Source organism: Pituophis catenifer, unplaced genomic scaffold (genome assembly GCF_029215685.1).
Source record: "Pituophis catenifer annectens isolate HBS135680 unplaced genomic scaffold, rPitCat1.0.hap2 SCAF_14, whole genome shotgun sequence".
Classification (NCBI taxonomy): Eukaryota; Metazoa; Chordata; class Lepidosauria; order Squamata; family Colubridae; genus Pituophis; species Pituophis catenifer.
The window spans coordinates 1565285-1687180 of NW_027256894.1; the positions used below are offsets into that span (position 1 = coordinate 1565285).

The 121896-nt window shown below is 44.4% G+C and overlaps 1 protein-coding gene across 2 annotated transcripts; it reads left to right on the top strand.

The window, feature by feature from the left end:
• Positions 1 to 26831: 26831 nt before the first annotated feature.
• RASGRF1 (Ras protein specific guanine nucleotide releasing factor 1) lies at positions 26832 to 102405 on the top strand. 2 transcript variants are annotated; one of them, XM_070953583.1, is made up of 28 exons: positions 26832 to 27095; positions 38524 to 38630; positions 49856 to 50003; positions 56404 to 56496; positions 58197 to 58450; positions 63229 to 63308; positions 64548 to 64741; positions 64946 to 65055; positions 66400 to 66518; positions 67110 to 67270; positions 67571 to 67637; positions 68513 to 68518; positions 69432 to 69562; positions 69857 to 69939; positions 75131 to 75379; positions 77770 to 78143; positions 79011 to 79136; positions 79398 to 79571; positions 79808 to 79914; positions 80006 to 80118; positions 80443 to 80503; positions 82871 to 82974; positions 83606 to 83690; positions 99359 to 99556; positions 100399 to 100478; positions 101370 to 101487; positions 101663 to 101731; positions 102289 to 102405. In XM_070953583.1, the coding sequence occupies exons 1-28, from the start codon at positions 26832 to 26834 to the stop codon at positions 102379 to 102381; spliced, it is 3768 nt and encodes a 1255-aa protein (XP_070809684.1). In that variant the 3' UTR covers positions 102382 to 102405. The 2 variants fall into 2 exon arrangements, with proteins under 2 accessions (XP_070809684.1, XP_070809683.1); XM_070953582.1 differs by lacking the exon at positions 68513 to 68518.
• The last annotated feature ends 19491 nt before the right edge of the window (positions 102406 to 121896 follow it).

Here is a 121896-nt window from a genome sequence, read left to right on the forward strand (position 1 = left end):
GACGGTCTCGGAGGTACCCGGGTCCTATGCCATGGAGCGCTTTAAAGGTGGTAACCAACACCTTGAATCGCACCCGGAAGACCACCGGGAGCCAGTGCAGCTCGCGCAGGAGGGGTGTCACATGGGCATAACGGGTTGCGCCCATAACCACCCGCGCGGCCGCATTCTGGACCAGCTGGAGCCTCCGAGTGCTCTTCAAGGGGAGCCCCATGTAGAGAGCATTACAATAGTCCAACCGGGAAGTAACAAGGGCATGAGTGACCGTGCGCAGGGCGTCCCGATCCAGAAAGGGCTGCAACTGGCGAATCAGGCGAACCTGATAAAAGGCCCCCCTGGCCACGGCCGTCATATGCTCTTCTAAAGACAGCCGTGCATCCAGGAGGACACCCAGATTGCGAGCCCTCTCCGTGGGGGGCAAAGATTCACCCCCAATAGTCAGCGATGGCACCTGCTGACTATATCGGGGCGCCGGGAGCCACAGCCACTCGGTCTTGGAGGGGTTGAGTCTGAGCCTGTTCCTCCCCATCCAGGCCCGCACGGCCTCCAGGCAGCGGGACATCACATCAAGGGCATCGTTGGGGTGGTCTGGGGTGGAGATGTACAGCTGGGTATCGTCAGCGTACAGATGACACTTCACTCCAAAACCACGGATGATCTCACCCAGCGGCTTCACATAAATGTTGAACAGGAGGGGCGAGAGGACCGACCCTTACGGCACTCCCCATGCGAGACGCCTCGAGGTCGACCTCTGCCCCCCTGCCAACACGAACTGCGAGCGGTCGGAGAGGAAGGAGGAGAACCACCGCAAAACGGTGCCCCCTATTCCTAACCCCCTCAACCGCTGCAGCATGATACCATGGTCGATGGTATCAAAAGCCGCTGAGAGATCTAATAGGACTAGGACAGAGGAACAACCCCTGTCCCGAGCCCTCCAGAGATCATCCACCAACGCGACCAATGCCGTTTCTGTGCTGTACCCCTGCCTGAAGCCCGACTGGTACGGGTCTAGATAGATAGCTTCATCCAGGTGCCGGGGAAGTTGTCGTGCCACCACGCTCTCAACAACCTTCGCCACAAAACGAAGGTTGGAGACTGGACGATAGTTGGCTAATTCAGCCGGGTCCAGGGAAGGCTTCTTGAGGAGGGGCCTCACTACCGCCTCTTTCAAGGCAGCAGGAAAGGCACCCTCACCCAAAGAAGCACCTATAATCCCCTGGAGCCAGCCTCGTGTAACCTCCCGGGAGGCCAGTACCAACCAGGAGGGACACGGGTCCAATAAACACGTGGCGGCACTAATCTTACCCAGAACCCTGTCCACATCCTCGGGAGTCACAGGATCAAACTCCTCCCAGATAACATTCTCAAGGCCTGCCCCGGTCTCCTCCCGTGGACTCATCCAATCGGAGTCCAAGCCATCCCGAATCCGAGCGACTTTATCGTGCAGGAATTGCACAAAATCCTCAGCACGACCCTGCAAGGGATCTTCCCGCACTTCCCCCCGAAGAAGGGAGTGGGTCACCCTAAACAGGGCGGCTGGGCGGTTCTCTGCAGATGCGATAAGAGCGGAAAAATGGTTAGATTTTGCCGCTTTTATCGCCACTAGGTAGGTCTTGATATAGGACCTCACCTGTGTCCGGTCGGAATCGGATTGACTAGTCCTCCAAATGCTCTCTAGGCGTCTTTTCCGACGCTTCATCTCTCTCAGCTCCTCAGAGAACCAAGGAGCTAATTGAGATCGGCATCGGGTCAGAGGCCGCAAAGGCACGACGCGATCCAAAGCTCCGGCGGCCGCCCTTTCCCAGGCGGCCACCAGCTCTTCAGTCGAGTCGTGTGTTAGAGTCTCAGGAAACGGCCCAAGCTCCGTCAGGAACCTTTCGGGATCCATCAGGCGCCTGGGACGGAACCATCTGGTCGGTTCCGTCTCCCTGCGGTGGGGGCAGGCGGTAGGAAAGTCTAGTTGAAGGAGTGAATGATCTGTCCATGACAAGGGTTTAATATCTAGTTCCCCTCTACCAAGATCATTCAACCACTGACCAGAGATAAAAATCAAGTCCAGAGTGTGTCCCCCTATGTGAGTGGGGCCTTGAACTAACTGGGTCAGGTCCAAGGCCGTCATGGAAGCCATGAACTCCCGAGCCACCTCTGACGCCTCACCTGCGGATGGGAGGTTGAAATCCCCCATGACAATAAGTCTGGGGGTATCGACCGCCACCCCGGCAATGACATCGAGTAGCTCGGGCAGGGTCGCTGCCACGTGGCAGGGAGCCAGGTACGTAGTCAGCAAACCCATCTGCACCGCACGGCCCCACTTCACACAAAGGGACTCACATCCGGCTATCTGAGGAACAGTGGTCTCCCTCGGACAAAGACTCTCCCTAATGATCACCGCCACTCCCCCACCCCTCCCCTGGGCCCTTGGCTGATGAAATGCACGGAAACCTGGCGGGCACATCTCTACGAGGGGGACCCCCCCCTCTTGGCCCAACCAGGTCTCCGTAATACCTGCCAGGTCTGCACCCCCCTCCGAAATAAGATCACAGATGAGGGGGGCCTTATTAACCACCGACCTGGCATTACATAACATCAGCCGCGGACCCTGGGCCTGAGGCTCTACACAACCCAGGACACGAGTCACGCATTGGGGGCCGGAGTGCGCAATCGCTCGGAGACAGCGCGTGCGCACCCCCGACACTTGATATGACCCCCTGCGCCCGTCGTACCTGCCCCTCCCACTCATGATTTCAATTACACAGCCCTTTCTATCGTCCCCCTGCCCCCCAGTTAAATTTCCTGTCACGACCCCTCTGCTGCAGCTAATCAACCCCTCATCCCGCACAGTCGCTATCTGGACCCCCCCAGGTCCACTTTTACAACTCCCACCCATCCTCCCGGGTCCCCTTAAAATTTTCCTTAAAAATTTAGCTAAAAAACCCCTCAGCCCCCAGCCCTCAGTTGATTTATCTTTAAACATTAAAGATGTTCTTTAAAGTCTTCCCGGTGCTAAGTGCCACCTGTAAAACATCTTATATAGGTTTTCCTTGTATGCAGTTGACAATGTTAATTTGTAATTCCTATCCCATAGTTGCTGCCATTTATCTAACTCTATCGTGTGGCCAAAGTTTTTTGCCCATGCTATCATTGTTTCTTTAACTTGTTTGTCTTCTAATTTAACACTCAATAAGTAACTGTACAATTTTTTTATTATTCTCTCTTCTATTTCTGTCAATGTCTTATCCAATTCTGTCAAATCCATAAAAAAACCATAAAGTTTAGCATCCTTTTCATATCTAGATTTGTATTTGCAACTGTGTGTACCAATCCATATCAATCCCCTGCTTTTCCAATTCATGTTTCATTTTAAGTTCCCCTTTATCTGACAAGATATATTTGTATATAACAATATTTCCCATATTAATAATATTTGGATGTATAAGTGCTTCCATTGTCGAATGCCAGACTGGTATCTTCAAGTAGTGTTGCTCTAATTTTTTCCCATACCAATAACAAAGCATTTCTTATATAGTGTCTTTGGAAGTAACCATGAATCTTATTTTTCCCATACCATAAAAAAGCTGCCAACCTAATTGCAGATCATGTCCTTCCAATGTCAATAACCTTGTATTTCTCAATACAATCCATTCCTTCATCCAAGTTAGCGCTGCTGCATGGTAATATAATTCCCAATTCAGTAGTCCAAACCCTCCCCTAGCTCTTACGTCTTGTAACATTTTTAGATTAATTCTCGCATTTTTCCCCTGCCATGTATATTTCATTATTATCTTATTGAGCTCTTCAAAACATTTTTTCTCCAATTTTATCAGGATAGTTTGGAATAAAAACAGTACTCTCGGTAATATGTTCATTTTAATTGTAGCTATTCTTCCTATTAACGATACTTGCAGGTGTTTCCATCTATCCAAATCTACCTCAGTTTGCTTTTTTAGCTTGTAATAGTTGTCTTCCTTAATTGTTACAAATCTTGCTGTTAATTGTATCCCTGAATATTTTACTTTCTTTGTAATCTGGATATCTAATCTCTCCGTCAAGTCCCTTTTCTGCTTCTCTGTGATACTTTTCACTAAGATTTTCATTTTGTCCTTATTGATTTTCAGTCCTGCCACCTCACTATATATATATATATATATATATATATATATATATATATATATATATATATATACATATATATATATATATATATATCTTTTTTCTTTTTTCATAGGCTTTTATGTGCATATTCTTTCTAGCCAGGTTTTACCTATGTAAACTTAGTTGTTCTTCAGCCCTAGGTTCTGTGAAATCTCATTCACAAGTTCTTGGGCCCTTTTTCTGCTGACAAACTGCAACTCTGTGTTGCTTCCTGGGAGACCCAGATAGCTATTTCTACCTCTTAAGGCGTCATCAGTGGGCCACACCCACTTCCCAATTATCCTCCCTGTAAAAGGCATAATGTATCTTTTTTCTTTTTTCATAGGCTTTTATGTGCATATTCTTTCTAGCCAGGTTTTACCTATGTAAACTTAGTTGTTCTTCAGCCCTAGGTTCTGTGAAATCTCATTCACAAGTTCTTGGGCCCTTTTTCTGCTGACAAACTGCAACTCTGTGTTGCTTCCTGGGAGACCCAGATAGCTATTTCTACCTCTTAAGGCGTCATCAGTGGGCCACACCCACTTCCCAATTATCCTCCCTGTAAAAGGCATAATGTATCTTTTTTCTTTTTTCATAGGCTTTTATGTGCATATTCTTTCTAGCCAGGTTTTACCTATGTAAACTTAGTTGTTCTTCAGCCCTAGGTTCTGTGAAATCTCATTCACAAGTTCTTGGGCCCTTTTTCTGCTGACAAACTGCAACTCTGTGTTGCTTCCTGGGAGACCCAGATAGCTATTTCTACCTCTTAAGGCGTCATCAGTGGGCCACACCCACTTCCCAATTATCCTCCCTGTAAAAGGCATAATGTATCTTTTTTCTTTTTTCATAGGCTTTTATGTGCATATTCTTTCTAGCCAGGTTTTACCTATGTAAACTTAGTTGTTCTTCAGCCCTAGGTTCTGTGAAATCTCATTCACAAGTTCTTGGGCCCTTTTTCTGCTGACAAACTGCAACTCTGTGTTGCTTCCTGGGAGACCCAGATAGCTATTTCTACCTCTTAAGGCGTCATCAGTGGGCCACACCCACTTCCCAATTATCCTCCCTGTAAAAGGCATAATGTATCTTTTTTCTTTTTTCATAGGCTTTTATGTGCATATTCTTTCTAGCCAGGTTTTACCTATGTAAACTTAGTTGTTCTTCAGCCCTAGGTTCTGTGAAATCTCATTCACAAGTTCTTGGGCCCTTTTTCTGCTGACAAACTGCAACTCTGTGTTGCTTCCTGGGAGACCCAGATAGCTATTTCTACCTCTTAAGGCGTCATCAGTGGGCCACACCCACTTCCCAATTATCCTCCCTGTAAAAGGCATAATGTATCTTTTTTCTTTTTTCATAGGCTTTTATGTGCATATTCTTTCTAGCCAGGTTTTACCTATGTAAACTTAGTTGTTCTTCAGCCCTAGGTTCTGTGAAATCTCATTCACAAGTTCTTGGGCCCTTTTTCTGCTGACAAACTGCAACTCTGTGTTGCTTCCTGGGAGACCCAGATAGCTATTTCTACCTCTTAAGGCGTCATCAGTGGGCCACACCCACTTCCCAATTATCCTCCCTGTAAAAGGCATAATGTATCTTTTTTCTTTTTTCATAGGCTTTTATGTGCATATTCTTTCTAGCCAGGTTTTACCTATGTAAACTTAGTTGTTCTTCAGCCCTAGGTTCTGTGAAATCTCATTCACAAGTTCTTGGGCCCTTTTTCTGGGAGGATAATATATATAAATTTGATTTATATGCCGCCCTTCTCCGGAGACTCAGGGCGGCTTACAATGCATTAAGCAATAGCCTTCATACTTTTGTATATTTTATACAAAGTCAGCTTCTATTCATATTCTTCTATTCTTATTAATAACTTTGCTCCTGTTTCTTGCAGATCTTCTAAAATAAGTACTAAATCATCTGCGAATGCCTGCAATTTATATTCTTCCTTTTTTATTTCCACACCCTTTATCTCCTTATCCTGTCTTATATTTCTGTTTAATACCTTCAGTGTCAATACAAATAACAATGGGGATAAAAGACATCCCTGTCTTGTACCCTTCATAATATTAATCTTTTCAGTCATATCTCCATTTACCATTAACCTTGCTAATTGCTTATGGTATATTGTCTTAATCATATTAATAAATTTTTCTCCAAAATCCATAACTTTTAGTTGAGTAAACATAAATTGCCAGTTCACATTGTCAAAGGCCTTCTGAACATCAAGGAAAATCAAGGCCATTGTTTCCCTGGATGCGCTTCATAATATTCCAGTGTGTTCAAGATTATTCTCATATTGTCTTTAATTTGTCTCTTAGGTAAGAATCCATTTTGATCTGTATGTATAAAGTCATATAAGAATCTCTTTAGTCTTTCTGCTATGATTGAAGAAAATATCTTATAATCCGCATTCAACAGAGAGATCGGCCTGTAATTTTTTATCTGTTGCAAGTTTGCGTCTTCTTTCGGTATAAGAGTAATATACGCCTCCATCCACGAAGTCGGTATTTTCACCTCTATCAGCAGGTCATTGAATACTTCCAACATTATATTACTTACAGTATAACATTTCCAAGTGTTTTATACAATTTTGCTGGTACCCCATCTGGACCCGGTGTTTTGCCATTCTTTTGCCTTTTGATAGCTTCTGTGAGTTCCATCATTGTTATTCTTTCCTCTAGTGCCTTTTTAAATGCCTCTGGTATTGTAGGTAATTCAGCTTTTTCCAAATGTTGTTTTGTTTTTTCTTCTGAGATTGCTTCTTGCTTATATAATTTTTCATAGTAGTCATGGATCATTCCCTTTTTTTTCTTCATTTCTATAATGTAACGTCCCTTTGTCATCCATTAATTGGTAAATTAGCTTTTTCTCCTGCTCTTTTTTCAGCCTATATGACAACCATCTTCCCGGTTTATTTATATTTTCAAAAAAGTTTTGTTTAGCTCTCTTAATCTTTTGTGCTAAGTCTTCTTTTTCTATTAAGTTTAATTTATGTTTTTTCAAGTCCATTTGATTTATGATGTTCTTTTTTCGTGGGTCTTTTTGTAGTTCCATCTCTAGCTTCATTTATTTATTTATTTATTTATTTATTTATTTATTTATTTATTTATTGGTTCAATTTATATGCCACCCTTTTCTGGAGACTCAGGGCGGCTTACAATGCATTAAGCAATAGCCTTCATACTTTTGTATATACCTGCTTATATTCCTCTTCTAATTCTAATTCTAATTGTCCATCGTAGCTTCTTTTTTTGTCCTCTCCATATAATTTTAATCGGATTATGATCCACCCATGTGCTTGCTTCTATACTTATTTCTTGTATATTGAGTAGTAACTCAGTTGATATCGACATCATATCTATTCTAGACCAAGACATATGTCCATTAGAGTAAAATGTGTATTGATTTTTTTCCAGATCCATCCCTCACCAAGCATCTTGCGTACCTAATTCTTCCGCCATTTCAAAAAAGATTTTTGGAAGTGTCTTCCTAGCTCTTTTATTTCTTTTTTTAGTTTCATAGTCCAATTCTGCATCCACAATTACACTGAAGTCACTGCATCCAGATCTGATCATCACAATACAAAGAAGATATTGAGACTCTGGAAGGAGTTCAGAGATGAGCAACAAAGATGATTAGGGGTCTGGAGGCTGAAACATATGAAGAACGGTTGCAGGAATTGGGTATGTCTAGTCTAGAGAAGAGAAGGACCAGGGGAGACATGATAGCACTGTTCCAATGTTTTTTTAAAGTTTTTTTTATTTTTTAAGTCAAACATTCCATCTTCCATTAAACAGTGTGTCCTCTGGGTACAAATATCTCTGTGCAATAACAATAAAAAGGACTGTTCCAATATCTGAAAAAAAAACTGTTGAGGGGCTGCCACAAAGAAGAGGGGATCAACCTATTCTCCAAAACACCTGTGGTCCGGACAAGAAGTAATGGATGAAAACCAATGGTGGGTTGCTATCGGTTCACACTGAATCGGGCAAACCGGTAGCGGCGGTGGTGGGAGGCTCCGTCCACCCACCCGGACGCTTCTGCGCATGCCCAGAAGTGCCACGCACACAAATGAACTGGTAGCAAAGGGATTTGGAACCCGCCTCTCATGGAAACTTATCAGAGAAAGTGCCAATCTAGAACTAAGGAGAAATTTCCTGCCAGTGAGAAGAATCAATCAATGGAATGGTCTGCTTCCAGAAGTGGTGGGTGCTGCAACATTGGAAGTTTTAAAGAAGAGACTGGACAACTGTTTTTCCAGAATGGTATAGGGTGTCCTGCATGGGGAGAAGGTTAGACTAGAAAACCTCCCTTTCAACTCTGTTAAAAGAACTGTGGCTGAAGTGCTCTAGACCATAGGGGGAACCCCACAATCTGGGAACAGGTGAGCATCCAACCACTGTTTTAGTGCTAGAACAACTTCCTTGGATTTGAAGCACTGAGAGAGCTGCATCCTTGGTGCACAGGTGGCAGTGACTGAACTCTGCCTCTCCATTGCATGAAGCCAAAAGGCAACATTGCTGAGGTCCTCAGGCTCCACGTCCTGCTAGAGCTCATCCAGATGCCCTACTTTTCATGGCATGATGATGATGTCCTGGCCACTTCTAGAGGTTCTGAGCTCCTGACCTCACCTCTGTTTGTTTCCCAACTAGCTGCTGAGGGAAGGTAAAACCAGTCTAGGGTGTGAATACATGGAAGCAGTGGGCTCTGCGTGCCTCTGGTGCAGAGGGAAGCCTTTGGTGATTATCTGGATGTTACAATTTTTGCAAAACCAGAACCTCCCATGTACAGCTATTTCCTCTTATTTTTTCCAGATATGAGATATCAAGTCCCATGGGTCTCCCAAAAGGGTGAGTTGTATGTGTCAGCTTTCTCCCCCATTATGCACAAGCATTTGGCTAAGGCATGTCTCTTCTTCATGGAGCTGGAAATCATTTTAAAAAAAAAAAAGCCCTACAAGCAGTGGTAGATTCAGGTGAACTGATAGTTTACTTTCTGAACAGTTCGGCAAATTGACTGTTGGAAGAAATCTCCTTCCAACAGCCTTTTGTTTTTCCTACCTTACAGGGTTAATCCTGTCAGGAAGGCAGGAAGGAGGCGTTCTGGTGTGCCTGTGTGTGTTGTTTCTAGCCTGCTTAAGTGTTTTCCAAAACTGCCTCTGGGTTAAGCCTTGTTACATTGTAACAGCAGTTAAAGGTTCTTTGCAGTACGCCCAGACTTTCTATAGCCTGAGCGGCTTCTCTGGAGTCCCCCCCCCCCACTTTGCTGGTACTTTTATTCTGGAGCTTGGGAGAAGGGACTGGTTGGATTAAGAGCTATTTACATAAGGGTTGGCATAGCCATAGAAGAAATGGCTGAGAGGCAAGATGCAAGCTTGGCACTCTGATTTTTTTACTGCCAATCTGGGGGCATGTGATCTTTCCTTAAATCTGGATGATTTCCTTAGGATATCTTGTGAGGCGAGTGAGACCAGCTGGTATCTTTAAGTGATGCAAATGGATCTAAGGATTGCTTCTCCTGGGTGGGAAAGGGTGCTTTGTCAGTTCACTGAGCACAGGAGTCTCTTGTCTATGGGGATTCTACAATCATCCAGTTCATGGTTGTCTCAAAGGTGCTTTTTTCAAGAGGCAACTGGACTTTCTTGGTTTCCAGAAAGTCCAGTTGCCTCTTGAAAAAGCACCTTTGGGACAGGAGTCTCTTGCATTGCTTCGGAGTGGCCAAGGCACATGCTTGCTCACTGATAGTAAGTGGCTCCTCCTTCCAATTTGTTTTAATTTTCTCTCATAAGTAGGCTTAACATGGCACCAATTGTAGAAAGTTAACATCCCCCCACTCCCCCCATTCCTAGAAGAATGAAATATTTTGAGGAATATTAAAAAGGAAGAATATATTTCCCTGAATAAAAAAAATGGAGAAACATTTTCTTAGAGGGAGAAAGCAGCCCCCACATTCCTTAATAGCCCACAGCAGATATCAGCATTTAAGAGATTAAGAGATTCATATTCATAGGCAAAAATTCCCTGCAGCAAGGTCTGAACAAAGGAGCTTGAGCCCTCACTCAAGCTCCAAAACAGGAGGAAAGACATTAAAACACAATAAGACTTGCCCAACACCCTTTCAGGACACAAGCCTCTTCATTACATTATCTCAGAGAGATGTGGTTCTGCTTCATCATTAAACCATCTTTCCAATCAGCCTCCATGTTTCCAGTGTCTTTCTCCCAGCTTGGAATTGAACCAGATGGATATTTTTTCCAACAAAGGCTTGAAGTTTATTTAGATATCTGTAGCATGTACTAATTTTATTGTGATCCTGACAAGCTCGGGTGGGCAGAGACTTGAACCTGGGTCCCCTATATATTTTTTTAATTTGTCTTTTTAGCTTGGCTTTTTGTAGCCTAAGTACGCCCACCCACTCACTTGCTGGAGAGCTTAAATGACTTCTCTTTCCACACTTATGACCGTTGCAGCATCCCTACAGTCAGAAGAGGCTGGGCGAGGCGAAGCGCATCTCGACATAAGTGATGTCAAGTTGGCCATGCCCACCCAATCACATGATCATCCAGTCGCATGATCACTCAGCCACGCCTACCCAGCCGGTCATTAGGGCAGAGAACTGGTTGTTAACTTATTTGAATCCCACCACTGCCTACGAATGATTGGTGTGGATAGACTTTTAAAAAATCAAGATGTGATTTCAGATCCAGGAAAATAGGAGCAGCTCCTCCAAGGACAGGTCTTCTGGAGCTGCTTTCTCCCTGGAAGAGAGGAGACACACGGGGCTTGCAGGCTCTCCAGGGAAAAAGCGGCTCCTGTCCATTCAGATGCTGCAAGTTCCTGGAGAAGCCCTGAAGTTCCACTTAGCTCCCTTCCTTTCTGGCTGCCTGTCCATGGTCTGCAATTGCAGGCATCCCGATCCCAGAGCAGAGGAGCTGGATTCTCTCAGGGGATCGGAAGGAAAGGCAGGAAGCCTTGGATCTTGTTTCACTCAACTAGATACCACTGGGACAACCCAGAGCTTCCAAATCCCAATCCAGACCCTCTTGTTCAGGTGCCATGGTTGGACCACAGGAGGTCCAATCTGGAAAGAGAAAGGACAATCTGGGCAACCTTAAGTTTAATGAGCTGTGGAACACACACAAACACACACACGTGTTATTTGGGGGAAACTCCTAGCTCAGGGGCAGCAAAGTGGCAGGCTTCGTCCCAGTTCCTTCTAGCTACAGTCACCCAGCCGAGGGGGTGATCTACTCTCGGGGGTGGGGGGAGACACTGTCTTCCTGCTGCCAGCATAAACTTGTAGCAAATTGATTAAAAGTAATGAAAATGCTGCCAACCTCATCCCACCACGCAGTCAGGTGAGAAAATGGTGGTTGGGTTTCCACCATGGTGGATTGGTGGATGATGGTGGCAGGGAAGGGGGAGGCGAGCGGAGAATGTTGTGGCCCTGGAAACAATGCAGAGGTTGTGACATCCAACCGGTGGGCAAAACCTGTTCTTTCTTTTTACAGAAAGAATTATGAAGTATCTAGAAGGATTGTAGGGAAAACAACTTCAATAGGCCAGTTCAATAGCGAAAGAAGTGTTGTTGGTAGAGTCTCCTTCATTGCTTGTATTGAAGCAGAAAGAAGACATTTGTCTGCTGGGCGTTCTTCACTGATATGTTAAGTATCGAATAAATTAAAATAAAACATGATTTATATTTATTTGGATTTTTATGCTGAGCAGGCGGTTGGACTGGATGTCCTAAAATGTCTCTTTCAATTCTAGGATTCTATTAACTCTGTTCATCGCTAGAAGCTCCCAGGACCTTTAGCTTACCAATTTTGGATGTCTCTGGGTGCGTTATGTGGGGAGTGAGCCAGTCCTGTGGGTGGCCTGAGTATGGCATTCATCAAGGACTTCCCTGCCCCCCCCACCTCACTGGAGGATCGGCTTCTGCTCCTGCTGCTGGGGAGGTTGCCAGAAATAGCAACCAATCACTGGCAGCCTGAAAGAGATCACAGAAGACCTGCTAGGAAGCTGTGCAAAATTATTCCAGCAGCCCTTTGAACAGCTAAACTACTTTTTGGGAGTGTCAGCACTTGGGCGATAGGTGATAATTTATGCCAAGGAGGCGCTTCAGCCTGTTCTGTTCCAAGTGAATAGCTGAATTACAGGTAGTCCTTGACTACAATTGAGCCCAAGCTTTCTATTGCAAAGCAAACTGTTGTTAAGTGAGCCATGCCTCATTTTATGTCCTTTTTGCCATAATTGTTAAGTGAATTATGTGGCTGTTAAGCGAATCCAGCTTTCTCCATTGACTTTGCTTGTTGGAAGCCAGCTGGGAAGGTCACAACCGATGATCACACGACTCTGGGAGGCTGCAACCGTCATAAATACATGTCAGTTGCCAAGCGTCCAAATGTGGAGCATGTGACTGCAGGGATGTTGCAATAGTTGTGAGTGTGAAAAACAGTCATGTCACTTTTTTCAATGCCGTTGTAAGTTCAAATGGTCACTAAACGAATACTGTAAGTCAAGGACCACCTGTATAAATCGTGGAGCTGGAAGGGCCAAGAACATCTAGTCCAATATTCTGATTGTGCAAAAAACAAACTATCTTCAACTATCTATCTGGGCTATCCACCCTCTTCTTAGAAATCTCCAGAGGTTAAGAAATCCACCATTGATGCAGTTCTCACTGTTGGGAAGATTTTCTTGATGTTCAATTGACGTTAAGTGAGCTGCAATTCTTCCTCACAGGACCTGCCTCAAGTCCCTATCATCATCTTTGCACCCTTCTCCAAACTCTCTCCAAAATGTCAGTCACCTTCTGGAAATGGGGCACCCAGAATTGTACACATGTATATTCTCACCAGGCTTCCTGATTTCTTTCCTGCATTTCTAGGCTGAAATTTGTATTTAAATTTAAAAAAAAAATAATAATAATAGTAATTTAATAGTGTAACAATTACAGTGCCACAACAACAAAAACCCATTGGTTATAGGGTGAGAGAAGAGGCTACATAGTGTGGTGGCGCTGATTAAAGTGAACCAAAAATAATTAAAACAAAAGGGAAAAACTATTTAATAAAAAGAAAATGTTCCTTATTCTCTTTGTAGCAATGGAGAATTAATTCAGTCTTTAAGCTTTTTATTCAATCCAGACCATATGGAATGTATTGCCTTCTCTTCTCATTTTTAGAACAGAAAGACATTTTGTAAAACAGATGACAGACTCGGCTGCTCCTGATCGCCTTCCGTTCCCTCTTCTGCTTCCCTTCCGGCTCCCTCACCAGCTGCTCCATCCACAGCAGCTTTTTCACAGGGCTCGAGTTTTCTTCCCAGCTGGAAAGTGGTGTCCTCTGTAAAGTTTTCAAGGAAGCCCAGTCGGCTCGAGGCTTTTGCCCTGTAGGATTTTTCTGTCTCTTTGCTATTTCTTTTAGCTATTTAAAATCGGCCTTTCAATTTATGAAGATATATGATTGAACTTGTTTGTTTTTAACCAAATGTTTTGTTAAAATTAAGAACTATAAGAATGTATGTTCTCTTGCACCAAAGTTCCCACGTTTTTAATATGGATGGACTTTGACAGACTTGAACACTGGGCTCTATTTAACAAAATGAAATTCAATGTAGATAAAAGTAAAATCCTACACTTAGGCAAAAAAAGCCAAAAGTACATATATAGACTGGGTGAAACCAGGCTTAATAATAATAATAACAATAACAACAACAACAACAACAACAACAACAACAACAACAATAATAATAATAATAATAATAATAATAATAATAATAATAATAATTTTATTTCTATACCGCCCTTCTCCCGAAGGACTCAGGGCGGTGTACAGCCAATTTAAAAACACAAGACAAAACAGTAGTTAAAAATTAAAATAATTAAATAGATTTGGCCTGATTTAAAACCCCGAAAATTTAAAATACCCCAATTTAAAATTATTATGTTGATAGCCCAGCCTGGCGGAACAACAGGGTCTTCAGTGCGCAGCGAAACACCCGGAGGTCAGAGATCTTACGTATTTCCGGGGACAGTTCATTCCACAGGGCTGGGGCTCCCACAGAGAAGGCCCTCCCCCTGGGTATTGCCAGCCGACATAACTTGGCTGATGGCACCCTGAGGAGACCCTCTCTGTGGGAGCGAACTGGCCAGTGGGAGGCTATTGGTGGCAGAAGTCGGTCTCGAAGGTACCCGGATCCTGTGCCATGGAGCGCTTTAAAGGTGATGACCAACACCTTGAATCGCACCCGGAAGACCACTGGGAGCCAGTGCAGCTCGCGCAGGAGGGGTGTCACGCGGGCACAACGAGTTGCGCCCATAACCACCCGCACAGCCGCATTCTGGACCAGTTGAAGCCTCCGAGTGCTCTTCAAGGGGAGCCCCATGTAGAGAGCATTACAATAGTCCATCCGGGAAGTGACAAGGGCGTGAGTGACCGTGCGCAAGGCGTCCCGGTCCAGAAAGGGCTGCAACTGGCGAATCAGGCGAACCTGATAAAAGGCACCCCTGGCCACGGCCGTCATATGCTCTTCTAAAGATAGCCGTGCATCCAGGAGGACACCCAGATTGCGAGCCCTCTCTGTGGGGGGCAAAGATTCACCCCCAATAGTCAGCGATGGCACCTGCTAACTATATCGGGATGCCGGCAGCCACAGCCACTCGCTCTTGGACGGGTTGAGTCTGAGCCTGTTCCTCCCCATCCAGATCCGCACGGCCTCCAGGCAGCGAGACATCACATCAAGGGCATCGTTGGAGTGGTCTGGGGTGGAGATGTACAGTTAAGTATCATCAGCGTACAGATAACACTTCACCCCAAAACCATGGATGATCTCACCCAGCGGCTTTACATAAATGTTGAACAGAAGGGGCGAGAGGACCGACTCTTGTGGCACTCCCCATGCGAGGTGCCTCGAGGTCGACCTCTGCCCCCCTGCCAACACAAACTGGGAGTGGTCGGAGAGGAAGGAGGAGAACCACCGCAGAACGATGCCCCCTATTCCTAACCCTCTCAACCGCTGCAGCATGATACCATGGTCGATGGTATCAAAAGCCGCTGAGAGATCTAATAGGACTAGGACAGAGGAGCAACCCCTGTCCCGAGGCCTCCAGAGATCATCCACCAATGCGACCAATGCAGTTTCTGTGCTGTACCCCTGTCTGAAACCCGACTGGTACGGGTCTAGATAGATAGCTTCATCCAGGTGCCTGGGCAGTTGTCGTGCCACCACACTCTCAACAACCTTCGCCACACAATGAAGGTTGGAGACCGGACGGTAGTTGGCTAATTCAGCTGGGTCCAGGGAAGGCTTCTTGAGGAGGGGCCTTACCACCGCCTCTTTCAAGGTGGCGGGAAAGGCAACCTCACTCAGAAAAGCAGTTATAATCCCCAGGAGCCAGCTTCGTGTAACCTCCCGGGAGGCCAGTACCAACCAGGAGGGACACGGGTCCAATAAACATGTGGCGGCACTAATCCTACTCAGAACCCTGTCCACATCCTCGGGAGCCACAGGATCAAACTCCTCCCAGGTAATATTCTCAAGACCTACCCTCGTCTCCTCCTCCGGACTCACCCAGTCGGAGTCCAAGCCTTCCCGAATCCGAGTGACTTTATCGTGCAGGAATTGCACAAAATCCTCAGCTCGACCCTGCAAGGGATCTTCCCGCACTCCCCCCGAAGAAGGGATTGGGTCACCCTAAACAGGGCGGCTGGGCAGTTCTCTGCAGATGTGATAAGAGCGGAAAAATGGTTAGATTTCGCCGCTTTTATCGCCACTAGGTAGGTCTTGATATAAGACCTCACCTGTGTCCAGTCGGAATCGGAATGACTAGTCCTCCAAATGCTCTCTAGGCGTCTTTTCCGATGCTTCATCTCTCTCAGCTCCTCAGAGAACCAAGGAGCCAATTGAGATTGGCATCGGGTCAGAGGCCGCAAAGGCACGACGCGATCCAAAGCTCCGGCGGCCACACTCTCCCAGGCGGCCACCAGCTCTTCAGTTGAGTCGTGTGTCAGAGTCTCAGGAAACAGCCCAAGCTCCGTCAGGAACCTTTCGGGATCCATCAGGTGCCTGGGACGGAACCATCTGGTCGGTTCTGTCTCCCTGCGGCAGGGGGAAGCGGTAGGAAAGTCCAAGTGAAGGAGCGAATTATCTGTCCATGACAAGGGTTTAATATCTAAGTCCCCTCTACCAGAATCATTCAACCACTGACCAGAGACGAAAATCAAGTCCAGAGTGTGTCGCCCTATGTGAGTGGGGCCTTGAACTAACTGGGTCAGGTCCATGGCCGTCATGGAAGCCATGAACTCCCGAGCCACCTCCGACGCCTCACCCGCGGATGGAAGGTTGAAATCCCCCATGACAATAAGTCTGGGGGTGTCCACCGCCACCCCGGTGATGATGTCGAGTAGCTCGGGCAGGGTCGCCGCCACGTGGCAGGGAGCCAGGTACGCAGTCAGCAAACCCATCTGCACCCCACGGCCCCACTTCACAAAGAGGGACTCACATCCAGCTATCTGAGGAACAGTGGTCTCCCTCGGACAAAGACTCTCCCTAATAATCACCGCCACTCCCCCACCCCTCCCCATCAGCCCTTGGCTGATGAAATGCACGGAAACCTGGTGGGCACATTTCAACGAGGGGGACCCCCTCCCTCTTGGCCCAACCAGGTCTCAGTAATACCTGCCAGGTCCGCACCCCCCTCCAATATAAGATCACAGATGAGGGGGGCTTTATTAACGACCGACCTGGCATTACACAACATCAGCCGTGGATCCTGGGCCTGAGACTCTGCACAACCCAGACCATGAGTCACGCATTGGGGGCCGGAGTGCGCAATTGCTCGTAAACAGCGTATGCGCACCCTCGGCACATGATATGGCCCCCTGCGCCCGTCATACCTGCTCCTCCGACTCATTATTTCAATTGCATTGCCCTTCTTGTTGCCCCCCCGCTCCCCGGATAAATTTTCTTTCCCGACCCCTCTGCTGCAGCCAATCAACCTATCACCCCGCTCAGTAGCTATCTGGACCCCCCCAGGTCCACTTTTACAACCCCCTCCCTTCCTCCCGGGTCCCCTTAAAATTTTCTTTAAAAATTTAAATAAAAAAAACCCTCAACCCCCTCTTCGCTGCATGCCATCTCTCGGGATTCCAAAATCTGTCATCAAGGTAGGCCCTCGATAACGTGGAGGGCCAGGCCTGCGAGAGGGGGGAGTCTTGCAGCGCAAGAAGTTTGGCGGCCGAGTGCATCCAAAAACCGGGAGAGGTGTGAAATATCATCTGGCTGAGGTTCCATAGAATAGTCTAAAACGTCCTAGGGAACGGAGAGGCAGCAGTATAGCAGTAACTGTGAGAGGGATCTTGGAGTCTTAGTGGACAACCAGCTAAATATGAGCCAGCCATGTGCAGCGGCAGCCAAAAAAGCCAGTGCAATCCTAAATTGCATTAACAGAGAGATACTCTCAAGATCAAGGGAGGTCCTAATACCACTCTTTAAAGCCTTAGTAAGACCACATCTAGAATACTGCATCCAGTTTTGGTCACCACCAGGGGTGGTATTCACTTACCTTAGCTACTGGTTTGCAAATGTGAGTGTGCACGCGCACGCTTCACTCACATGCACCACCTCTGTGCATGTGCAGGGCCTTCCACGTATGTGTATAGCATCAAAAATGTGGATAAATGGGATGTGATTACGTCCGAGCAGGTGGGCGGAGCCTCCCGCAACCACTGCTACCAGTTCGCCCGAACAAGATAGAACCGGCTGAATACCACCACTGGTCACCACACATTAAAAAAGATGTTGAGACCCTAGAAAGAGGGCAGAGAAGGGCAACCAAGATAGGGGGCTGGAGGCTAAAACCTACAATGAACAGTTGCAGGAACTGGGCGTGGCTAGTCTAGGGAAGAGAAGGATCAGGGGAGAAATAACAGAAACGTTCCAATACTTGAGGGGCTGTCACAGAGAGGAATGGGTCAACCTGTTTTCCAAGGCACCCGAAGGCCAGACAAGGAATAATGGATGGAAACTAATCAAGGAGAGATTCAACCTAGAAATAAAGAGAAGTTTTCTGACAGAACAATTCAACCAATGGAACAGAAGTTGCCTTTGGAAGTTGTGGGAGCTTCATCACTTTAACAGATGTCTGGAGTGTTAAAGTCTCCCATCCTGTTTTTTGAGGCTTTGGTAATGTAACCTGCCCCTCTGGTGATCTGTAGCCGATTCCCCAGCAACATATCTTTTACATTGGCTTGCCCTCTTACCTTACCTTAGACTTCCACACACCTGTTATTGTCAATCCAGGGGACCTCTGTACAGGTATCCTCATTCCTGGTATTCAACAGTGCTCCATTTCCCCCTGCAAAGCCTGTTTCCCTGAAATCAGTATCCCCATCAAGCTGGAAGCTCCACTGTTTCTGTAGTCCCTTTTATATTATGCCTGCGTTTCTGCTTCCTGCCATCCACCTGCCCAGTTTACTGTCTGATCACATGCATTGATGTGCATCAGCATTGAAGATAATGGAAGGAACTCTCTGGGTTCACCTCATCCTTTCCCATTATTTCATTTCTTTCTTTGTTCAATAATTATTTCCATATATGTACTTTTTCTTCTGAGAGATGAATTCCATCTCCACCAAGCACATGTTTTCCTTTCCCTTGCTCAGTGTTTGCTTCTATTGCTAAGACCTTCCGGGCCCTCAAGTCCTTCAGGCTCTTCCCAAAAGCCATAAAAGGCTTCTTGACATACTGAAGGACACCAAAGCAATGTGAACATGGACAAGGAGAATGGATTCAGGCACCAGGGACAGCATACAGCCTGAGATGAATGACCTGGGCAACAAATGTGAGTTTCTGTGCTCCTCAGGAGGAAGTTACCTACAATCACAACCTGACTTTTCTTCTTCTTAGTGATTTGGGATGTATCACTTCCACTTGGATCAATGAGAGAGCTACAAGTCTGAGGTCTTCTGTAGTTGACCCTTGTTGGTAGCATCTTCCTCAGAAGCTAGAATTGGTTGGGGTATAGTTTATTTTGTGATGATTTTGCTGCTGATGGCAAAGTGTTACCACCATCTTTATTCTCATTCTCTGGAGAAATTGTAAAGTTCACATTGCTCTGATGCCTCCACAGTAGCCAAACTACTGTTCAGGAAGACTTCATATTAACTAATGAGATGTAGTTATGATGCTCTGGCCTCTAATTTACCAACCTTTGACTTAAGAACTCCTCACTAAATAATAGTTTGCACAGATGTCCACTTTTTTCTGGAAAAAATTCATCTACAACTATGATATGTCTTGCAGTTGCACTTGATACCTGGGAAGCAAACCAAGCTAAGGTTAGACATTGGGAGGCAAGATATGTGAATACTTCCAGCAAAAAAAATGAATTTGGTCCATCTAGGTGCCCAGCTCTACCCACTGGGCCACAGGTGCAGGAAGACAGGCCCTGCAGCTGAGGGAGAAAGGAAAAGAGACTTCCCCTGGGAAGACAAACTCTTGCACGCCTGGCCTCTCCTCCCACAGTTGTTCAGTGGCAACAATACATGCCAATATATGTGGCATGTATTGTGCAGGACTGGCAATGGAACCACAGTATAGCAAACCTCAAGGTCAGATGAGAGGAAACATCCATCAGCAGAAGCCATTTGACAGTTTGGCAGAAGGATGGAAAGAGGGAAGACCATCAGCAACCCTGCAAATGCAGATCATGCACTCAGCCAGAGGTGGACTAAATTGATGCCCCAGGTCAGTCCATCTGGAAGTCCAAGGTAGCACCTCTAATAATCTGAAAGCAGGAACATTTCCTTCATCTGCTCCAACACTGTACTAGCAATCTGCCATCCTCTTTCTGTTCTCTCAATTTTGGCCCAGAAAAGAATTGTGGGCAGGAAGCCTCTTGGTTTGACACAACAGGAAGTCTCTTATTCAGGGAGAAATGGAGCCTCTTAGTGCCAAGACGCCTTTATGATGCAGTCTACTGGGCTCCATAAACATGGTCTGTGCAAGGATAAAATAAGGATCTGGCTTCTACTTTGTTTGTGGTTTGCACAATAGAATAGGTAACAATGGACTTCATCATTCTGACTGTTAGCCATACTTGTCAAGGAGAAACCTCTTTCCATAAGTGCTAATGCTAATCTGCCCTCACTCCTAGCAAGGCCCCTTTTGAACTATCAACATGAGGAATGTACAGACACCATTTCCATCTCTGAATAGAAGTAATCTTCATGTTTTAATATATATAAAACAGGCCCATCAACTTGTCTTAACTAGAAAAGCTACAGAATACACAGGAACTGCATAGACGCACACTAGAAGTTGGCATTAGCAGCAAATCATATTGGGAGAATATTTATAGCAGTTTTGCATATGCAAGAGAAAGTCAAGCTGCTTTCCTCCCAAAATCACATTCTCTTGATAAGTTTAAATATAACTTCTCTAGTCCAGAGCCTGCTATGCAGCACTTTTGAAAGGAAGAGCAACGAAGGAAAGGGGGCGAGAGGAAAGCGCCCCTCTTTCCTACGTCAAAGTGTGCAGCAAACACATTCAAAGGATAATTAGACTGAAAGAAATGACAGCTGGAATCAAAATTGGAGGCCAAATCACTAACAATTTGCCATATGGAGACAACCCCACTTTGTTAGCAGAAATTTAAGAAGACCTAGAATCACTCATTGGAAAATGGCAAGTGGAAATACTAAGAAGGCAAAGGTAATGTTAACTGGCCTGGCCCGTGAACATACTGACAGGTGATGGCAAAAGGTGAGGAGTCAAGAACGAAGGTGGATGGAGAAGTTAAGACTGGTCTTAAAGAGGAAGGCAACGACAGGCTCCATCCTCCATCTCCAACCAGAACAATGGTTAGAATAGTTTAAACCATGGTCCATCCAGTGAAAACTATGGCTCTGAAAAGTGGAGGCTGAGAGGAAAATGTTAGAAAGATGACAGAATTATGATCTTTGGAGAAGGTTATTCTGAGTGCAGCACAACCCAATACTGGAAATCACTCCTGGACCAAACTGAGGTTGATCGGTGCTTCCTTGATTAACAAGCTTTAACCTGCTTTAGGCATGTGATGGAAGAGAGGGACGATGATGTTTGGCAAGAGTGAAGAGAGTTCAATAGAAGGGGAAGACAACAAGTATTTAGTATCAGGGATTATGGCTCTTGGCCAATTGAGATGGCTTTTGTCCATATAATCATCATCCAGGAGCCAAGCCCAATTTGTTAACATTAATTAACTAACTAAACACAAAGGCAAAAGTCACACAATGGATAAACCTCTGGCACAGCCACATTTTCCAGTAAGAAAAATGTTCAACTTCTGGAAATCCTTTTTATGCTATATTCAGGCACCTCAGTATAGGAGATTTGCAACAGTCCCGGACCTCTCTGATCTCATGATATGAGCAAGATTCAGGAGCTGTCATCTTATTTCTGGTTCCATGATTTGAAATTGGGGCAATATCCTGTTTGGGAACTCTGGCCTGATGATCATGATGAGACAAATGTGGTACATGTGGCTCCTAAAACAAGATTTCCAGTGCTGCAATTCATTTTACTTTGCCTCTGTACAAATTGGAAATGAGAAAATTGCCTTGGATTTGCAGCAGCTAGTGGTTGGACACTGATTGGATGACATTTTCTAGCACTCCTATTGGTCAACTGGAGGGGAGTATTGATTGGCTCATGTTGTTCCTGGGCATTCTCCTTGTTTCCAAGTCTGTAGAAGTGAAGATTATTACAAATCAGAATAACAAATAATAGAGTTCGAAGGGGCATTGGAGGTCTAGTGAAGTCCAACCCCCTGCAACCTTCCAGACAAATGGTTGTCCATCTCTGCTTAAAACCCTCCGGTGATGGAGCATCCACAACTTCTGAAGGCAAGCCATTCCTATTTCTCCCTACAGCCTTGTGAACAAAGTCAGTCAAGGGCCAGCTTCAGTCTTCACATGTCCCAAAGCCCGCCTTTCCCACTGAATCCTCCTCTTGGGAATCATCCTGAGTTGGCCTTCCAAGTCCGCTGAGAAAGGAATATGCCATCAAGGAAATCTGGCATTTGGAGAAAATAAATGTCCCAGAGACCTTGGTGCTTAAAGTGGCAAATAGGGTTGCCTGAGACGTCTTTATGGGTTGGACACCAAGCTCTTTCTAATGGTTTTGTTTTAAGGCACCCTTTGCTTGATTATAATCCAAATAGCTCAAAACACTGGTGGGGGGGGGGGGAGAATCCAATTTTCTTTTTGATCACACACACTAAGTGGTTGCAAAAGTCTCACTTTTGATCTTGTGGAAAGCAGATAACCTTCCTCCAAAAATTGAATATAGTGATTCAGAGTGTGATCAGTTTTTATAATAAATATAGTTTTATATAGACAGCTAACTGGGAAGCCCCTGGGTGCCTGAAAGAGCTTCTCAAAGAATTTCACTCAATCAGCCAGTCATAAGCCTGGTCGGGGCTCAGCTGGCCCAGAAGCAATGTTTGGGCAGCAACCCCATGCCTCCTTGAGCTGCTCTGGCTGCTGGTGGGATTCAAGGGGCTGCTTATCTCCCATAAAGCCAGCCAGGCTGTTGCAGGACTGCCTCTCCCATCATTTCTGCTCTGTCCCCCAGAGCTGGTGGGAGGGCATACTGTGGGTCCCTTCCGGCAAACAACTTGTTGCCATGCTTTCTCTGTGCCTGCGCTTGCCCCACGTCTGTGTGGTCCTGACGCTGGCATCCTCCCGTAAGGCACCAAAGGCCTGGCTGTTCAACTGGTATTCAGGCCAAGGGCTTAGGGGAACCTTGCCGGCTAAATGTTGCTTTTCCAGGTTGGGACTACTGTTTTAACCTGGGATTTTGGGGGTTGGAGCATGAAATTGTTGGTTCTTCAATCTACCCAGAGTCGCTGCTGTGGGACTGGCAGCCATAGAAAGATGTTTGTGCAGTGGCACATGGCTGCGGAGGCAAAAGAAGCTCCTCTAATGCACAGACATTGTCTGAACATGGCAATATTCTTTGGGGTTGGTGGTCTGGGGCACACCTCATTTGCTCCCCTGGCTGCCTGTTTCACATAGTATTTCTAGGACAGAAGGACAAGGGAGAAGATTCTGGATTCTCCTAGTCAGGTTTTTGGATTTATTCATGATACCTGTATTCAACCTTTTTCTGTTTTAAGTATTATTTATTTTTGTTTAATGAAGTGGAAAACATTAGCCAAAAAAGCGATTGGCCGCTCTGACAGATATATTAAAGATTTGTTCTGTAATCATTAGCTGAAATTTTTTATCATACTGTTTATTCATTTGCTAATCCTATTGTTCATATTTATCACTGCATTTTTCCAGAGTTCTTTTTTTTTTACTGTTTTCTCTATCATGGTTTACTAAATATTCAGTTTTAGAAAGATTATCAGTTCTTCTTCTCTAATTAACTCTGAGAATTAGGAGGAAAGAAACTGGTTTTTTCTTTTTAATGTTATTTCATACTGTAAGCCTGTGATAGCAGAGTGAGAAAACCTGAAAGCATCTGATCAGTTCTGGCTCTTTTCCCTGCACGGGTGTTTGAGAGATCTGTTGGGTCCAGAGAAGTCCTTTCTTTTCCAGGCCTTCTGTCATCATGGTCCTTCCAGTCCTTCTGCTAACATGCTTCCAATCCCAGCAACCTTCCTGGTTTCTAGACAATTCCTGGATGTTACCATGGTGATTCATGACCTAATTAAAGTCACTGGAGTGGTACCCACATCTTCCCATCAAATTCACATCATCTCTCCAACATTCTTCCAGTCTATTTAAAGAAGTCACAATCTGGGTCAGTGGTAAGAAATGGGAGGCATTTACTATCATCGGCCTGAGTGCACACACACACACGCGCGCGCACACACACACACACACACACACACAGACACACCCTTTCAAATAGACCAAGGGCTAAGAGGTCACAACTCAGTTTGATGTTCATTTATCTTGCTTAGATAGTTTACTATCAAGATATCAACATCAAGTGGAATCCCAGGCACCCCCCCCCATTTTCAATCTGGCTGCCTTACCATTCCCGAGAGTGCCCTCATGACCTCTGGGGGTTCTTTTGAGATAATTCCTCTCTGTGCAGCTCAACAGTACCAAGATGCCTAAAACAGGGATACATTGTCTGTGTTGCCTTGTTAAAACCATGTTAAGGTATACAGCTACCTCCATGGAATTTGAATCGTGTATTTAATGGTGCATAGGAGCTTTCTAGTCATTGGACATTATTCTCCATGCAGAATAGAAATAAAGGATTGTGTTGTGTGTAGGATAATGTACCATAGAGATGAGCAGATCTGGCAATTTTGTTAAGATGTTTAATTTAATAGCTGGAACAGTAAAGTGGATAATGGGCCAGAACAGAGTGGCAGTTGAACGGTTGGAGAGTGCAGACTCCTGCATGAGGCAATCTAAGTTATGATTGGATGCTGGGTGTAAAGAGGGAGTTTCCCTTTTTCCCCACCTTTTTTTCTTCTGCGTGTGCTCTGAATGCTGTTCTGTGATTTACCTGATGATTTTATTTATTTCTTTATTATATTTCTATACCGCCTTTCTCCCGTAGGACTCAAGGCGGTGTACAGTCAAGAAAAATATAGATACACAAACATCATAAAATTGCTAATTAAAATTATTATTATAACATAGTTTGGCCCAATTAAATAGAACCTAAAATTAGGTTTACCTCATGATGTAGCGATGTGCCTGACTATGTTGTCTAATGTAAATAGAGATGTTAAATATATTTATTTATATAAAACTAAAAGTTTGTGTCAGTGTCTCTGACTTCATTTGTGCACCTGCTGTGCAATTCCCTGACATTTTCATGTAGTCCTGCTGAGCTGATGCACCTCTTCCAAGGTCCCATTCAATACTTCAAGCACATTCTGTGTTTTATTTTCAAAACTTACCTAATCCCAACTCTTGGATGGTCAGAAAGCATCTGTTGTGAATCCTGTTGCAGTTTCATTCAACAAGTTAAATCTGTTTTTCTACAGTAAAGTCCCCATTAAGAAACAAACTGCAATTGGAGCCCCCTCTGCATTACTGTTTGGAATTAGCCAAAACATACCAGCCTTTTAATGTGTTCATGGTTTAATGGTAGATATGTGGGTGCTAAGATTGCATATAGTTTTAAAATTATGTTCTCACGATAATTTTATTTTTATAATCCAGACAACCTATTAATGGGATGGGAATACACAGTTCTCCTGAGGTGCTCCAAAGCAGCTGCTATGATTATTTTTATAGTCTTTATGATGTCTGAAGAGATTCTCACAATGTACCCAACCTGACTCTTGACTTAGCCATTCTGAAGTCTGGGACAATGCACAGAACCATCAACTGACCAGGCTGCATTTCTCCAACTCCCGTAACTCCCTTTTCCCATTAGCCCCCAATTTTGCCAGCATCACACAAACCAAGTTGAACATGTGGTCCAAACGTAGCCATGTGGTCTTTAAGAGATCTAGCGAAGCAGATCCTCTTGGCGGAATCTGACTAGTGTTCTGGGTGGAAAATTCACCCACTCCCACGTCCTCTTGCCCAACTGGGCATCCTATCCGACTCAGATCCCCTGCTGCAAGAAGGGCCAAAAGCGAAGGCCCTTATGGTCTTTATGACCAGAGGCAGAAGAAAGGAGCCGACTGGGGAAAGAGGACGCCTCTCTCTGGCAGGACATTCAGCGTTTCCCAGGTTCTGCCAATGGGTCAGTCGCAAGGTTGGCTGCCTTCTGCTTTGCCAATGGCGAGGTGATGCTAGAAAGTGGGGACCCTAAGTGGGCATGGAAACTTTCTAAAAGAGGCCGAAGGGAGCCTGGTAGTTTGGCTGACTTCAATGGGGGATGGGGGCTTAGGAACATAACGTCCTCAGAAGTGGCCTCGATGCCGGCGGGAAGGAAAGAGGCCGCTCCTTCCCGTCCTGGGAGACTGAACTGGACTGAGCTCAGCGGCTGTTCCTGGGGTCTTCTTGCCCGAGCCTTGGATAAGGGAGCCCGGCAGGTGGACGGCGCTTTACTCCCCGGACCCTTCCTTTTCACGCTGGCTTGACGCACGGGGCCACCCGCGGACGAGGGCGCCCGCTGGGCTGGGACTAGCTGGCCCCGGGCTTCGCGGGACCCAGGCGAGGACGGCGAACTTCCCCTGCTGGGGGCATCGGCGTTCCCGGCAGCTGCGGCTGATCGAAGAGTCCCGCCCCGCCAAAGGCGCGAGGAAGGGCAGGGTCCTCCCGACCGACTCCTTGGCGTTGGGAGGCGCCAGAGGGAAGCTAAAAATAAACCTCGGCTCAGGCGCGCCGCCGCGGTTGCCAGGACGGGCTTGGTGCGCCGGCCCCGGTCGGGAGAGCGCCGGTCTCCGGGCTGCTCGGCTGCCACCGCCCCGCCCGGGACCCCGAGCCCCCCTTGCGGCAGCGGCGGCGCTCCTTCTCAGCCGGGCTGGCCGGCGGGGCGCGCGCAGCCTCCGAGCGCCGCGGCGCTGCCGCAGTTTGCCGCTGTCCGCGGTGCTGAGGGCTGGTCGGAGCGCGGTGGCGGCGGCGCTGGCCGCGGTGCTGGCCGACCAACCTGCCGCTCAGGTGCCCGCGCTGAGCCAGGCGGCGGCGGGCATGCGAGAGGCGGGCCGACGGCGCGAGGGGCTCCGGCCTGCTGGGACCCTGCTGAGCCGAACGACGTTGCGGTTGCTGCGGCTGTGAGCTCCCCTGTGCCCGCACTATGCAGAAGGCGCTGCGCCTGAACGACGGGCACGCCGTCTACCTGGGGCTGCTGGCCAAGAAGGACGGGGCCCGGCGGGGCTACCTCAGCAAGAGGAGCTCTGACAACACCAAATGGCACCCCAAGTGGTTCGCCCTCCTCCAGAACATGCTTTTCTACTTCGAGAACGACTCCAGTTCCCGGCCAGCTGGCCTCTACCTGTTGGAAGGGTGCCTGTGCGACAGAGCACCTTCGCCCAAGCCCAAGGATGCGCTGGAGAAGCAGGTGGGATGGGAGCATCTTGGGGGGAGGGGGGAGGGAGCACACGGATGGAGAAGCAGAGAGAGGCTGGGGAACTCTGACCCGGCCAGCCTCTTTGGGGGTCCTCCTCTGCATCAGGGAGATCATGTTGGGGAGTCTCTCAGCAGCTGCCAGGTGCATTTGCCCCACCTCCCTGCCTGCCCCCAGCCTAATAAGCAGCATGATAAGCTGGTCTTCCCCTCTTCAGCACCCCAGACTCAAAGGACGGGAGCTTCCCTCTCCACCCAGAAAATTAGTTACCATAAATGAAATTGCATGTTTCTTTATAAAATTAAGTATTAATCTATCCAATTAATTAGTCAGCATACTAAAATATAATGCTCCAAGTGGAAGATGTTGCAGGAGGAGAGCTCTGTTAGTCTTTGTGGTATAAAAATTAATGAAAGAAAGAGTCTAGTAACATCTTTTCAGATTAAAAGCTTCAATAAAAGCTTATGCCTTTTAATAAAATTGGTTAACTGGAAAAAGTGCTACCAGACTTCTCTTGATTTTCTGGAGGGGAGATTGTGCTCATCTGCAGCCATTCACACTCACCTTCTTTCAAATCTGCCTCCCCCAGCCCCACCACCCTCTCTCCCTCCCTCAAGCCAGTTCCCCATTGACTTCTTTCTCTCTTGGGGAGGCTGGAGGCCAGCCCACAGGCCTGAAATGGCAAAAAGCTGGCAAGCAGCCCAGCCTTGATGGATTTCCTGGGCCCAGAGCCAGTCAGGCTCATCCCAGTCGCTCAGGAGTTCCAAACTGTCCCCTGAGCTGCGCTGCAGAGTGAGAGATATCTCAGCTCCATGCAAGAAATGCACTCCCAGACTCTGTTCCCAGCCCTGCAATTTGGAAGAGGCTTGTGAAGCTCCTTGAAGAACTGATCCTATAAAGGAGTGAGATAGTTGAGATTCCAGACTTCCAAAGTCAGGTAAATCTAGTTCTTAACATGGTCAGGAAAAGAACCACATCTGCACCTTCTAGAGACAGGTGAAGACTGGGTCACTTGATCTGCTGCTCACACAGCTTGCCTTGAGAGGAACACCAGGGCATCCATCCCCTGCTGCATGTCTGCCTTACTCCGGAGACTCAGGGCGGCTTACAATGCGTTAAGCAATAGCCTTCATACTTTTGTATATTTTTATACAAAGTCAGCTTATTGCCCCTACAATCTGGGTCCTCATTTTAGGAACCAAGAGGAAAAAAATGGGCGGAGAAGGACCTGGCCTGGGCCAGTTTCTAGTATTTGCCCATTCTGGCCCAAGTGGCCAGCTGTCAGACCACAGGGCAGGAGATGTCTAGGCCAGTGAGGTTCTCAAGAAAGCTCACTGCTTTCTTAGCACCTTCTTCCTCAGGGGTGCTTTGAGTAAATCAACTCAACTGTGAGTCCTAGATCATCCTTTGCTGCAGATGATTACAATGGACTATCTGTTACTTGGGATTTCTATAGACACAATAGTTTTCCACATCTTGGTTATTCAAAGCATTTTTCCTGTCTCAGTTCAACACCAAAACAATGGCATTAAATTACAATTAAAGGGCTCCCTGCAATTGATTTACTATTACAGGATCTTATTCCAATCAGCCTTATTTCTGCTCCATGTATATGCACATATTCTGGGGACCATTTCTGAGTCTTCATGATGGGTCATCATCTCAGCTCTGCTTGAGGGTAAGTCATGAGTAGGAAAGCATTGCTACCTTTTAAGTGCTTTCCAAAGCCAGAGGATCTCCACCCAAGAATGGGTGCTCCAATACTGGAGGTTTTTAGGAAAAGATTGGACAACCATTTGTCTGAAATGGTATAGGGTCTCCTGGCTTGAGAGGGGAGTTGGACTAGAAGACCTCTGAGGTCCCTTCCAACTCTGTTGTTCTGTTAAAAGCCAAAGAATTGCTGCCAGCTGAATAGGCAGGAAGGACTCAGCAACCTCTGGCCCTCCGTTTTCTTGCTGCAGAGGCAAACCAGATGCAGAGAGAAACACTCTAGGTGACTTCTAATTCCCTGAAAATGCATTACAGTTTCTTCCTATCTCTTATTCTTTAGAAAGCCTCCCTCTCACCTCACTTTGGCTCTTCTGATGTGGGTACCCTATCCATATATGCATCCATGAATTTGTGTGCATGTCTCTGCCAATCTATTAGGCAGCAGCACCAGAGGGAGGGGCTGGGAGAGCTGGGAGGGAGCTCGGTTCAATTCTGAACACCGTGAGCTATCTAGTCGCACTGAGAAGAAGGCTGGGAAGCTTGAAATGGCCTCATGGCTTGTCCAGTCTACACGAGCTGATGGACTCATGAGGCATTCCTGGAGTCAGAGCTTTGTTTTTCACTGCCCATTCCAAAATCAGGAACACATTCAGATATCACACATTTTGCCTCTCAATAGCCACCAACCAAATGGGGTTTCTGCAGCACCACAAATTCAATCATTTCACTTCCACTCCAGTTTGAAAGCAAAACCTCCCAACAGAAAAAGAGCTTTGCTTTCTCTTGGTGGCAAGAATTGCAGGCTTTCAAAGGATCAGCACCACCAGGCAATCCATTGGCTGCTCAGAGCAGGGATTCTGCCTGCTGGGTCATCCCTTCCACTTTCAAATGGCTTCGAGGTGATTGTGGCTAACATCCCCTTGGGATTTGCCTTAAAGCCCAGACTCTGGAACAGGAGCGGGCAGGCTTTGGCCTCGTGACCTCTTCAGGTACTTCTGGCCTTTCTCCCCTAGGCTGGACAGTCCCTCTGGCTCTACTTTAGTTTCCAGCTCCACTTTACTTTGCTACTCTCCCCTTTCTCTGCCTGCTGGCCATTTGCCCCTCTCCTCCTTGAAGGGGGACCCTCTAAAATTCATACAATCAAGTGTGGGGGGGTGTTCACCTGTCTATAGTGGTCTTTTTATTTGGTGAAGGTTGGAAATTATATTTTTGTTGATGCAGATTAACATTTTATTTTTGCCAGCCATGTCACTGTGATCAGTACAATTATATCTTTTTTTATGTGAACAATATTTGTCTATTCTGTTCTTGCACCTTTGACCTCTGTTTTCCTCCATCAAGCTATTTGCAAATTTCCCAGTAGACATTCTAAAGGTAGTCTACAATTTATAATCATTCATTCAGTGACCATTTAAAATTACAATGTCAATGAAAAAAACGACTTGACCATTTTTTTACATTCATGACTGTTGCAGCATCCCCATGGTCATATGATCAAAACTTGGATGCTTGGCAACTGGCGGTTGCAGTGTCCCAGGGTCATATGATCACTTTTTGCATCCTTCTGACCAAGCAAAGTCAATGGGGAAGCCAGACTCACTTATGTTAGTAACCGTGTTAGTATGTTACTAACTGAACACTGCAGTGATTCACTTAACAACTGTGGCAAGAAAGGTCATAAAATGGAGCAAAGCTCATTTAGCAATTATCTTGTTTAGAAACAAATTTTGGGGTCAATTGTGTTGGTAAGTCAAGGACTACCTGTATTTTTATAAATATGAGGTAAGGTTTATCAAGCTAGACTCAATAATTCCATGTATGGTTTTAAATATTCAATAGATCAATTGCTTTATCAGATATTGATGAATTTCTTTCTCCTTTTTTGAATGTTTGGGATTAGAGTTAGGGTATCTGTCATCACATTTGCCAGAATTTTCATAGACCACCAGCCCAATGATGAGGTGTTTCCTTCAGTGCTCTAAGGCGCAACTCAGCAGGCCCTGGAGTTTTAAAGCATTTCGAGATTTCCTGATTAGATTTTTATCAATCTAATCTGAATTTGCAATCCTGTTTCTTCAACCTAGAAATGCCATCCTCTTCTCACACAATAGGCTCACTAAAGGGGCCGAATATTCTGCCTTTTCTTTGCTCTCTGTTAGCATTGTCTGGGCTTCATTGATTTTGATTCTGCTTCTTCTTGCCTTGTCAGCGAACCCTGAAGAAGCCCCTTTTCTTCTTCTAAGCATCCTCTGCTCCCTTAGCTCATTCTGAACACCAGAATTTTCTGACAACCTCTCTAAAAATCTGGACCTTTCTCCTGTACTTGTGATTCTTTCTCCAGAACGTGTCCTTTTCTATTCTGCTTCTTTGGCTGTCTTCCCTTTGTTCTCATTTGGATTGTCTGTACTTTTAGCATCTCCTTTTTAAATAATTTCTGTCCACCTTGTGCTCATCTTCTCATTAAAACCACTTTCTTGTAGATATGCTTTCAAGATGAGTTTGATTTCCTTGGTTCCATACCCCACTATTACTGCTGCATTCATTGGGCCTAGTAAGATTTTCTGATTGATTCATTAAACAAGGGCAGTTGGAGTTCCTGTGCTTTCTTCTACTTTCTGAAAAATAAAAGTGCCAGAAAAATAGTAAGTTGGGGATTTCCTCAAAGGGCCATGCTTGGCAGAATTTGCCTGCTAACATATGTCAGGGCAGTTAAAGTCTCCCATCATTACCACTCCATGTATGGAAAGATCTTTGCTTTTGGTAATCACTTCCATACTTTTTCCATAGTTGAATTGTCAGCAATAGATAACATTTATAAGCACTGTTTTTATTCACTGTTCCGCATACTTTAAACAATGCACACTCAACAGCACTAACAAGTGCTTTCCCTTGAATTGTACTGTAGATTTTATAGTTCAACTCTTCCTCTCTTTTTCTAAAACATTTTTTGAAGTTTCATTTCTTCCTTCTCAGTCATGACAGCCATCCTATCAGGTCTCCAAATAAGATCTCATTTGATCATATTTCCCATATTGTGATGGATAATGCCATGAGCTGAGCGAATATTCTTGATTTTCATTGTGTAATATCAAGATATAGTTATATAATTATTCTGTCTCCTTTATTTCTGCAGGATACAAATCCTTATTTCAAATTCTTCTAGTTTTATCTCCAATCTTAATAGGACAACCAAGATTTTGGATATTCCATCACTGGATGTTTTAAAAAAGAGGTTGGACAGCCGTTTGTCCAGAATGGTATAGGGTCTCCTGCTTGAGTAGGGGCTTGGACTAGATGATCTTCAAGGTCCCTCCCTATTATATGTTCTAGGATTCAATGTAAAAGCTTCTTTATCACCATGCTTTGGTGGAAAAGCTTCTTTGTTCCCTTCCCTCTCTGCTCATCCTTTCTCCCCAGCCCTTCACTCCTCCTCTTCCTCTTCTTTCTACAGCCCATAAGTATTTATCCAAGGTTTTTAGTTGGAGTTGTACCTCAAAAGCTGAAATTGAAAGTTCTCCTGATTAGGGTCACCACACTTCGCCACACATTTTTAACTACTTAGTTACTTAACTACTTAACTACTACGCAGCCAATCATTCAAGACAGTGGCTCCTGAAAACAATCATCTCCCACTCCATAGCATTTGTCTAACTGGTCAGTTTAACTGGCAATTTCCCTTGTCCTTTCCAGGCTTGATGAGTGGATGAGAAACCACCTGAAACTCCAGAATATTGATTTCCTTCCAGAATCCACAATGATGCAGTTATAACTATTATTACAGTATCATCTGTCCCCATACAGAATAGCAGAAAGAGAAAACTGACAGCTTGATAAATCTTGGAAATTGTTCTGTCACATTGCTAATCTGGGCTCCAGAGAGACAAACTTGTTTCATGAGTCGTTGGGTTTATTGTCATCTCTCATTTTTATTCCACATTGAAGGCAATCAGCTACTTCCAAGGATGCCTTTTTTCAGGATGAAGCTGGACTCCCTCTGCCCTTCAGAGGTCCACTCTCCTGACTTCCTTTCTGGGGTCTCTTTCCTCAACTGAAGATTGAGAACCTCTTTTTTTGGGTGAGGATTGGAATTTGATTCTGAAGTCACTCACTGCTCCCAGCTGTCTTCTCCTTCAGGCACCAGAGCCTGCATTTGCTGCAGAGGACTCCTTAATTGTGCTTAGCAGTTGGAGATGCACAACATCAGTCTTGCAAGTTCCCATGGGGAGTGTCCTTCCTCTGTTTTCTCTTGGGCTGAGGAAATAAGGGTTTTCTCAGGGCATGGCCTATCCCTCCTCTGGGAACACAAGAGGAACACCATTTCCTCCCCCTGGCTCTAGCTCATGCTTCCCACAGCCCTCCTTCCCCCCAACTCCAAAGGATCTATGCAGTATCCTGCATAGGTATAAAGCTTATGTATCTTCCGGTACAGGCATGACTGCTGGCCTGAAGCTTTACCAAGTAGGTTAAGGTGCTAGTCCTGTGGATCCTTGTTTGGGAAGTGGTCCCCTGTGCAAACATGGAGACATTTGGAAGTGAGCAGAAACATGCAGTCCTCTGTAATGGTCCACATTCCATCATTTTGGAATTTAAGATCAGAAAGAATGGCAGAACTTTTGCAGGATAAGGCCCTGCACACATTGGCATAGATGCATGCTGTGATTTGTTGTCCTTCACATAACCAGCAATACCAGTGAGAAGAGCTATATTTAGATGAGAAAACCCTCATCTGCTTGGCCTCATCCGCAATGTTTCCAGGGTGCTGCTGAAACTATATCCAGCAGGATGCCCTTGAAGAAGGCAAGCCAGGGTTTTTTTTGGGGGGGGGGGATTAGAAGCTCCCCAGTGCAAAAGCCTGGCCAAGAATCAGGCTGGCTGATCAGCATCATGAGAACCATTGGCATGACCTGGCACACTTGCAGGTAGCTCTGCCATCCTTTAGCATAGCTCTACCCCTTGGTTATCCCCAAACTGCTCAGTGCTGTGTCTGATAGCAGGCAGGGTCAGTGAGAACAGGCCACGTAAAGCCCCAGCCTCCCTTGGGTTGATCTAGGAAGCCCTTCTGGGATCAGCAAAGGGAGCCACAATCTGCTCTTCCCTTTTTCTGTTGCACCTCCTTTCTCAGCACAGAACACAAAGACCTGGAGAGGGGAAAGGCAGAGACGCATTATGGAAAAAGAAAGTGGTCCCAAGCCACTCTGCTCAGGCAGAGCAAAGCCCAGGTAAATTGGGTGGAAATGCAGCTCTGGGACCCCTCTGTGATGTCAGCAAGGCAAGAGCAGTGAGCTGTGCTCAGTTATAATGCAGACATCATCCTTCCAAGCAGCCCCTTGACTGCTTTTGACAAAGATGCCACTACCCCTATTCTGCATATTTAGGAGCTCAGGAATGTAGGGTGAGCAGTGCCAGGTGAACAGTTGCCCAGAGCAGCCACAACAAGGCAAGAGAGGCCCCTCTGCTCACCACCTGGCAGCCCTGACCACCATGGGAGTCAGGGGTCAATCTCTGCCTGTCAAGACCTTCTCCCAGGTTGCATTTTGGGGTCCCCTCTGATTAGAGCAGTGGAATCAGAAGGGGAGAGCTAAGTGCTTCCTTACTTGTTTCCCCACTTAATCGATTGGATCTGTGGCCATGCAGAATATTCCGTTTCCTAGGAGACTGTAGAAAGGAGAGCAAATGAACTGCAAGAACTCTTTTACTGGGCTAGAAGCTTCCCTGATGAAAATTAACACAACAAGAATAAATGCCAAAGGAAGCTAAAAATAGCCTGTCCTGAGTCTGCTCAGCTTCTCAACTCGGCAGCCTAAAACAAACCGGGGCCTGCCCCCTCCGTTGGGCTGAGACTGAACACCAGGGTTTATTCAACAGGCTGACACATCCATGAAGTCTAGAATTAAAACAATAATTAATATCCAATCAAACCTATTTATTCAAAACTATTAAAGGCTCACAGCATGTGATGCAATCATGTAATCATTTGATATTCAGTGGCAAAACAGGTCAACAGCTCTTCAACTAATGCATTTTAATGGCACTGGGCATTACCCAGTCATACACCGAAGAAGAGAACAGGCTAAAAGGTGTCCTGGAGATCCAAAGCAGCCGCCTCTAAGTTTTGTTTTTTTTTTTTAATTTGATTTATATGCCGCCCTTCTCCGGAGACTCAGGGCGGCTTACAGTGCGTTAAGCAATAGCCTTCATATTTTTGTATATTTATACAAAGTCAGCTTATTGCCCCCACAACTAGGTCCTCATTTAACCTACCTTAGAAAGGATGGAAGGCTGAGTCAACCTTGAGCCTTGGAGAGATTCGAACCAGCAGTAAATTGCAGGCAGCTGTGTTAATAACAGGGTGCTTTAAACCACTGTAGTACCAAGGCTCTCTCTTCCAGACCTTCCATTCTGTGGTCCCTGATGCCCATGCAGGAATCTGCTCTGCACTGCAGAGACTCCAGGGCAGCCTCTTCTGTGGTGCAAAAGTTCTTAACATCAGGATATTCTTGCTCATGTGCCACCAAAAATCTTTTTCCTTGTAGTTTCTGGTCCTCTCACTGAGAACAGCTTTGTGCTCCATCTGGGGTCCTTTGTATGATATCCCTTCAGATACGTCTCTCCCCTCCATCCTGCAAGTGAGCCCTTCAATCATTCCTCATAGGTGGTGCCTTCCAAGTCCCTGGTCATCTTGGTTACTTTAATCTAGCGAAAATCCTTCATGACCAATATGGCGTGTAGAAAAAAATTATGACTTCTCTTGATTGGCATGCCCTGTTTTTGTTGATGTAACTCAGGACTGCTTTTGGCGGTTGATTGGGTGGTTTTCCCAAGTACATCAAACTGTTAGCTCATATTCAGTTTAAGATTCATCAAGGCACAAGATCTTTTCTCTATATATTGTTGCCTACTGTGATTTTCCCTAACCTATACCCAGACCCTTGGTTCCCCCCCTTTCCCCCCCATTTCCTGATGATGGCTCTGAGCTAAAGGTGAGGGTGGGGTTGCAATTAGGAAGGCTTAGAAAATCACAAACGCTGCCTGGCACCTCACTGGTGAGCCAGAGGCTCAAAGCCTTCAGGATCCAAGGGACGGTATTGGAGGCTGCTTCAGGTCAGGATGCCTGACAGAATGACAGACGCTCCCAGCTGAGAGTCCCCACTCTTTCCCCAGGTGCAGATGCCATCATCTTCAGGTGGTGATTGTTTCCTCACCTCAAAGGGCCAACATGACTCCTCCTTAAGAGGAAAAGCAATTTTGTAGAAACCATCATAATTTCAGAAGAGCCATGGCTTCCTTTACCCCCAAAGCCAGAATTGGGCACGGCTAGGCTAGTGAAGAGTGGTAGCAGGGGAGACATGATAGCAGTCTTCCACCATTTGGGGGGCTGCCACAGAGAGGAAGGGATCAAGCTATTTTCCAAGGTACCCAAAGGCCAAACAAGGAATAATGGATGGAAACTAATCAAGGAGAGATTCAACCTAGAAATAAAGAGAAGTTTTCAACCAATGGAACAGAAGTTGCCTTCAGAAGTTGTGGGAGCTTCATCACTGGAAGCTTTCAAGAAGAGACTGGACTGCCATGTGTCAGAAATGGTGTAGGGCCTCCTGCTTGGGCAGAGTGTTGGACTAGATGACCTACAAAGTTCCTTCCAACTCTGTTAATCTGATTTGGTCTGAACTAAAATTCATCTTGTGTCAGACCTGGAAGCCACCTTTTGCATTGGATCTTCAGGCCAGCCACATTTACTACTATGGGAAACTGGGAGGGGGGATTGTATGGAGCACAGGTAATATAAAGTCATAACAACATTCCTTTCTCAGAGAGTCAAGGACATCTTGCCCTGCGCCTGGAGGGCTGGAACTGGGAGGCATCTTCAGTTGGGACAGTGCTTTGATTGGACCGTGTGATGGACATGTGGGTGCTGGGAAGAGATTTGGACTTTCCTTTGGGTGGGGAAAACCTGGAAGCTTTCAGATTCGGGTTTTCCCAGATGTGCCAATACATCTCTAATAAAATGGAACTTTGAGGAACTTCAAGCCTTGGAGTCTTCTTTCGTTGGGGGTGTTACTTGGAACCCTGACATCTTGTTGGTTTCTAACCATTGTTGTAGCTTTCAAGATTCCACTCAATCTTGATGGTGCCCTGCCAATGTCACCACTGCCACCAAAATGATCTCCACAAAAGCCCAGAATGACCCCCCCCAGCTACAAAGATGGAGGAGGGGTAAAGAAGCAGGGCTGTAATTAGGACCTCTAGTGGCCTCAGGTGGGGAGCTCCACAATGGGGGCTTGGTCCCTAAAGTGGCAGGAGGGAGCTCCAGCTTGGCAGAGCAAATATTTTTAAAAATAATTTTTATTAAAACTTTTAAACAAGAAGATAAAAACTAACACAAACTAATATAAAGTGAGGAAGAAAAAAGAAAAAGAAAGAAAAGGAAAAAGTGCAAAAAAAGAAAAAAATGAAGAAAAATAGAAGAAAGATATAAAAAGTGGCACCAGATATTCTTCACAGCAGTTATAAGTACAATTATATTTTAACCTTTCTCTCTAAAATTACATCCTCTTACTCTTTTTTTCTATAATCTATTCTGTCTGATCCTCAAAACCATAAACCACAAAATCATTTTTTTCAGTTATGCATTAAAAGTCCATAAGAGGCTTCTGGTCTCAAATATTTTAATATGTTTGAGATGTTAATATGTCTCAAATAAATGCAGATTTTGTCTTTTCTCTAATAAAAGAAGTCAATTTAGCCATTTCAGCAAAATTGGCCAATTTCACCAACATTCCTCCATCGTGGGCAAGTGTTGAATGTTTCCTTCTCTGTGCATATAGAAGCCCCACTGCAATAACCACCTTCTGAAATAATCTTCGTGGCTTTTTTCTAGCTTTATCCATTAATCCTAAAATAAAAAAATCTAGCCCCAATTGAATTTTGATTTTTAGAATCCTCTGTATCAAAGTATGTATTTGAATTCAAATCTTTTTAGCTTTTTTACACGGCATGATAAAATGTCCCTTCATGTTTGCATTTCCAACCTACATTTGAAGCACCTTTATACATTCTAGATCATTTCCTTGACATCATGTACTTACGATACATTATTTTATAAAAAATTAAATTTAAATCCTTTTAACCACATATTTTCCTATTGATCCAGCTGTATCTTTCAGATAAGAATAAATGGGGATATCACTGCCAACAGCTCTCTTGGCAGACCAAACATGACCTTGGGATGCCTGGTGGCTCCAGTTGAGGGAGCTGGTGGGCCTGAGACTAAAGGCTCCGCTTATTGTGCCAGTCTTGTATATTCCCATGAAGCTGATTATATTCTGATTTTGAGTGCATTTATTTTAATGTTATGTTCTATACATTTTATTATTTTAAACCATCTTGAGTTTTTATGAAGAAAAAGATGGGGCAGTATAAATGTAATAATAGAGCTGCAGTGGCACAGTGGTTAGAATGCAGTACTCCAGGCTACCTCTGCTGACTGACGGCTGACGGCAGTTCAGCAGTTCGATTCTCACTGGCTCAAGCTTAACTCAACCTTCCATATTTCTGAGGTTGGTAAAATGAGGACCCAGATTGTTGGGTGCAATATGCTGACTCTGTAAACTGCTTAGAGAGGGCTGTAAAAAGGACTGTGAAGCGGTATATAAGTCTATTGCTATTGCTAATAAATAAATAACAATAAGACCGTTTCTCTTTATTTTTACAGCATTATTTTACGGTTAACTTCAATCATGAGAACCAGAAAACTCTGGAGCTGAGAACTGAGGATGCCAAGGATTGTGACGAATGGGTAGCAGCTATCAGTCATGCCAGGTAAGGACCTCTGTCAGAAATGCCTCCCTAGGATGGCTCCTGGCAGGCTGAGCCCAAGGGAGGAAGAGTAGATGGAGAGAAGGGCTGCCTTGCTGTTTCCCTTTATCCAAGAGCTTCCGAATGGGCCGCAGCTCAGTACCAGGCCTCGGCCCAGGTTTGGGTACCCCTGACTTAGAGTGTCTTTCTTGGGTTTTGGAGCCTGACTCCTGAGAAGGGAAGGAGAAGCAGGAGTTACACTTACTTCTTCAGATACCAGAGTGACTGAGGCACCACTGGGAGCAATCCTCTAACTTCTCAAATGGCAGACCACTGAATGGTGGCCAGCTTAAAATAAAGAGGGAATAATGCCACTTCTGTCTCACAAAGAAAGTTTGATGCTGTGGAATCTTTGACTATTACAGCGAACAACTTGCCTCCTTCGACAAATATCCTGAAAATTCCTTTGACCTCAGATTAAACCCGATCCCACCCATGAAAAGTATATTCTGTCTCAATCTCTTCTAAAATGTAAGAAAAAAGAATGTTCCTCCTAAAATTCACCTCTTCCTGGCAAATTGTAATGATAAAAACAGCATGAAGGAGCAGGACTGAAGCCAGATAAAAATATTGTCTGGGAATAACTATTTACTTTAAATTTGGGGGCCAGTTAAATACCTCCATAGAGTGCAGCTGAAGGAGCCATCTGACGGTCTGGCTGAACACGTTTTCTTTGAAAAATCCTGGAGAGCAGAGGTGAAGCCAGGCAACTGAAGGAGGCTTCAAAAGGGGGAAATCAGAGGAACCAGGGAGCTACAAATCGGGAAGGCTGCCCAGCTCACCATTTATGAATCTAAACAGCATAGATCAATAAAAAGCAAAAACATTCCAAATGAAAGAAAAATAATAATGTAATGTTTGGCCTCCTCAGGCAGTCCAGGCTATTAATAGTCCCTATTTTGGCCATAGATTATCTCTGTCACCAGATGGTGTGTAAGTGCCATGCTCCCACCGGAAACTAGCTGTCCAGGGGGGGCGGGAGCAGAGTGGGGTAGCACCTGGATGGACCAGTCGTCAGATCAACCCCCGAGGCTCAGTTTCTTAGTTTGCTGTAATGCAGCTTTAATCACTTCACTTTCTAGTGAGCTTGTGGATTGCACTATGCTGTGGTTTCCTTGGTTATGGTTAACTGAATAAGCCACATCCTGGCTGAATGCACATACCACACTAAGTAAAACCATGTTCCTGTACTGGCTTTGTGTGATGCATAATCCAGCCTTATTCTTGTCAGATTAGCTGAGCCAATCATCTCTGCGGCACATACCTATCAGAAGTGGGTTTCAAATCCCGTTGCTACCGGTTCACTCGTGGGTGCACTCACACTCACGCTCACAGGCGATGCGTCTGTGCATGCGCAGAGACATCTGGGCGGGTGGGCGGAGCCTCCTGCCGCCGCCACTACCGGTTTGCCCGATCTGTGGCAAACCGGTAGCAACCCACCACTGATGCCTATTACCCCACAACAGTCCTGTGCTTTGCTGAGTCCTCAGTGTCATCACAGGCAGGAATTCAGTGCCAAAATACCAAATAAAATTAATGTGACTTTGAGTATTTAAATCAGTAACAAGCTTAATTAACATCCAGTTTGAAAATAAGGGGAACTAGGCCAGAATCTGTCCTGCATCCCCTTCTGTAATGTTGCTGCATACTAGCCATGGAGGCTGAAGAAAACAATAAAAAGGCATCACACAATGCAGCTTTGCACGCATGAGGGCCAAGGTCCCAGGCAGATGGAACCAAAGTGAAAAGTCTGATCAAGTAGATCAACCTTGATGACAGAAGAACTCGGCCTTTGCCTTCTGGACCTCCTCCCAATCTTTGTTTCTTGAGGTTTTACAGAACTTCCTGTTGGTTTGGTTCACCAGAAGGTTGAGCCTTGACATCCCAAACCACCAGAGAACAGAGAAAATGGGAGAGAACCACAGGAAGTTCCCCTGCAAGGCAACTAACCAGTTCTTCCACCTTGAAGCCAGATCAATGATTTATTTCAATCAGAATAGAGCTGGAAGGGACATTGGAGGGCCTCTAGTCCAACCCCCTGCTCAAGCAGGAGACCCTGTACCATTTCAGATAGGTGGCTGTCCAGTCTTTTCTTAAAAACCTCCAGTGATGAAGCACCTACAACTTCTGGAGAGAAGCTGTTCCACTGGTTAATTGTCCTCACTGTTGGGAAGTTTCTCCTTAATTCCAGGTTGCTTCTCTCCTTGATTAGTTTCCATCCGTTGTTTCTTGTCCTGCCCTCTGGTGTTTTGGAAAATAAATTGCTCCCCACTTCTTTGTAGCAGCCCCTCAGTATACCCTGGAATACTGCTATCATGTCACCCCTAGTCCTTCTTTTCTCTAGACTGGCCATACCCAATTCCTGCAACAATTCTTCATATGTTTTTGTCTCCAGGCCCTTAATCATCTTAGCTGCTCTTCTTTGCACTTTTTCCAAAGTCTCAACCTCCTTTTTGTAATGTGGTGACCAAAATTGGATGCAGTATTCCAGGTGTGCCCTTACTAGGGCTTTATAAAGTGGTACTAATGCTTCACATGATTTTGATTCTATATCTCTGTTTATACAACCCAGGATTATATTAGCTTTTTTGGCTGCTGCCGCACACGGCTGGCTCATGTTTAAGTGATCGTCCACTAGGACTCCAAGGTCCCTTTCACAGTTACTGTTTTTGCACCAGGTTTCGCCTACCGTACTTTTTGGAGTATAAGACGCACTTTTCCCACCCCTAAAAGAGAGTGGAAATGTTGCTGCATCTTATACACCAAATACAGCCATTTATGGCCTCCTGAAGTCCCACTTCTTGTCCCGTTTTTGCAAAAAACAGGCCCATTTCTCACAAAAACAGGGCGCGCAGAGGCTTTGGGAGGGCTGCAGAGTGCTCCTGTGGGCTGGGGAGGGCAAAAACGTTTTTTCTTGCTTACCTCTTCAAAATCCTGGTGCGTCTTATATACCAGTGCGTTTTATAGTCTGAAAAATATGGTAATCTGTACTTGTACCTTTGGTTTTTCCTGTCCATGTGTAAAACTTTGCTTTTCTCCACATTAAATTTCATGTTGTTGGATAGAGCCCATTGTTCAAGTCTGTCAAGACCTTTTTGGATCCTGAGCTTGTCTTCTGGGGTGTTGGCTATTCCTGCTAGATTAGTGTCATCTACAAATTTGATGCGTTTCCCTTCTATTCCATCATCTAAGTCATTTATGAAGATATTAAGGAGTACTGGGCCAAAGATGGAACCTTGTGGTACCCCCACTGCTTACGGAATTCCCTCCATATAGTTGTAGTACCATTAAGGATGACTCTTTGAGTACGGTGTGTCAGCCAGTTACAAATCCATCTGGTGGTGATGCTGTCTATCTCACATTTTTCTAGCTTACCAAGAAGTAGGTTGTGGTCTACTTTGTCGAATACTTTGTGGAAACCTAAGTATACTATGTCCACAGCATTTTGTTAGTCTAGTTAGTTAGAAACTTAGTTAGAAACAAGCAAAGTAATAACTAGCAGTCAGCATGGGCTTGTTAAAAACAAATCATGCCAGACCAATCTTATTTCATTCGTCAACATAGTGACTAAATTAGTAGATCAGCGAAATACTGTGGACATAATATACTTAGACTTCAGCAAGGCATTAGACAAAGTAGACCCCAACCTACTTCTTCATAAGCTAGAAAAAAGTGGGATAGATAGCTTCACCACCAAATGGATTCACAACTGGCTGACAAACCGTACTCAACAAGTAGTCCTTAATGGGTCTAAGTCTACATGGAGAGAAGTAAGCAGTGGGGTGCCACAAGGTTCTGTCTTAGGCCCAGTACTCTTCAATATCTTCATAAACGACTTAGATGAGGGAATAGAAGGGGAACTCACCAAATTTGCAGATGATACAAAACTGGCAGGAATAGCTAACACCCTAGAAGATAGGCTCAAGATCCAGATGGATCTTGACAGACTTGACCACTGGGCCCTATCTAACAAAATGAAATTCAATGTAGAGAAAAGTAAAGTCTTACACTTAGGCAAGAAAAACCAAAAGCACACATATAAACTGGGGGAAACCAGGCTTAATAGCAGTAATGGTGAGAGGGATCTTGGAGTCCAAGTGGACAATCAGCTAAATATGAGCCAGCAGTGTGGCGGCAGCTAAAAAAGCCAACACAATCCTAAATTGCATTAACAGAGGGATACGATCAAGGGAGGTACTAATACAACTCTATAAAGGCCTAGTAAGACCACACCTAGAGTACTGCATCCAGTTTTGGTCACCACATCATAAAAAAGATGTTGAGACTTTAGAAAAAGTGCAGAGAAGAGCAACCAAAATGATTAGGGGACTGGAGACTAAAACATATGAAGAACAGTTACATGAACTGGGCATGGCTAGTCTAGTGAAGAGAAAGACCAGGGGAGACATGATAGCTGTCTTCCAATACTTGAGGGGCTGCCACAAAGAGGAGGGGGGTAAAGCTCTTTTCCAAAGCACCTGAAGGCCAGACAAGGAATAATGGATGGAAACTGACCAAGGAGAGATTCAACCTAGAAATGAGGAGGAACTTTCTGACAGTGAGAACAATCAACCCATGGAACAGAAGTTGCCTTCGGAAGTTGTGGGAGCTTCATCACTGGAGACTTTCAAGAAGAGACTGGACTGCCATTTGTCAGAAATGGTGTAGGATCTCCTGCTTGAGTGGGAGGTTGGACAGGATGACCTATAAGGTCCCTTCCAACTCTGTTAATCTGTTAATATTCATCAAGATCAGACAGGCCTTCTCCTACCATTCTCTTGCTGGTTTTAATTTTTATTTCTAATCTGTCATTTACAGTTATGTTTTTGGTAAGTTGGGCTATAATTTCTTTCTGCGTAAAGACTGATGCAAAGAATGAGTTAAGCAGCTCTTCTTTCTCTCTTATGCCTGTTACTTACCTTGCCATCTTCTCTCTTTAGTGAACTTACAGTTGACTTTTTTCTTGTTATTTATATATTGAAATAAACTTTTCTATTACTGGTATTATTTTTTTCTTTTGTTGCAAGTCTTTATTCATCCTGAGCCTTTGCTTTCCTGATTTGATGTTTGCAGATTCAGGCTATCTGTTGATATTCTGCCGTAGTTATATGCCCCTCTTTCCATTTTTTGTACTTATCCTTTCTGTCTTTCAGTTTATCAGAGATCTTTGTGCATGGAACCATGCTTGTTTCTTCTTGGATTTCTTGTTTTTATTTTTCAGTGGTATTGTGCTGAACTGGGCTTTTATTATCATATTTTTCAGAGTTTCCCATGCTACTAAAGTTGTTTTCCCCTTTAGGATTTTTATCCTAAATGATGGTCGTAGAGAATCACAAAAATGCAGGAGCGCCAAAGGGCCACTGAGACCAAGCAATCCCTGGCCAATCTCTGCTTGAATACATCCAACAGAGGGCTGTCCATCACTGGGGGGGGGGGGGGCAACCAGGTTCTGCTGAACTGCATCTCTCATTCTCCTCTTCGTCCCCTTCGTCCCATGCAGAGTCGTTGGGATCCCTGCATTTCCTTCTTCCCTGAAGTTGTGCAGCCAAATACAGCTCCCACTTTTCCCTGGAAAGGAATGTGAAAACAAACCCATTTTCCTGGAAAGGAAGGATCTTTCCTATCTGCATGTAGCACAAAGCAGGTTTTTTCCCTCTGCATGTCCATGACTGTACATCTATATGGGGGAGGTGTGTGTGTGTCTGTGTGTGTGGTGCAGGCTACACAAACCACACTTTATCTTGTCTCTGCAAACTCTTGGAAGTTTGGAGTTTGTCTCTGCAAACTCTTGGAAGTTGCCTTTAGTCAGGCATGGACTGTGAATATAACCTGGTGAGGGTTAGGGTGAGGCATGCTGAATTCTACAGTTTAAAGATTCTTTGAAGCATGAATCTAAACCACTGTTAAGTAGTGGAATCCAAATTAAGCAGAAAATGGTCCAGTTTCTTCTTAGATAACTTCAGGAAAAGATGAGCCCACCTCTTCTTGGCTCATTGATTCCACTAAGTTAAGAGATTGTTGGAAACATCCTATTGGAACCCACTCTATGCAATATAAATCCATTTTTCTATATTGGACGGTCTGAGTCAATGAAGAACTGGAGTTAACCTTCTGATCAGGGACATCCTTTGGGTATTGGAGAGTGTGTGTGTATCAGGTTTTCTTCTGAAGATTTCATTTTTAGACCCCTGATTATCTCATTGCCTTACATGGAAGAAATTTCAGTGAGTCCTTCTCAAAGTGTAGAGCCCTAATTGGGGTTTGTCCAAAGCAAATAAACTGCACTTCCTCTGGCAATGTATATTGTGTTTGCCTTTTTAGTGGTCTCATCCCATTGCTGCTTCCTTCTCTTTTTCCAACCACTACTATTCAAAGGTGTTTTTCACAAGAGCTACTACAAAGCCATGGCCTGCTTCTTATCCCTCTTCATTTGAGTTTTGCTTCTCAGCAAAACTGAGAAGAAAACTGAAGAATTTTGAACTTATCTCTGTTACATTTCATTTTTCTGTTTCCATCCAATTTCTCCAACTGTTCAAGGTCAGTTTGAACTTTATTTGTTTTCCAAAATACTTGCACTCAATTTTCTGTTACCTTCAATGGCTTCATCCTGGTGATTAATAAAAATGCTGACGCAGAACTTGATACTTCTCTTCTGTTTAATGAAGAAATGTTAATCACTTTTCCATAAATTCTAATTTTATCCAGACCCATTTAATAATTCGCTGATCAAAATATTGTGGACTTGCAGTAGACATAATAGAATTTGATAGTCTACTAATTAATCCTTTGACTTTCTGTACTCAGATGTCGGATCTAGTTCTCCAGGTCTCCTTTTTGAAGTTATGGCTGGCATCCACCTCCGGTTGTCTGGCACCTCAACCATTTCCCAGAATTTCTCAAAGGTTCAGTCAAACACTAATTTCCAGGAACTTCTTAGGAAGAAATTAATCTCCTCCTAAAAAATTATATTAAATTCAAAAGAAGTAGTATTTCCACCAGCTTGTTATCAGTCTCATGCTTCCTCTTGCTTTTTACAGTGGCAGTTTACAGACAAATCCTTTTCTGTTGGGGAAGATTAAACCAAAATAGGAGTTCAGTAAAAGTAACGATAATGTTTCCCCATTTCAGACTCTATGGGGCGGTGCTCATTTCTGTTTCTTAGCCGAGGGAGCCAGCATTATCTGAAGACCCTTCTGTGGTCATGTGACTGAGGCCCACGGAATGCTGTTACCTTCCCACGGAAGTGGATACCTATTTATCTACTTGCATTTGCATGCTTTTGAACTGCTAGGTGGGCAGGAGCTGGGGCAAAGAACGGGAACTCACCCCATCTCATGGTGCTCGGGTTTTGAACCCTGGCTGTTAGTTGAAAGCTCAGCCTCGTTAATCGTTGAGCTATCACACCTTGGATAGGAGTTAAGTATTTCTCCTTTTCCCCTTACCTGCTATCATTTTGCTATCATATAGTTCTTTATTCTGATTATATCTTTAAAAGACCTTTTCCCATCACTTCATTCTGAGCTTTCACAAATCCCTTCAGTTTTGGACTGTCTGCATTTTCTATTCCTTAGCAATTTCTGGAAAGTCCTGATATGCAGATTTGGTGTGCATCTGTTTGTCTCTATTCCAAGTTGTAGCAATGGTTCAGCAAGCATCCTCTTGTTTCCTGGCAGGGCAAAGCTGCCTCCCTTCTGTCCTTCAGGGATCCATTCTTCGCTCTCTTGCTTAGCAGTTCAAAGCTTATTTCCTCCATTGTTTCAGTCTGATAAATCTTCTGGTCTGACCTTAAGGATGGTCGCCCATTGCTCCAATATCCCACTTTTCTTCAACTGCTGCCATCAGCAAGGCTCACAAATCAGATGCCTCAAAGGAGCAGAACTTCTGGCCAACAGTGCAACAGCGTGTACAATGGTACAACAATTTTTGTCAGACTGACTAGAATGATAAGTTATTGTACACACTGTCGATACTACTACAATTTTGTACATGCTTCAAAATATGCCAGAATATGCCTAGATTAGGCAAGAATATATTGTCATTTTAAAGTGGTGGGTCAGGGGTCTATCCTGGAAACCTACCAGTTAATTGCACTGGTTTCTCAGTTTTCCTCTGTTTCTGCTTGTTGCCTTATCATGGTTTGTACGGCATCTGCTTATTTACTGGGCCATTCTGCTCTTAAGACACACTTTGCAAACAGCAGCTACTTTGGAATGACTTGTTCACCTCATCTAGCTGAGCAACAGCTCAAAATATTCAGCTTTTCTGGTTGTTCCTCTCTTCCTCCTCCTGTTGCTCTCCCCACCAGGGCTTTCTGACTGTACAAGCATCTTAAGCAGCCCACAGGCAGATTGTCTTGGATAACTGGAACATAGCTGGACCACAGCATGTGCTCAACCTCTAGGTGTATGAAAGTGGCATTTGCAGGAGAAATGCAGTAGAGCACAAAGAGCCATCTGCACCTTCAGATCCCTGCGGAGCTTCAATAATCACTACAATTCTTGAATGCTAATTAAACATACAAAGCTGCCTTATACTGAGGCTCACCACTATCTCTCCTCCTCCCTCTCTTTCCTTGATCTCTGAGATCCTTTTAACAAGGCTTTTCCCTTCCTTGTGATGAAGTTGAAAAAATAGTTGTGGGTTACCCTTAAATCTTGCATATTGGATGAGAAATTTCAAAGGAATGGCAGCAAGTTCTCGGCCACAGCAGAAGCCCCTCCTGATGTGTACCCTGTATGAGCCAGACCAGCTGGGCTCCCTTAGCCTAATGACTTTTGAAATGAAACACCGGAAGTGTCATTATTCCAGACCAGCCCTTCCCTTCTGAGCCCAGCATTACTGACCCAAACAGGTCTACAAGATTCAGGCTTGTCTAGACAGACTTGCAGGAGAAAAATGGGGGCCTAACAGGGGACTTTCATGCTGGGGGTGGTTGATGGATCAGTAGTGGACCCCATACAGATGTATTGCTTTTAACCTTGTAAGATGCCCAAAGTAGCTTTGCAGTGAAATGGGCAGCAATCAAATGTAATAAAATTATGTATATCGAATCCGAGTAAGGGTATGGCTAGCTGATGAGAGCTAAATAGCTTGAAATAGATCTATACTAGTGTCCCTTTATTGCTTTATCAGCAAATTTAAATTTGATACAAAATAGTTTGTCGTGATAGCGACTGCCTGAGGGCTCCTGGATTGGAGCTGAAAGGCAAAAGGGAAGCAGTATGCTACCCCATATTAGGGTAGACAAGGTGCTTCGACAGAAAAAAAACAAAAACAATATATATAATACATATAATAAATATGTGATTCTTAGAGATAGCTATCAAGCAGGAACAGCTTTATATAGATATATAAGGTGTGTGTGTGTGTGTGTGTGTGTGTGTGTATGCAAAAAATTAAAATCTCGGGTGTTTTCCCGCGTCATTATAAATAAGTTGGTTAAAATATTTAAAATCCTAGTTAAAATCCCAGCTTAAAATCTTCTAAAATTCCCTACAGAGCGAGTGATTAAATCACTTTAAAGTGATTTTAAAGTCACTGGTAGGATTTTAGCTGAGGTTTTAAAGGACCTTGCAGAGTGCTCTGTAGGGAATTTTAGAAGATTTTAAGCTGGGATTTTAACTAGGATTTTAAATATTTTAACCAACTTATTTATAATGACGCGGGAAAACACCCGAGATTTTAATTTTTTGCATATGCACACCCGCGAAAACTTAAGAAGACATATATATATATATATATATATATATATATATATATATATATATATATATAGTATTTTTCTATCGAGACACCTGGTCTTCCCCAACATGTGGGAGGGGGCATTCTGCTCCCTTTCGCCTTTCAGCTCCAATCCAGGAGCCCTCAAGCAGTCACATTCACGACAAACCATTTTATACAAATGTATATTTTGCTGATAAAGAAATAAAGGGAGACTAGTATAGATCTATTTCAAGCTTTTTAGCTTTCATCAGCTAGCCATACTCTTACTCGGATTCGAACTTGGGCTTCCTGCATGTTAGGCAGTTGAATTAACCTTCTGAGCCACAAGTTCTCCTCCCTTCATCAGCTTGAGCCAGGGGAAAGATTAAGCTCAAGCTGATGAAGGGAGAAAAACTTGTGGCTCAGAAGGTTAATTCAACTGCCTAACATGCAGGAAGCCCAAGTTCGAATCCGAGTAAGGGTATGGCTAGCTGATGAAAGCTAAAAAGCTTGAAATAGATCTATACTAGTTTCCCTTTATTTCTTTATCAGCAAAATATAAATTTTGCTGATATATATATATAAGTTTTATGGGATCATATATATATGAAACTTGGTTTACGTAGGAAAATACCCGGTTGAAGAAAAATACATACAAAAACCTACAATAAGAGAAGAAAGCATGTGTGTGTGTGTGTGTGTGTGTGTGTGTGTGTGTGTGTGTGTGTTTCCTCTAGCCAGGTTTTTCCGACGTAACCAAGGTTTTTCTGCAGCCCTAGCTCAGTGGAATCACATCCACTCGATTCTGGGGTTTTTTCTTTCTGGCAGCCAGCAAGCTCTTGCTGCCTGGTGAGAGACTCAAGAGACAGCAAGAGCTTGCTGGCTGCCAGACTCAAGAGACAGCAAGAGCTTGCTGGCTGCCAAAAAGAAAAAAGCCCAGAATCAAGTGGATGTGATTCCACTGAGCTAGGGCTGCAGAAAAACCTTGGTTATGTAGGAAAAACCTGGCTAGAGGAAAAACACACATAAATCCTACGAAGAAGTAAGAAAAATATATATATATAGGTCTTTGGTTATTCGGGTTTTCTCCCGCGTAAAATTGGAAGTGTCTTGGCGACGTTTCGATGAAGTCTCATTCGTCATCTTCAGGCTGGTGTCTTCGGCTTCGTGCTTCTAGGAGCAATATATATATGTATTTCTCTTTAGCCAGGTTCTTCTTACATAAAGACCTACGAAAAGAAAAGAAAACAAATATATATATATATGATTCCATAAAACTTTTTAATGATAGCAGTTCATCATGCTGGAAGTGAACTAGCACACTGAAAATAATTTGCTTTACAGGAACAACTCGACCCGGGAGCCCACTGTTGCTGTGCAGTGAGACTGGGGGCATCATGAATGCCAGGCCTCTGAAGGGGTTTCAGAGCTGGCAGGAATGAGAGCAACTTTTAACAGCTCCTCTATCTCTGCTGTCTCTGTCACAGTTATGGGACTCTCGCCACAGAGCACGAAGGCTTAATGCAGAAGTACCTCCATTTACTTCAGATTGTGGAGACCGAAAAAACAGTTGCCAAGCAACTCAGGCAACAAATTGAAGATGGAGAAATAGAGACAGAGCGCTTGAAATCAGAGGTATGGAGCCCAGCCTCAAAACATGCTGCCAGCTGCTCAAAGTGCTAGGGAACTGGGTATTTTGCTATTTTGGGAGCCATTCCGTCATCCCTCCTGCTTCACGTGCAGGGGCCTTGGCCAAACTCCTGCCATCAAGTTGGTTCTTGATGCAGATGATGCAAATGGAGAGCAGATTCTGAACAGGCACCTCGGGAGACATTTAGTGGGTCACTAAACTCCATGACGTGGGCATGCAGGTTCCATGACGTGGGCAGGGGACTTCCTGGGTTGAAAGCCATTGTGACCCAATTGGCTTTGATTAAAAAAACCCTCTCGCTGGAGCTCATGAGACCTAATGGTAGACATGGTATCAGTGGATAGCAAAAACACTGCAGTATTTGGAGCAGAATAGAGAACAATTCTGGCAGAAGGACAAAAATTGTGCATCAAAGGATTTTGGAAAAATCTGGCTCCATAATATCTGGAAATGTCCTTTGCCTTTGTTCTGATAGCTTTGATTGTAAAGCCACTTTAAGCCCAGAAGTCCATAATAGGAGACTAGGAAAGTGTGACAGTTATTTAAAAAGCCCAAGCAAACCATAATCTCAACCTTTTGATTGATTATGGAGCTTCTGCATTTAAATATTTGTTGAGCTTCCCTTTGTGCTCTTTGAAGAGCAGATCAAATGGCCCTTTATATGCATATGCAAATACTGATGATTGCATTGATTGCGTAAGGAGTTGTGTTGTTTTGTTCCCAAGACGATTTGTTTAGACAACTCTAAATAGGCTGCCCTGTGTGCTCCCCAGGCTGAGCAGAAGGCCAGGGAAGTGGGCATTCCAGGGGCCAAGCTGGGAAGCACAGGAGCTCTGGGCGCGGTTGGCCTGGGCAGTCTGTCTCATGGGATGGGGGCATTGTGGGCTGTCAGAGGCACCCAAGACAAAATGGAGGCGACCTCTGCAGTTTTAGCGAGATGGAGAAGACCCCTGTTTAAGCTCTCTCTCTGTGTGTGTGTAAACAAGGAACTGAGCCCATATCCCAACTGGAACACCAGGCCATGGAGAGGTTTATGGAAGCTATTCCATGCACCGGGTTTCTCCTTCTTCAGCAGCAGATCTGAGCATTTGCTGTTGGGTGGAAGAAGGACTCCGAAGCAGGGAAGTCAAAGAGCAGAATTGCCTCAGCGCCACAAGCAGCCCCTGAGGTTTAGTGGCAGCGCTAAATCAACTTCTCTACCCCATTACTTCCTGCTACTGATTTTATTCTGGTTTATTTAAGTGCTGTGCTGCTTTCACATTACCAGATTTTATGTTTAGGCTTACTTTTTACATTTAACTTTCTGGGTGACCCTTCCAGGAGAAGCAGAAATATTAATAGTGAATAAAATCTTCACTGATGCCCTGTTTCCTTCCCCTGCCCAGTCCAGGCTACAAGAGCCTCTTCCTGCTCAGGAAAGTCCCTTAGCTCAACCTGTGCAACTTTGTGTCGCACCCTAGGCGAAGCCAGTTTCTTGCAACCTTTCCCCATCTGGTTTTTCAGCCTGACCACTGACTGCCCAGTGAAGGCCGGGATTGGGAATCTCATCCTGATGAACCTTATTTCCTCTCCCAGAAGTCATGATCTGAATGGCAGCAGCTGAGCTAGCAAGTTCCTCTGCTTTGCTCCAGTTCTGATTTTTCCCTGAACCAGTATTTCCCTCGCTGCTTGAAGGATTCTAACTCTTTGGTATCTGTTGCACAAAGAAATAGAACCTTTGGCATCTTGTAAGCAGGACTCTTTATTGCTATAGTAGTTACTAGTTATTTGAGCTAGTAGTTATTAAAAGAGCCATGGTGATGCAGTAGTTGGAATGCAGTATTGCAGGCTAATTCTGCTGCCTGCCAGCAGTTCAGTTCTGACCAGCTCAAGGTTGACTCATCCATCAATCCTTCCAGGGTCAGTAAAATGAGGACCCAGATTGTTGGGGGCCATAGGCTGACTCTGTAAACTGCTTAGAGAGGGTTGTAAAGCACTGTGATCTACATCTAAGTGCTCTTGCTATTTATCCTTCCCCTTTCCTGGATTTATTTTATTTTATTTTATTTTATTTTATTTTATTTTATTTTATTTATTTTATTTTATTTTATTTTATTTTATTTTATTATTTTATTTTATTTTATTTTATTTTATTTTATTTTATTTTATTATTTTATTTTATTTTATTTTATTTTATTTTATTTTATTTTATTTTATTTTATTTTATTTTTATTTTTATTTTATTAGATTTCTATACTGCCCTTCTCCTGGTGAACAGCCAACAGATAAAACACAGAAATACAAAATTTAAAATAGATTAAAACAGATTAAACAATTTGGCTAAATTTTAAAAATATCCCATAATTAAACAAATTAAAATTAGTGTTTAAAATTTGAATTTAAAATTTTAAAAGGGAGAGGATTTAGGCCAGGCCAGCTTGATGAAATAAAAACGTTTTAAGCGCGCAGCGGAAGGTGCGCAGTTCCGGGATCCTCCATATCTCCGGGGGGAGCTCGTTCCAGATCGTAGGTGCCCCCACAGAGAAAGCTCTCCCCCTAGGGGCCGCCAGTCGACATTGTTTGGCCGACGGCACCCAGAGGAGCCCCTCTCTATGGGAGCGTACTGGCCGGTGGGAGGCTATTGGTGGTAGCAGGCAGTCCCGTAGATAACCAGGTCCTAAGCCATGGAGCACTTTAAAGGTGGTAACCAGAACCTTGAAGTGCACTCGGAAGACCACCGGGAGCCAGTGCAGCTCGCGCAGGAGAGGTGTTACATGGGAGCTCCACGTTGCTCCCATAACCACCCGCGCGGCTGCACTCTGTGCCAGTTGGAGCCTCCGAGTGCACCTCAAGGGGAGCCCCATGTAGAGAGCATTACAATAGTCCAGACGAGAGGTGACGAGGGCATGAGTGACCGTGTGTAGGGAGTCCCGATGTAGAAAGGGACGCAACTGGCGGATCAGGCGAACCTGATGAAAAATCCTCCCGGTCACGGCCGTCAAGTGCTCTTCTAGAGACAGCCGTGAATCCAGGAGGACGCCCAAGTTGCGAGCCCTTTCCGTGGGGGCCAATGATTCGCCCCCAATAGTCAGCGATGGCACCAGCTGACTATATCGGGACGTCGGAAACCACAGCCACTCAGTCTTGGATGGGTTGAGCCTGAGCCTGTTCCTCCCCATCCAGATCCGTACGGCGTCCAGGCACCGGGACATCACTTCAAGGGCATCATTGGGATGGTCCGGGGTGGAGATGTACAGCTGGGTGTCGTCAGCGTACTGGTGGTACTTCACCCCGAAACCACGGATGATCTCACCCAGCGGCTTCACATAATGTTGAACAGAAGGGGCGAGAGGACCGATCCCTGCGGCACCCCACATATGAGGGGCCTCGGGGTCGACCTCTGCCCCCCTGTCAACACAGACTGCGACCGGTCGGAGAGAAAGGAGGAGAACCACCATAATACGGTGCCTCCCACCCCCAACTCTTCCAACCGGTGCAGCATGATACCATGGTCGATGGTATCAAAAGCCGCTGAGAGATCTAACAGGACCAAGACAGAGGAGCAACCCCTGTCCCGAGCCCTCCAGAGATCATCAACCAACGCGACCAATGCCGTTTCCATGCTGTACCCAGGCCTGAAACCCGACTGGAACGGATCTAGATACGACGTTTCATCCAGGTCCTGGGGAAGCTGTCGTGCAACCACACTCTCAACAACCTTCGCAACGAAGCGAAGGTTGGAGACTGGACAATAATTAGCCAATACTGCCGGGTCCAGGGAAGGCTTCTTGAGGAGAGGCCTCACCACCGCCTCCTTCAAGGCGGCGGGGAAGGCACCCTCACCCAATGAAGCATTTATAATCCCCTGGAGCCAGCCTTGCGTCACCTCCCGGAAAGCCAGTACTAACCAGGAGGGACACGGGTCCAACAAACATGTGGTCGCATTCAGTCTACCCAGAATCCTGTCCACGTCATCTGGGGTCACAGGATCAAACTCATCCCAGATAACACTCTCAAGACCTGCCCCCGTCACCTTCGCTGGACCTACCCAGTCGGAGTCCAGACCTTCCCGAATCTGAGTGATTTTGTCATGCAGATATTGAACAAAGTCCTCGGCTCTTCCCTCCAAGGGGTCCTCCCGTGCTTCCTGGTGGAGCAGGGAGCGGGTCATCCTAAACAGGGCGGCCGGGCGATTATCTGATGATGCAATAAGAGCAGCACAATGAGTACATTTTGCTGCTTTTATTGCCACTAGGTAATTCTTAATATGAGATCTTACCAGTGTCCGGTCCGATTCAGAAAGACTAGCCATCCAACTACTCTCTAGGCGTCTTTTCCGGTGCTTCATCTCCCTCAGCTCCTCAGTAAACCAAGGAGCCAGGTGAGAACGGCGCCGGGTCAGAGGCCGCAAAGGCACGACTCGATCCAGAGCTCCAGCGGCCGCTCTATCCCAAGCGGCCACTAGGTCTCCAGTCGAGGCATGTGCAAGATCCTCGGGGATTGGCCCAAGCTCCCTTTGGAACCTATCAGGTTCCATCAGGCGCCTGGGGCGGTACCATTTTACTGGTTCCACCTCCCTGCGGCGGGGTACCGCGGTTCGAAGGTCAAGGCGAAGGAGAGAGTGATCTGACCATGACAAGGGCCCAATGACTATGTCCCCTATCTCAAGATCACTCAACCACTGTCCAGAGACAAAAACCAGGGCCAGTGTGTTTCCCCCCCTGTGCGTAGGGCCAAGAATTAGCTGGGTCAGGTCCATGGCCGTCATGGAAGCCATGAACTCCCAAGCCACCTCAGATGCCTCACCCGCGGACGGCAGGTTGAAATCCCCCATGACCATAAGTCTGGGGGTATCAACCGCCACCGCGGCGATAACATTGAGTAGCTCGGGCAGGGCTACAGCCACGTGGCAGGGAGCCAGGTACGTGATCAACAAGCCCATCTGAACCCCATGACCCCACTTCACAAGGAGGGACTCACAACCGGCTGTCTGAGGAACAGTGGTCTCCCTCAGGCTAAGGCCTTCTCTAATAATAACCGCTACTCCCCCGCCCCTCCCCTGAGGCCTCGGCTGATGGAATGCGTGGAAGCCTGGTGGGCACATTTCTACCAGAGGGACCCCTCCCTCCGGGCCCAACCAGGTGTCCGTAATACCCGCCAGGTCCGCTCCCCCCTCCTGAATAAGATCACAAATGAGGGGGGCTTTATTTACTACAGACCTGGCATTGCACAACATCAGTCGAAGGCCCGGGCCCTGAGGGTCTGTGCAACCTGGAGAACGAGTGGAGCTATGGGGGCCGGAGCGCTCTACCGCTTGAAGACAGCGGGTGCGTGCTCCCTTAACATGATATGGCCCCCTACTCCTGCCATATCTACCCCTCCCACTCACAGTACCAATGATGGAAACACAGTCTGGACAAGCTTGACCCCCCCTGTTACCCCCGGATCCCCCCCACCCCCCGCCACACATCCTGGCCCGGTCCGACCCTCCCCTAAGTGGGTTATCCCCCAAACCCACAATCCTAGTCCCTGTCCAACCCCCCTCCCCTCTTCCCAAACCCCTTAAAAGTTTGGACAAAGACAGTTTTAAAAAATCCCGCAGCCCCCTCTTTGTGGCATGCCACCTCTCGGGGTTCCAAATCCCGTCATCGAGGTAGGCCCTTGATAGAGTGGAGGGCCCAGCCTGCGAGAGGGGGGAGTCTCGCAGACCAAGAAGTTCCGCCGCTGAGTACATCTTAGCCAAACGGGTAGCACGACCATATCTTAAGGGTCTATAAAAGGACCGGGGGAGAAGACGAAGAAATGGGGGATCTAGGAACATATTTACAGGACCAAGTCCACTGTCCCCTCACAACAGGGGACAAAGTCCAGAACCAAAAAGACCACAATCCAAGGGGGGCAATAGATCCTACCACCCTCTCACAGTGGTTAGGTCAGCTGGTCGGCCCCCTCTTGTGGTGAGATGGCAGCAATGGACCAATGAAACAGACAGCGTCCGGGGGTCAGGTCCAAAAACCGCCCTCTCACGGCGGTTGGTCCGATGGTCAAGTCCCCTCCGCTGACAGAGTACATATATGTAAAATCATCCCGGTTCAGCCCCCAGGGGCCCCGACATCCAGGCCACCCTCTCACTGTGGTCAACTGATGTCCAGCCCCCTCAGCCGACGGGATGCAGCAATGTACCATCCTTCCATTTCAGATGGAATAGCCCTCTCATAGACAGGGGGGTTTAGATGGTATGAGCAAAGATTTGGGCTCACAATTCCTCATGTAATGTATCATTAAATCACACATCCCTACATTACTAACACCCTTTTAATAGCTGATTGGAGGGAACTCATTCTTTCAAAACTATTTTATAAATTAAAATATAAAGCCTGTTTCTGCTTTTCTCCGTCCCACCAGATTGCCGCCTTACTTAAGGACCATGAGCGCATTCAGTCCAATCAGGCCAACGTGCCAAATGATGATGACATTGACATCAAGAAGATCAAGAAGGTGAGGAGCCCCTTTTGCCCCCAGCTTCAGCACAAAATGATGAGGGGTGTGTGTGTAGGAAAAGCCCATGTTTAGACCCATGAGAAGAAGTCTCCTTGCCCACTTCGGATGGCCTCTTTCCTCTCCTCAGGGCCAGAGGGGACCCCCAGCATATTGCTGGAAGACTCTGGTTTCTCTTCAGATAAAGTGCTCATTGCATAAGACATGAGCCCCTCCCCCCCAGCCTCTCCTGGTCAATCACACTATTTTCCAGGGACTGAGCCACCAGGCACACAGTCCCCAAATGAACCTCAGTCAAGAGCATTTGTTGGGTTCAACGGTTCACCTTGCTCTGCATCCATTCAGCGGCAGCCCACCTTTGGCCATTTTCTCTACTAGAATCTCATCTTGGAGGAATGCTTTTCCTCAGCCCTTTCGGGACATAGTCCTCTGGTGCAACTCTTGATTTTGGGAGATTGGGCTGGCCTGCTTCAGACAGTTATCCCTGTCGTTGGCGGAGCCCTGGGAGCTGTGGCCTCCAGCATTTCCCCTGGGGTGAGCACCACATTTGCTGTGCCACCTGACTTAATTTTCTACTTAAGGCCTTTCTGTTAAGAAAACAATAAACAGAAACTGGCCTGCTATGCAGCCTAACTAAGTGCTGGCCTCTGGTATCATTTTGATTGGCAAAAATGTTTCATATCATATCAACCAAACAGAGAGGAATGTAAGAGGAATATTAAGGACAACAGCAGGTTTGTAATTAATACAGAACATTATTAATTAATAATATTACTAATAATATCAACAACAACAACAACAACAATGAAAAAGACAGCACAAATCTTCCTAGATAAAGAAAAAGCTTTTGATAACCTGCAGTGGCCCTTTTTACTTGCGGTATCCAAGAAAAGAAATCCTGGGCAGTTCTGGACTGAAAGTCTGTCTCAATGGCAAATGGCAAAAATTCTGGTGTATATTTTCCATAGACTTTCCAATAAGAAAAGGTGCCATGCAAGGAGTCCCAGTCTCTCCCTTATTATTGATCATTGCCTTAGAAATATTGGCAGAAAAAATTGGAGGCAACAAATTCTATGGAGAGGAATACAGGTAATTCTCAACTTACCACCACAATTGAGCCCAAAATTTCTGTTGCTAAGTGAGACATTTGTTAAATGTGTTTTGCCGCATTTCACAATCTGTTGCCACAGTTAAGTGAGTCACTGCAGTTGTTAAATTAGTAACAAGGTTGTTAAGTGAATCTGGCTTCCCCATTGACTTTACTTATTAAAAGATTGCAAAAGGAGATCACATGATTGTCATAAATATGAGCCAGTTGCCACACATCTGAATTCTGATCATGTGACCATGGGGATGCTGCAATGGTTGTAAATGTGAAAACAGATATAAATCATTTTTTTCGGTGTCCTTGTCATCTTGAACAATCACTAAATGAATTGTTGAGGACTACCTGTATAAGCTTAAATGTGGTTCAGATGATGGAGCATTAACCATCGCAGAACCATAAGCTGCATTAAGACAGTTGATGAAAATAATGCAAGGCTTGGGAGAATCAATGTTCAAAAGCCAAACATAATTTCATGACACTGAATACAAGAAGATTTCCTGTGGAAGGATCTATCTGCCACATAATTGATTCAGGGAAGGACCTGGGATTGCATTTGACAGGCAATAATCTGGAATTCCCTCTCTGGAAACAGGTCCAGAGTTTTCTCCGGGGATGGCTGTGCAGAAGGAAGTGGAAGACCATCATCCAGGATTACATCCGCTCCCCTCACGCTGACAGCATGCGGAAGAGGAATCAGGTGGTCTTCAGCATGTTGGAAGCTGAAGCCGAGTACGTGCAGCAGCTGCACATCCTTGTCAACAACTTCCTGCGCCCACTGAGGATGGCGGCCAGTTCTAAAAAGCCCCCCATCACCCATGATGATGTCAGCAGCATCTTCCTGAACAGGTGAGTCAGAAGGAATGTCAGGCATGCCTCCTTTCAAAACTCAAGAAAGAAAACCCCCGACTCCATTTTCATAGAGAAAGGTACTTTTATTGAGTATGAACTGAATGCAACCAAAGAAAAGCAAGATCTGAAGCAAAAGGCGCGAAAATTACATATAGAAAACATCCCCAAAGCCTTCCCCCAACTGTCCAGCATAAATCATCCAAACCACAATACCCCAGGGGTCATGGGGTGTGACGTCTGGTGGTGCCATCCTCCTGCTATGTCACAGCAGTTGACCTTGACTTGTTATCAGCTTCAAAGAAACGCTGAAGCAAAGTTTCTCTCTTCTTCTCCACCAGCTCACTTCCCCCCTCCCAAGAATTCCAATAGCTCCCCCCTCCCCCCGTTTCATGGCAGCTGAGCAAGCAATGAAAAAGCGGAGGCTGACATTTGGCCCTCCTGCAGAAGAGACATTATTCCTACAAAAAAACCAAAATGACAGAAAACAGATAATTATAGAATTAAAAGCATGACAATAAGAAATAGATTAAGGTTTATCAGGATATTTGGAGTGAAACAATTGCAGTTGTTTTGGAGCCCATTCAGCTTTAGATAACGGAAAATGTTTTCAGGCCACCAAATACTGCACCTTACCACAATGCTTTCTAGAGTCCAATATTTCCTTAATCTCAAAATGCTGTTCCCCCTCAATTAGTATGGGGACAGGGGGAGGTTCTTGGTCCAGACGTAAAGGGGACGAACGCTCTGGTTTTAGCAAACTGATATGAAACACCGGATGAATCCTCCACAAGTTTTGGGGTAATTCCAATTGCACTGTGACTGGGTTAACGATACAGACTATCAGAAAAGGACCCACATACTTGGGTCCAAGTTTTTTTGACTTTTGGGTAGTTTGCAAGTACTTGGTGGAAAGGAAAACCATATCACCAACTTTATAATTCCAACCCTGAATCCTTTTCTTATTGGCTTGGATTTTATGAGCTTGATGTGCTTCATCCAGAGCCTTACATGTTACTGACCAAGTGTCACGTAACTGTTCAATCCACTCAACCAAGGAGGGTATCTGTGGGTTCTCCTGAGGCAACTCCGGAATGAGTACAAAATCTTGGCCAGAGGCCACCTTAAAAGGAGTAAACCCGATACTGCTATGTATGGAGTTCTTATAGGCCACCTCTGCAAATGGCAGCAAATCTGTCCAGTTATCTGGTTGATAATTTATGTAACATCTCAGGTATTGTTCTAACATGGAATTGATTCTCTCACAAGCCCCATTGGTCTGAGGGTGGTGGGCAGAGCTTAACCCTTGGGCAGAGCCTAACAATCCTATGAACTCTTTCCAAAGTGGGAGGTGAACTGAACACCTCTGTCTGAGATTATCCGCTCTGGAGCCCCATGTAATCAGTATACATGTTGGACAAACAATTTTGCAAGCATTTTAGTGGAAGGGATCTTGGGACATGGGATAAAATGCACTTGTTTAGAGAACAAATCAGTAACCACCCAAATAACTGTATTCCCCCCCCCCCCACTTTCAGGTAACTCAACAATAAAATCCATGGAAATTTCCTTCCATGGGGCTCCTGGTCTGGCAACACTCTGAAGCAATCCAGGTGGCTTCCCAGGAGGTGTCTTTGCAGAAGCACATACGGGACAACTTGCTACGTATGCTTCTATGTCCTTCTTTAGTGCAGGCCACCAGAACTGTCATTTAACTAAATGTAATGTCTTCACGAACCCAAAATGGCCGGCAACTTTGGCATCATGGGCGTGTTGTAATACTGTCACTCTTAGACTGGCGGGAACATAAAGCTTAGCTCCCACCCAGGCAAGTCCTTCTCGAAGCGTACACTCATTTGAATGGGCCAAAAACCACTCGTCGGTTTTTAAATCGTCCCTTAGCTGCTTGCTCAAGTCGCCCGACAAAGTTGGATCTGCTTTCGCCTGGGCTCTAGTAACTACTGGTGCTGCCAGTTGTTTTGAGGAGATAATCGGATGAATCACTTCCTCTCTAACACTATTGTATTGTGGCAGTCTCGAAAGGGCATCTGCCATGAAGTTCTTCCCTCCAGGAAGGTAGCGTAGGGAAAAATTGAATCGTTTGAAGTGCTGAGCCCAGCGGACTTGTTTTGGGGACAGCTTTCGTGGCATTTTCAAAGCTTCTAAGTTCTTGTGGTCAGTCCACACCTCAAATGGTTGCTTAGCCCCTTCAAGGAAATGTCTCCACATTAACAATGCCCAACAAACAGCAAAAGCTTCTTTCTCCCATATGGCCCATCTCCTCTCAGTCTCCGATAATTTCCGAGAGGTATAGGCACAGGGTTGCAGCTTTCCTTCTGTGTTTGCTTGAAGTAACACTGCCCCGACGGCTACATCGCTGGCATCAGCCTGTACAACAAAAGGGGCTTCCATGTCAGGATGTTTAAGGACTGGTTCGGCAGCAAACAGTCATTTTAGTTTCTCAAACGCTGCCTGACAGTCCATAGTCCACTCGAGAGGCCGAGAGGGCTTTGGCCTCTCTTCTCCTTTCGTTTTCAGAAGATTAGTAATAGGTAGTGCAATTTTTGCGAACGAGGGGATGAATTGTCGATAGAAGTTAGCAAACCCCAGGAAACTGTAATTGTTTGTGGGTGTGTGTGGGGGCCCATTCCAACATGCCCCGGACCTTTTCTGGATCCATTTCTATTCCCTCATGTGAAATGCGGTACCCCAGATAGTCAATTTTAGTTTGGTGGAATTCGCATTTTGATAGTTTGGCATATAGTTCAGCAGCTCTAAGTATTTTCAGGACAGCCCTCTCCAATTTCACGTGGTCGTCCATGGTCTTGGTGTAGATAAGGATATCATCCAGGTAGACCAGCACCCCCTTGTACAGGTGTTCATGCAGTACTTTGTTAATTAGCTGCATGAACACAGCAGGGGCTCCTTGCAGTCTGAAAGGGAGCATTTCATCCCAGCGGGCAGTTGAAAGCAGTTTTCCATTCATCCCCTTCTCTAATTCAAACTCTATGATATGCCTCCCATAAGTCCAGCTTTGTAAAAATCTTTCCTTTGCCTAGGTGGGCTAACATGTCCTTCATGAGAGGCATGGGGTAGACATTTTCTACGCAAATCACATTTAAATTTCTATAATCGACCACCAGATGAAAGGACCCATCCTTCTTTTCCCGGAACAGTACTGATGCTGCCACCCGCGGCCTAGCTGGTTGGATAATCCTGCGTTTTAAGTTTTTATCAATAAAGTCCCGTAGTTCGCCCAGCTCCCGGGGGGTCATGGGGTAGATTTTTGGTTTAGGGAGTTTTACCCCAGGGAGGATTTCAATGGTACAGTCCATTGGTCGGTGGGGGGGCAGCATGTCTGACATCTTCTCGCTGAACACCTCCCGGACGTCCCGGTACTCTTTTGGGATCTTCTCCTCCCCCACAATGTGGTCTGTCGCCGTCGCCACCGCCTCATTCTCCACTTCACCCATGCAATAGGGTTCCTCCCCTTTCATCCCTGGTTGCTTGGAGCGGATGTGCAGCACTCCCATCTTCCAGTTTATGTGCAGTTTCCATTTACAGAGCCAGGGCAGTCCAAGTAGGAGGGGCCGTTCCATGCCCGGGGTCACAATAAAACTCAGAGTCTCTAGGTGATCCCCCATCCTCATCTCGATTGGCTCGGTTACAAAATGGGCTGGGCCCCCTCCAGCCACCGATCCATCTAGCTGACAGAATGCGATGGGCTTTTTCATCGTTTTTAGTCTTAGGCCCATCTGTTCTACAATGTCCGGGCTGATGACGCACTTTGTGCATCCCGAATCTAGGAGGGCTGGCATCTGGCCGTGGGCCCCGGTGGATGGTACTTTTAGTTAGTAATCTGGCTAAAGAAAGCCACCACTTTCACTGTGGCTTATAAATGCCATCAGATCATTGGGTGCCTGCCTTCCAGTCGTGCCCTGCCTCATGACTTTTAAGGCAGGTAAGGGAACCTGGGGAGTGGGAGGGCTTGGCCAGATATGACCCACTCCTGTGCAGCTGCGTCAGGGACTAAGGAAGATAGTGTCTTTCTCAGGAATCAAGATTGAGCAGAAAAGGGATGGAATCCAACTGGTGTCTTCCAAGTCTCTTTGGGAGGGAGGGAGGAAATAGCCACATAATTCTCTTCTGAGGATCTCCAAGGAGTTTTCCCTTAAGAAGGTCTGGGCTTCTACTCTCTCATTTCCAAGGTGACAGGATGTGAAATCATGGATTTGAGTTCAGGAAAGGCAGATTCCAGTTGTGCTTCCTAAACAAATAAGCAGTTTGATAGAGGAATTCATGATGGAGAGGGGTGTACTTAAGGGGAGCGTTGGCTGCTTCTGAAATTGATCATTAATCTGGATTCCTGCACAAAGTTGGACCAATGGCTTTGATTGCTCCTTCCAAGACTACAATTCTGTGATCCTAGGGGGATTGTAAGTGGGGTGGGAAAGGATCAGCTAATCTGTGACACTCGGAGTCTGTTGGCAACACTTTGCTACTCTCCAAAATCATACATGGGTGATGCTCCCGTGTGATTGGCTGCTCTCCCAGACTTTCAGATTTGGGGATCATTTTCCTTTGATTCAGACCAGTGCAGAGAGCTGAGTGAGGAAAAACTCAGCACGCATCTTATCCTCCTCTGTTATGCACTATCCAGCAGCCTGGGGGCAATTAACATTTTCTTCCCAGCAAAATGAGTTTTCATAGGTGATAAGCCAAACGCCCCCCCCCCAGGTTTTCAGTTCCTAACCAGCCCACATTTCTTTCTCTTTTAGTGAAACCATCATGTTTTTACACCAGATCTTCTACCAGGGCTTAAAAGCACGCATCTCTAGCTGGCCAACCTTGGTGCTTGGTGAGTGTCAAGAAACTTGCTGTTTACCCTGTTCGAGATTAAACCAAACCTGAACCAAACCTTCAGCAAAGTGCACGGGGCCTGGTTTCACCATTCCATTTCCATCTCCCCTCCTCATGGCCAGGCTGCCAATCCAAGCAAACTGAATATTCTGAGCACCCCCAGGTTTGGGAAGGGAGATTCTTCTGCAGCCAAGATCTGTTGCTCTTTTCATCTCGGATTTCCCTCCAAACTTGGGGCTTCCTGCCCTTTTTATGTAGATGGGCTATAAGAATCTACACACACACACAACTGTTTGCCACTACTGAGTTGAATCCATCCGCCCTCGACAGGAGAAATGTTCACTGCTCTTCTGGCTGAGCTTCATGGTGCTGCCTGGACTGCGCCTGAGCCCGTCCTTGCCAAATGGCACATCCAGATTTTGAATATGTTGCATGTGATAAGCAAAGTGGCTGTCCACTCCCCACAATTTTCCTGCCCATCACACTATTTCAGCAGGAGGGTATGTGTGGGGGCAGGGGAGCCCAGAGTAGCGCCTCAAGGCTCTTTTGCAGGTCTTCTCCCCCACCCCCACCCACTGTAACAGGGCTCAAAAAAGGCTTCAGAGAGAGATGGGATTCATGTTCTGAGAGCCCCTTTTCTTTCAGACTCCTCTCCCTTCCTTTCCTTTCCTTCCTTTGCTGCTTCCAAATTCAGCATGGCTGGTTGGGAAAGGGGCATTCTTCAGTAGTACATTATTAGTGTCAAAATAGGAAGGGGTTTTCATGGTTCTCAGGACACTGTAAACACCCCCTCTAGAAAATGATCTGCCCCAGCAATCCCAGTCTACAGGCGCCTCTTGCGTGAGGCTGGCTCAGGGACGCCGCCCGTGCCATCTCTCCCAGCACCGAGAAAGAGGGATCTGGATTGGGACATGTCTGGAGTGGAGCTTCACTTCCTCCACCCGAGCTCTGATCCCAGGGAGAACAAGCCCAGAGGGCAGCTGGGAGGGGATGAGATCTTTGATTGACACTGCCACAACCCCATTTAATGTTTAAAAGATGTGAAAGGACACAAATGGGATGTGGCATTACCCTGCATTCTCACTCAGAGTCTGCCCCTCCCCCCCAAAATGCAATGGCCAAGCCCTTTGCCCTACCAAGGAGTTTCCCCCAGCAGGGAGAGACTCTGCTGCCTGCCCAGGCCGGCCTTCCCCCCACCCCAACCACTCACTGCCTGCCTGCCTGCCTTTGTCCGCAGCGGACCTCTTTGACATCCTCCTGCCAATGCTCAACATCTATCAGGAGTTTGTTCGGAACCACCAGTACAGCCTGCAGATCCTGGCCCACTGCAAGCAGAACCGGGATTTTGATAAGCTCTTGAAGCATTACGAGGCCAAGCCTGACTGTGAGGAGCGGACGCTGGAGACTTTCCTGACCTACCCCATGTTTCAGGTGAGGTTGTGGGGCACCAGGTCAGCTTGGGCACTGACATAAAGCCCCATTCGGGGTCCTTGTATGGTGTCCTGGAAATGCCACCCTGAAGGCTGGACACAGATGCTTCAGCACAGTCCTCTGAAGCCTGGGGGATGGTCTTGTCTGGGCAAGCCAAAGCACCAACTCAGTCCCTGGTTCTCTTCTCTCTTGTGTCTCCACCAGATCCCCAGGTACATCCTGACCCTGCACGAGCTGCTGGCCCACACGCCCCACGAGCATGTCGAGAGGAACAGCCTGGACTACGCCAAGTCCAAGTTGGAGGAACTCTCCAGGTCAGAGGGGCTAAGGGCTGCCGTGTGGGGAGGGGCTGGCAGAATGCGGGCAGCAGGCCCTCTTGCACCCAGGGCCCCCTCGGCATCCACCACTGAGGTGGGTCCTCTCATCTATTTCCTCATCGGCCACCCTTTTCTCACAAGGAAACCGGCAAGAGATTCTGCTTGATGAAGCAGCCTCTCCATGAGGCTTTTACGGCATGAAGAGCCATTTGGGTTTCCAGTCGGTGCTCTGAGTCCTGCCCTCCGACTCTGAAGCCCACAATACAAAGATCTCCATCACCTTTAAAGAATTCTGAATTTCTCACATTTTTGTATAATTATCACTTTGGGAAAAATAAGCAGCCATCTGCACTTAAGCAGAGACACAGAGTACAGGATGTGTGAAGCAGATAATGACAAGGCAACATATGTTATTTTAGAAATGCAGAGACTTTTCTTCCAAAATGCCTTTCAGGGAGAAAAAAATGCTCTCTGGAGAACTTCAGAAGTGTTTATTTTTATCAAGCCCCCATCATCAAAGCTGAAGCTGAAGCTCAGCTCCCTCAAACAGCTGATAGCTCCTGCTTGCCCTTCATCTTCGGTTCCCCCCTCCCCCCAAGCGGGCCCTGTGGCTCCCAGGTTTCCCTTTGAGGCGAATGCCCAGATGAACTGCCAGCTTTGCCCCCAAGGACTCTGGGCCGGGGGAATCTCTGGCTCTCTCCCTCCAGTCCTCCAGCTGCACTCTCTCAGCCCTCAGCTCTCTCAGCTAGGGACAGCCGGCAAATCTATGATGGTGGGAATTATTGTTGTTTAGCTGACCCTCTTCCTTTTTCAAACAATTACATTTTATTAAATATTTATTAAAGATGAATCATTAATAAATTTTATTAAATATTTTTGCTAACTAAAAATAATACAGATTTAAAGAAAAAAGCAAAGTCAAAGATGATAAGTAAATGGGGAAAAAAGAAACAGAAAAAAGATACAAAAGAGGTTTCTGATCTTCTTTACAGCAGTTAATGCATTTATATTTTGTCCTCTCACTCTAAAATTATCCCTTCTTTCCATTTCCTACCCCTTCTGATCATGAAATCCCCAAATCACAGGTTCATTCTCTCTGCTTTCAGCAAAAAGTGTTCCATAAAAGATTTCCAAATGTTGTCATTGTTGTCTTTTCCCTGATCAAACAAGTAAATTTTGCAATCTCTGCCATTCTGCCATCTTCACCACCCTACTTCCCTTAGGGGCATTTCAGAGTCTTTCTATCTTGGAACAAATAATCTCGCTGCAGCTGCCATGTATAAAGCTACTGTCCAGCAAGAAAAACCCTGGTTTCAGGCTGATTGATCTCTTCCCATGCAGGATAATGCACGATGAAGTCAGTGAAACAGAAAACATTCGGAAGAACTTGGCGATCGAGCGGATGATTACGGAAGGCTGTGAAATCCTCCTGGACACCAGCCAGACTTTTGTGAGACAAGGTAGCACATGAGTCCTCTGGCCACCAGAGCTCCAGAAAGAGCTGGAGATACTCCAGGAAAGGGCAGTCCCAGAGGGAGCCCTGAGGAGGCTCAGCAGTTCCTCTTTCTCAGGCAGCCCAGGGGCTTGTCCAGAGAAGTTCAAGGCTGGGAAGTTCAGGACAAGAGTTATTTAAGCAAAAAATCTGCTTCTATCAGAAGGCCTGACGGCCATCAAGGAATAGACCGATTCCTTTCATGGGCTGCCTGTCACCATGCCCACAGATGAATCCACTGGGGAAAGGCTCCCCAATTTAGAACATGAGGGGTTCTATAGCTTTCCTGCTGCTGGTCCTGCTAAATGTCAATGGCTGGGAGGGTCAGTACACTTGCACGTTTGACCGGTCAGACCATTGCAGGAAGTTTTCAGTCCTGTTCTTCTCAGGTTCCCCCTCTGTCCACCCAGACCTGCTCTGAAAGCCTTGGGCATAGGTTTGGGCTGCACAGGGTCCCCACCATGGGCTGCCACCTGACCTGCTGTCTTTAGGTGCTGCTAGAGAGGAGCTGGTGTCCCCAGGGCCGAGGGCTGTGACGGCAGTGCCTCTTCTCCCGCAGGGTCCCTCATCCAAGTGCCAATGTCTGAGAAGGGGAAAGTGACGCGTGGACGGCTGGGCTCCCTGTCCCTGAGGAAGGAGGGGGAGAGGCAGTGCTTCCTCTTCTCCAAGCACCTGATCATTTGCACCCGGGGCTCTGGAGGGAAGCTGCACTTGACAAAGGTGAGAGAGGCAGAACGTCGAGCAGCAGGTTACTCTAGAATATATTTGGGGTGTGTGTGCATTGGTCTCCAGCCTCCCATACAGAAGGCCACACAATCCTTACAGAAGCTACTGTACAGTGAGGGAGACACACACCCCCCGGTCATGACTGGAGGCTGCACATGGCAGCAGGATGCCAAGTGCATATGACAGACAGTGACTGAGCATTTCTCGTGGTGTGGAGGAGACGTAGCAGGAGGGTCAGGGAGCAGTGGGGATACGAGAGGCTCTCACGTAAGGCCTCCCCTGTGCTTTCTCCAGAATGGCGGTGTGATTTCACTCATTGACTGCACGCTGGTGGAAGATACGGAAAGCACGGATGAGGACCGTATGTATCCCTGGAGCAACCCCACCCTCCCACCCGCTGCTCTTCCACCCAGCCCAGCTTACATTTGACCCAAGCCCCCCCACCCCACCCTTAAGCTCTTTCCTGGTTCCCTGCTGTCCTCTGCAGCCTTAGCATCACTTGGGTCCCCTGTCCCCACATAAGCCCTATGCACTTACACAGCCTCTCCTCCTCCGTTGACGCTTGACATGAGCATACTGGGAGTAGGGAGTCCAGAGAGAGTCTGCCTCAGGAGAGACTGCCTGGCTGCCATTCCCCCATATCTATAAGGCAGGAAGCCAGGGAGAGTGCAGCAGGCAGCTCTAGGAAAAGATCCACAGCCCCCACTGCTAAACGAAGGTTTTTAATGGGGTTTCCCACTTCAAAGAAAGCCTCAGTTCATGACCCTGGGAGCTGATCTCACAAGCACAGCACAAGCCTGGAGCTGCTGTGGGGAGGAGGGGAACATTTCTCTCCTGCTCCCTTCCTCCAAGCGCCAGCTGCCTCATCTGTCCCTCTCAGAATAACAGAGTTGGAAGGGACCTTGGAGGTCTTCTAGTCCAATCCCCTGCTGAAGCAGGAGACCCTATACTATTTCAGACAAGTAGCTGTTCAATCTCGACTTGAAAGCCTCCAGTGATGGAGCACCTGCAACTTCTGGAGAGAAGTCGTTCCACTAGTTAATTGTTCTCACTGTCAGGAAATTTCTCCTTAATTCCAGGTTGCTTCTCTCCTTGGTTAGTTTCCATCCATTGTTTTTTATCTTGCCTTCTGGTGCTTTGGAAAATAGGTCAATCCCCTCTTCTTTGTGGCAGCCCCCCAAATACTGAAATAGTGCTATCATGTCTCCCCTAGTCCTTCTTTTCAAAAGCCTAAAGGTAAAGGTTTCCCTCGCACATATGTGCTAGTCATTCCCGACTCTAAGGGGCGGTGCTCATCTCCGTTTCAAAACTGAAGAGCCAGCGCTGTCCGAAGACGTCTCCGTGGTCATGTGGCCGGCATGACTAAACGCCAAAGGCGCACGGAACGTTGTTCCCTTCCCACCAAAGGTCGTCCCTATTTTTCTACTTGCATTTTTACGTGCTTTCAAACTGCTAGGTTGGCAGAAGCTGGGACAAGTAACGGGAGCTCACCCCATTACGCGGCACTAAGGATTCAAACCACTGAACTGCCGACCTTTCGATCGAAAAACTCAGTGTCTTAGCCACTGAGCCACCACATCCATCTTACCTTTCACAAGCCTAGCTGTACCCAATTCCTGCAACTTTCTTCATATATTTTAGCCTCCAGCCCCCTAATCATTTTTGTTGCTCCTCTCTGCACTCTTTCCAGAGTTTCAACATCTTTTTTATATTATGGTGACCAAAATAGAAGCAATATTCCAAGTGTGGGATTACCACACTTTTTATAAAGTGGTATTAACACTTCATGTGATCTTGATTCAATCCCTCTGTTAATACAGGCTAAGATTGCATTGGTTTTTTGATGGCAGCAGCTGCACAATGTTGGCTCATATTTAAGTGATTGTCCACTGGGACCCTAAGATCCCCTCAGTTACTGCTATCACACTCTTGCACTAGCAGTGAAAGGGTGGCTGCTGCACAATGAAGGAGCTGCCCTTTCAGTCCTTAAGCAAGTGAAAAGGATTTTGCACCAAAATGAATGTCCTGCCACACAAGTTGGAGGCTAAAGGCCCAGCCCAGCTTATTCCCTTCCTTTCACTTACCCCCATGCTTTCTCTTCCCGTGATCATCTTCTTAAATTGTTTCTCTCCTTCCTCAAAATAACAACATAAAGGATCTGGGCAAGATACGGAGCACCTTGACTTCAAGATCATGGTGGAACCTAAAGACAGCGCACCTTATACCATAATCCTGGTGGCATCATCCAGGCAAGAAAAGGCTGCATGGACCAGCGACATCAGCCAGGTGAGGAAAGAACAGTTACACCATGAAGAACCAACACTTTCTTTCCAGGCAGGGTTAGGGATGTTAGGACCTGGGGCTGTAGGAGAATCCTTCACTGTTTTTCAACATTCAAGGCATCCTCTGGACTAAATCAAAGATGAAGAATGACATTTGGAAGAGGAAGTAGTTGCCGAATGAGCCAATGCTTACAAGTGACACACACATCTCCCAAAGATCCATTGGGAAAACCAGCAGAGCACAACTGCTTCCCATCCCCTCCTTCCTGCTTCCTGAAATCTCTTTTCCCTGTTTCAGTGTGTAGACAACATCCGATGTAATGGCCTCATGATGAACGCCTTTGAAGAAAATTCAAAAGTTTCTGTTCCGCAGATGATCAAGTAAGGAATGCAGTTTATTTATTTATTTATTTATTTATTTATTTATTTATTATATTTCTATACTGCCTTTCTCCCATAGGACTCAAGGCGGTGTACAGTCAAGAAAAATATAGACACACAAACATCATAAAATTGCTAATTAAAATTATTACTTAGTTTGGTCAATTAAATAAAACCCAGAATTAGATAACATTTAAAAAATCATTCACATGTTCATATGTTTAGCCCCGCCTATTGGAACATCAGGGTCTTCAGGGCATGGCGGAAAGCACGGAGATCAGGGATATTCCGTATCTCCAGGGGCAGTTCATTCCAAAGGGTTGGAGCCCCCACAGAGAAGGCCCTCCCCCTGGGAGTCACCAGTCGACATAATTTGACTGACGGTACCCTGAGTAGTCCCTCCCTGTGAGAACGAACTGGTCGGTGGGAGGCTATTGGTAGCAAAAGACGGTCTCGTAGGTACCCAGGTCCTAAGCCATGGAGCGCTTTAAAGGTGATAACTAACACCTTGAATCGCACCCGGAAGACCACCAGGAGCCAGTGCAGCTCGCGTAGGAGAGGTGTTACATGGGCATAACGAGCTGCGCCCATAATCACCTGCACGGCTACGTTCTGAACCAGTTGGAGCCTCCGGGTGCTTTTCAAGGGGAGCCCCATGTAGAGAGCATTACAGTAGTCCATACGGGAGGTAACTAGGGCATGAGTGACCGTGTGCAAGGCGTCCCGATCCAGAAAGGGACGCAACTGGCGGATCAGGCAAACCTGATAAAAGGCACCCCTGGCCACGGCCGTCAAATGATCTTCTAAAGATAACCGTGAATCCAGGAGGACACCCAAGTTGCGGGCCCTCTCTGTGGGGAGCAAGATCTCATCCCCTATTGTCAGTGATGGTACCAGCTGACTATACCGGGACGCCGGAAGCCACAGCCACTTGGTCTTGGAGGGCTTGAGTCTGAGCTTGTTTCTCCCCATCCAGATCCGCACGGCCTCCAGGCAACGGGACATCACAGCAAGGGCATCATTGGGGTGGTCTGGGGTGGAGATGTATAGCTGTATGTCATCAGCATACTGATGAACACTCACCCCAAAACCACGGATGATCTCACCTAGCGGTTTTACATAAATGTTGAACAGAAGGGGTGAGAGGACTGACCCTTGCGGCACCCCACAAATAAGGTGCCTCGAGGTCGACCTCTGCCCCCCTGCCAACACAAACTGCGAACGGTCAGAGAGGAAGGAGGAGAACCACCGAAGCACGGTGCCCCCTATTCCTAACCCCTCCAGCCGGTGCAGTAAGATACCATGGTCGATTGTATCAAAAGCCGCTGAGAGATCTAATAGGACCAGGATAGAGGAGCAACCTCTGTCCCAAGCCCTCCAGAGATCATCCACCAATGCGACCAATGCCATTTCCGTGCTGTATCGTGACCTGAAGCCCGACTGGAACGGATCCAGATAGACAACTTCATCCAGGTATCGGGGTAGTTGTCGCGCCACCACACTCTCAACAACCTTCGCAACAAAGCGAAGATTGGAGACTGGACGATAATTTGATAATATAGCCGGGTCCAGGGAAGGCTTCTTGAGGAGGGGCTTCACAACAGCCTCTTTCAAGGCGGCGGGAAAGACACCCTCACTCAGAGAAGCATTTATAATCCCCTGGAGCCAGCCTCGTATAACCTCCCGGGAGGCCAGTACCAACCAGGAGGGACACGGGTCCAATAAACATGTGGCAGCGTTAAGCTTGCCCAGAATCCTGTCCACGTCCTCAGGAGCCACAGAGTCAAACTCTTCCCAGATAACGCTCTCAAGACCTGCCCCCGTCTCCTCCCCTGGATCTACCCAATCGGAGTCCAGGCCTTCCTGAATCTGAGCGACTTTATCATGCAGGAATTGTACAAAATCCTCAGCTCGACCCTTTAAGGGATCTTCCCGTACCCCCACCTGAAGTAGGGAGCGGGTCACCCTAAACAGCGCAGCTGGGCGGTTCTCTGCAGATGCAATAAGAGTGGAGAAGTAGCTAGACTTCGCCGCTCTTATCGCCACTAGGTAGGTCTTAATATAAGATCTCACCTGTGTTCGGTCAGATTCAGATCGGCTTGTCCTTCAATCGCTCTCCAGGCGTCTTTTCCGACGCTTCATCTCTCTCAGCTCCTCGGAAAACCAAGGAGCTAGACGAGATCGGCATTGCGTCAGAGGCCGCAAAGGCACAATGCAGTCCAAGGCCCCAGTAGCCGCCCTGTCCCAGGCAACCACCAGGTCCTCAGTCAAGTTGTGAGCCAGAGTCTCAGGAAATGGCCCAAGCTCCATCAGGAACCTTTCGGGGTCCATCAGGCACCTGGGACGGAACCATTTGGTTGGTTCCGTCTCCCTGCGGTGGGTGGAAGTGACTTGAAAGTCCATGTGAAGGAGAGAATGATCAGACCATGACAAGGGTTTGATGTCTATATCCCCTATTCTTAGATCATTCAGCCACTGATCAGAGACAAAAATCAAGTCCAGAGTGTGATTCCCCAAGTGGGTGGGGCCTTGAACTACCTGGGTCAGGTCCATGGCCATCATGGAAGCCATGAACTCCTGAGCCATCTCTGACATCTCACCAGTGGATGGCAGGTTAAAATCCCCCATAACAATAAGTCTGGGGGTTTCCACCGCCACCCCGGCTATAATGTCGAGCAGCTCAGGCAGGACCGCTGTTACGTGGCAGGGAGCCAGGTACGCAATCAGTAGGCCCATCTGAATCCCCCGACCCCACTTCACAAGGAGGGACTCACATCCGGCTATTTGAGGAACAGTGGCCTCCCTCGGGCAAAGACTTTCTCTAATGATTGCTGCCACTCCCCCACCCCTTCCCTGAGTCCTTGGCTGATGGAATGCACGGAAACCTGGCGGGCACATTTCCACAAGGGGAACTCCTCCCTCCTGGCCTAACCAGGTCTCCGTAATCCCTGCCAGGTCAGCACCCCCCTCTGAAATAAGATCATGAATGAGGGGGGCTTTATTTACCACTGACCTGGCATTACATAACATCAGCCGTAGACCCAGGGTCTGAGACTCTGAACAACCCGGGAAACGAGCAGTGCTTTGGGGGTCGGAGTGAGCAATCGCTCGTAAACATCGAGTGTGCACTCCCGAAACATAATATGGCCCCCTGCAGCTGTCATATCTGCCCCTCCCACTTACTATACTAATGCCCATCGCTTCATCCCCCTGCATCCTTGTCAGATTTCTGTCCCCATCTTCCCCACCATGATTATCAGACCCATTACCCCTTTCAGTGGATTTATGGATCCCCCCAGATCCATTCCCACAATCCCTCCCAGAACCCCTTAAAATAGAACTTAAAGATTTATCTAAAAACCCCCAAAGCCGTCGGTTTTTTGCAAGCCACCTCTCAGGGTTCCAAAACCCGTCCTCAAGGGCGGCCCTTGATAACTGAGAGGGGGGAATCTCGCAGTGCAAGGAGCTCCGCAGTTGAATACATCAAAGATAGGAGCGAGTTGAAGGAGATGAAGGATCATTTTCTTCTAAGAGTGTTAGAGATGGTTAAGACAGGTAATTTAAAATAAGGGAGGAAATAGATGTAAAAGGGAGACCAGTATGTTACAAATGTCAATACATCGGAACATCATCGCCCTCTCACGACGATGGGAAGTCTTGTGGTTGTAGTAAGTCCATCCAAAGGAGGTGGGGATAGAGGTCTCAAAGGGACGTCCTCTCACAGCGACCAAACCATTTGAAACAAACAAAGAGAAGGTGGTCTATCTCCCCATAATCCAAGACTCTCGATGTCTGTATCTCCTCCAGTCCTGATACCAGCAATGGCCGAGGATTAGATCAAAAAAGTAAGGCAGAGCCACTGGACAAAGTATTAAGGGTTAAATAATCAGGGTAATCTTGGGGAATAGGTGGTAAATAAAGCTACAGATCGATCTAAGATTGCAAGTTAACGCTGAGTGGTCGTAATAGATCTGATAAAGGAGAGAGGGACAGTTGAGGGGGAGAGTAAGTCATCATCTCCTGTTTGTAATCCTCAGTCCCTATCCATCACCTTGCTCAGGCTACTTAGTTCAATTAGTTTAATAAGTCCTCAGAGTTTCAAGAAAGAGGAGTGCAACAGATCCCTAGAGGTTGAAGGGATCCTAACATTTATAGCCTTTGCAGCATTGCCCTCTCCTCTATTAACAACGAGGGCTTCCTTGCAGCCTCCTGGTGTTGCCGTCGCCGTCGCTGCCATTAGCGCCATTCCCCTCGCCATTGTGGTAACCCCCCTTGCCGTAGACATCATCGCCGCCGTGTTGCTACATGCAGCGCCTATTAGCCCAGGCATCATTATCAACATCCTATCCGGAGTCGCTGTTGCCACCGTCTCGCCAACCATTTCATCAGCTGTATTAGACTCAGTGGTTGACCCGGTCATGACAGCCAGGCTTTGATGTTGACATTCTCCCCACCGCCCTCAGTCTTTTTACTGACAAACAGCTGATCTTCGGGCTCGGCTCGGGTTTTATCCTTGGGCTCCATCCACAGCTCTATTGAGCCGAAAATACCTCAGCTTGCTGGGAGGGGTTGCCTTTGTCTAGAATTGTTGGGGGTATTTTTGATGCAACCCCTAATTTATAAAGGCTTCCTGCCAACAAAGCCATCAATAACACAGGGAGTTGGTACCAGAAGTTCTTCTGGGTTAATTGCTCTATTTTGAATAGCAAAGTGTGGACTGTGCTCCAGAACTATGTGAGGACAGGGCAAAAACTGTGGCACGTGTATCTTTTCAGGCAACAGAGATGCCCACCAGTGTCTTACTGGCCTGAACCTGAGAGATGGAGAGAAAACTGGGGTTTTTTGGCTGGAGCCAAAAGTCTTTTAGAATAACAGAATAACAGACCTGGAAATTACTTTAAATTATATCAATTTCTCTAGCAAGTAAATGCAATTTAAATGGAAGAAATGAATTAACTATAGCTGGATTGTTATCTATTATTTAATAATGTTGTAAACCATTTTGGGATTTTCTGTAATAAGAAGTAGCATGAACTCATTTCAGACTGCAAGCCCCAGCATCCCAGCCAGCTTCCTCTCCAGCCCTTGGAGGTTCAGGCCAGTGAGCATCTCTGGTGCCTGGAAAGCTACAGTCACCCCAGACGAGGCCGGTTGGCTGTGCTTCCTCTCTCTGTCCCTCTCTGTTCTCCAGGTCAGACACTAGCCTGTACTGTGACGACGTGGACATTCGATTCAGCAAGACCATGAACTCCTGCAAAGTCCTCCAGATCCGCTATGCCAGTGTGGGGCGTCTCCTGGAAAGACTGACGGACCTGAGATTCCTCAGCATTGACTTTCTCAACACCTTCCTGCACTCGTACCGGGTGTTCACCACGGCGATGACTGTGTTGGACAAGCTGATCACCATCTACAAGAAACCAATCAGTGCAATTCCTGCTAGGTGAGTCTTTGGCAGCCACATGGGTGAAGCTCAAAATATGGGGGGGGGAGAGAGAGAGAGAGAGAGAGAGAAGGAGAGGGAGAGCGAGAGAAAGAGAGAGAGATTGAAAGATTGAGATCAGCTTCCTTCTGGTCTGAGGGACATTTGATAGGATATCTGGGGCGTCTTGCTTTAGTGAGATGAGAGCTACCAAGGAGCCTCCTGCCTACTGTGATTCTTGAAATATAGCAAGCTGGGGCATGCCATCTAAAATGCCGGGTAAGATAATTTCCCAAAGAAAGGCAGGTCAAATCCCATATGAAATAGACCAACAGGATCCCAAAAGTCATGAAAAGCCGCTCAGATTAGTGCAGGTTTGCTTAGAGAAATGGAAGCACCCATGGCTGATTTCCCCCCACCCCCGAGGACTGGGGCTGCTTGATGAAGCTGCAACTGAAAGTATCTCATCAGTCCTCCCCACTTCAGATGGGGCAGAGATATAGAGTGGAGCCTCACTATACCCGTCCCTTGGTTCCTACCTAAGGTCCTGGGAAGCCCTCTTTCCATCCAAGCCCAGGACTTCTCCAAAAACATTACCCAAACGTCCTGGGGGCGGAAATTCAGCTGGGGCCATCCGGGCCTTTTCAGATGCTTCTTTGTTTCACTGATTTGATTGTGTTTACAACACCATGCATGCTTAATAGAAAGACAGAAGGAATAAGTAAGACCATATTCAGAAATCTAGAGACAACCTTTGGCAGAAAAATTTCTCCCAAGCCTGAGAGAGGCAGCCCAGTGTCCTAAGCCCCCAGCTCGGTTTGGCAGGAGAGTTAGAGTTCGACCTGGGGGCTTCTTCATGGACCAATCCCACTTTTTCAGCAGCATCCAGCATTACAGCCCCCATTAACATGCGAAGCTTTTCACTGCGTGGCTGGCAGTGGCCTGCTCCCTCTGGCCTGGGGAAACATGGAACCTGCCTGCATCATAAAAGCTACAAGTAGTTCTCCATTTAAAACCAGACTGGAACTTCTATCACCAAACAATGCACTCATAAAGCAGGACACCGTCTAGTGGTGGCAATCCTGGGACCTCCTGGTTTGTGTTGTTAATTGAATACTACCTGGTCTTGGACCCTCCTTGGCATCCTGGCCTTGGTCCTCCTCAGCCTGAGCTTCAGGAAGGCAGGGGCTGCCTCAGCTTCCTCCAGCCGCCGGCCTGCTTGGTCAGCAGCAGAAGCACCAAGATGGCAAAGGTCAACTGGGCCAGCAGGGACCCTGGTGTGTGGGGGGCCGAAAGGGCATAGATGGGGGGAGAGGCTGGTGGAAGGAGCCGAAGCGCTCCTGTGGTCATAAATTGCGGGTGGGCTGCCAAGTGCCTGAATTTTGATCATGTGACCACAGAGGGTGCTTGTAGCAGCCATAACTTTGGGGACTGGTTGTGAATCCGTCCATTCAGTGGCTCTATATCTTTGACTGGTCACAGAACAAATAGACTGCCTGTACTCGGCTTATGAATCCTCCAAGGCAGGGGTGAAATGCTCCCAGTTCGGACCGGATCACCCGATCCGGTAACGATGGCGGTAGGTGTTTCGGAGAACTGGTAGCAAAAATCCCTGCCCCCCCCCAAGCCCAGCTGAGCCGCGCGATCATCAGAGGCTTTTTTAAAATTATTTTTAAAAGCATTTTTTCCACAACCTCTTCAGCCAAAGAGGTTGTAGAAAAAATGCTTTTAAAAGCTTCTGACGATCCCAACTGAGTTGTCTGACCGACAGAGGCTTTGTTTCTTTTAAAAACATTTTTTTTAAAAAAACATTTTTAAAAGAAAAAAAGCCTCTGCTGATCAGGCAACTCAGCTGGGATCATCAGAGCCTTTTAAAAGCATTTTTACAACCTCTTTGAAGAGGTTGTAGAAAAAATGGTTTTAAAAGTTTTTTTTAAAAAAAGTTGGCCACGCCCACCTAGTCACATTACCCATCACCACCACCAAGCCACGCCCACAGAACCGGTAGTAACAGATTTTAGATTTCACCACTGCTCCAAGGATCAGTGCTGCATCCAATTGCAGATCTCTGGAGGGGTTTTGGCCTGATTGAGTCTCACCATTTGAGGTGGGGGGATGAACCGCCACTCCTCAGCTCCTGATCTTCTCCATCCATTCTGTTAATTCACCTGCATCTCACGGTAAAAGAAGAGGCCTGGGGAAAGGGGGCCCTTGACCTCACCTTTTTGAACAAGCTCATACTAGTTGAATTTTCTTCTAATGGGATTTGGGGCTCACACTCTTCTCTTGGGAGATTATGTAAAGTCATGCGGTGTTTGAGGAATTCAGGCAGTTGTGTCATTAAGGGACGCAACGTAGAGGAGGAAAGAGACGCCCTGGTGAAAGCTTTGTCCCTGGATGTCTTCCGCCAGGTCCCTGGAGCTTTTGTTTGCCAGCAGCCAGAACACCAAACTCCTCTATGGAGAGCCCCCCAAGTCTCCACGTGCCAACCGGAAGTTTTCCTCCCCTCCCCCTCTGTCCATCACCAAGTCATCCTCACCAAGCCGGAGGAGGAAGCTGTCCTTGAACATTCCCATCATCACAGGAGGGAAGGCCCTGGAGCTGGCGGCCCTGAGCTGCTCTTCCAATGGTTATGCAAGCATGTATTCCTCCGCCATGTCGCCCTTCAGCAAAACCACTGTGGACATCAACAAGCTTTACGTCTCCGGCAGCTACTCCAATAAGATATCCGACGAGGGAGAAGGGAGCACTGAAAAGGCAGAGGAAGCGCTTCTGAGCAAGACAGGTGACTGCCTTTTGGGGGGGAGGAGCAAAAGGTGGTCAGGAGGAGCCCAAAAGGGACGGTTTCAGCTTCTGCTCTCTGACCGTCCAGGAGCCAGACAGCAGCTCCGGGGGTGGAGCTCTCTCTTTTCTCACACGTCAGGCTTAGTGGAAAGGTGCCAGGTGGGCGGGTAGATGTGGCAGTGAGAATTCATACCTCCCCCCCCCCAAATCTCAGGAGACAGGCCAACCTGGGAAGAGGTTTGGGACCACCTTCTCCAGTGCAGGCCTGGGCATCGCAGGGCTTTGGATTCCTGGTGTTGCTTTCTGCATTGGGTTAATGCTGGTGGCGCAGCAGACTAAAGCACTGTTATTAACATCAGCTGTCTGCAATTACTGCAAGTTCAAATCTCACCAGGCTCAAGGTTGACTCAGGCTTCCATCCTTTCTAAGGTAGGTAAAATGAGGACCCAGATTGTGGGGGCAATAAGCTGACTTTGCATAAATATACAAAAGAATGAAGGCTATTGCTTAATGCATTGTAAGCCGCCCTGAGTCTCCGGAGAAGGGCGGCATATAAATTTTTTTTAAAAAAAATTCGGATGAAGAGATCGGACAGACCCAAGCTAATGGCTTCTCTCCCAAATACCTGGGTAAATCTGCTGAAAGCAGAGAGGGGCTGACAAGCATGGAACCTTCAGCCACCTTGCGTTCAAAGCCTCCTTTTCCTCCTCCTCCTTCTTCCTCCTGTTTCTTCCTCCTCCTTCTTCCTCCTCCTCTTCCTCTTCTTCCTCCTCCACCTCTCCTCCTTCCTGCTCCTGCTCCTCCCACAACTTGCCCATCAGGAACATTTGGGAGAAATGTCTAAAGCTGTTACTGCTTCTTCTGCCAGGCTCCGAAGAGTCTCCCCGAGAAGATTCTGCCTTTGAAGCAGCCCAGAGTGAGGACGCAGACCCAGAGGCATCGCCCACCAAGTCTCCAACAACCCCTAAACTGCTCAGAGGCAAGAACTCTTCAGGTAAGCTGGCTGTGGGGGAGGGGGAGGGGTCCCAGAGAAGCCATCTTCACTCTTGGCAGGCGGCCACTCTGGGGCTTTCTAACAGGGAGCCTCTGTGGGTGAGGCTGATTCTGGCCCCCATGGAGTCGCAAAGGGTCAGGGTCAGCCTCTGGGGGCTGCTTTTCCCAAGCGGGCAGGGTTTCTGATCCACCCGGGAAGCCCATTGGAGAGACGTGCCAGATGGAATCTGGATTCAGATCCCAATTGCCTCCCCCTGTGCAGAGTTCCCTTTGTTCTCCTATAACAATGGAGTGGTGATGCCTTCTTGCCGAGATCTGGAGAACAGCCGCAGCAGCTCTCTCTCAGCTGCCTCTGCATTCGCCATTGCCACCGCCGGAGCCAACGAGGGTACCCCGACCAAAGAGAAGTACCGCAGAATGTCGTTGGCCAGCGCAGGTGGGAGAAGAGGAAGGGACCTCTGGGCTGGGTGGTTCCTCTCTTTCTCAGGCCCCGCAATCCTTCCGGCGAGCCTTGGAAGGACTGCTGCCTGTGGGAGGAGACCAGGCAATGGCTGGAGCCATCTTCCAGGACAGGCCACCAAGTCTCCTCCAGGCCTCTTGCTGATCCTGCTTGGGCCCCACAGAGCCCTAGTCCTTGGTGGGTTTCCAGGCTGACTCTCTCTTGCCCTGCAGGCTTTCCTTCTGACCAAAGGAACAGCGACAAAGAGTTTGTGATCAGGAGGGCAGCGACCAACCGGGTGCTCAACGTCCTGAGGCACTGGGTCTCCAAGCATGCTCAGGTACGTGATCGGAGACCCCGGGCTGAAGTGGGCTGTGCTTGCCTGACCAGCTGGGCCTCACTGGGGCTTATGGCAAATATCCCTTTGACAGGACTTTGAAACCAAGGAGGAGCTGAAGTATAAAGTGATCAGCTTTCTGGAGGAAGTGATGCATGACCCAGAACTCCTGACTCAAGAGAGAAAAGCCGCTGGCAATATCATAAGGCAGGTCATGCAGGTCCCAAAAGGCAGAGTTTTCCTCTCACTCTCACCACAGATGGGGCTCCTAATGCAAGGCAGGGAGGAGACTGTGTGGGACCCTGCCTGGCCCCCGAGTCCTGGTTGCCCCAAATGCTGCACTTCATTGGACCGTCAGCTCAGGGCAAGCGGCTGGTCTCGTGGCTTGACTTTCTGATACAAGGGAGAGGCTCTGGATGGAGAAGCTCAGAGCCAGAGAAACCCAGGCCCTCCCCAAAATAAGCTGAAGCCTCCCAGTTTTTGTCACTGGAAGCTCACTGCTGCAATTCTCCATTTCTACTTGCCTGCCAGGACCCTGACCCAGGATGACCCCGGAGACAACCAGATCACCCTGGAAGAGATTCTGCAAATGGTAATGTCTTCTGGGGTCCCCAAGCAGGTCACAAAGAAGCCTGTGCTAGTTTGGTTCGTTTCCTAAACTAGGAGCCAACACTGGGCTCAATAGTCCACAAAGCGAGTCCAGTATTACCTGTGTAACAATGTAATTGTGAAGATTGGCATAAAGTTGAACAGTTATGGATTGTTGGGGAGGTTATTGTCTTCTAGTCACCTCAAAAGGGAAGGTAAAGTCAGAATACCAGCAAGAGAGGCCTTGGCGTGGCCTGAGCCCAGCGGTGAAATCCGACTGGATCTATCCGGCTCGCACGAACTGGTAGCGCCAGTGGTGGGAGGCTCGACCAACCCGCTGGGATGTCATTACATCCCATTTTTGACCCTCTGTGCATGCGCAGAAGAGGTACACGCACTATGCATTCCTGAATTGGTAGCCAAGGTAAGTGGATTTCACTGCTGCCTGAGCCCCACTGAGGCCCCAAGAGGTCTGATGAGATCTGCCCGATCTTCCCTTCTTGGTACCCTTTGAGTTAGGGTTAGACCAATCTGCGACCTCTTGAGCCTCAGCTTTAGGCTGCTTCATGATAGCAACCATATAAGTAGGTCAGAGATTTGAGCAGAAGCACATCTGAGTGGGAATTTGAACTCAATTCAGTCTAAACTGGGCAGCACTACCCTGGCTCTTCTTTCTAATTCTAACTTCAGCAGACAGTTATTTATTTATTTATGTCCTGCCTTTATTATTTTTGCAAGTTACTCAAGGCATATTCACTATGCCAGGGGTGTCAAACTCACGTCGTCATCACGTGACGTATCTAGACTTTTTTCCCCTTCGCTAAACTGGGCATGGGCGTGGCCAGCCCACAGCCCTGCACTATACCTTGCTTCCTCTTTTCCGCACAACAACAATCCTGTGAGGTGGGTTGAGCTGAGAGAGAATGATTGGCCTAGGGTCACCCAGCTGGCTTTTATGCCTAAGGCGAACTAGAACGCATTGTCTCCCGGTGATTGGCCAAAGGTCGCTCCGTGGGCTTTCATGGCTAAGGCGGGACCAGCACTCATGGTCTCCCGCTTTCTAGCCTGGCGCCTTAACCACTAGACTAGACTGGTGACCTGCATTGGCCCCAGCATGGGAGGGACAGAGGTTCTTTGGGGGAGCATCTCAGGGCCCCAAGGGGGCCATTTGTTTATAACACCCAACTTGAGGGGCATCTATTTTGATCCATTCCTATGGAAGGGTGGAGTTGAGAAGATTAAGGAGCATAATGGGTGCTTTAAGGCTTCTCTGCATGTCAGCCTATTTGGAGATGTTCTTAAGAAGAGGACTGGGTTCTTCGTGCCTGCCTGTGAGCCGGGATAAGAAGCAGAGACTTACTGCCATGCGTGTGCTCCTCTTGCCCACCCTATGAATCCTGTCTGCCAAGCGCTGGAGGAAGAGTGCCGGAGAGCCTGGCATCTCTCCTGGGCTGAGCGGCATTTGCCTCTTTGGATTAACCTCCTCTGCCTTCAAAGAATGACTGCTGTGCAATATCTGTGTCGATGGGCTGAGTTAATGGGAGCAAGAATCTATCCAGACTCAGGAGGGTTTTAAACCTTTCTGACTTCCTGGGTTTGTCCTATGTGAACAGCCAGGGTTCCATCATAGGAAACATGAACCTCAAGCAAGGTGGGTCTCTTTTCTGGAGCTCAGTGGTTCTGTTGATTTCCTGGCCTTTTTCAGAAGACGAGGAACTGGAAGTGCCATTGTCCTGCCTTGCTTGGGCCTGATGGAGCAGGAGGGTTTGCAGACTAAGGCCTTGCTCTGAATCAGCAGCTTCTGGGGCTCAAATGCAAGGGAAGGGCCTGGATTCCCTCCTCCACTTCTCCTTCACCACCAGGCCCTTGGTGTGGCCTTCTTGATCCCCCTCCAAGGTTCCCTGACTGGGCATGGGTCTCAGCTGTCAGGGAGGGATCAGGCGGCAGGTCAGATGGGCACTTCCCTCCCACTCCTTCCTGCCCCCATATACCCCTGCTAGTCTGCCAGGTTCAAGGCTGCTGGGAAGTGGAGTGGAAAGTTCTCCTGGCCACAGCATGCACTTCACCTGAATCCACTCCCCCCCATGCTTGCCCCCCACTGAGTATCTGGTGCTGCTTCCTTCATATATGGTCTGGGGTGTTCTGGGAAGTGTGGTTGGAGTTGCTGCCTGTGGACTGGAGTGTCCTACCACAAAGTCCCAGCCCTTTGGGGTTCCTGGCCTTGGCATGACCCCCTTCCCTCCACAAGAACGGGAAGAGGCTGAGTCCGTCAGGATCCGGCTCACTCTGGCTCAACATATCTGAGCAGCTTCTTTTGCTTCACCTTCATTTGGGGACCCCATCCAAGCAGCCCCTTCTTTTTCCATTTCAGGCTATGGGGGTCAAGGCAGAACCCTTTGAAAATCACTCAGCTTTAGAAATAGCTGAGCAGCTTACCTTATTGGATCACCTGGTCTTCAAGACAATACCCTACGAGTGAGTACTGAGCCCTTTGCCACACATTTGGGATTGCAGTCAAGATGAAGGTTGCAAAATTGCATTCAGATGGGGGGAGGGGTGTTCCTGTGGGTGATTTTGCAAATACAGGTCCAAACAAAGATGAAGATGAATGTGTCATAGACATCTGTCACCCCCATCATATCCATGGGGCTTGTGGGAGTAAGTCTGCCTCTCCCCGCATCCACTTGCAAAGACCTTAGGAGGAGACCCCAGTGGTGGGTTTCAAAATTTTTACTACCAGTTCTGTGGGTGTGGCTTAGTGGGTGTGGCATGGCTTGGTGGGCGTGGCAGGGGAAGGATACTGTCAAATCTCCATTCCCACCCCACTCCAGGGGAGTGTTACTGCAAAATCCCCATTTCCTCCTGATCAGCTGGGACTTGGGAGGCAGAGAATAGATGGGGGCGGGACCAGTCAGAATTTTTACTACCGGTTCTCTAAACTACTCAAAATTTCCGCTACCAGTTCTTTAGAACTGGTCAGAATCTGCTGAAACCCACCTCTGGGAGACCCCCATTTCGTCAAGAACTTCCTGTGCAGAACAAGGTGGGCCAGGCAGGGAGAAATTCTGGAGAGGGCCCAGCTCATCCCGAGACCTCTTGTTTTCAGAGAATTCTTTGGACAAGGATGGATGAAGGTGGAAAAGAATGAACGAACACCCTATATCCTGATGAACACAAAACACTTCAATGACGTGAGTGCCACTGCTGTGGGTCCAAGTCTCAGTGAGGTTTTGGAGGGAGCAGCTCAGAATTCAGGAATAATTTCTTCCAACAACCAGTTTGCCAAACTGCTCAAAAAGTTAACAACTGGTTCTCCCGAAGTGGTGCGAAATGGCTGAATCCCACCAGTGTCACTATCCTATATTATACAGCCATTTGAATCTATATACTGTAGATAAAAGCGAAAACCACTCAAACATTAATCACAAAATCTCCAGAACTGTAAAGCCTACAAACTTGAAATTTGCCACGTATGTTCCTCTTGGTTTCTAGGTGCTCACTAAGAAAGGATTTTTCAAAATAACCATCAGAGCATTAGTATTTCCTATATTATTATAACATGCTCTGATGCTAATTAGTTAGACATTCTACTCCCCCTCCCAACATGAAAATAACTTTGGAGAGAATAGGATAGCATAGGACAGGCTTCTGTGGGGCAAGCCTGAAGGAGAGAATGGGGAGAGGAGAGGATCTATGGGGTCACCCTGAGGGAGAGAAGGGGATAGGAGAGAATCTATGGGGCCAGCCTGAGGGAGAGAAGGGGAGAGGAGTGGCCAATCATAACTACTCATTAATTTTCAAACTCTAAGTGTCTATTTATCAAGCCCGATCACATCGTTTCATAGCGGAGCACAGGTATTCAACTAGTTATAGTTATATTTACACATAACTATGATACAATCATATTATCATCAATATTATATAGTTCTTATACAGTAATTTTACTTCTATTCTCTAGCCATATATACCATCTACTCCAAACTTGGTAGTACTCTGATTCTTCTCTCTTTCAATTCTATTGAGAGCCTACCCATCTCTGCACATTCATATACTTTTCTTATTATCATTGCCTCTAAAGGAATATTAGTCTGTTTCCAATTTTGAGTGAAAACAATTCTGGTTGCAGTTAGTATATGTAATATTATATATTGAAATTTTTTAGCCATTTTCCCATCTATAATGTCCAATAAAAATAGTTCTGACTTCAGTTTGATCTTTTGTTCAGTAATTTCTTCCAACCATTCCCTTATTTTATGCCAATTCTGGCTTTAGGGCAGGTCCACCACATGTGGTAGAAAGTTCCCTGTTTATAGCTACATCTCCAACATTCGGGTGAGCGGTTTGGAAACATTTTGGCCAATCTGGCTGATGGTAAATTCCAACGGTAGAACATTTTGTAGAGGTTTTCCTTATAGGCTGCTGACATCGTTAATTTATAATTTTTCTCCCATAATTTATCCCAATGATCTAATTCAATACTGTATCCAAAATTTCTAGCCCAGTTTATCATTGTCTCCTTCACATTTTCTTCTTCCATTTTAAATCTTAGGAAGAGATTATATGTTTTGGTAATCATTTTTTCCCCTATCCCTAATATTTTATCTAGTTCCAATTGTTTTCCATAGATGCCATACTATTCTAAATCTTTTTTATATCTTGTCCTAATTTGGAGATAGGGACACCAATCAATCTTTATTCATCCACTGCACCCACTATCTGGAACGAGCTCCCCCCGGAGATACAGAGGATCCCGGATCTGCGCACCTTCCACCATGCTCTTAAAACCCTCTTATTCCAGCAAGCCGGCCTGGCCTAATTTTTCTCCCCTTTTTAAAATTTTAAATTGAAATTTTAATTGGTTTTAAATTTATTGGGATTTTAATTGTCATGGGCCAATATTATTTAATTTGGTTTTAAATTGTTTTAACTTTTGTATTTCTGTATTTTATCTTGTGCCTGTTCACCGCCCTGAGTTCTTCGGGAGTAGGGCGGTATACAAATTCAATAAAACTAAAACTAAAACTAAACTATTCCTTGATTCTTTAATTCCTGATCAGATTTTAATTCTCCTTGTTCATCTAATAGTTCTGAATATCTCACCACCTTATTTAAATCTAATACGTTTGGGTAAATCATCGCTTCCATTGTTGATAGCCAAATTGGAATTTTCAGGAAATGATTTTTCTTAATTTTTTTCCAGATACTTATCAAGGCATCTCTCACTAAGTGTCTCTGAAAATAGGCGTGGGTTTTGTTTTTCCCTTCCCAAAGGAATGTGTGCCAGCCGAGTTGGAGGTTGTGGCTCTTTAATGTTAATATCCTTTTATTGTTCAATTGAATCCAATCTTTAAGCCATGTCATGGCTGCCGCATGATAATATAGTTCCCAATCAGGGAGGCTAAAACCCCCTTCTAGAATCTTGCAAAAGTTTGAGTTTTATTTCAGGCTTTTTTCCCCAACCAAATAAATTCTGTTATTATTTTATTTAATTGTTCAAAAAAAAAATTCTCCAATTTTATTGGTACCGTTTGGAAGAGATATAAAAATTTAGGTAATATATTCATTTTTATTGTGGCAATTCTGCCAATTAACGATATTTGTAATTTTGCCCAATTATCCAAATGTTTTTGTATCTGTTGTACTAATTTATTGTACAATAGTAATATAGAAATATTATTATTATTATTATTATTATTATTATTATTATTATTATTATTATTATTATTATTAATTGTCCTCTTTTATCGAAGAGCATTTCGCCGTTAACCAAATTCCCACTTTTTTGGCAGTTTGGATCCCAATTTCTTTTCCAATTCCTCATTTTGCCTGTTAGTAAATTTCTTAGTATTTTAGTTTTTTCTTTATTTATTTTAAGCCCTGTTACTTTACCAAATTCTTCTATTTCCTATAAGAATATGGTTCCCGTCTCTAGGGGATCTTCTATGATAAAGGCCAAATCATCTGCAAAGGCTTGTACTTTATATTCTTCCTTTTTAATTTTCAATCCTTTTATTTCCTGTTTTTGCCTAATTTGTATCAATAATGTTTCCAACGATAGAATAAATAAAAGGGGGGATAGGGGACATCTTTAGTATAACCCCTTCGGTTATACAAAAATCTTCTATTGTTTCCCCATTTAATATTATTTTTGCTGATTGGTTGGAGTAAATTGCCCTAATCATTCCCGTGAATTTTTCCCCAAAGTTCATAATTTTTAATTGATTAATAAGAAAATTCCAATTTAAATTATCAAAGGCTTTTTGAGCATCTACGAATATCAGTGCCGCTTGCTTTTCCAAGTGAGCCTCATAATATTCCAATATAATCATTATAATCCATGTGTTATTTCTTAGATGCCTGTTGGGTAGAAACCCATTTTGGTCAGAATGAATAATTTCATTTAATATTTTTTTGACTCTGTTGGCCATTATTGTAACAAATATTTTGTAGTCAGCATTTAGCAGCAAGGTTGGCCTATAATTTTTAATTTGCTGTTTGTCTGTGTTATCTTTTGGAATGAGCGTTATTAATGCCTCTGTCCAAGACTTTGGTAGTTTTGCCTGTTCTAAAGTTTTGTTGTATACATCCAATAGTAATATTTCCAATGGCTTTTGTATTTCTTTATAGAACTCTGGTCCAGGAGTTTTATCGTTCATTTAACATTTCATTTGTTACATATGGTAATATAGGGAGGCTCCTCTCGTTTAGATACAGTTTGATATCTTCTTTCTGTATCTTCTCTTGACTATACAGAGTTTTAAAGAATTTTTGGGCAATACTCGTTTTCTCTTCCATCTGGTAATATGTATTCCCCTCTTCATCCTGTAATTGGTGTATTATTTTTTTTTCTTTTTCCTTCTTCAATTTATAGGCCAGCCATCTCCCTGGATTGTTAACATGTTCAAAAAAATTCTGTCTCGTCAATCTAACTTTTTGGGCCATTTCTTCTTGTGAAATTAAATTTATTTTGTGCTTAATCATTTCTTTTTCTCCACTAATTTTCTCATATGGGGATTCTTGCATCCTAAATTCCAATTCTTCAAGTTTCTCCTGTAGTTCTGTTTGTTGTTCCTTTTTTTCTTTATTCCTTAACACCACATAGGCTATTGTTAAAACCTAATGTAAGCTTTAGTTGTGTCCCATAGATTTTGTAGTGTTGTGTGTTCATTTAAGTTTTCCTTCAAAAAGAAATCCAGCTGGACAGATTTTTTTTCTTTTAGCACTCTCTGATTCATGGTCCATCTCCCTCTCTTTTTTGTTCTTCCCTTCCATTTCATTATTAAAGGATTATGGTCCGCCAATGTATTTGATATTATCTCTACCTCCGCTATGTTTTTACCCAATTCCAAATCCATCCACACCATATCTATCCTAGACTGTGAATTATGCAAGTTGGAAAAAAAGGTGTACTGTCTTTACTGTGGATTTAGTTATCTCCATATGTCCTTTAAATTCAGCTCTTGCATCATTTCGAAGAAGGTGTTCGGCAATGTTTTCCTCTTCTTCTTATTTTTTTACCACTATTTTGGGATCCACTACAGCATTGAAATCTCCTAATAAACATATATTCTCCAGGTCTAATTCTACTATTTTCCTATGTAGTTTCTGATAATATTCCCTCTGATTAGTGTTTGGTGCGTAAATAACTGCCAATAGTGTTCGTTTTTGCCTTATTGTTACTTCAATTAATAGTGTTCTTCCTTCATCATCTGCGTATATCTGTCTCGGTTTTAACCATTCTTTTATGTATACTGCCTCCCTCTCTCTCTCTCTCTTTTTTTTTTTTTTTTGGTGCCAGAGCCAAATGGAGTTTCCCTATTTTAGAAGATTCTAGGATGCCACTTTGCTGTTTTTTGATATGGACTTCTTGTAAACATGTAATATCCATGTTTTGCTTTTGGAGTTTAGAGAATTCTTGCTTTCTATTAACCGGAGAATTCAGTCCATTTATATTAATTGATATTAACTTAATTTCTTCTTCCATATTATTGTTTATTGGTAGTCCTCGTTCCTCTCCTTGGTCTTATCTCCCATTGTGTCCTCATCTTTGTCCCCTCCCTTTCCTGTTGTTCTCTTTCAGTCCTCTCTCTTACTTCTTTGTCCAACTCCTTTTCTTCTACTTGTTGTTCTTCCTAGCTTTTACCCTCTATCTCTTCTATACTATCCTGTTCCTCATCTATTGCTATATAATGTTCGTAAAACTCTTGGGCTTTGTCCAGGGTATCGATTTTGATTTTTTATCCTGCCAAGATACCAACATACCCTCAGGGATAAGCCACTGAAATATTATCTTATACTTAACAAATTGTGAAGAGAGAAAGTTATAGCCTTTGTTCTCTAATTCTTCTGGGTACCTGCTTAAGAGTTAAAACTTCTTTCCCCTTATAAGTCAATGGACATCTCATGTCCTTCTATAGATTTCATTCCTGATTGTTTTTTGTTTTTGTTTTTTTGCGAACTTCCCATGGTAGTTTATGGTGTTGTGCATAATTAGTATGGACTCTGTATATTTCATCAATGCCATTCTGCATTTCAAGTTTATTCATCTGCAAAGTGTCGCCAGCATTTCTGTAATGAGGTTCACAATATCTTCTTTATTTTCTGTTATATTTTGAAATCTCAGATAGAAGGCAGATTTTTCCAATTCAAGATGTATTATTGCCTCCTCCAGGTTCTGATTCACTGCCATCAGTCTTTCTTCCATTGCTTCCAATTTCTTCTCCGTTTGCTCTGTTCTTGCCACCAGTGTCTTTATTCTCTGTTCATTTTTGGCAATTGTCTCCTGTATTTTCCCCATTCTGTCATCTAATTTCCATATATCTTCTTTCACTTCACCCATATCACTCTTCATTTCCTCATGGTTCTTACCTATTGACTCTTACATTTTTAGTATCACTTCTTGGATCATATTCAACGTTGACTACATGCTCTGTAAACTTAGTGAGGGTCCTGATTTCTCAACACCCAGCATGTCTCCTATTGATCTCTGTCCCGATGGGGAAGCTATCATTTGTGCAGCTTTCTCTGCAGTTTTCATGATCGTCATCGTGCTTGTCATACTTAAACTCTTAAAGAACTTCTTCCACAGTAACATAAATTGCCTATTCTTTATTTTCTCCAGAATCCTCTTCTCTAGTAAAAATTCCTCCTACTCTACACACTCATTGTATGTCCATTATAATTTTAAAAAAGGTAAATGTAATACACTATATTATCCTCTCTTAAACCTATAGCAATAATCACTTCATAAATTACTCTTTAGTATAATACAATTATATTCTAAAATTAATAGTTAATTAATTAGTTAATAGTTAATATCATAATCCAACAGTTCTGATTACCAATAACAGTATCAATTCTAATCTAAATACATAAATTATAGTAATTGGAAATTGTATCATGTTTTAAATATGCAGAACTATATATATTAAGTATATATAAAATGTTTATATAAAACAGGTTTCTATACAAAAATATATCTAATATGTATACATGTATATATGTATATTCAGTTATACAATCAATATAATAAATAAATTGAATATTAAATATAGTATATATACACAGCTGATTGCGGGTGCATCCAATCCAAAGTCCTTCCCAAACTTCACCAGAGTTCTTTGCTCCTAAGTCTCACTATTTCATCTGCCACTTCTCCGTTCTCCGAATCCAAGATGGCAGCTTCCCTCTAATTTGCACTGTCACTTCTCTTCACTCCCAGAACCTTAACGTCTCCATCTCTATCAAAAAACTTTTTTGTGCATATTCCTTTCCTGAACTGCTCACTGCAATAGCTAGTCTCTCAAAATAGATAGCCACAAATTCAGTCTCGATGGTCAGTCTAATTGTACAATTTTCCGGCACAGCACCCATTCAAATTGTCAGATCACACCCTCCTCTCCTTCTGCCATGCTTACTGATTCTATCTTCTCAAAATTTTGCTCCCACCACTAAAGTGCTGCTTTTCCCACCTTGGAGACTCACTTGTCTATCAGCTTGTAGGTTTCAACAACTTAGAAAAGCGACCTGGTATCTCACTCTGTCTTATCACTCTCTGCCAATACTTCTCATTGCTTCCCACTCTTTGCTTCCTCCGCCATTCAATCAGGCTGTCACCCCTCCGGACCCAACCATTACAGCCGGTCTCTTTCGCGCTGGATTCAAGGGGTTCCTCCTGCTGAAATGGGGGATCGCTCTTCTCCCTGTCGCCTCTGGAGTATCCCCTCAATAACACCAACCCCTCCAGAGGCTAACTTCGCCTCTACAGGCCTCCAGATGCAAAAATTCAGACAGAAAGAACGGAGCCCCGTTCTCCTGTACCGCCCCAAAAATCTCCCTCTCTTCTGAGGATGTAGAAGTGGCATGGAAGGGCTGGTCCTTTCCTGGCCAGAGAATTCTTGCTTCCTTTGGAGAGGACAGTGCTACAAAAAGCAACCTTTCCTTTTGCGGTGATCCTCAAAAGGCCCCAATGAATTTAGAAACATTGCAGTTCAAGAGCTCTTTTGTGAATATGCTGGGTGACAGTTTAGACAGTTGACATTGACTGAAGAAACACCTTGTCTGTGCTTCATTTTAAGACATTTACTCTATTACCAGCTTAAGCTAGTTGGTCACTCTGGCCCGTGCTTCCCAAGTGACCACACTTTCCTGACCCAGGTTAGAAAACCACAAAACTCTTTGCTAGAGGCCTCTGAAGAGAGTTCAGAAGTTTCAGAAGACAGAATAATTGAAAGGAGCTAGGAGGTCTTGTAATCCAATCCCCTGCTTAAGCAGGAGACCCTACCATCCTGGACAAATAGGTGTCCAGTCTCTTCTTGAAAACCTCCAGTGATGGAGCCCCCCCCCCCCGACTTCTAGTTCCCTCTCATTGTTGCTGCTCTTGAGCCAGGCACCATCTATTCTGTCCCCTCTTGTTGTTCTCCTGTGCTGCAGGATCTTTGAAAGATACAGTTCGGTGCTTCCTAGATCATGTCTGCCAGCTCCTTCAGATGTAATCCATCTGGTCCTGGTGATTTAAACTCTTTGAGTTATGCCTGCATTATATTGAATTCCAATATGGTCAGTCTCCCTCAAAGTTCAATCCCCTCTATCATTTCATCTCTGTCAGCAAGAATTAAGTCCAGTATAGCTGCCCCTCTAATTCCCTCCTCAATCTTTTGGGTGACAAAATCATCTACTAGGCTTCTCAGGAACCTGTTTGATCTCCCACTTGATGCAGAGTTTGTTTCCCAGTTGATGTCAGGTTAGTTAAAGTCCCCCCCTTACTATTGTAGTGTGCTTCCTGCACATTTTAGCTAACTAATTAGCAAAACCTTTGTCTATTTCCATTGTTTGGTTGGTTGGTCTGTAAGATCATGACTGTTGTTGAGGAGGAGGCTTCTTTAGGGTTCTGGCTAGGGCTGGGGCATGGACCTTGAAAGACCGATCAGAATGCGCTGCTGACCCAGGAGAAGCTTTGCGCACCACTCTTTGCTGGAGCCCTTGGAGGACCAGGACTGGCATCTTCTCAATGCCCCACACTCCTTTCTCCAGGAAAGCGGTCTGCTCCTGGGCATGACATTCATTGAGTTGGGTTGGGATTTGCAATATCATCAAGAATAACAATATTTAGCTGCCATTTCTAAAAAAAAGAAAAATTCTGATATTGAAATTTTAATTATACTTTTGTGTATTTGAAGTCTTTTAAGCCCCTTTTGTAACGCAAAGCACCTTCAAAGGCAAGTCAAACACAGTTTTTACATAACTCTTACTGGAATGCAAGTTCAGGAAATGTTGCTCATAGACTCTTTTTTTTTTTTCATTGAAAAAGTTTTATATACATCAATTTTTCCCCCATTTTCCCCCCATCCCTCCCTAGCCCCCCCAAACCCTCCCTCCCCAAGGTGAAATCCATCCCCATTGTATTATATCATACTTTACCACCCCTCTATTCTCCTCCCTGTGCACTATACATTTCTACATAGCAATAAACTATTTTGCCCCGTATAAACTATACATTTCTACACAACATTTAGCTAAAAGCTATTTGATACTTCCTAGTTTGATATTTATTCTGCACATAGTCTATCCATTTCTTCCACTCCCATACATAAGTCTCTTGAGTCCGGTCTTTTAAGTATGCTGATATCTTCGCCATTTCTGCAAAACTGGCCATCTTCAAAGTCCATTCTTGAATTGTAGGCATATCAACCCTTTTCCAATATTGACCAATCAACAACCTAGCTGCTGTCATCATATACAATATCAATTTTGTTTCACCCACTGAAAAACCCTTAACTATACCCAGTAAAAACAAATGAGGAGAAAATTGATTTTTTTCTTTAAAACATTTTGCATAACCCACCAAATTTTTATCCAAAAAGCCTTGGCTTTCTTGCATGTCCACCATATATGATAATATGAAGCATCTAAGCAATCACATCTCCAACATTTCGGTTGAACATTAGGATACATGCATGACAATTTCTTAGGATCTAAATGCCACCTATAAAACATTTTATAAAAATTTTCCCTTAAATTCTGCAACTGTGTAAACTTAACATTCTGAACCCATATTTTTTCCCAAGTTTCCATCATAACTGGTTCTCCAAAATTTTGCGCCCATTTTATCATACAATCTTTAACCAATTCATTTTCTGAATCTCTTTCTAACAAAACATTATAAACCTTCTTAATATGCATTGGGCCTTTCTCTTTTATCTGTCTAACCAATTCTTCTTCATGCAACATTAAACCAGTTTTTTGATCTTCTCTCCATCTCAATTGAAGTTGATTATACTGTAACCAAGTTAAATTAATCCCTTCTTCCAACAGTGTGTTCAGTGTCTTTAGTTGCCATCTGCCCCCATCATTAAAAAGTACTTCTTTATATAAAACCCTCCCGAGTGACTTTATATTCCGTATAATGTGACCAAGATCCAACCACAACGGTATTTTATAATCCCATTTGAGTCGGTGCTTCTTCCATACTCTCATCAAGGAGCTTCGAAGTATATGGCTATTGAATACTTTATCCACCTTGTTTTCATAAAATAAATATGCATGCCAACCAAATTCAAGATCATGACTTTCTATATTCAATATTCCAGTCTTTGTCCTTCCAAACCAGTCACTTGCTTGTGTAAACGCTGCAGCTTCATAATACAGTCGCAGGTTTGGAAGTTTAAGACCACCCCTTTCACGAACATCTTGCATAATTTTCAATTTAACTCTTGGCTTTTTCTCATTCCAAACAAACTTATTCACTCCTTTTTGCCATTCCATCAAGTATTTGTCACTTTTAAGCAGCGGAATCATTTGAAACAAAAATAAAAATCTAGGTAGAACATTCATTTTAACTGCTGCTATTCTACCAAGTAGAGACAGCTGCAGTTTTTTCCAGGTTTCCATATCCTTTTGTACCTTTCGCCACAACACCTCATAGTTATTTTGAAACAGTTTTATATTTGAATCTGCAACTTTAATTCCTAGATATCTCAGCTTTGATACTATTTCAAAGCCTGCCTTCCTTTCCAGTTCCTTCTTTTGATCAACTTGTCATATTTTTAACTATCATCTTGGTTTTTTTCTGATTCAGTCTAAATCCTGATACCATACCATATTCTTCTATAATGTCTTTCATCTGGATTATTGATTCCATCGGATGCGTTAGGGTAACAACCAGATCATCTGCAAATGTCCTTGTTCTGTAATCCTCTTGCCTTATCACTATTCCCTTCAAAGTGCTCGAGTCCCGTATTGTATTCAACAAGACTTCTAAAGTTAGAATAAACAACAACGGGGATAACGGACAACCTTGTCTTGTGCCTTTTTCTATACTAAAATTTGTAGTTAAACTTCCATTAATAATAATTTGTGCTGTTTGTTCTTGATAAATTGCTGCAACCGCCTGTACAAACTGATCCCCAAAGTCCATCTTTTTTAAAGTCTTTAATAGAAAGTTCCAATTCACTCGATCAAAGGCCTTCTCCGCATCCAAAAACACCAGCACTGCAGAGATCTGTTTATTCTTCTCAAGATATTCCAATAAGTCTATAATTTGCCTCACATTATCCTTCATATATCTGCCTTCTATAAATCCTGCTTGATCATGATGAATCACCTCTTGAATAACTGGCATTAATCTGTTGGCTAATACTTTCGCAAAAATTTTATAATCCGTATTCAGGAGAGATATTGGTCTAAAATTTTCCGGTTTTGTAGAACCTGCCTCCTCTTTCGGTATCAAAGAAACAAAAGCTGCTTTCCATGAAGGGGGTATTTTTCCCCCTTGTTGTATACTACAAAATAAGTCTTTAAGATGTTCAATCATTTCTGCTTGTAAAGTTTTATAATACACCGCAGTTAAACCATCCGTTCCTGGAGCTTTAGCTGTTTTCAGTTGTTTAATAGCAACAATAATCTCTCAGCTGTTATTGGTATACTCGTTCTTTCCTTTTCAACATTAGAAATTTTTATAACTCTCTTTTCTTCTAGGTATTTATTTATAAGTCCATTCTGTATATCATCTTTAGCATATAGTTTGGTATAATAATCTAAAAAGGCTTCTTTAATTAATCTTTGTTGAAATACTTCCTTTCCTCTATACTCAATACTCCCAGAGTCCGAGTACTCTGCTGTTTCCTCAATGTGTAAGCCAACCACCTGCCCGGTTTATTGGCATTACAAAATGTATTATGTTTCGTAAATTGTAAATTAGTTGCTGCTTGTTCCGCTGTAAGCATATGAAATTGATCTTTCAAAAGTTTTATAACTCCTTGTAATTTTTCATCTGTTGGATTTTTTATAAGCAACTGCTCTTTTTTCTTTATCTCTCCTTCCAATTCTAATCTTTTTCTTTGTCGATTTGATTTATGTTTAGAGTTCATATAAATCAGTACCCCCCGCATATACGCCTTACTCGCATCCCAAACAATTTCAATAGGGGTACCCTTATTCAAGTTCATTACAAAAAATTCTTTCATTTGTTTCTTAAGTTCATTCACATTCTTTTCATATCTAAACAAATTTTCATTTACTCTCCAAGATCTTCTCTCATTCTTTCCCATTTCTATTTCTATCCATACCGGGTTGTGGTCTGATAAAGTTCTCGGAAATATCTTTGTTTTCTTTGTTTTTGAGAGTAAATCAACTGTAAGTAAAATAAAATCAATCCTAGAGAAGGATCTGTGTCTATCTGAAAAAAAAGTAAAGTCCAGTTCTTTTGGGTTATGCACTCTCCAAATATCTTTCAATTCCAAATCTTCTTTCATATCAAAAAAAGCCTGTGGTAGTTTGACACATGATTTTGCCAAGCTCTTCTTATCTATTTTAGGATCTATTACTCCATTCCAGTCTCCCATAAGTAAGATAGATCTATAGTCCCACTGTAGTATTTTAGAATGCAATAATTTATAAAAATTTTCTTGTTGCTGATTAGGAGCATAAATTCCAATCACCAAGATTGGGCCATTATCTGTAGGAAGTTCTATTGCTATATATCTTCCACAATCATCTGCTTCTATAATTTTTGTTGACAGTCTTTTATTTGTATAAATCACTACACCATTCTTTTTCTCCGAATTTGAAGCTATAAACTGTGTTCCTAATCTAGAATTTATCAGATATTTTTGAACTTGTATTCTAATATGAGTTTCCTGTAAGCAAATAACATCATTATTAAATTGTCTCAAATAATGAAATATTTTCCTCCTTTTCTGTGGTGAATTCAATCCGTTCACATTCCAAGATAAAAACTTAATTGTCATTTGTGGTCTCCTGAAGCGATAAGAGCATTTGCTGAAGTTGCTGTTCCAGACTAGTAGTCTTCGGCTTGGCTCTTCCCATGGCTTCGGATTTTTGTGCTTTACCATTGACTCCCTGTGTATCTTGTGGTAGCTTAGAACTCTGATGTTGTTGTTTCTCTAGAAATTGCTTGTAAGCTGCTCAAGTTATACGCTGGTCTTTAGCACTGTGCAACATTAGGTCAAGATCCGCTGCCACTTCTCTTGTATTTTTAGGTGGTTCAGCTAAAGCCTCTAAGGGAAGATCCAACAAGGGTTTGTCTAAAAAACCCCCTGTTGCTCCTTGGGTCTCCATTGCCTCCATCTCCATCTGCTTCCTCTGCTCTTCAAGCTCTTGTTCAAATTCCTTCTCTTTCTCACCTTCCACTATGGCTAACACCGAAGAGGTATGTGGAGATGCTGCACCAGGTTTAAAGACACTAAAATAAAATTCTTCCGCTTTTTGAAGAGTGTTTAATCGATATCTCTCTCCTTGATACCTCAATGTTATGCCAACTGGAGTGTCCCATCTAAATGGAATTTGTTGTTTCTTTAATTCAGTCACCAAGAACCCAAAATCTTCTCTATCTCTTAACATCTTAGGTGGCAACTCTTTGTAGATCCCAATCTCTCTTCCATCCACTTGAATAGTAGAAACAAATGACTTTTGTAAAATATCATTTCTTATTCTTCTATCTGTGAAATATATCACCACATCTCTAGGCAATTGCCTTTGCCTTGCCACCCAGGAATTCATTCTATAGACCTTATCAATTTTGCAAAAAATCTCCTCAGGATCAACCTTTAGCATGACAACCAGAGCATCAGCACAGACCCTTCTCAGATCTTCTCTATTATTCTCTTTTATGCCTCTAAGTCTTACAGCATACTCCATAAATCTGAATTGCATCATTGTCACTTCATTTTCAAGCCTCTGCGTTTTATTATCAACATTGGAAATTTTCTGATCAGTTTCCTTCATTTTGGATTCTACTTCTGAGCTAAGATGTTCCACTTTCTTATCAATTTGGACCACAACCTTTGACAAACCAGTCATAGCTGTCAATATGTCCCGTTTCACCTTGTCATACTTTTCTTGCATCACCTCCTTAAATTCCTGCTGAGATTTTTCAAATTTCTGGTCTAAAACTTCATTTTGATTCTTCAAAGCCACAGCAATAAATTCCTTCCGATCTTTAAATCCAGATTCTTGTGTTTGAGTCTGTGTCTGCAAGCTTAAAGGCTGCTCTTGTGGCTTGTGAGTGGGGGAGCCCCGCCCCCAGCAGCTTTAGCTGGCTTTGTCTGCTTTGAAGCCATCCTTCCACGCAGCCTGATTCTTTCTAAAAAGGATATCCTCTCTCCCTTTCCACCACAAAAACCTTTCAAGAATTTCCCCAGCTTTAGTCAAGTCCCAAGGGAGAGGGAACCAGTCAAATCACTTTTAAAAGAACTTTTCCTCTTTCTTCTGGCCAGCACTGTTACTTTTTGTTACTTTGTAGCGCAGATAAGCTCAAACAATTCCATTAATTATAATTCTCGCTGTCTGGGAAGAATATATTTTCTTAATCATTTTCAGGAATTTGTCGCCGAAATTCATAATCTGCAGTTGTGCTATAAGGAATTTCCAATTCAAATTGTCGAACGCCTTTTGCGCGTCGAGAAAGATTAGCGCTACCTGATTATTGATGTTTTGCTCGTAGTATTCGAGAACGTTTATTATTGTCCTCATGTTGTTTTTTATTTGTCTCCATGTTTTTTATTTGGCGCCATTTTAAAAGAACTTTCACTTCTTCTCAGTTACTAAATTCATTCACAGGGCTAAGAAAAATACTTGCGGTTTAAATTTGAAGTCCAGATTCCACCCTGCTTATTTTTGACAATTTTCTTGGCTTTCTCTCATTTCGTTGGTCGCATCGCCTGGCTCTGCTAATTACAGAGTCGTCCTCGGAGCCCGGAGCCTCGGCGCGCTGTATAGGGAGCCTCACCCTGCTTCCTCCCCAGACGCTAAAAAAAACGATCTGGGGACTTCAAAGGGGGCTCTACCTTGTCGCACCGGCTCTTCTCCCAATTCCTCCGGATCGTGGCGTTTTCCAAGCCACCTCTCAGCTGTAGAGAGAGGTGTAGAGAGCCCGTTGCTCTCTTTACGAGCAACGGGGCTGGCGGTCTTAAAAGGACCATCTAACAGCGACAACGGCTCCAACCGGAAGTCGCTCATAGACTCTTTGTATGCCTCCCCCCCCAGCCAAAACCAGCCTGTCCCCACAGATGTGCTCCTCTCCAAGGCCATTGCTCCCTGTGAGTCAGAAGCTGCCTTTGACCAGGTGGATTGTTGGCCCTTCCCTGCTGCTCCCCTCCCTTCTGCCCTGGCTCTGCAGCCCCCCTCCCTATCCAGAAGAACTTCCTTCCTTCTCTAACTGGAGGTGCTGCCTGGGCAAAAGTGCCTTCACTCCTCATTCAGATTCTAGTCCCAAAAGTCTTCCCTGTTAGTCCAGGATAGGTATGAAAAAGAAGATTTTCACAGATCTTTCTTTATTCATGTCAGAAGCACCTACAACTTACGGACATGCAACATTCAACACTGATCAAATAAAACAAGTTTTAGAATAGATCATAGAAATATAGCGCATGTAAAAAGTATACATAAATTGGATTAAATCTAAATGCCATTCACCCAGTATGGGGCCATGTCAAAAGCACTTTCTCTTGTCAGCATGACGTCTTCTTCCGTCTGCGTTGAAGGATCTCGTCTGTGCAGCAGCAGAGATGGATTGCTCTTCTCCGCATTCAGACACAGGGTCTTCTCTAGGGAAGCCCCATTTCCTTTGATCTTCCTACCTAGTGCATAATCTATTCAGCAATTTCCATGCAGGCCAGGTGGCAGGCAGGTGCATGGTTGTGCCCAGAACAGGGTCTTCCTTCTGCTGTGGGTAGGGAAGATGAGGGGCAGCCTTGCCCACTAGCGTGTGTTTGAGCTTCCCTCCACCTCGGTCTCCCCCTTTCTCTTTGGAGGCAAGGGGCTTTTCTTATCATTCGGGGCTGCACACAAACCCTTCCAGGGGCTGTAATGTCCACCCACCCATCCCTGATGACCCCTGCAGATCAGCAACCTGATCGCCTCCGAGATCCTCCGCAATGAGGACATGGCTGCCCGGGTGAGCACGATCGAGAAGTGGGTGGCCGTGGCTGACATTTGCCGGTGCCTGCACAACTACAATGCCGTTCTGGATATCACCTCGGCCTTCAACCGCAGTGCCATCTTCCGCCTCAAGAAGACTTGGATGAAGGTGTCAAAGCCGGTGAGTGCTTCAGGAGCCCCACTGCCAAAGCTGCACAATTGGGACAGGGGTGTTGGGAAGGGGCTTGTGCCACAGAGGCCTTTCTATACATACTTGTTCTCCTGTTTTTCTGGAAATGAGATCCTAATCTTGTGTTTACACACTTCAGGAAGCCTTGCTGGCTCTATTCTGAGCCCCTTTGCAGCTTCGGGCTATTGTGTCCTTCTTGACAGAGCAGCACTGTTTACCCCACTGGACACGTTTTTAAAGGTGCTGTTTAACAGCTGGGGTGGCTTCCTGACTTCAAAATTGTGGTCCCAAAGAGAGAGGTTGCAAGCAGGAAGCAGTTGTGTACACAGGGATGGCTTTCCTTCTTCAGCTCTCCAAGATCCATTCAGCCAAGATCCATCTTCCTCAGCCTGCCTTCAATTGCCCTGCCCCTGAGAGTTGCAAAAGCCCCATGTTGCTCATGCCAGCAGCATCTGCCCCAAAGCCCGTACCCCAGAGGAGGGGACTGTTTCTTTGATCTCTAATGAATCTGGTAGCCATTGCATTTCCCCCCTTAATTCTTCCACTTCCTGGACTTATTATTTGATTGTGGGTCCTTGGTGCTGTCTGAGCTGGTTGGTTGCTTGGAGACGTTTCCTTACCTGACTAGATAACCTCATCAGTGCACATCAATGCTAGGTAGCATCGGATGTTGTTTGATCATCAGGCTCTGCAGCCCCCCCCCATGGGCTCAAAGAGCCCCCCAATGAGTCATCAGCATATCCATCTAGCAGTTCTGAGACCTCCTTGGAAAGCCCCTTTGGCCCAGGCTCCCTTCCCCCTTTTGCTCCTCTAACTTTTTCCTTTCTTCCCAGACCAAAGCTGTGATCGATAAGCTACAACGGCTGGTGTCTTCGGAAGGACGATTTAAAAACTTGAGGGAAGCTCTGAAAAAGTAAGTTGCCTCTGCTGCTCACACGTGTGGGTCAGAGGGCAGGAGGCCAGACAGACTCCAGGAGAAGAAAGCAAAGGGGCAGGTTGTACCCAGGCCTGCCCACATAGATGGTGCCATGGCAAGAGCCAGGCACGGGGCCAGCAGGAGGCTGAGGGGTGGCAGGTAGGGGAGCTCCCCCTGCATCATGCCCCCACCCCCTTGGCCAAGGGAGCAGGGTGCAATGCTGCGGTGGCGGCCGCTGAGGCAGAGCAGACCACCTGGGGGGGTCCAGCTCCATCCCAAACAGCAGAGGAAGGGGGGGGGCTTTCTCATAGCTTTGGGTGGGAATCAAAGTTCATTTGCCTCATTCCCGGGAGTTTGGGGAGAGAGACTTTGTTTGGCAAAAGCTTGTAAAAACTAAGTTAGGATTTTAAGTGACAGTTTCAGAGTTTCCCACTTCAAAAGGTGGGGGAGCCCTGTAGGTCTTCGGCTTTTTGCAGCAATGCTTGGAGCAGGTTTGGGGGGATGCCCAGGAATGTGGGGGTAGCTGGAGGGGCTGCATGGACCTCATCCCTGTGCTGGAAGGCAGCAGCAGCAGCAGTGAGTGACATCTGCCTGGAGATTCCAGAACTCCTAAAAATTATTTCAGTCTCAGGGACTAAAGCAAAATTCTGCAGACAAGCAAATCCTGTGACTTGATTTGCAGCTTAGATGTGACCAGAAGTACCAGGATAATGTACGGCAAACCTCTTCCTGGGGCCAATTCTCCTGACTCAGAGAAAATGTGAAGGTGGTAGTATGTAAACGGGACCAAAGAGACAGTTTTTCAGGAGACGGAGGCTGTTTATCTTTGGGAAGCAGCCCTGTTGCCTTTGTCTTGCCAGCTGAATTTCTCTTTTCTGCCTCTCGCAGTTGTGACCCACCTTGCGTCCCTTACCTGGGCATGTATCTCACGGATCTGGCGTTCATTGAAGAGGGCACTCCCAATTACACTGAGGATGGCCTGGTGAACTTCTCCAAAATGAGGATGGTGAGCTCCCTGGCAGGGGCACTGAATCACCCTCCCACCTCAGCCAGCTGCCTGCCTGACTTTGCTATAACTCCCCTGATGCCAATGCTCTCCTGGCCTGGCCCTTCTCCCTGGGACCACCGCCTGCTTTTTGGCAACCTTTGGGCACAGGGGCCTATTTCCTCTCTCCCCGTAGATCTCCCACATCATCCGAGAGATCCGGCAGTTTCAGCAGACGGCCTATAAGATCGAGCATCAGGCCAAGGTAGGAACCTGCGGCTGCTCAGCTCTCTGCTCAAGGAGAGGGTCTGGGTGGGGGAAAGAACCGCCATTGGGGGGGGAACCACTTGGCCACGGGGAAGAGGCAGGCCTTGGTGTTACTGGGTGTTGCTCTCCCTGAACTCTTGGGGTAGCATGTCCTGGAAGAGAAACTACCGGGGGGGGGGGGGGGGCAGAGTCCTGCTTTAGGCACATGGTTCCTTCAGTGACATACAGCAGACAAGCCCCCAGCCCAGCCAGCTGCCAGCGAAGTCTCAACTTTCTTCCTTCAGTCTCTTTCCTGAAAAGAGTGGGGTGAACATGTTGCCTCCCCAGTTGGGCTACTTCTCCTCTCCCAACATGCCCAAGGGACCCCTTTCTCAGGCTCCCATTTCCTGCCGCTCAGTCCTGAAGAGCTGCTGCCAACTGGCACCTTGGACAGATGCTCTGGGAGAGGCCCTCTTGACCCCGCCTTGTCCTCTCTCCCCACTGACTGGCACCGGGGCAGATGCTCCCTGGAGTCCCCAGCCTCCTCTTCTGCCCCTGCTCTTTTCTCTCTTCCAGGTCACTCAGTACCTCCTAGATCAGTCGTTTGTGATGGATGAAGAGGGTCTCTATGATGCCTCTCTGAAGATAGAGCCAAAACTCCCCACCTAAGAACAGAGCAGCTGCACCCACCAGCCCAGGACACGGGGATGTGTCTTGCCTCTCCTCTCTGTTTCTTGACTTCCTCCCATGGCCTTTCCTCCCCACACCCCTCCATCCTTGCACTGTCAACAGGCAGGCTTGGTTTTGATCAAGCCTATTTTTTCCTTTGTTGACTCTTGGGAGCAACTGGACTGGAGGGACTCAGGACTGGGGCACCGAGTTGCCGGATTTGCCCTGGAGCCCCAGTTTTCTTGGCTTCTGTACTCTGGCCCCTCCTGTAGTGTGGCCAGAAAACGCGGCCCCCAACTGAGCTACTCTGGACGTTCTTCGGCTTTTCCAGAGCAGCTTTGATGGTATCCATTTTGCCAGGATTGTTGGGTTCTCTTCCCCGCCCAAGGCAGGCAGGGAGGCCAGCCGGCCCAGCAGAAGGTGCCCATGGTTGGCTTGGCAGGAGCAGCTGGTCCACACCTCCCATCCATATTGGGAAGACACCTCTTTGGCGGCACAGAGCCCCTCCAAAGTTCTTGGAGCTGGTTGGCTTGTGCAAAGAGAGGTCGGGACATCCCCATGGGGCTCTAGGCCTCATGTGGCAGGCCTGGAGGGTGGCAGGGGTTAAAGGTCATTTGGACTTCCTGCCTGAGGCCCTGAAAGGGAGAGGCCCTCTATCCCTTTGAGCAATTCTGCTGCATCTCCCACTTTGGCGCTTCTGTCTGTATGCTTCGTTGTAGACATAGTGACATGTCTTAGTAACATGATGTACAATTAAAGGGGGAAATGGCCAGGTGTTTTTATTACATATACTGTAATCCTGTCTAACCACTTGCTAGCAGGAATATAGTAATGTAGTGCTTATTCTGTGAATATTATCATGTATTTTTTACAGTGTACAGTGTATAAACCCAAGTGAATTTTTGACTAGCAGGCATGCTCTATGGGAACTGAATTCAGAAACCTTTTGCTGTAAGCAATACCCTCTGGTATGAGAATTGTCTTTCAAGACCTGAAATATTTCAACCTGCAGCTTATTTGGAAAAGAAAATTTCCATTTTTTGTAAAAATCTATGTTTCCTGATTACCTCTTGCTAATAAATTTATTCTATCTCAGGGTGAACCTTGGTTTTGGACATGTGTACAGACCAGCCAGTGGGGCTAGAGAGGCAAGTTTTAAAAGGAAAAACAGAAAGTGGGTGGGAAGGGAGAGTTTTTGCATATCTAGCACAGCCCATTTCAATTGAGAGCCTGGAGGAGAGTCCCAGAGGTGGACACCTCACCATCTGGGTGTGAAGCAAACACATCCCTAGTTTTCAGAAAGGGGGATACTCATCACTTTCTGGGAAACTGCAGGTACTTAGCTTAAGACCTACGCTGGCCAGTTTATGGGATCACAGGATCCTCACCATGTTTTCAAGTGCACCCTCCACTTCCACCCCACTCCCAGCCACAGTGATTCCTTCAAATGGAACTTCTTTGACTCCCCAGGAAGACAGAGCAAACTGGATGCAGTATTCCAGGTGTGGCCTTACTAAGGCTTTATAAAGTGGTACTAATACTCCAGGTGATTTTGATTCTATGCCTCTGTTTATACAACCCAGGATTGTATTAGCTTTTTTGGCTTCTGCCGCACACGGCTGGCTCATGTTTAAGCGATCGTCCACTAGGACTCCAAGGTCCCTTTCACAGTTACTGGTTTTGAGACAGGTTTCGCCTAATCTGTACTTGTACCTTTGGTTTTTTCTGCCCAGGTGTAAAACCTTGCTGTTCTCCACATTAAATTTCATGTTGTTGGATAGAGCCCAGTGTTCAAGTCTTTTTGGATCCTGAGCTTATCTTCTGGGGTGTTGGCTATTCCTGCCAGTTTAGTGTCATCTGCAAATTTGATGCATTCCCCTTCTATTCCCTCATCTAAGTTATTTATGCAGATATTGAAGAGTACTGGGCCTAAGATGGAATCTTGTGGTACCCCACTGCTTACTTACTTCCCAGTACATCTACATCTAGATGCAGTACCCTTAGGGGCTGCTCGTTGAGTACGGTTTGTCAGCCAGTTACAAATCCCTCTGGAGGTGATGCTGTCTACCTCACATTTTTCTACCTTTTTCAACCTACAAGTAGCAGGTTGTGGACTGTTTTGTCGAATGCCTTGCTGAAGTCTAAATATACTAAATCCACAGCATTTCACTGGTCTAGTAATTTAGTCACTTTATAAAGAATGAATGGGGTGAGGAAACGGGGCGCTGTATCCGAAACCCAAAAACTCTGTATCAGGAGCCCCTACAGGGCATTCCGATCCCTTAGAGATCAGGAAACAAAAGGGGAAGATCCGAAGTCCCCAATCAACATGCAATTGCCCGAGAGGACAAGGGATATATACCCTTAAAACTGGTGGAGAGGAAGTTGGCCAGCAAGGCAGACTAGGAGCGATGGCAGCCGTATAGAATGGAAGCAAAGAGTGGAGGAACAGTTTCTAGTGGCAGATGAAAAGAACCCAGAAGAAGGACATCGGGAAAAAACTCGGAGAAGTGGAAAAGCGGAGTGAGGAAGACGCAAAAGGGATGGACAAGACTAGTCCAACAAAGCGGCAACGAACTCAGAGGGGAGCGCTGCACGAAACGGAAAAAGAGGTTAGTGCGAGCAAAGTAGGATCCCAGAGAATGAAACAGCTGAACGAGAGGACTAATGGCGGAGATAAGACCCCTGGGACGGATGGAAGCGGAGAGGGTGAAAACACAGGAGAAACAAAACTACTTCCTGAGGCAAAGAAGAAGTTAACAAACTTAATTTTGGAAAATCCAAGGAACTTAAATTGTGACTGGTAACTGTAAAACGGAGATATAAAAACTAAAAAGAAGGAAAGACGAGAATTATATAGATTGACTTGAGGGTGGAGACAGAGATTTGAAAGAGACGGAAAGAGACTGATGCAATAGCACGACAGAAAATTACAACCAGAAGTAAAAGCAGAGGAGGGAAAGAGTGACAAAGAAGTACAAAAGAAGAATAAAATATACATTTTTTAAATATAAATATATATACATAAACAGTAAACAGTGAGTTCTAATGATTTTCAACAAGGCAGACAGAGCGGAAGCAAGAGTGCAAGCTTTTTAAAAGAAACAGAACTTAACTCCGTGAATACATTGTTGCAAACGGAGCTTTCCTGAGCTGGAGGCTGGAGAGGAAGCCTTTTTATGGGCGGAAGGGAAAGTGAAAGTTAAAGGGAAATTGCTTGTTAAGAGTCTTCTGCCTGAAGAGAAAATTGCTGGGGACTGAGAATAGTTTGAAGAGAGGACTGTTTTTTTTGAAAAAACTCTGAAATAGACATTGTAAGACTGTTTATAAGATTTTGTGGCTGTAAAAGGAAAAAGCTCATTTTAAAATAAAATGGCTGCTAAACAACTAAAGCCACCAACTTCTAAAGGGGGAGGAGGTTCCCCTGTATTGACTCAAAAACAACAACTTCCAGCTGATACACAGTCACAAGACCTTAAAGAATTTATAATGGGTGCCCTGAACAATCAGGCAGAAATGATGAAAGAATTTTCAGAGGAGTTAAAGAAAATTAAAGATGTGGTGGAGGAAAAACATGATGCAATAAGAGATGACATTGTTTTTGCAGTTTCAGGACTGGCTAATCATATGTTAAAGATTGAGGAGAGAGTACGGGAAATTGATGATGCTAATTTGGAGCTTGCAACTAAATTAGGAGAGGTTATGATACAAACAGAGAAAGTGGATGATGAAATGGTTATGTTACAATACAGATCAATGGAATTTGCCCTGAGGCTGAGAGGTTTGAAAGAAAAGAGTGGTGAAAATTTAAAAGATATTTGTTCCAATGCTTTAGCAGAGCTGATTTCAGAAAGGCCAGAAGATGTGGCAATTCAAATGGACAAAATCTATAGGGTTAACTCCTGGCTGGCAAAACAAAAGCAGCTACCAAGAGATGTGGTGATTTATTTCACAACAAGGAGAATTAGAAATGACATTCTGCAAGCTTCTTACAGAAACAAGATTAAAGTGGATGGACAAGAGCTGGTGGTCCTGAAAGAGCTTCCTCCTAAAATGTTAAGAGACAGAAAGCAGTTTGGTTTTTTGGTGAATGAATTAAGAAACCAGCAGCTCCAGTACAGATGGGATGTCCCATTTGGGATAATAGTGACATACGCTGGGCAAAGATATCGCTTAAACACAGTTGGAAAGGCAAAAGATTTTTACGCCAATGTTTTAAAGGCTGGACGGCCACCCTCACCAGGGGGTGCTAGAAAGCAATTGGAAATGATACAACAAGAGAAAGATGGAGGGCAACCACAAACCTATGCTCAAGCTTTAGCTGGAGGAGTTAATTTGGAAGAAGATTTATTGTTGAGTGGGGGTCCACCACCAACCCTTGAGCCATTAAAGATGATAGAGTTGCCAAAAGATCAACGATTGACAAGAGCCACTTACAAACAACATCTGGCATGACAGCCTCAAGATTCAACCCAACAAGTCCAAAAAACACAAGCAGTGGGAGGAGCTAGGCCGAAGTCCAAAATGGCGGAGGAAGTTCAGCTGATGCTCTCAAAGCTTGGAAGGCCCAGAGATGGCAAATAAATTTTTATCTTGGAATGTCAACGGTTTAAATTCTCCACAAAAAAGAAAGAAAATATTTCACTACTTGAAGCAATTTCAGAATGATGTTATTTGTTTGCAAGAAACGCATATTAAATCCTCAGATCAAAAATACTTGATAAATTCGAAATTAGGTACACATTTTGTGGCATCAGCACCAGAGAAGAACAATGGCCTAGTTATATATGTTAAAAGAGGCTTATTGGCCAATTTAATTGAGGCTGACACTCAAGGTAGATATATTGCAATTGAATTAATAACACAGAATGGGAAACTGCTTGTAATTGGAGTATATGCACCTAATCAACAACAAGACAAATTTTATAAACTTTTACATACTAAAATACTACAATGGGACTATAGATCTTTACTTTTAATGGGTGATTGGAATGGGGTAATAAATACCCAGAAAGATAAAAAAAGTCTTTCCAAGATACCCATGCGTGCTAAGTTGCCTAAATCTTTTTTTGATATTTTGGAGGATATGGAGCTTAGAGACATTTGGAGAGAAAGGAACGTATTGGAAAGTGATTTTACTTTTTTTTCAGATAGGCATCAATCTTTTTCTAGGATTGATTTTATATTAACCACAAATGATCTTTTTTCTAGGGTGAAGAATACGAAGATATGTCCAAGAACTTTAACTGATCATAGTCCGGTTTGGGTGGAACTAGAGCAGGAAAGAGGGGAAAGGAGGTCTTGGAGGTTAAATGAGAATTTATTTAGATATGAAGATAACTTGAGTGAACTTAAAAAACAAATGAAAGAATTTTTTGTTAACAATATGAATAAAGGTACCTCGATGGAAATGGTATGGGATGCAAGTAAGGCATATATGAGAGGAACATTAATTTTTTTGAACAATAAATATAGATTAAAACAACAAAACAGACGGAAAGAGATAGAGGAGGAAATTAAAAAGAAAGAACAATTGCTTATAACTAACCCGGGAGACAAAAAGGCAAAAGATATGATCAATATCCTAAGAGAGCAATTTAATATGTTAATGGCTGGGCAAGTAGCAACCAGCATACAATATGCCAGACATAATACATTCTGTAATGCTAATAAACCTGGGAGATGGTTGGCTTACACAATGAGAAAAAAACAAAAATCACGTGTTATAGACAAGATAGAATTTAGAGGTAAGGAGATTTACCAACAGAATTTAATAAAAAAGGCTTTTTGGGAGTTCTATACAAAGTTATATGCTAAAGATGCAATTCAAGATGTTGATATTGATAGATATTTAAAGATAGATATTCCTGAATTAACGCTGGAACAGAGAGAGAGATTGAATCAGCCAATAACTTCCGAGGAAATTGTTGGGGTAATTAAACAATTAAAAATAGGTAAGGCTCCGGGAACAGATGGACTAACAGCTGTTTATTATAAACATTTACAATTTGAAATGTTAGAACCACTCAAAATCTTATTTAATAAAATACAGGTAGGAGGAGGAGTACCACCTTCCTGGAAAACAGCTTTTGTCTCACTAATTCCAAAGGAGGATCAAAATTCTATCAAACCTGAGAATTTTAGGCCAATTTCACTTTTGAATACTGATTACAAGATTTTTGCTAAGATACTAGCTAATAGATTAATGCCAGTTATGCAAAAAATAATTCATAATGACCAATCAGGGTTTATAAAAGGGAGACAAATGAAATATAATGTTAGACAAATTGTAAACTTACTGGAATATTTGGGAAAAAATAATCAAGTCCCTGCAGCGTTTATATTTTTGGATGCAGAGAAGGCATTTGATCGTTTGAACTGGCAATTTTTGTTTAAAATAATAGAGAAAATGCATTTTGGGGAATATTTTACACAATCAATTAGAGCAATATACCAGCAGCAAACAGCACAAATTATAGTCAATGGAGGTTTAACAGAGGTTTTTAGAATTGAGAAAGGAACAAGGCAGGGGTGTCCTCTGTCCCCATTGCTGTTTATTTTGACTTTGGAAGTGCTATTGAATAAGATACGTGACTCAGAAAAATTGAAGGGTATTGTAATTAGACATCAAGATTATAGATTAAGAGCATTTGCAGATGATTTGGTTGTCACCTTATCCCAACCTATAGAGTCAGCTCCATATATATTGGATATAATTGATCAATACGGGAAAGTATCAGGATTCAAAGTTAATTCACATAAGACAAAGATGATAATTAAAAATATGTCTATACTTGAAAGAGATGAACTAGCAAGAATAACAGATTTTGAAATAGCTAAAAAGGTTAAATATCTAGGAGTGTACATAGCAGCTTCAAATACAAAATTATACAAAAATAACTATGAGGTTCTTTGGCGGAAGGTACAGAAGGATATGGAAAATTGGAAAAAATTACAGTTGTCTTTATTGGGAAGAATTGCAGCAATTAAAATGAATGTGTTACCTAGATTTTTATTTTTGTTCCAAATTTCATTTTCATTTTATTAAATTTGTATACCACCCTACTCCCGAAGGACTCAGGGCGGTGAACAGCCATAAAATAAAACATATAAATACAAAATTTAAAATAGAGATAAAACAAATTAAATAAATTTGGCTGAACCATATTTAAAACCCCAATAATTTAAATGATACCTGTGCTTAAGAAAGATGAAAATCTGAGAGAATGGCAGAAAGGTGTTAATACTTTCATTTGGGCTGGGGAAAAACCCAGAATAAAGATGAAAATTATACAAGATACACGTGAAAGGGGGGGTCTCAAAATGCCTAATTTAAGATTATATTATGAAGCAGCGGTCTTATCACAAATTAGTGACTGGTTTAACTTAACTGAGGAATGTGAAATTTACACAAGCACAAAATTTAAGAGAAAACTTTTATAAAATGTTTTATAGATGGCACTTAGATCCCAAAAAATTATCATGTATGTATCCTAATGTGCAAGCTAAATGTTGGAGATGTGACTGTGATGATGCAACTTATTATCATATATGGTGGACTTGTAGAAAAATCAAAGCATTTTGGATAAAGATTTGGTGGGTGATGCAGAACATTTTTAAAAAAAGACTGAAATTTACTCCACACTTGTTTTTACTGGGTATAACTATGGACTGTACAGTTGCAGAGACTAAACTGATCTTGAACCTGATAACAGCAGCAAGATTGCTGATAGCACAACATTGGAAGAAGGATTTTTTGCCTACTATTGATGACTGGATATTGAAAGTAACTAATTTAGCTGAAATGGCTAAAATTTCAGCATATTTGAAGGATCATACACAAGAAAGGTATATACAGGACTGGAGAAGATGGATTGATTATAGTCAAAATAAGTATCAGACCAAAAAATATCAAATAGCTTATGAATGATTTCTTTTAACTGTAAAAGCGCTATATAAGTGATATTAGAAGTTTTATGTCTAAGAAGTAGGATTTTATCTATGGGGGGTTAAGAATTTGTTTTAGGGGGTGTTAGTTTAATGATTGGTTAAGCAATTTAGTTTATTGTTTAAAGTTAATAGAAATACCTTGTGTTCTGCTCTGGGAAGTCGGGGAGGGGGAGGGGGGAGGGGGGGTTGGGTGGGAGGGCTGTGGGGAAATTGTGTTTGTTTTAAAACTTTTTCAATAAAAAAAAAAAGAAACCCTATTAAAAACACAAGGGAAAATGGCGGATAATCACGAAGAAATGAAAATGTTTCATACAGAAATTAAAAATTAAATAGGAGAATAAAAGAGGATATCAAGAACATGAACGATAAAATTGGGGACATTCAACAAACAATAACAGAAAACGAACAAAGAATCAAAAAAATGGAAACAAAAATAGATCAAGTAGAGACAAAAATGGAGACCATGGAGCAGAAATCTCTCTAATTAAATAAGGAACTATCAGATTCAATAGCAACGTTGGAAATGGAGAAAGCTCCTATTTCCTGTGCTTTCAGAACATAGTAAAAGAAAAAGATGAAGATCTGGGAGAAAAAATGGTGGAAATAGTGTCAGAAATAATACAGAGACAAGATAGAAATAAGAGGACAGATAGACGAAATTTATCAGGTACATACAAATTATACAAGAAGACACCGATTGGCGAGGGAAGTACATATCAGATTTACAAAGCGGACAATCAGAGATGAAGTATACAAGAAATCATGAGAAGAAACATTGACCTACAAGGGCAAAGAAATAATAATTTTAAAACAAATACCACAAAGGATTAGAAACCAACGCCAATACCAATTTTTTTTTAATTTATTTTATTTTTAAACATAAAAACACCATCATTCAATACAATCACAGAGTGTGTGTCGATCGGTTAAAATTCTTTTGTGCATAATCCCATAACCAAAATTACAAATTATTTAATTTCTCTTATTTGACAACTTTATATATCCCTTTATATTATTATTCTCATTTAACAATTATTTAACAAAGGCTTAACTCCCATAAGAAAACATTTCATATATTTGTCAGCCCCCACAGAGAGGGCTCGCAATCTGGGAGTCCTCCTGGATACGCAGCTGTCCTTGGAGGAACATCTGACGGCTGTAACCAGGGGGACCTTTTATCAGGTTCGCCTGATCCGCCAGTTGCGGCCCTTTCTTGATCGGGATTCCCTGTGCACAGTCACTCATGCCCTCGTAACCTCTCGCCTTGATTACTGCAATGCTCTCTACATGGGGCTCCCCTTGAAGACCCCTGGAGGCTCCAACTGGTCCAGAACGCAGCAGCGCGGGTAGTGACGGGAGCAGCGTGGCGCTCCAATGTAACACTGCTCCTGCGTGAACTGCACTGGCTCCCGGTGGTCTTCCGGGTGCGCTTCAAGGTGTTGGTTATCACCTTTAAAGCGCTCCATGGCATAGGGCCTAGCTATCTTCGAGACCGCCTACTGCCACCGACGACCTCCCACCGACCCGTGCGCTCCCACAGAGAGGGCCTCCTCGGGGTGCCATCAGCCAAACAATGCAGGCTGGTGACCCCCAGGGGGAGGGCCTTCTCTGTGGGAGCACCCACCCTCTGGAATCAGTTGCCCCCTGAGATAAGGAGAATCCATGACCTCAGTGCCTTCCGCCGTGCCCTTAAAACTTTCTTTTTTCAACAAGCCGGGCTGGCTTAATTCTTTTTAAGGGTTTTTTAATTGTTTTGTTTTGTTTATCGTTTTAATTAATGGGGCCAAATCTATATATATATTTTTAACTGTGTTTTAATATTTGTATTTGATGTTTTTATTTGGCTGTTCACCGCCCTGAGTCCTCAGGGAGAAGGGCGGTATACAAATTCAAAAATAAAATAAAATAAAATAAATTACCTTAATTTCATATTTCATACTTCATCTCCATGCTTTTTCTAGCCATTGGTAAAACAAATCCCATATTGAATAGTATTGTTTATCTTCCTGTTCTCTAATTTCAAATGTCAATTTACTCATTTCAGCACATTCCATAATTTTATTTATTTATTTATTTATTTATTTATTTATTTATTTATTTATTTATTTATTTAATTTGTATACCGCCCTTCTCCCAGAAGGGACTCAGGGCGGTGAACAGCCAAAATTAAAAAACATACAAATGCAAAAGTTAAGATAATTAAAAAGAATTAAATCACTGGCTACCCAATTTAAAACCCCAAATCCATAAAATTTAAAATCCCAATTAAAAACCATTTAGGCTAGGCCGGCTTGATGAAATAAAAACGTCTTCAGGGCTTTACGGAAGGTCCGGAGGTCCGGGATCAATCGTATTCCAGGAGGCAGCTCATTCCACAGGGCGGGTGCCCCCACAGAGAAGGCTCGCCCCCTGGGGGCCACCAGCCGACATTGCCTGACCTCTGTGAGGCAATGCGTATTGGCCGGTGGGAGGTTATCGGTAGCAGCAGGCGGTCTCGCAAATACCCTGGCCCTAAGCCATGGAGCGCTTTAAAGATAAGAACCAACACCTTCTCTAATTTCAAATGTCAATTTACTCATTTCAGCACATTCCATAATTTTCTTAATAACTTCATCATCAGTAGGTATCTTCTGTCCTTTCCAATTTTTAGCAAATACAATTCTAGCCGTTGTCAAAACATTCACAATCAAATATCTCAATTCTCTACTATACATTTCTGGTAAAATCCCTAATAAAAATATCTCTGGTTTAAAGTCAATGTGTTTCTTTGTCATTTTTTCCAATCATGTGTGGATTTTAAGAGCCTTGGTGGTGCAGCAGACTAAAGTTAAGTAACACCAGCTGCCTGCAATTACTGCAAGTTCAAATCTCACCAGGCTCAAGGTTGACTCAGCCTTCAATCCTTTCGAGGTAGGTAAAATGAGGACCCAGTTTGTGGGGGCAATAAGCTGACTTTGTATAAAAAAGAACACCGCTTAAGGGCCCCCCGAAAGCCCTACTAAGCAAGTATATACAAAAGTATGAAGGCTATTGCTTAACCCATTGTAAGCTGCCCTGAGTCTCTGGGAAAGGGTGGCATATAAATCGAACCAATAAATAAATAAATAAATTTTGGTCCAATATCTTTTAGCTTCTGCACATGTCCACCACATATGGTAATATGATCCTGGAGTCTGATGACATTTCCAGCATTTCTCCGATTTATTCTTAAACATTCTGGCTATTCTCGTCGGGGGTAGATGCCACCTGTAAAACATCTTATACAAATTCTCCTTATATGCTGTAGACATTGTCATTTTATAGTTTTGCAACCACAATTTATGCCATTTCCCTAAATCAATCCCATGACCAAAATTTTCCCCCCATGCTATCGTTGTTTCTTTAACTTGTTCTTCTTCCAATTTTACCTCTAATAAGTAACCATATAATTTTTTGATTACATAGTCATCATAACCCATTAAAATCTTATCTAAATTGGTCAAAACATTATAAAAACCTTCTTGTTTAAGATCTTTTTATTATTATTATTTTACTTCAAATTTATATACCGCCCTTCTCCCTAGGGACTCAGGGCGGTGTACAGCCAAATAAAAACACATAATAAATACATTAAGAACAGATTAAAAGGAAATATCTCAATTTGGCCCAAAATTTAAAAAGACAAACAAATTTAAAATCATTTAAAGGATTTGTTAGGCCAGCCCGGCTTGTTGGAAAAGGTAAGTTTTAAGGGCACGGCGGAAGGCACAGAGGTCATGGATTCTCCTTATCTCTGGAGGCAGCTGATTCCAGAGGGTGGGAGCCCCCACAGAGAAGGCCCTTCCCCTGGGGGTCACCAGCCTGCATTGCTTGGCTGATGGCATCCCGAGGAGGCCCTCTCTGTGGGAGCACACGGGTCGATGGGAGGTCGTCGGTGGCAGAAGGTGGTCTCGAAGATAACTAGGTCCTATGCCATGGAGCGCTTTAAAGGTGGTAACCAACACCTTGAAGCGGACCCGGAAGACCACTGGGAGCCAGTGCAGCTCGTGCAGGAGCGGTGTTATGCGGGAGCGCCATGCAGCTCCCATAATTACCCGCGCGGCCGCATTCTGGACCAGTTGGAGCCTCTGGGTGCTCCTCAAGGGGAGCCCCATGTAGAGAGCATTGCAGTAGTCCAGGCGAGAGGTGACGAGGGCATGAGTGACTGTGCGCATGGAATCCCGATCAAGAAAGGGGCGCAACTGGCGAATCAGGCGAACCTGACAAAAGGTCCCCCTGGCAACAGCCGTCAGATGTTCCTCCAAGGACAGCTGCGTATCCAGGAGGACACCCAGATTGCGCGCCAAAGACTCGCCCCCGATAGTCAGCGATGGAGTCAGCTGACTATATCAGGATGCCAGGAACCACAGCCACTCAGTCTTGGAAGAGTTGAGCTTGAGCTTGTTCCTCCCCATCCAGATCCGTACAGCCTCCAGGCACTGGGCCATCTTCATATCTAGAATGTATTTGCAAATAAGAAAACCAATCCATCTTAAAGCCTTGTTCTTCCAGTTCTTGCTTCAATATAAGTTCACCCTTTTCATCCATTAATTCACTATATCTAACAATTTGTTCCCTTCTAAATACTACTGAATATGAAAATGCTTCCATCATTGATACCCAGACTGGAATTTTCAAATACTGTTGTTTTTAATCTTAACAATACCAATTTTTAACAACCCAACTGATCAGGTAAAAAGTAATGTTTAGATGGCTGACACCAGATGGGATTTTAATTACATGGCAAGATAAAAAATATAAAATAGACACACTAGAGAAAGCAAGAGAATTTTGGACTTCCTGTGCTCCGCGAACGCCGATGGACGCTCCTTCGAGAGCTCCAGCCCCGTGACTCTGTTAGCCGCTAGAACAGCGAAAATCTGCTGTCTAGCGGCTTAAAACTCTCCCCCGACCCCCGAGCAGGGGAAGAAGGGGGAGAGAAGAGCAGAAGGGTCTGGGTAGAGCTCCCCTAGACCCCCAGGTTTTTCTTTCTAAGCCTGGGGTTTGCAGGGTGAGAGCTCTCTGAAAGCCCATCAGTTGCTCCGGATCCGGGACAAGTCTGCTTTATGCAGACCAAGGCATTCGTGACCACACCAGCAACGCAACTTTAAGGATTACAAAAATTTTGACCATGGATGCTGGCAGAGCAAACTCAGGAGAACAAAAAAATGCAAGTATTTTGAAACTCCGTTTAAAAGGAGAAGAAATGGCGCCTGAGGGTATGGAGACGAGGGCTGGAAGATTACTGCTGGGTGAGTCAGCAAACTCACAAGCTGTGACTGTAAAGGGCTTTCACGAACTTTTAAACTTCTTTACTTCTGCTCTTTTGGAATCAATTGATAGAACTTTTCAAAAATATAATTTGCAGCATAACAGGGATTTGCTGGTCGGGAAAGAGGCAGAAATTATCCAGCCTATTTTGGAAGACAAAGAAGTCGTTAAGACAAAGAACCTTAAGATGGAGGTTGACGGTGAAACAAAGGACTTGGCAGAGGTTTCCATACAACTAATTGAAAAGCAACAAGTAGATTCTTTATTGCTAACTGATAAATCTTATCGTGACAATTTTTGGTTCTACAGACAAAGGAATGGATTGATCGACCATACAAGCAAGAAGAGTCAATATGGGGGTTTCAAGCCAGAGGAAATAAATCTAAGAAGGGAATGGGTTTTAAAGACTTTAAAGATACATCAATGTCAAATTAAAATTCAAAAACTCTCCAAAATAAAAGCAGACGGGAAGAAGAAGGACTGGAAAAAATATAGAAAGAAAGGAATGAAGAATGTTTTATTGATGTATTAAGATTTTAAAATGCTTGAGACTTCCGGTTTGCGAGCCTCGGCGACGGCGGTGTTTCTTTAAAGACCGCCAGCCCCGCCGCCTGTAGAGCCGCCCCGCGATCGAGGAGCGGCTCGAAAACTCCAAAATCTTGAAGATTGAAGGAGAAGAGATAGCAGGGTACAGGTTGAGCCCCTGTAACCCCCCAGGGAACTGTTTCTGGGGAGGAAACAGGCGTGGCTCCCTTCCAACCTGCTGAAACTCCGGGCGGCGTGGGACGTTTCTGCTAATTAGCAGAACAAGCCGGCAGCAGCAAACTCTTAAAGCGAAAGGAACTAATTTTAACAAACAACGGAAATATCAACTTGAATCCAGAAACTTGAAAACTGCAAGTATCAGTGCTTTGTTGACTTTCTAATTTAAAAGAGAAAGTGAGTGAGTGAAAGTGATTTGAAAAAAAAATGGCGCCCAGCATTTGAGTTAACGAGCTAATGAAAGTGGATTTGTGAAGCCTTCCTGCTTTGTTACAAAGTTATAAAGCTGCTACAAAGTTGCTCTATCTTAAGAAAAAATTTCTTTTTCTAAAATTTGACTTTGTTTTACTTCAGCTTCACTTGATTAAATCTGGGGGACTTTTTTAGAAGCTTTTGTGGAAGAGGGAAAGGAAAAAGAACTTCCCTCTTTAGAAAAATTAGCTTACGTGGCACAATGGCTTCAAAGAAGCAGGAAGGGAAGGCATCAGGGGGGGGATCCCCCACACATAAACATCAAACGCAACTTCCCCCTGCTCAACAGTTACAAACTCAGAAAAAAGAAATTGATGTGGGAGATTTAAAAGACTTTATTTCTAAAACTTTGGATGAAAAATTTCAAGAATCTCAACAGGAAATAGATCATAAACTTCAAAAATCACATGAGGAATTTCTGCAGGAAATTAATGAAGTTAAAGATATGGTGAAGCAGAATCAAAATATGGTGACCAAAAAAATATCAGAAGTGGCGTCTGGCCTGGCAAATTTTATTGGGAAAGTTGATTTTAAAGTTGAAGAACTCAAATTAGAAGTTAATGTTAGGATGAAAGATAATGACTATAAAATTGAAGAAGCTGATAATAAAATGCAGAGAATTGAAGATGAGATTGTCATGATACAATTCCGGGCGATGGAATTTGCCATACGGCTTCGGGGAATTCGAGAGGAGGAGAGACAGGACTTGAGACAAGTTTGCTCTGAAGCCCTGGCTAAGATCTTACAAGTTAACCCTGATCTGGTATTTCACAAAATAGATAAAATTTACAGAGTGAACTCTTGGGTGGCCAGACAAAGACAACTGCCTAGAGATGTGGTCATATATTTTACTGAGAGAGAAATTAGAAATGAAATCCTCCAAAAATCTTTTCACACCTCTGTACAAGTGGGGGGCTCACGACTTGTAATTTTTAAAGAATTACCTCCTAAAATGCTGAAAGCTAGAAAAGAATTTGGTTTTCTTGTTAAGGAATTGAAAGACTTACAGATACCCTTCCGGTGGGATGCGCCAGCTGGGATAATTTTTAGATATAAGGGAGAAGGATATCGATTGAATACTGTGGAGAAGGCACAACATTTTTATAGTACTATTCTTAAGGAAAGAACACCATCTCCACGTACATCTACAGTTTTGGAGATTAAGGAGAGTGAAGAGAGGCAATTGGAAGAACAGCCTAAGCAGGAATTAGAAAATGTGCAAGGTGCAGAAGGAGGTTTTCTGAGTGAGCCCTTGCTGGATTCTTCTCCAATTTTGGATTTGATTCAGTTGACTGAAGTTAAAGATCAACGTATAACTAGAGCTCAATCCAAATTACTTAAACAAAAGCAACAACAACAACAGGAAAGACAAGACAAGAAGGCAGCTAAGAGTACCCCACAAGAGAGTGGAGCTATGGGAGGAGCAAGATCGAAGCTCTTGGATGAACTTCAAATATTTTGCTCTGCGCTCCAGAAACAGGCCGATGACCCTTAAGTGTTTATCTTGGAATGTTAATGGGTTGAACTCAGCACAGAAAAGGAAGAAACTATTTACATATTTGAAACAATTTAATAATGATATAATATGTTTACAAGAAACGCATATTACAACTCAAGATCAGAAATATCTGATAAATTCAAAATTAGGAGTACATTATATATCTTCAACTTCGCAGAAAAAGAATGGTGTGGTTATTTATGTAAATAAAAAATTAACAGCAAAAGTTATAGAAGTAGATCAAGATGGTAGGTTTGTAGCAATTGAATTGCTTACAGCAAATGGTCAAATTCTTTTGATTGGAATTTATGCTCCCAACCAACAACAGGATTGTTTTTACAAGATGTTACATACTAAAATAGTGCAATGGGACTATAGATCTATTTTATTTATGGGAGATTGGAATGGAGTAATTGATTCTAAATTAGACAAAAAGAGCTTGGCAAAGTCTAGAATTAGACTACCGCAGACTTTTTTTGATTTGAAAGAAGATATGGAACTAAAAGATGTTTGGAGAATACATAATCCAAATGAATTGGATTACACTTTCTTTTCCGATAGACATAGATCCTTTTCTAGGATTGATTTTATCCTGTTGTCAAATGATCTACTTATTAAGACAAAAAGAACAAAGATTTTTCCAAGAACTTTGACTGACCATAGCCCTGTATGGATAGAAATTGAGATGGACAAGGTTGAGAGACGTTCTTGGAGATTAAATGAGAATTTGTTTAGATATGAAAAAAATACAATAGAACTTAAAAAGCATTTGAAAGAATTTTTTGAGATAAATTTGAATAAAGGTACCCCAATTGAAATTGTTTGGGACGCTAGTAAAGCTTATATGAGAGGGGTACTTATCTACATGAATTCTAAACATAGACTGTTCCGACAAAAGAAAAGATCTGAGTTGGAAATGGAAATAAAGAATACTTATTAAAAACCCAACAGATGAAAGAATACGAAGTGCTATAAAACTTTTGAAAGACCAATTTCAAATGCTTATGGCGGAACAAGTTGCAACAAGTTTACAATACGCGAAGCATAATACATTTTGCAATGCCAATAAACCGGGCAGATGGTTGGCTTACACACTGAGGAAAAAACAAAGTATACGGACTATTGATAGTATTAACATTGGAGGGAAAGAAATTTTTCAACAAAAATTAATTAAAGAAGCTTTTGTGGATTATTATACTAAATTATATGCCAAAGAAGAGGTGCAGAATGGACTTATAGAAAAATATTTAAAGGATAAGAGAGTTACAAAAATTACTGATCAACAAAAGGAAAGAATGAATTATCCTATAACAGAGGAGGAGATAATAGCAGCAATTAAGCAGCTAAAAACAGCCAAAGCTCCTGGCACGGATGGTTTGACTGCAGTGTATTACAAAACTTTACAAGCTGAAATGGTGGAACAACTTAGAGATTTATTTTGCAATATTCAACAAGGGGGTAAAATACCCCCATCTTGGACAACTGCTTATATATCTCTGATACCAAAGGAACAAGTTGGTCCTAAAAAACCAGAGAACTACAGACCAATATCTCTTTTGAACACAGACTATAAAATTTATGCGAAGGTATTAGCCAACAGGTTGATGCCAGTAATCCAAAAAGTAATTCATGAGGACCAAGCGGGATTTATTGAGGGCAGATATATGAAGGATAATGTAAGGCAAGTAATAGATTTATTGGAATATCTTGATAAGAATAAACAGATTTCTGCAGTGCTGGTTTTTTTGGATGCGGAGAAAGCCTTTGATAGAGTGGATTGGAACTTTCTACTAAAGACTTTAAAAAAGATGGGCTTTGGGGACCAATTTATACAGTCGATCTCAGCAATTTATCAAGAGCAAAAAGCACAGATTATTATTAATGGAAGTTTGACGACAGAGTTTAAAATTGAAAAAGGAACAAGACAGGGATGTCCGTTGTCCCCACTTTTATTTATATTAACATTGGAAGTCTTGCTAAATACAATACGGGACTCAAAAATTTTGAAAGGTATAGTGATAAGGCAAGAGGATTATAGAATAAAGGCATTTGCAGATGATCTGGTTGTTACCCTATCACAACCAATGGAATCAATAATCCTGATGAACGACATTATACAAGACTATGGTAGAGTTTCAGGTTTTAAACTGAACTCAAAAAAGACTAAAATGATAGTTAAGAATATGACACAAGATCGTAAACACGAGCTTGAAAGGAGGGCAGGTTTTGAAATTGTACCTAAGGTAAAATATCTTGGAATTCAGGTTGCAGAATCAAATATGAAATTGTTTCAAAATAATTATGAGGTGTTGTGGCGAGAGGTTCAGAAAGACATGGAGACTTGGAAAAAGCTGCAACTGTCTTTACTTGGAAGAATAGCAGCAGTCAAGATGAATATTTTGCCAAGATTTCTGTTTTTGTTCCAAATGATTCCGGTGCTTAAAAGTGATAAACAACTGAAAGTCTGGCAGTCTGGTGTGAATAAGTTTGTCTGGAACGAGAAAAAGCCGAGAGTGAAATTGAAAATTATGCAAGATGTTCCAGAAAGAGGAGGCCTTAAACTCCCAAACCTACAGTTATATTATGATGCAGCAGCTTTAACTTTAACAAGTGACTGGTTTGGAAATAAAAAGGCTGGAATATTGAATGCAGAAAGTTTTGATCTTGAATTTGGATGGCATGCTTACTTATTCTATGAAAATAAAGTGGATAAAGTATTTAAAAGTCATATACTTAGAGACTCCCTGATGAAAGTTTGGAAGAAGCACCGACTCAAATGGGATTATAAAATACCGCTATGGCTGGATCTTGGTCATACCTTGTGGAATACAAATATAATGTCACTCGGGGGGTTTTTATATAAAGAGGTTCTTTTTACAGATGCGGGCAGATGGCAGCTGAAGACATTGCAGACACTGTTGGACGAAGGGATTAATTTAACCTGGTTACAATATAATCAATTACAAATGAGATGGAAAGAGGACCAAAAAACTGGTATTATGTTGCATGAGGAAGAATTGGTTAGACATATAAGAGAGAAAGGTCCAATGCATATTAAAAGGCTTTATAATGTTTTGTTAGAAAGAGATTCAGAAACGGAATTAGTTAAAGATTGTATGATTAAGTGGGCACAGAATTTTGAAGAACCAGTGATGCTGGAAACTTGGGAAAAAATTTGGGTTCAGAATGTTAAATTTACACAGTCGCAAAACCTGAGAGAAAATTTTTATAAAATGTTTTATAGATGGCATTTAGATCCTAAAAAGTTGTCATGTATGTACCCTAATGTTCAGCCAAAATGTTGGAGATGCGAATGTTTGGATGCTACGTATTATCATGTATGGTGGACCTGTAGGAAAGTTAAGGCTTTTTGGATAAAAATTTGGTGGGTCATGCAGAATGTTTTGAAGAAAAAAATTCAATTTTCTCCACAATTGTTTTTATTGGGTATAGTTAAGGGTTTTACACGGGGTGAAATAAAACTAATATTGTATATGATAACAGCAGCAAGATTGTTGATAGGTAAATACTGGAAGAATGAAGCTTTGCCTACTATCGAGGAATGGACTTTGAAGATGGCCAGTTTTGCAGAGATGGCGAAGATTTCAGCGTATTTAAAAGATTGTTCACAAGAGACTTATGAATGGGAATGGAAAAGGTGGATAGAATATGTTCAGAACAAATACCAAACTAGAAAGTATCAAATAGCTTTTATTTGAAAATAATGTATTAGAAATATTTTAATGTAAAGAGACAAAGAGGAA

What these genes read in the sequence shown, in the direction of transcription:
- RASGRF1 (XM_070953583.1), top strand. Translation starts at nt 26,832, where the DNA reads ATGCAGAAGGCGCTGCGCCTGAACGACGGGCACGCCGTCTACCTGGGG. An exon ending in CCAGACTTTTGTGAGACAAG is followed by an intron (nt 66,519 to 67,109) that starts GTAGCACATGAG and finishes CTTCTCCCGCAG; the next exon opens with GGTCCCTCATCCAAGTGCCA. An exon ending in GGAAGCTGCACTTGACAAAG is followed by an intron (nt 67,271 to 67,570) that starts GTGAGAGAGGCA and finishes TGCTTTCTCCAG; the next exon opens with AATGGCGGTGTGATTTCACT.